The 121896-nt window shown below is 45.1% G+C and overlaps 2 protein-coding genes and 1 long non-coding RNA gene across 3 annotated transcripts; 2 read left to right on the top strand and 1 right to left on the bottom strand.

The window, feature by feature from the left end:
- Window positions 1–17760: 17760 nt before the first annotated feature.
- LOC138663519 (uncharacterized) lies at window positions 17761–22199 on the bottom strand. Its single transcript, XR_011318204.1, has 2 exons — window positions 22106–22199; window positions 17761–18944 (listed from the first exon to the last, which is right to left on the bottom strand). It is a non-coding gene; the product is annotated as an uncharacterized lncRNA (long non-coding RNA).
- LOC138663516 (oocyte zinc finger protein XlCOF22-like) lies at window positions 22171–106170 on the top strand. Its single transcript, XM_069749757.1, has 8 exons — window positions 22171–22445; window positions 23089–23238; window positions 23368–23547; window positions 23629–23752; window positions 23836–23933; window positions 24132–24222; window positions 46521–47486; window positions 100700–106170. The coding sequence occupies exons 2-8, from the start codon at window positions 23161–23163 to the stop codon at window positions 101092–101094; spliced, it is 1932 nt and encodes a 643-aa protein (XP_069605858.1). The 5' UTR covers window positions 22171–22445; window positions 23089–23160; the 3' UTR covers window positions 101095–106170.
- LOC138663515 (oocyte zinc finger protein XlCOF8.4-like) lies at window positions 88704–97452 on the top strand. Its single transcript, XM_069749756.1, has 7 exons — window positions 88704–88774; window positions 89814–89963; window positions 90093–90272; window positions 90356–90479; window positions 90562–90659; window positions 96633–96723; window positions 96845–97452. Exons 2-7 carry the CDS (start codon window positions 89886–89888, stop codon window positions 96877–96879), a joined length of 606 nt encoding a protein of 201 aa, XP_069605857.1. The 5' UTR covers window positions 88704–88774; window positions 89814–89885; the 3' UTR covers window positions 96880–97452.
- Window positions 106171–121896: the final 15726 nt, after the last annotated feature.

Raw genomic sequence — 121896 nt, forward strand, 5'->3', positions numbered from 1 at the left:
TATTATTGTAGATACAGACTGTACGGGCTCCTGTCAGGTGTATATTATTGTAGATACAGACTGTACGGGCTCCTGTCAGGTGTATATTATTGTAGATATAGACTGTATGGGCTCCTGTCAGGTATATAGTATTGTAGATACAGACTGTACGAGCTCCTGTCAGGTGTATATTATTGTAGATACAGACTGTACGGGCTCCTGTCAGGTATATATTATTGTAGATACAGACTGTACGGGCTCCTGTCAGGTATATATTATGGTAGATATAGACTGTATGGGCTCCTGTCAGGTATATAGTATGGTAGATATAGACTGTACGGGCTCCTGTCAGGTATATAGTATTGTAGATACAGACTGTACGGGCTCCTGTCAGGTATATATTATTGTAGATATAGACTGTACGGGCTCCTGTCAGGTATATATTATTGTAGATACAGACTGTACGGGCTCCTGTCAGGTATATATTATTGTAGATATAGACTGTACGGACTCCTGTCAGGTATATATTATTGTAGATACAGACTGTACGGGCTCCTGTCAGGTATATATTATTGTAGATATAGACTGTACGGGCTCCTGTCAGGTATATATTATTGTAGATACAGACTGTACGGGCTCCTGTCAGGTGTATATTATTGTAGATACAGACTGTACGGGCTCCTGTCAGGTATATATTATTGTAGATACAGACTGTACGGGCTCCTGTCAGGTATATATTATTGTAGATACAGACTGTACGGGCTCCTGTCAGGTCTATAGTATTGTAGATACAGACTGTACGGGCTCCTGTCAGGTATGTATTATTGTAGATATAGACTGTATGGGCTCCTGTCAGGTATATATTATTGTAGATACAGACTGTACGGACTCCTGTCAGGTATATATTATTGTAGATACAGACTGTACGGACTCCTGTCAGGTATATATTATTGTAGATACAGACTGTACGGGCTCCTGTCAGGTATATATTATTGTAGATACAGACTGTACGGACTCCTGTCAGGTATATATTATTGTAGATACAGACTGTACGGGCTCCTGTCAGGTATATATTATTGTAGATATAGACTATATGGGCTCCTGTCAGGTATATATTATTGTAGATACAGACTGTACGGACTCCTGTCAGGTATATATTATTGTAGATACAGACTGTACGGGCTCCTGTCAGGTATATATTATGGTAGATATAGACTGTACGGACTCCTGTCAGGTATATAGTATGGTAGATATAGACTGTATGGGCTCCTGTCAGGTATATATTATTGTAGATACAGACTGTACGGGCTCCTGTCAGGTATATATTATTGTAGATACAGACTGTACGGGCTCCTGTCAGGTATATATTATTGTAGATACAGACTGTACGGGCTCCTGTCAGGTATATATTATTGTAGATATAGACTGTACGGGCTCCTGTCAGGTATATAGTATTGTAGATACAGACTGTACGAGCTCCTGTCAGGTGTATATTATTGTAGATACAGACTGTACGGGCTCCTGTCAGGTATATATTATTGTAGATACAGACTGTACGGGCTCCTGTCAGGTATATATTATGGTAGATATAGACTGTACGGACTCCTGTCAGGTATATAGTATGGTAGATATAGACTGTATGGGCTCCTGTCAGGTATATATTATTGTAGATACAGACTGTACGGGCTCCTGTCAGGTATATATTATTGTAGATACAGACTGTACGGGCTCCTGTCAGGTATATATTATTGTAGATACAGACTGTACGGGCTCCTGTCAGGTATATATTATGGTAGATACAGACTGTACGGGCTCCTGTCAGGTATATATTATTGTAGATACAGACTGTACGGGCTCCTGTCAGGTGTATATTATTGTAGATACAGACTGTACGGGCTCCTGTCAGGTATATATTATTGTAGATACAGACTGTACGGGCTCCTGTCAGGTATATATTATTGTAGATACAGACTGTACGGGCTCCTGTCAGGTCTATAGTATTGTAGATACAGACTGTATGGGCTCCTGTCAGGTATATATTATTGTAGATACAGACTGTACGGACTCCTGTCAGGTATATATTATTGTAGATACAGACTGTACGGACTCCTGTCAGGTATATATTATTGTAGATACAGACTGTACGGGCTCCTGTCAGGTATATATTATTGTAGATACAGACTGTACGGACTCCTGTCAGGTATATATTATTGTAGATACAGACTGTACGGACTCCTGTCAGGTATATATTATTGTAGATATAGACTGTATGGGCTCCTGTCAGGTATATATTATTGTAGATACAGACTGTACGGACTCCTGTCAGGTATATATTATTGTAGATACAGACTGTACGGGCTCCTGTCAGGTATATATTATGGTAGATATAGACTGTACGGACTCCTGTCAGGTATATAGTATGGTAGATATAGACTGTATGGGCTCCTGTCAGGTATATATTATTGTAGATACAGACTGTACGGGCTCCTGTCAGGTATATATTATTGTAGATACAGACTGTACGGGCTCCTGTCAGGTATATATTATTGTAGATACAGACTGTACGGGCTCCTGTCAGGTATATATTATTGTAGATATAGACTGTACGGGCTCCTGTCAGGTATATAGTATTGTAGATACAGACTGTACGAGCTCCTGTCAGGTGTATATTATTGTAGATACAGACTGTACGGGCTCCTGTCAGGTATATATTATTGTAGATACAGACTGTACGGGCTCCTGTCAGGTATATATTATGGTAGATATAGACTGTACGGACTCCTGTCAGGTATATAGTATGGTAGATATAGACTGTATGGGCTCCTGTCAGGTATATATTATTGTAGATACAGACTGTACGGGCTCCTGTCAGGTATATATTATTGTAGATACAGACTGTACGGGCTCCTGTCAGGTATATATTATTGTAGATACAGACTGTACGGGCTCCTGTCAGGTATATATTATTGTAGATATAGACTGTACAGGCTCCTGTCAGGTATATATTATTGTAGATACAGACTGTACGGGCTCCTGTCAGGTATATATTAATAATAATAATAATAATAATAATAATTTTATTTATATAGCGCCAACATATTCCGCAGCGCTTTACAAATTATAGAGGGGACTTGTACAGACAATAGACATTACAGCATAACAGAAATACAGTTCAAAACAGATACCAGGAGGAGTGAGGGCCCTGCTCGCAAGCTTACAAACTATAGACTGTACAGGCTCCTGTCAGGTATATATTATTGTAGATACAGACTGTACTGGCTCCTGTCAGGTATATATTATTGTAGATACAGACTGTACGGGCTCCTGTCAGGTATATATTATTGTAGATACAGACTGTACGGGCTCCTGTCAGGTATATATTATTGTAGATACAGACTGTACGGGCTCCTGTCAGGTCTATAGTATTGTAGATACAGACTGTATGGGCTCCTGTCAGGTATATATTATTGTAGATACAGACTGTACGGACTCCTGTCAGGTATATATTATTGTAGATACAGACTGTACGGACTCCTGTCAGGTATATATTATTGTAGATACAGACTGTACGGGCTCCTGTCAGGTATATATTATTGTAGATATAGACTGTACAGACTCCTGTCAGGTGTATATTATTGTAGATATAGACTGTATGGGCTCCTGTCAGGTATATAGTATTGTAGATACAGACTGTACGAGCTCCTGTCAGGTGTATATTATTGTAGATACAGACTGTACGGGCTCCTGTCAGGTATATATTATTGTAGATACAGACTGTACGGGCTCCTGTCAGGTATATATTATGGTAGATATAGACTGTATGGGCTCCTGTCAGGTATATAGTATGGTAGATATAGACTGTACGGGCTCCTGTCAGGTATATAGTATTGTAGATACAGACTGTACGGGCTCCTGTCAGGTATATATTATTGTAGATATAGACTGTACGGGCTCCTGTCAGGTATATATTATTGTAGATACAGACTGTACGGGCTCCTGTCAGGTATATATTATTGTAGATATAGACTGTACGGACTCCTGTCAGGTATATATTATTGTAGATACAGACTGTACGGGCTCCTGTCAGGTATATATTATTGTAGATATAGACTGTACGGGCTCCTGTCAGGTATATATTATTGTAGATACAGACTGTACGGGCTCCTGTCAGGTGTATATTATTGTAGATACAGACTGTACGGGCTCCTGTCAGGTATATATTATTGTAGATACAGACTGTACGGGCTCCTGTCAGGTATATATTATTGTAGATACAGACTGTACGGGCTCCTGTCAGGTCTATAGTATTGTAGATACAGACTGTACGGGCTCCTGTCAGGTATGTATTATTGTAGATATAGACTGTATGGGCTCCTGTCAGGTATATATTATTGTAGATACAGACTGTACGGACTCCTGTCAGGTATATATTATTGTAGATACAGACTGTACGGACTCCTGTCAGGTATATATTATTGTAGATACAGACTGTACGGGCTCCTGTCAGGTATATATTATTGTAGATACAGACTGTACGGACTCCTGTCAGGTATATATTATTGTAGATACAGACTGTACGGGCTCCTGTCAGGTATATATTATTGTAGATATAGACTATATGGGCTCCTGTCAGGTATATATTATTGTAGATACAGACTGTACGGACTCCTGTCAGGTATATATTATTGTAGATATAGACTGTACGGGCTCCTGTCAGGTATATATTATGGTAGATATAGACTGTACGGACTCCTGTCAGGTATATAGTATGGTAGATATAGACTGTATGGGCTCCTGTCAGGTATATATTATTGTAGATACAGACTGTACGGGCTCCTGTCAGGTATATATTATTGTAGATACAGACTGTACGGGCTCCTGTCAGGTATATATTATTGTAGATACAGACTGTACGGGCTCCTGTCAGGTATATATTATTGTAGATATAGACTGTACGGGCTCCTGTCAGGTATATAGTATTGTAGATACAGACTGTACGAGCTCCTGTCAGGTGTATATTATTGTAGATACAGACTGTACGGGCTCCTGTCAGGTATATATTATTGTAGATACAGACTGTACGGGCTCCTGTCAGGTATATATTATGGTAGATATAGACTGTACGGACTCCTGTCAGGTATATAGTATGGTAGATATAGACTGTATGGGCTCCTGTCAGGTTTATATTATTGTAGATACAGACTGTACGGGCTCCTGTCAGGTATATATTATTGTAGATACAGACTGTACGGGCTCCTGTCAGGTATATATTATTGTAGATACAGACTGTACGGGCTCCTGTCAGGTATATATTATGGTAGATACAGACTGTACGGGCTCCTGTCAGGTATATATTATTGTAGATACAGACTGTACGGGCTCCTGTCAGGTGTATATTATTGTAGATACAGACTGTACGGGCTCCTGTCAGGTATATATTATTGTAGATACAGACTGTACGGGCTCCTGTCAGGTATATATTATTGTAGATACAGACTGTACGGGCTCCTGTCAGGTCTATAGTATTGTAGATACAGACTGTATGGGCTCCTGTCAGGTATATATTATTGTAGATACAGACTGTACGGACTCCTGTCAGGTATATATTATTGTAGATACAGACTGTACGGACTCCTGTCAGGTATATATTATTGTAGATACAGACTGTACGGGCTCCTGTCAGGTATATATTATTGTAGATACAGACTGTACGGACTCCTGTCAGGTATATATTATTGTAGATACAGACTGTACGGACTCCTGTCAGGTATATATTATTGTAGATATAGACTGTATGGGCTCCTGTCAGGTATATATTATTGTAGATACAGACTGTACGGACTCCTGTCAGGTATATATTATTGTAGATACAGACTGTACGGGCTCCTGTCAGGTATATATTATGGTAGATATAGACTGTACGGACTCCTGTCAGGTATATAGTATGGTAGATATAGACTGTATGGGCTCCTGTCAGGTATATATTATTGTAGATACAGACTGTACGGGCTCCTGTCAGGTATATATTATTGTAGATACAGACTGTACGGGCTCCTGTCAGGTATATATTATTGTAGATACAGACTGTACGGGCTCCTGTCAGGTATATATTATTGTAGATATAGACTGTACGGGCTCCTGTCAGGTATATAGTATTGTAGATACAGACTGTACGAGCTCCTGTCAGGTGTATATTATTGTAGATACAGACTGTACGGGCTCCTGTCAGGTATATATTATTGTAGATACAGACTGTACGGGCTCCTGTCAGGTATATATTATGGTAGATATAGACTGTACGGACTCCTGTCAGGTATATAGTATGGTAGATATAGACTGTATGGGCTCCTGTCAGGTATATATTATTGTAGATACAGACTGTACGGGCTCCTGTCAGGTATATATTATTGTAGATACAGACTGTACGGGCTCCTGTCAGGTATATATTATTGTAGATACAGACTGTACGGGCTCCTGTCAGGTATATATTATTGTAGATATAGACTGTACAGGCTCCTGTCAGGTATATATTATTGTAGATACAGACTGTACGGGCTCCTGTCAGGTATATATTAATAATAATAATAATAATAATAATTTTATTTATATAGCGCCAACATATTCCGCAGCGCTTTACAAATTATAGAGGGGACTTGTACAGACAATAGACATTACAGCATAACAGAAATACAGTTCAAAACAGATACCAGGAGGAGTGAGGGCCCTGCTCGCAAGCTTACAAACTATAGACTGTACAGGCTCCTGTCAGGTATATATTATTGTAGATACAGACTGTACTGGCTCCTGTCAGGTATATATTATTGTAGATACAGACTGTACGGGCTCCTGTCAGGTATATATTATTGTAGATACAGACTGTACGGGCTCCTGTCAGGTATATATTATTGTAGATACAGACTGTACGGGCTCCTGTCAGGTCTATAGTATTGTAGATACAGACTGTATGGGCTCCTGTCAGGTATATATTATTGTAGATACAGACTGTACGGACTCCTGTCAGGTATATATTATTGTAGATACAGACTGTACGGACTCCTGTCAGGTATATATTATTGTAGATACAGACTGTACGGGCTCCTGTCAGGTATATATTATTGTAGATACAGACTGTACGGACTCCTGTCAGGTATATATTATTGTAGATACAGACTGTACGGACTCCTGTCAGGTATATATTATTGTAGATATAGACTGTATGGGCTCCTGTCAGGTATATATTATTGTAGATACAGACTGTACGGACTCCTGTCAGGTATATATTATTGTAGATACAGACTGTACGGGCTCCTGTCAGGTATATATTATGGTAGATATAGACTGTACGGACTCCTGTCAGGTATATAGTATGGTAGATATAGACTGTATGGGCTCCTGTCAGGTATATATTATTGTAGATACAGACTGTACGGGCTCCTGTCAGGTATATATTATTGTAGATACAGACTGTACGGGCTCCTGTCAGGTATATATTATTGTAGATACAGACTGTACGGGCTCCTGTCAGGTATATATTATTGTAGATATAGACTGTACGGGCTCCTGTCAGGTATATAGTATTGTAGATACAGACTGTACGAGCTCCTGTCAGGTGTATATTATTGTAGATACAGACTGTACGGGCTCCTGTCAGGTATATATTATTGTAGATACAGACTGTACGGGCTCCTGTCAGGTATATATTATGGTAGATATAGACTGTACGGACTCCTGTCAGGTATATAGTATGGTAGATATAGACTGTATGGGCTCCTGTCAGGTATATATTATTGTAGATACAGACTGTACGGGCTCCTGTCAGGTATATATTATTGTAGATACAGACTGTACGGGCTCCTGTCAGGTATATATTATTGTAGATACAGACTGTACGGGCTCCTGTCAGGTATATATTATTGTAGATATAGACTGTACAGGCTCCTGTCAGGTATATATTATTGTAGATACAGACTGTACGGGCTCCTGTCAGGTATATATTAATAATAATAATAATAATAATAATTTTTTTTATATAGCGCCAACATATTCCGCAGCGCTTTACAAATTATAGAGGGGACTTGTACAGACAATAGACATTACAGCATAACAGAAATACAGTTCAAAACAGATACCAGGAGGAGTGAGGGCCCTGCTCGCAAGCTTACAAACTATAGACTGTACAGGCTCCTGTCAGGTATATATTATTGTAGATACAGACTGTACGGGCTCCTGTCAGGTATATATTATTGTAGATACAGACTGTACGGGCTCCTGTCAGGTGTATATTATTGTAGATACAGACTGTACGGGCTCCTGTCAGGTATGTATTATTGTAGATATAGACTGTACGGGCTCCTGTCAGGTATATAGTATGGTAGATACAGACTGTACGGGCTCCTGTCAGGTATATATTATTGTAGATATACACTGTACGGGCTCCTGTCAGGTATATATTATTGTAGATACAGACTGTACGGACTCCTGTCAGGTATATATTATTGTAGATACAGACTGTACGGGCTCCTGTCAGGTATATATTATTGTAGATACAGACTGTACGGGCTCCTGTCAGGTATGTATTATTGTAGATATAGACTGTACGGGCTCCTGTCAGGTATATAGTATGGTAGATACAGACTGTACGGGCTCCTGTCAGGTATATATTATTGTAGATATACACTGTACGGGCTCCTGTCAGGTATATATTATTGTAGATACAGACTGTACGGACTCCTGTCAGGTATATATTATTGTAGATACAGACTGTACGGGCTCCTGTCAGGTATATATTATTGTAGATACAGACTGTACGGACTCCTGTCAGGTATATATTATTGTAGATATAGACTGTACGGGCTCCTGTCAAGTATATATTATTGTAGATACAGACTGTACGGGCTCCTGTCAGGTATATATTATTGTAGATACAGACTGTACGGGCTCCTGTCAGGTATATATTATTGTAGATACAGACTGTACGGGCTCCTGTCAGGTATATATTATTGTAGATATGGACTGTACGGGCTCCTGTCAGGTATATATTATTGTAGATACAGACTGTACGGGCTCCTGTCAGGTATATAGTATGGTAGATATAGACTGTATGGGCTCCTGTCAGGTATATATTATTGTAGATACTGACTGTACGGGCTCCTGTCAGGTATATATTATTGTAGATACAGACTGTACGGGCTCCTGTCAGGTATATATTATGGTAGATATAGACTGTACGGGCTCCTGTCAGGTGTATATTATGGTAGATACAGACTGTACGGGCTCCTGTCAGGTATATATTATTGTAGATATAGACTGTACAGGCTCCTGTCAGGTATATATTATTGTAGATACAGACTGTACGGGCTCCTGTCAGGTATATATTAATAATAATAATAATAATAATAATTTTATTTATATAGCGCCAACATATTCCGCAGCGCTTTACAAATTATAGAGGGGACTTGTACAGACAATAGACATTACAGCATAACAGAAATACAGTTCAAAACAGATACCAGGAGGAGTGAGGGCCCTGCTCGCAAGCTTACAAACTATAGACTGTACAGGCTCCTGTCAGGTATATATTATTGTAGATACAGACTGTACGGGCTCCTGTCAGGTATATATTATTGTAGATACAGACTGTACGGGCTCCTGTCAGGTATATATTATTGTAGATACAGACTGTACGGGCTCCTGTCAGGTGTATATTATTGTAGATACAGACTGTACGGGCTCCTGTCAGGTATATATTATTGTAGATACAGACTGTACGGACTCCTGTCAGGTATATATTATTGTAGATACAGACTGTACGGGCTCCTGTCAGGTATATATTATTGTAGATACAGACTGTACGGACTCCTGTCAGGTATATATTATTGTAGATATGGACTGTACGGGCTCCTGTCAGGTATATATTATTGTAGATAGAGACTGTACGGACTCCTGTCAGGTATATATTATTGTAGATACAGACTGTACGGACTCCTGTCAGGTATATATTATTGTAGATATAGACTGTACGGGCTCCTGTCAGGTATATATTATTGTAGATATGGACTGTACGGGCTCCTGTCAGGTATATATTATGGTAGATATAGACTGTACGGGCTCCTGTCAGGTATATATTATTGTAGATATAGACTGTACGGGCTCCTGTCAGGTATATATTATTGTAGATATGGACTGTACGGGCTCCTGTCAGGTATATATTATGGTAGATATAGACTGTACGGGCTCCTGTCAGGTATGTATTATTGTAGATATAGACTGTACGGGCTCCTGTCAGGTATATATTATTGTAGATACAGACTGTACGGGCTCCTGTCAGGTATATATTATTGTAGATATGGACTGTACGAGCTCCTGTCAGGTATATATTATGGTAGATATAGACTGTACGGGCTCCTGTCAGGTATGTATTATTGTAGATATAGACTGTACGGGCTCCTGTCATGTGTATATTATTGTAGATACAGACTGTACGGACTCCTGTCAGGTATATATTATTGTAGATACAGACTGTACGGACTCCTGTCAGGTATATATTATTGTAGATACAGACTGTACGGACTCCTGTCAGGTATATATTATTGTAGATACAGACTGTACGGACTCCTGTCAGGTATATATTATTGTAGATATAGACTGTACGGGCTCCTGTCACGTGTATATTATTGATGTCAGAATGTATGGGCCCGTCAGGTATATATTAGTGATAGTATCAGAATGTATGGGCCTGTCAGGTATATATTAATGATGGTATCAGAATGTATGGGCTCCTGTCAGGTATATATTATTGATGTCAGAATGTATGGGCTCCTGTCAGGTATATATTAGTGATGGTATCAGAATGTATGGGCTCCTGTCAGGTATATATTATTGATATCAGAATGTATGGGCTCCTGTCAGGTATATATATTATTGATGGTATCAGAATGTATGGGCCCCTGTCAGGTATATATTATTATTGATATCAGAATGTACGGGCCCCTGTCAGGTATATGTTATTGATGATATCAGAATGTATGGGCCCCTATCAGGTATATATTATTGATATCAGAATGTATGGGCTCCTGTCAGGTATATATTAGTGATGATATCAGAATGTATGGGCCCCTGTCAGGTATATATTAGGGATGGTATCAGAATGTATGGGCTCCTGTCAGGTATATATTAATGATGGTATCAGAATGTATGGGCTCCTGTCAGGTATATATTATTGATATCAGAATGTATGGGCTCCTGTCAGGTATATATATTATTGATGGTATCAGAATGTATGGGCCCCTGTCAGGTATATATTACTGATGATATCAGAATGTACGGGCCCCTGTCAGGTATATATTAGTGATGATATCAGAATGTATGGGCCCCTGTCAGGTATATATTACTGATGATATCAGAATGTATGGGCCCCTGTCAGGTATATATGCTGCGATTGTTCTCGTATGCCGATTCGGCATGAAAAAATAATCACAGATGTGATCTGCCCCATAGATCAACACTGGTCCGAGTGCCATGCGATGTTTTCTCACATAGCGCTCGTCCGTATTCTACGCTAGTGTGACCCCGGCCTTAAACTTATGAAGAGACACAGACCACCTGCAGCTCAGCCTTCATCAATATTTAAATTACAAGTTTTTCACCATCCAAAAAATGCTATTTTTTACCTAGTTCCATAGGTTTCTTAAAGGGAACCTGTCACCAGGTTTTCCCCATATATTGTACCACCAGAACCTATATGCCCTTATACACACCCTTCTACAGTGCTGTACCGTACATACCGTATATACTCGAGCATAAGCCGAGATTTTCAGCCCACTTTTTTGGGCTGAAAGTGACCCTCTCGGCTTATACTCAAGTCATTGTCGGCGGGGGAGGGGGAGCGGCGGCTGTCACATACTCACCTGCTCCCGGCGCGGTCTGTTGTGAGTTCTGTTTTTGGGCTCCCTCTGGTGGTTACTGATGGTACTGGGTGACTTGTCTTTCCTGGGTTTCTGGGTTCCACCTGTTCCATCAGCATATGGGAGTTTCCTATTTAACCTGGCTTTGCTGGCATTTCCTCGCCGGTTATCAATGTATCCAGTGTGTCTTGTTACCTCTGCTCCCTGCTCCTAGAACCTTCTGGTCAAGCTAAGTTTGGATTTTCCTGTTTTGGTGTTTTGCTTTATTTGGTTTTTAGTCCAGCCTGCAGATATGTGATTCTTGCTGCTGGTTGCTCTAGTGGGCTGAAATTGCTCCTCATGTACCATGAGTTGGCACATGAGTTCAAGTAATTTCAGGATGGTTTTTTGAAGGGTTTTTCGCTGACCGCGCAGATCACTTTTGTATCCTCTGCTATCTAGCTTTAGCGGGCCTCATTTTGCTGAAACTGTTTTCATACTGCGTATGTGCTTTCCTCTCATTTCACCGTCATTATATGTGGGGGGCTGCTATTTCTGTGGGGGATTTCTCTGGAGGCAAGAGAGGTCTGTGTTTCTACTAATAGGGGAAGTTAGATCTTCGGCTGGAGCGAGACGTCTAGGATCATCGTAGGCACGTTCCCCGGCTACTTTTATTTGTGTGTTAGGTTCAGGGTCGCGGTCAGCTCAGGTTCCATCGCCCTAGAGCTTGTTTGTATCTGTGCTTGTCCTTTGGTGATCCCCTGCCATTGGGATCATGACAGCGGTCCCTGCATGTCCGATGGTCTCCGGGCAGCTCTTCCTTTGTTCAACGGTCACGTGGAACCGCTCATTAATGAATATGGATGCATATTCATTACTTTAATGAGCTGTCCGTGACAGCTGAACATAGGAAGACGCTGCCGACTCCCGGAGACCATCTGATAGTGAGAAGCTGCCAGGGACCGCGTCGGGGGCAGGTGAGTATGACGGGGGAGGTGAGCATTGCGCGATATTCACCTCTCCCCTTTCCACCGCTGCGGGCCGCTCTGTCCTCTGGCTGTGACTGTTTAGGTCAGAGGGCACGATGACGTAGTTAGTGTGCGCGCTGCCCTCTGCCTGAACAGTCAGTGCAGAGGATGGAAGACAGAGCAGCGCGCAGCAGTGGAAAGTGCCGGGGGCCTGAGCGAAGAGAGGCGAGTATGTGTTTTTTTTTTTTATTTTATTCACAGCAACAGCAAATGGGGCATAATGTGTGGAGCATCTCATGGGGCATAATGTGTGGAGCATCTCATGGGGCATAATCTATGGAGTAAAATCTATGGAGCATCTTATGGGGCCATCAACCTTTATGCAGCATTGTATGGGGCAAAAGTTTCTATGAAGCATCTTATGGGGCCATTATTAACATTTGTGCAGCATTATATGGGGCATATTTTAATATGGAGCATCTTATGGGGCCATCATAAACTTTATGGAGCATTATATGGGGCTCCTCATTCAATATGGATATTCAAAAACACTTAACCTACTGATGTCTCAATTAATTTTACTTTTATTGGTATCTATTTTTATTTTTGACATTTACCAGTAGCTGCTGCATTTTCCACCCTAAGGCTTATACTCGAGTCATTAAGTTTTCCCAGTTTTTTGTGGCAAAATTAGGGGGGGGGTGGTCAGTTTCTACTCGAGTATATACGGTATGTCCCTAAGCCAACGTGCATAATGTAAATAACTTCTTATACTCACCTACGGGGCGGTCCGGTGTTATGTTTGGCGCTGGTCTTCATCCGGCACAGTCCTTCCCGTGGATGATGTGTTCTACATCATCCACACAACCTCCCTCATCACGCTTCTGTGCAGGAACACTTCTCTGCCGAGCACAAAGCAAAGTACTGCAACGGGCAGAAAGAAGTGCGATGCACAGGAGCACGATGGAAGACACCGTGTGGATGACATAGGACGCGTCATCGACTCAAAGAAAGAAGGACGGTGATAGAAGAGGAGAAGGCCCCGGATTAAGACTAGCAAAGCCCATTGTATGGGGCTAGGCAAGTCTTAAGGGCATACAGATAGTGGTTGTGCTTTATAAAATGCTGTATATAAGGGTATACAGGCAGTGGGCCTGCTGTATATAAAGGCATATAGATAGTGGTCGTACTTTATGTGGGGGGGGGGGCGGCGGCGCAGAAACAATGTTTGAATACCCTGTAGTAAGTGAACGGCTACAGTGCAAGAAAATAAAGGGTACTTAGTTAACACTTTTTTGGGGGCCTGAGAAAGGAGTCAGAAAAGAGCATCGAGGCGGACGCACTGCTGTGAATGTCAGTGTCTATATCTAGCACGGCATAATTTTCATAACCAGCAGAGGGAAAGCTGACAGCTGATGTTAATATTCTGGAAAGGAGCCAATAACCATAAAGGTTCCCAGGCTATTAATATCAGCTCACAGCTGTTTGCTTAGCCTTTACTGGCTATTTTACAGTGGGACACAAAATATTGACATGGGGTCCCCCTATAAAAGCTGTAGGCTGATATTAATAGTCTGTGAAGAGGCCATGGATATTGGCAGCCCCAGAGGCTAAAAACCATCAGCTCTCAGCCATCCCAGAAATGGCGCATCTTATAGATCTGCCAATTCTGGTACTTAGCCTCGCTCTTCCCACTTGCCCTGTAGCAGTGGGGCTCAGATTTGTGGCGTGGATGTCACCATTTTATTGTCAAGTAACATCAAGCCCACAGGAAAGTAATGGAGAGGCATCTATCAGACACCTCTCCATAAGTAAGCTGGCCTACTGTCACCTTACAATTCAAAGGTGACATTAACCCCTTATTACCCCATATGCCACCGCTACAGGGCAGTGAGAACAGAGGCTGAGTGCCAGAATTGGCGCATCTTACAGATGCACCTTTTCTGGGGTGGCAATAACCATGGTCCCTCTCTAGGCTATAATATCTGTCCTCAGTCACTGACTTTCCCTCTGTGGCACAGAAAATTGTGTGGGAGCTCACGCCAGTTTTTTCAGTGAAAACATTTTTATTAAATACATACAGGTCCCAAATTTTACACACACACATACTCACCGTATTAGTCACTGACCTATATAAATCTAACCGTTCTGCAATGGTTTACTGTATGTAAACCATGTCTCCTATCCTGCAATGATTTGACAGAAGCCGACAAATTAACTATTTGTAAATATTGTAAGCTGTCAGTGTGATTTTACTGTACACTGCACCTGAATTGCAAGCCTTTAAAAGGACACCATTGCGTATTTCTCGCAAGTCAAACTGATGGCCCGTGTGGTATGAGTTTTTCTTGCATAAACAGACTTTCATTGGGGATTCTCGGCTGATATACGGTGCAAATCGCAGCATAGTGCAATTTCACTCGCACATATAATACGGCCGTGAAAAAAAAAAAAGTGATGGGAGCTGCCCAACAGATTAACATTGGTCCGAGTGCTATGCAATTTTTTTTTCTCGCATAGCACTCGTCCGTATTCCTCTCTAGTGTGACTCCGGCCTTAACCCCTTCATGACCGGGGGATTTTTCGTTTTTCTGTGTTCGGTTTTCGCTCCCCTCCTTCCCAGAGCCATAACTTTTTTATTTTTCCGTCAATTTGGCCATGTGAGGGCTTATTTTTTGCGGGACGAGTTGTACTTTTGAACGACATCATTGGTTTTAGCATGTCGTGTACTAGAAAACGGGAAAAAAATTCCAAGTGTGGTGAAATTGCAAAAAAAGTGCAATCCCACATTGGTTTTTTGTTTGGCTTTTTTGCTAGGTTCACTAAATGCTAAAAATGATTGCCATTATGATTCTCCAGGTCATTACGAGTTCATAGACACCAAACATGACTAGGTTATTTTTTATCTAAGTGGTGAAAAAAAATTCCAAACTTTGCTAAAAAATAAAAAAAAAAATTGCGCCATTTTCCGATACTCGTAGCGTCTCCATTTTTCGTGATCTGGGGTCGGTTGAGGGCTTATTTTTTGCGTGCCGAGATGACGTTTTTAATGATAGCATTTCGGTGCAGATACGTTCTTTTGATCGCCCGTTATTGCATTTTAATGCAATGTCGCGGCGACCAAAAAAAACGTAATTCTGGCGTTTCGAGTTTTTTTCCCGCTACGCTGTTTAGCGATCAGGTTAATACTTTTTTTTATTTGATAGATCGGGCAATTCTGAGCGCGGCGATACCAAATATGCGTAGATTTGATATTTTTTTTATTGATTTATTTTGATTGGGGCGAAAGGGGGGTGATTTAAACTTTTATGTTTTTTTTATTTTTTTCACATTTTTTTAAACTTTTTTTTTAAACTTTTGCCATGCTTCAATAGCCTCCATGGGAGGCTAGAAGCAGGCACAGCACGATCGGCTCTGCTACATAGCAGCGATCTGCTGATCGCTGCTATGTAGCAGAATTGCACGTGTGCTGTGAGCGCTGACCACAGGGTGGCGCTCACAGCGACGGGCAATCAGTAACCATAGAGGTCTCAAGGACCTCTATGGCTACAATGGAGACGCATCGCCGACCCCCGGACATGTGACGGGGGTCGGCGATGACGTCATTTCCGGCCGCCCGGCCGGAAGCGGTAGTTAAATGCCGCTGTCTGCGTTTGACAGCGGCATTTAACTAGTTAATAGGTGCGGGCAGATCATGATTCTGCCCGCGCCTATTACAGGCACATGTCAGCTGTTCAAAACAGCTGACATGTCCCGGCTTTGGTGCGGGCTCACCGCGGAGCCCTGCATCAAAGCTGGGGAGCCGGCATCGGACGGTATAGTACGTCCGATGCCGGTAAGGGGTTAAAGGAAAAATCATTCAAAATTTGAAAATTTCAATTTTTTAAAATTTCTGATATTTTTACAAAATAAAGCAAAACATTAACCCAAGTTTATCATTAGCCCAAGTTTACCATTATCATAAAGTCTAATATGTCAGGAAAAAAAACTACCTCAAAATCAATGGAATATGTTGAAGCATTCCAGAGTTATTACTACATAAAGTGACACTGGTCAGATTTTAAAAAATTGGCCCCGTCACTGAGGGGTTAAATGCTTGTACAAGTGAACATTGTTTCAAAAGTGGTTTACCTGTCTAAGACTGGTTTCACACCAGCGTTCGGCAGCCTTCTTCCTCCGTTAAGCCCCACCCACTGCTACACCTCTTTCAGCTCCGCCTACGTCTGCATGCATCCCCTATCTTTAACATTGGGTACACAGGCACGTGTCGTTTTGACAATGCACTGAACTGCGTCGAACGCAACATGTTGCATTTTGTTGCGGTCGGCGCAGCATTAAAACAACGCATGCGGAGGCATCCGCTTGGCCTGCGTACCCAATGTTAAAGATAGGGTATGCAGGACGCATGCAGACGTAGGCGGAACTGAAGGAAGAGGTGCGGCATTGGGCGGGGCTTAACGGAGGAAGAAGGCTGCCATCCGCAGCCCTGCCGAATGCTGGTGTTAAACCAGCCCAAGGCTGTTATTATAGCACCTTACGTCTTACGCTAGGTTCACATTGCGTTAGTGCAATCCGTTAAGCGCATAGCGCTAGCGGATTGCGCTAACGCAATGTTTCTAGAGGGTCGGCGTTCACCCTCCCCGCTAGCGCAGATCCCTGATCTGCGGTAGCGAGGAACGGGCCTCAAAAGAACGGCACATCGCTAGCGCGTGCCGAAAATGGCATGCGCTAGTGATGCGCTTCAGCTAAAAGTAACATTGCTGTCCATGGGTGCGCTAACGGACCCGTTGCACGGCGTTAATTTCAACATTTTCGCCGTGCAACGCAGTCCGTTAGCGTTAACCCATTAACGCAATGTGAACCTAGCTTTACACAGATACATCATGGGCTTGTCCTGCCCTACGCATGAAATGAAAGACAAATACAATGTGGAGACTTAATCAGAGCAATGTTTTATTTACATTCAGAACTGGTTTAAGAGGTAAACAATTACCATTTCTCACAGAAATCTCAGACTTTTACTTATAGAAATACTGGATAAATATCATTTTAACAATAGATATAGAAATATTTCTAATTTTATAAAACTGCCTTTTTTTGCATAGAAAAACTTTATGCCTTTCCTTGTTTCATTTTATGCCTTTGCTTGTTTCATTTTATGCATTTCTAAAGTATTGTAAAAATGTAATATGCTGTTGGTGCATGCGGGCAGGACTGTCGGTAGGGTATGCGGCTCTGAAGCCCCCCCCCCCCTCAGGCCTGCCTCCGGTGTCTGAGATTTCGGTGTCCCGGACCTGAGATCATAATACCGGCCTTGAATTGTGAAGGACACGGCAGCCGATCCTGAGAAACATCCAAGGTGGGAATGCCCCATCATGTCGAAGAGAGTCTGCTAGATCCAGGCCTGGCAGACCAGTGCTGGTGGGTTCATGGATGCCAGGAGGGAGCTGGCCTAAAGGAAGGTCTCGTCTTTTCCTGGCGGGTCAGGAAGTTGTCCCGTCGTTTTTTTTTTTTTGGACAGAACATTTCCAAAACAACCAAATTTGAACAGATCTCTTGGGAGGCAGACTTTAGTCCTCTGTTGCAGAAGCGAAGTACTCTTAAACTGATAGGCGCAGAGTAGGACGCACTAGAAAGTTGGCGTGCATGATTGTTCAGGGCGCTGGCGGTGTGGACCGGCCACCAGAGAAGGCCTAGACCAAAGCCTGGATATTTTAAGAGCAAGGTCACTGGAGCCTCTGGAAAACGTGGAGGCTGCATGAATAGGAAGGTTTCCTCAGGAGACGTCCACATTGCTCAGGGGAAAACTAGGACATATTTGTCCTGTGTTTTGTTTTTGTTTTTTTAAGTAGCCCCCTTACTGCCTCGTAGGATATACCAGTCCTTAAGATCACAAATCCTTTTTCGCAGAGCGATGATGAAGACGGGCATGGAATAACCTGGACGCAGAGAGGCTAGAGGGTAGGGCGATTCGTGGCATGAACGGTCCTCCGGGGAACCCCAAACACTCTTGATGTGTTAGGGCCTTGCCTCGTAGACCACAGATGATATGGTAGTGACAATTCTAGGTGGGAGATTAGAGTGACAATTCCACTGTCGCCCTCAAAAGCCATATCTGGGAAGAAAAAAAAAAAAATTAAAAAGAAAAATCGTTAACAAAAAAACCTCCCAAAACCTAAGGCCTAAACTGGGCTGGGCGGTCTAGACCCATGTCTTCCTCCTACTGACATTAAGTTAAAACGGATTAGCTTCGTGCTAGTTGGTGGTGTACCCTCCTCTACAGGAAATACGTAAATTTTTTTTTTGCATAGCATAAGCAGCATACACCCATTTTTTTTTTGTGTACCCCAATGAAGCATTAGCTCCCCCACATCAACCAGAAGGCCACACAGCATAACCTCACTCCTCCAGTCAGAAACCTCCACCTCACATTAACCAGCGGACCCCACAGGATAAACCCAAAGCCCACCAGACATTCCCTCCCACAAGCGTAAATCCCCATATGACGCCCCCTGCCCCCAACCATAAATCCCATCAGACACCCCCCCAATCGGATGCCACCCCAGCTTAACCCCCCAGCATAAACCCCCATCGGACGTCCACCCCTCCTCCAAGCATTACTCCCATCGCACACCACGCCCACCCAATAATAAACCCCCACCGGACGGCCAAACCCCCACAGGATGTGGACCCCCCCATCCAGCACACACCCCCATCAGACGCGGACACCCCACCCAGCACAAACCCCCCATCGGACGTCCACCCCCGACCCAGCCTAAACTCTTATCGGACGTCCACTCCACCCAGCCTAAGCCCTCATCAGCCCCCCAAACCCAACCCATAAGCAGGTCGCCCCCCAATAAAGGGGATCCCTCCGTAAGCGGCAGGTCGCCTCCCCACGTCCCACCACAGGCAGGTCGCCTCCCCACGTCCCACCACAGGCAGGTCGCCTCCCCACAGGCAGGTCGCCTCCCCACAGGCAGGTCGCCTCCCCACGTCCCACCACAGGCAGGTCGCCTCCCCACAGGCAGGTCGCCTCCCCACAGGCAGGTCGCCTCCCCACAGGCAGGTCGCCTCCCCACAGGCAGGTCGCCTCCCCACAGGCAGGTCGCCTCCCCACAGGCAGGTCGCCTCCCCACAGGCAGGTCGCCTCCCCACAGGCAGGTCGCCTCCCCACAGGCAGGTCGCCTCCCCACAGGCAGGTCGCCTCCCCACAGGCAGGTCGCCTCCCCACAGGCAGGTCGCCTCCCCACAGGCAGGTCGCCTCCCCACAGGCAGGTCGCCTCCCCACAGGCAGGTCGCCTCCCCACAGGCAGGTCGCCTCCCCACGTCCCACCACAGGCAGGTCACCTCCCCACGTCCCACCACAGGCAGGTCGCCTCCCCACAGGCAGGTCGCCTCCCCACGTCCCACCACAGGCAGGTCGCCCAATAGCCTGCAGCAGGTCTCCCCCCACATCCCACAAGCAGATAGCCCTCAAATCCCACAACAGGGGTCCCCCACTAAAAGGGGTCCACCCAGTAAGCAGGTCACCTCCAAACCCCACCACAGGGGTCCCCCCCAACAGCCAGCAGGTGCCCCCCAAAATCCAACCACAGGGGTCCCCCACAATAGTCAGCAGCAGCAGGTGCCCCCCAAAATCCCACCACAGGGGTCCCACCACAATAGCCAGCAGCAGCAGGTGCACCCCACAACAGCCAGCAGCAGTAGGTGCCCCCCCAAATCTCACCACAGGGGTCCCCCCACAACATCCCACCACAGGGGTCCCCCCACAACATCCAGCAGCAGCGGTGCCCCCCCACCACAGGGGTCCCCGACAGCAGCAGCGGTGCCCCCCCACAAAGCCCACCACGGGGGTCCCCCACAGCAGCAGCGGTGCCCCCCCCACAAAGCCCACCACGGGGGTCCCCCACAGCAGCAGCGGTGCCCCCCCACAAAGCCCACCACGGGGGTCCCCCACAGCAGCAGCGGTGCCCCCCCCCCACAAAGCCCACCACGGGGGTCCCCCACAGCAGCAGCGGTGCCCCCCCACAAAGCCCACCACGGGGGTCCCCCACAGCAGCAGCGGTGCCCCCCCCACAAAGCCCACCACGGGGGTCCCCCACAGCAGCAGCGGTGCCCCCCCACAAAGCCCACCACGGGGGTCCCCCACAGCAGCAGCGGTGCCCCCCCCACAAAGCCCACCACGGGGGTCCCCCACAGCAGCAGAAGGCCCCCCCACAAAGCCCACCACGGGGGTCCCCCACAGCAGCAGCGGTGCCCCCCCCACAAAGCCCACCACAGGGGTCCCCCACAGCAGCAGAGGTGGCCCCCCCCACAACAGCCGGCCGGCAGCAGCGGTGCCCCCCCCACAAAGGCCACCACAGGGGTCCCCCACAGCAGCAGCGGTGCCCCCTCCCCACAAAGTCCACCACGGGGGTCCCCCACAGCAGCAGCGGTGCCCCCCCACAAAGCCCACCACGGGGGTCCCCCACAGCAGCAGCGGTGCCCCCCCCACAAAGCCCACCACAGGGGTCCCCCACAGCAGCAGAGGTGGCCCCCCCACAACAGCCGGCAGGCAGCAGCGGTGCCCGACCCCCCCCCCCCCACAAAGCCCACCACAGGAGTCACCCAAAGCAGCAGCGGTGCCCCCCCCCCACAAAGCCCACCACGGGGGTCCCCCACAGCAGCAGCGGTGCCCCCCCACAAAGCCCATTACGGGGGTTCCCCACAGCAGCAGCGGTGCCCCCCCACCACAGGGGTCCCCGACAGCAGCAGCGGTGCCCCCCCACAAAGCCCACCACGGGGGTCCCCCACAGCAGCAGCGGTGCCCCCCACAAAGCCCACCACGGGGGTCCCCCACAGCAGCAGCGGTGCCCCCCCACAAAGCCCACCACGGGGGTCCCCCACAGCAGCAGCGGTGCCCCCCCCACAAAGCCCACCACGGGGGTCCCCCACAGCAGCAGCGGTGCCCCCCCACAAAGCCCACCACGGGGGTCCCCCACAGCAGCAGCGGTGCCCCCCACAAAGCCCACCACGGGGGTCCCCCACAGCAGCAGCGGTGCCCCCCACAAAGCCCACCACGGGGGTCCCCCACAGCAGCAGCGGTGCCCCCCCCCACAAAGCCCACCACGGGGGTCCCCCACAGCAGCAGCGGTGCCCCCCCCACAAAGCCCACCACGGGGGTCCCCCACAGCAGCAGCGGTGCCCCCCACACAGACAAGCAGGTCGCCCACCACAGAGCCTCCCCCCAATAGCGAGCAGCAAGTAGCATTTTTTCACCCTGAAACCACTAACCTCCATGTGCCATGGCGTCCACAAACTAGAATCCTGCTGCTTTGCTTTGCCGCCTTCATGATGTGACTGAAAACACGCCCCTTCCCAATAGGACACGCCCCCCGGAAATGACGTCACACCTGGAAGGAGCCCATACACTCTAGCATTTACCCATAGAAATCTCAGGCCTCGGTGGTCTCACCCAACTTCTGCTCTTTCTCATTCTTTTCTTGCAGGGGCCGCAGTGGATTTCATCCTAGATCTGAATAGAGGAGCGATGTTCCTTCAGTCTGATGGTAATTGATGGTGACGTTTGTCTAATGTCCACTTTACCGAGTAAATCCCACCAGGACTGTAGCAGGTAAAGACCCCAATATCCACCGGTGTCCCTTCTAATGGGGGGGAATGTACCAAAGAAAAACCATTATATCCCGAGAAAAATAAACCCTGTACATGGAGACATTGGCCTCATATATCTCCTGTCTTGGTTGTTACCAACAATCTCCTATAAAAGCCTCAAACTTCTGTGTGTGAATCAGACCTGAGATCTAACGTGATAGAAGATTACAGTGCGGGGAAGACGGGAAACCTTCATATAGACGGCCGGTGGTGATGGAGTCAGTGACGGACTCTGGAGAAATCTGTTTCTAGAGCCGTAGTAGAAGATGAAGATGTCGTCCTCATCATGAAGTAGTTATTTCTCCTGTCACGTGTAATGAATATCTCCTGCAGTATTGCTAATGCCGATTCCAGGGTCGGTAAATGAGTCGAGAATTAGCGTTATGGAAGATGAGCCTATGAGAAACATATTCAGCTGCCGACTCCGAGGAAGAAACTGCTTGTTGTCTGTGGCCTAAATATATAGGATTTATTAGTGGATGTAAAGAAGAAAACTAAATACTGTAAAATAATAAATCTCCTCATATGTTTCCCTTATTATCTCCAGTAATTGTATTATTACACAGGATTCTTATGATGTTACATCGGCTCATCTTCTCATTCAGATCTCTACAATATCGGATCCTCTCAGTGAAGATCTTCTATAGAAGATAATTTTCCTGATTTACCCATCACAGATGAATATGGACAGAGACAAGATGGTGGAGAGGATATTACACCTCACCCTAGAGATCCTCTTCCGGCTTACTGGAGAGGTGAGAGATTCTGATGACGTCACATTACATCATTCTTATCTATGGGAATAACAGATGGACAGAACTGGAGAGGTGAGGAGTCTGGAAATGTCTGTAGTGAAATTTATGAATTTGTCTCTCCATAACCAGAATTACACAGTAGTGAAGAAGACCTCTAGTGAGCGCTGTCAGGACCCTGTGTCTGAGGGATGGGGAAGACCCCTGAGCCCAATCACAGGGCCTTCACCTCACCCCCTGATACATGAGGACATCAATGACCAGAAGATCCTAGAACTCACCTACAAGATGATTGAGCTGCTGACTGGAGAGGTGACACTGCTGGGAATGCTGGGACATTATACAGTAACGCTATGAAGGGATCGGGGGGATGACGGTATCATTGTGTGTCAGGTTCCTATAAGATGTCAGGATGTCGCCGTCTATTTCTCCATGGAGGAGTGGGAGTATTTAGAAGGACACAAAGATCTGTACAAGGACGTCATGATGGAGGTTCCCCAGCCCCTCACATCACCAGGTAATAGACAGGACTAAATACACATGGCCTATAATTATCTGTATGTAAAGAATGAATTCAGTCCCTGTACGTATTTCCTCCAGATCTATCCAGTAAGAGGACAACACCAGAGAGATGTCCCCGTCCTCTTCTTCCACAGGACTGTAAACAAGAAGATCCCAGTGCTCCTCAGGATCATCAGGTAGATGGAGAGAAGGTGTCAGGAGATCTCCCCTATGATGTGTAGACGGCTGTGATGGTCTTGTGCTCAGTCTTGTTTTATCCACCAGTATTATATGTTTTATACTTGTGTAATGAGAACGGTGGAGATGGCAGGATTAGAGCTGATCATAGATGTGACTTCTCCATCTGTCTGTGACTTTTACAATATTTGTTTCAGGGTGAAGATCTGACCCATATTAATACTACAGAGACATATGTGAGGGGTGATGAGCGGTGTAAAGAGGAGATTCCTACATATGACTACCCAGGTGAGTAGTAACCACTAAATGCAGAGAAGTCACAGATTCTTCTCAGTCACCGGCTGTGGCTGCTTTATCGGTGGTGTAGTCCCGCCATATCTCAATCATGTGATCACCATTTCGCCTCTAGACCACAAAATTCTCCTCCACCCAAAACTGATCTAATCACTTTGGGCATTGAAAGCTTTTGTATATAGAGCTTACAACCTGGATAATTCACCTACCCCCTGTGATTAGGAGAAGCTGATCGTTACCTGCCCTGATCTGCAAAGCCAAATGACAGTGTATGTAGAATGTGCTGACAAGTTAGAAAATCACTTGAAGAAAAGTATTATGATGGGCCGGTAAGAGAAAGCGGAGGTTAATGATGCTGTTGGATTCCTAGAACCCTGAGATTTTATTGGATGAATCTACCTTCTCTCCCTTCTGTGCTGCTGAATGTGCTCATATGGTCCCTACAAGACCAGGTCCAGTCTTTCTGGCCAAACTACACTTTTATGATCGACAACAATAAATGTGCAGTGAGGCCAAGTGTGAATTTCTGTACAATAACAGCAGAGTTTCCCTTTATCCTGACTTTTCAATTTCTTTTGAAACCAACTAACTTCAAACAGGGTTGTGATAAACTACATCAAAAACACTACACCTGTGCCATGATAAAGTAGTGTTCAAAATAATAGCAGTGCGTTCACAAAAATGAATTAATCACAAAGTCTTTCTCCTAGTTGTTATTTCCAGCATTGGGGACATTGCACGCTGTTCTCTAGTTTAGAACATGAAGAGAAATGTAGATAATCTTTAACTACTTTAGAGAAAATAACAAATAATGAACATTGTGCCGTTCTAATAAACAGCAGTATCTGCATTTGTCTTTACAGACTCACAATATGTATTTTTTCTGGATTTATCATTCCTGTGAATCACTAACCTAGTATTTAGTTGCTACCTACAGTTTTTTTTTTTAGAACGGCTTCACATCCATGTTGCATAGAGTCACCAAACTTCTGGCCCCGGTCACCTGTTATTCCAGCCCAGGATGCTCGGACTAGGACTACATCCTACAATTTTTTGACATTTGTTGGCTTTGCCTCAGAAACGGCCTTTTTAATGTCACCACAAGTGTTATATTGGATTCATGCCCGGAGATTCGACTGGCCACTCCGTGATCTCAATTTTGTTGGACTGGAACCAAGATTTTGCTTGTTTACTGGTGTGTTTTAATATATGCAAACTGGTCCATGATCCCTGGAATGTGGTAAATATGTCCGGCACCATAGTAAGAGAAACATGTTGTGAGATAGCGCTTACCGCATGTGTTGGGGAACACTCGCTTGGCCACGACATTCAGGCACACGGGCACGGTTTTTCAGACAAAACAGTCTATTTGGTTTATTAAAGACTCATAAACCATATCATGAACAGTCCATTACACACTCTGTCAGGACATCACATTAAGTTTCACATCATTAAGTCTGCGGCAACTAAACACGCTCATCCTCTTCTGACCAGTTGCGTGGGTTACCACACAGTTCATGGAACATCATAAGCACCAACAGTCTATTGAGGTACCCTACAGGAGCCTCTGCTCCACCTGCTGACTCCTTGTCAGTCCACTCTCCTGGGGAAACTGCCTTACGGGAATCACTAACTTGCCTGGCAGGCACACATCAGTCAGTCCAGACCCATCGAAGGACGGTAGCTTCCCCACACAGGACAGAAGCCGTCACAGACCGTCCAGGACCACGGTCTCTCAAGGTGCTTCCAGGAAGTCTCCACTCTCAGGAGCTTCCAACACAGACCGTTCAGGTCCACAGTCACTCTGTGCTCTTCAAGGATCCAGTCCTACTCCCAGGACCTCCCAATACAAAGGCCTTCCACAGTGCGCAATTCAGGACGTCCGTCCCCACCTGGGACCGTCCAACACACAGGCGTGTAGCCTGTCCAGGTGCTATTCATAACGTTCATCCAACACCCCAGACCACCAGGTCCAAAGCCCCACCATGTGCTATTCAAGGAGACAGCACTCGCAACACACTCTTTCAGGACCATTAGCACAGAATATTCAGATCCATACTCAGAGACCATGTGACCCACGCCCTGGTCACATTCTATACTTGTAACCACTCCCATAGATGTGTGTGTGTGTGTGTTTGTGGCTAGTTTGACCCACCCAGCTCTCAGAACTAGCCCTGCCAGCCTCCCTTCACAATTAAACAAACACAATTACTTGTGGGACTTCAGGTCCCAGAACATCCTTACTTCAGGCTGACCGTGCAGAGTATCTTCCTCTGCGACACACATACCGGCCATTCACAATAATTCCGGACTTTGACTCATCACCACAGCTAAGCCTGCGATTGCCATGCATTCCTATGGCTGCAATACGCCTCCATGCGTATTCTTGGAAGGCCATGCAGCGCCCCCTACCTGTAACAGGGGTCACTGCATCAAAATGTTCATATCATGATGCTTGCACCACCATGCTTCACTGTCTTCAGAGTGTACTGTAACTGAATGCAGAGTTTGGGTTCGTCTGACAAACTGTCTGCAGCCCCTTGGACCCAAAAAGAACAATTTTACTTTCATCAGTCCACAAAATGTTTCTCCATTTCTCATTAGGCCAGTTGATGTGTTCTTTGGCAAATTGTATCCGCTGTATTACGTGTCTTCTTGCTAATAGATTGGCGTCACACAGGTGTCTTCTAGCTGTCACAGTCCTCAAAGGTAACTTGAGACTGTCTTTGATCATTGGCTGAGCCTTTGCCATTCTGGCTATTCTTCCATCCATTCTAATGGTAGTCTTCCACTTTCTTCCACATCTTTCTGGTTTGGCTTTCCATTTTAAAGCATTGGAGATCATTTTAGCTGAGCAGCCGATCATTGTCTGCACTTCTTTATAAGTTTTACCCTCTCCAATTAACTTTTTAGTCAAAATACTCATTTCTTCTGAATAATGTCTCAAAGGACCCATATTTGTCAGGTTTTCAAGGAGAAATGCATGTACAACATGTCCTGGCCTCGCCCTTAGATAAGGGCCACCTAAACATGCCTAAACATTGGAAAACCCCCACAAATTACCCCATTTTTTAAACTAGACCCTTCAAGGAACTTATCTGGATGTATGGTTAGCACTTTAAACCCCCAGGTGCTTCACATAAATTTATAATGTAGAGCCGTGAAAATAAAAAATCACATGTTTTCCCCAAAAATGATCTTTTAGCAACGATTTTTTTTTTATTTTTACAAGTGCAAAAAGAAAAAATAGACTGCTTTAGTTGTTGTGCAATCTCTCCTGAGGATGTTGATACCCCATATGTTGGGGGAAAACCACTGTCTGGGTGCACGGCAGGGCTCAGAAGGGAAAGAACACCTTTTGAATGCAAAATTCACTACTTCGTGGTTGAAGAGTCCCTGATGTGCCTAAACATTGGAAAACCCCCACAAGTGAACCCATTTTGGAAACTAGGCCCTTCAAAGAACTTATCTAGCTGTGTGGTGAGCACTTTTAACCCCCAGATGCTTCATAGGCGTTTAGACTGTAGAGCCGTGAAAATAACAAATCAAATTTTTTCCGCAAAATTGATCTTTTAGCAATAGGATAAAATAGACTGAGAGTTGTGCAATTTCTCCAGAGTATGCCGATACTCCATATGTGGAGGAAAACCACTGTTTGGGCACAAAGCAGGGCTCGGAATGGAAGGAGTGACATTTTGGATTGCAGACTTTGATGGAATGGTCTGTGGGCGTCATGTTGTGTTTGCAGAGCCCATTTTGTGACTAAACGGTGGAAATCTCACACAGGTGACCCCATTTTGGAAACTAGAGAGAGGGGATCTGCCCCCAGGGACAGGAAACCTACAGATAAAAAGGCGGTGCCTCTCTCCCGCATCAGTTGTTTTACAGAGCACTGAAGGAACTTTCAGATTAATCAACATGGCTAACTAAGACATCTATCTACTATATCATTGTCTAAGGGTCACTTCCGTCTGTCTGTCCTTCTGTCACGGTTATTCATTCGCTGATTGGTCTCGCCAGCTGCCTGTCCGGAAGAAAATGGCCGCTCCTTACTCCCCGCAGTCAGTGCCTGTCGCCCGCATACTCCCCTCCGGTCACCGCTAACACAGGGTTAATGCCGGCGGTAACGGACCGCGTTATGCCGCGGGTAACGCACTCCGTTACCGCCGCTATTAACTCTGTGTGTCCCAAACTTTTTACTATTGACGCTGCCTTTGCGGCATCAATAGTAAAAAATGTAATGTTAAAAATAATAATAAAAAAAAAAAACCTGCTATACTCACCCTCTGTTGCAGCTCGCGCCGGCCGCCATCTTCCGTTGCAGGTTCCGGTGGCAGAAGGACCTGCCATGACGTCTCGGTCATGTGACCGCGACGTCATCACAGGCCCTGCGCGACGACCTGCCATGACGTCACGGTCATGTGACCGCGACGTCATCACAGGTCCTGCGCTAATACCAACCCTGGGACTGGAACCTGCCGTGCACTACAAGGGCTCCCTCGGAAAGGTAAGTATATGTTTATTTTTTATTTTTTCACCTGTGACAAACCTGGCTGGGCAATATACTACGTGACTGGCCAATATACTACGTGGCTCTGTGCTGTATACTACTTCGCTGTGCAATATACTACGTGGCTCTGTGCTGTATACTACGTCACTGGGCAATATACTATGTGACTGGCCAATATACTACGTGGCTCTGTGCTGTGTACTACGTCACTGGGCAATATACTACGTCACTGGGCAATATACTATGTGGCTTTGTGCTGTATACTACGTCACTGGGCAATATGCTACGTCGCTGGGCAATATACTACGTGGCTCTGTGCTGTATACTACGTCACTGGGCAATATACTACGTGACTGGCCAATATACTACGTGGCTCTGTGCTGTATACTACGTCACTGGGTAATATACTACGTCACTGGGCAATATACTGCGTCACTGGGCAATATACTGCGTCACTGGGCAATATACTACGTCACTGGGCAAAATACTACGTGGCTGCGCAATATACTACGTAACTCGGCAAAATACTATGTGGCTGGGCAATATACTACGTGGCTGCGCAATATACGTCACTAGGCAATATACTACCTAACTGGGCAATATACTACGTGGCTGGGCAATATACTACGTCACTGGGCAATATACTATGTGACTGGCCAATATACTACGTGGCTCTGTGCTGTATACTACGTCACTGGGCAATATACTACGTCACTGGGCAATATACTACGTGGCTCTGTGCTGTATACTACGTCACTGGGCAATATACTACGTCACTGGGCAATATACTACGTGGCTCTGTGCTGTATACTACGTCACTGGGCAATATGCTACGTCGCTGTGCAATATACTACGTGGCTCTGTGTTGTATACTACGTCACTGGGCAATATACTACGTGACTGGCCAATATACTACGTGGCTCTGTGCTGTATACTACGTCACTGGGTAATATACTACGTCACTGGGCAATATACTACATCACTGGGCAATATACTACGTCACTGGGCAAAATACTACGTGGCTGCGCAATATACTACGTAACTAGGCAATATACTACGTAACTGGGCAATATACTACGTCGCTGGGCAATATACTACGTCACTGGGCAATATACTACGTGGCTGGGCAATATACTACGTGGCTGGGCAATATACTACGTGGCTGTGCAATATACTACGTAGCTGGGCAATATACTACGTCGCTGGGCAATATACTACGTGGCTGGACAATATACTACGTGGGCTGTGCAATATACTACGTGGACATGCATATTCTAGAATACCCGATGCGTTAGAATCGGGCCACCATCTAGTTACTACATAAGCAACTTAAAGAAAGCACCGCGTGACAATATTCACTCAATAACTAACTGTGCACACCCACTTTTGAAGGGAGGGAATATGGGGTCTGAGAAATACCGTTATTGGTAACTAACTATATTTTTCTCCCCCCCCCCCATGACGGCACCAAGGAGAGAATTGCAGAGATATGCAGATTAGGGTGGGTCCACTGCTTCCAGAACCCTTTTGCCAAAGGTAAGGTCTGAAGAGGAGGCTAGGTCCAGCCGATAGTGGTTAAAGAATGTAGATTGAGAAGACCAAGTGGCGGCTCTACATATCTGTTCTATTGAGGCTCCGGCTCTTACCACCCAGGACGTTGCCACTGATCTTGTCGAGTGAGTCTATATTTTCTCCAGAATGACTGTCCCATGAGGAGTATGAAAGTGTGATAGCGTCTCTTTGCGAGTGTACTTTTGGTTGCCTTCTGCCCCTTTCGTGGTCCCTGAAAGCACACACAGAGAGACCTATCCTTCCTACACTCCCGTGTTGCTGATAGGTATTGGATTATGCACCTCCTGATGTCTAGGGTGTGCAAAGCTTCTTCCTACTATTTTTGGGTTTTGGGACAGAAGGCAGGGAGGGATATCTCCTGAGCCCTGTGAAAATGTGACGCCACTTTTGGGAAGGTAGGCCGGGTCTATTTTAAGGACAACTCTATCCTCTAAAACCTGAGTAAAATGTGGGAATGCCGATAGTGCCTTGATGTCACTGACTCTGCGCGCCGAAGTTAGTCACGAGAAGGGAAGTTTTAAGGGAAAAAGTTTTCAGCGGGGCTTCTGATAAAGGTTCAAAAGGAACCTTAGTTAGAGCTGAGAGGACCAAATTCAGGTCCTAGGAAGGGGCACCCTGAGAGAGAATGGGTCTGGATCTACCTGCAGCCTTGATAAATCTAGCTATCCAGCGATTCCCAGCCAGGTCATAATGGTACAGTGCTCCTAGTGCCGCAACCTGAACTTTTAAGGCACTTTTGGCCAATCAGTGTTCCAGGCCTTTCTGTAGAAATTCTAATATGGCCGTGAGTGGAATTTCTCAGCCCCAAGAAGAGCCTGAGATAACCTTTTTTCCAATTTCTACCATATGTTCTGGTAGTTACAGGTTTCATACTCTATAGGAGGGTGGAAATTAAGTTTGGAGAGAACCCCTATTGCTCAAAAGTGACCTCTCAAGTTCCATTCTGTCAAGTGCAAGTTTCTTACTTTGCAGATGGATCACCGGCCCTTGGGGAAGAAGGTCCGGAAGATCCGGAAAGCCCCAAGGGATGTCCAACATGTGTAGTAGATGTTTAGTAGAGGGGTTACAAGGACACTAAATTTCAGGAGGGCAAATTTCCAACTGATGAGAGATGATCTTGGTGCAATTATCTGGGACAATATCCTGAGACATAAAAATACACAAAGAAAATGGGAGATGTTTATTAGCATCCTGGATAGGATCTGTGTACAGTATATACCGTATGGGAATAAACATACTAGAAATAGGAGGAAACCAATATGGCTAAATAGAGCTGTAAGGGGCGCAATAAGTGACAAAAAGAAAATATTTAGAGAATTAAAGGAAGTAGGTAATGATGAGGCATTAAATAAATATAGAAAATTAAATAAATTCTGTAAAAAGCAATTTAAGGCAGCAAAGATTGAGACAGAGAGACTCATTGCCAGAGAGAGTAAAAATAATCCCAAAATATTCTTTAACTACATAAATAGTAAGAAACTAAAAAAGGATAGTGTTGGCCCCCTTAAAAATAGTCTGGGTGAAATGGTGGATGAGGATGAGGAAAAAGCCAATATGCTAAATGACTTTTTTTCATCAGTATTTACACAAGAAAATCCCATGGCAGACAATATGATAATTGATAACAAAAATTCCCCATTAAATGTCACCTGCTTAACCCAGCAGGAAATATGGCGACGTCTAGAAATCACTAAAATTGACAAATCTCCGGGCCCGGATGGGATACACCTCTGAGTACTGCAGGAATTAAGTACAGTCATTGATGGACCATTATTTTTAAGGGGACAAAAACTGAACTCGGAAATTATAGGCCAGTAAGCTTAACCTCTACTGTGTAAAATCCCGGAGGGCATTCTAAGGGATGCTATACTGGAGTATCTGAAGAGGAATAACCTCATGACCCCAATATCAGCATGGGTTTACTAGGGACCGTTCCTGTCAGACTAATGTGATCAGTTTCTAGGAAGAGGTAAGTTCCGGACTGGACCAAGGGAACCCAGTGGACGTAGTGTATATGGACTTTTCAAAAGCTTTTGATAAGGTGCCACACAAAAGGTTGATACATAAAATGAGAATAATGGGGATAGGGGAAAATTATGTATAAGTGAGTTAAGAGCTGGCTCAGAGATCGGAAACAAAGGGTGGTTATTAATGGAGCACACTCGGACTGGGTTGCGGTTAGCAGTGGGGTACCACAGGGGTCAGTATTGGGCCCTCTTTTTTTTAACATATTTATTAACCCCTTCCCGACCTTTGACGCCACGTAGGCGTCATGAAAGTCGGTGCCATTCCGACCCATGACGCCTATGCGGCGTCATGGAAAGATCGCGTCCCTGCAGGCCGGGTGAAAGGGTTAACTCCCATTTCACCCGATCTGCAGGGACAGGGGGAGTGGTAGTTTAGCCCAGGGGGGGTGGCTTCACCCCCTCGTGGCTACGATCGCTCTGATTGGCTGTTGAAAGTGAAACTGCCAATCAGAGCGATTTGTAATATTTCACCCATTATAACGGGTGAAATATTACAATCCAGCCATGGCCGATGCTGAAATATCATCGGCCATGGCTGGAAATACTAGTGTGCCCCCACCCCACCCCTCCGATCGCCCCCCCACCCCCCCGATCTGGCCGGTACACTGCTCCGGCTCCCCTCCGTCCAGTGCTCCGCTCCCCCCCGTGCTCGTGTCCGCTCCCCCCGTGCTCCAATCACCCCCCCGTGCTCCAATCACCCCCCCTGCACTCCGATCCACCCCCCCCGTGCTCCGTTCCACCCCCCCGTGCTCCGTTCCAGCCCCCCCGTGCTCCGTTCCACGCCCCCCGCGCTCCGTTCCACCCCTCCCGCGCTCCGATTCCCCCCCCCGTGCTCCGATCCCCCCCCCCGTGGTCCCCCCCCACCCTATCATACTTACCGATCCAGCCGTGGTCCCGTCCGTCTTCTCCCGGGCGCCGCCATCTTCCAAAATGGCGGGCGCATGCGCAGTGCGCCCGCCGAATCTGCCGGCCGGCAGATTCGTTCCAAAGTGCATTTTGATCACTGAGATAGATTATATCTCAGTGATCAAAATAAAAAAAATAATAAATGACCCCCCCCCCCCTTTGTCACCCCCATAGGTAGGGACAATAAAAAAATAAAGAATTTTTTTTTTTCCACTAATGTTAGAATAGGGTTAGGGTTAGGGGTAGGGTTAGGGGTAGGGTTAGAGTTAGGGGTAGGGTTAGGGTTAGGGGTAGGGTTAGGGTTAGGGGTAGGGTTAGGGGTAGGGTTAGGGGTAGGGTTAGGGGTAGGGTTAGGGTTAGGGCTAGGGTTAGGGTCAGGAATGTGCACACGTATTCTGGTCCTCTGCGGATTTTTCCGCTGCGGATTTGATAAATCCGCAGTGCTAAACCGCTGCGGATTTATGGCGGATTAACCGCGTTTTTTTCTGCGCATTTCACTGCGGTTTTACAATTGCGATTTTCTATTGGAGCAGTTGTAAAACCGCTGCGGAATCCGCACAAAGAAGTGACATGCTGCGGAATGTAAACCGCTGCATTTCCGTGCAGTTTTTCCGCAGCATGTGTACAGCGATTTTTGTTTCCCATAGGTTTACATTGAACTGTACACTCATGGGAAACTGCTGCGGATCCGCAGCGTGTGCACATACCTTTAGAATTAGGCTATGTGCACACGGTGCGGATTTGGCTGCGGATTCGCAGCAGTGTTCCATCAGGTTTACAGTACCATGTAAACATATGGAAACCAAATCCGCTGTGCCCATGGTGCGGAAAATACCGCGCGGGAACGCTGCGTTGTATTTTCCGCAGCATGTCAATTCTTTGTGCGGATTCCGCAGCGTTTTACACCTGTTCCTCAATAGGAATCCGCAGGTGAAATCCGCACAAAAAACACTGGAAATCCGCGGAAAATCCGCAGGTAAAACGCAGTGCCTTTTACCCGCGGATTTTTCAAAAATGGTGCGAAAATATCTCACACGAATCCGCAACGTGGGCACATAGCCTTAGGGTTAGGGTTGGAATTAGGGTTGTGGTTATGGTTAGGGGTGTGTTGGGGTTAGGGTTGTGGTTAGGGGTGTGTTGCGGTTAGGGTTGTGATTAGGGTTATGGCTACAGTTGGGATTAGGGTTAGGGGTGTTGGGGTTAGTGTTGGAGGTAGAATTGAGGGGTTACCACTGTTTAGGCACATCAGGGGTCTCCAAACGCAACATGGCGCCACCATTGATTCCAGCCAATCTCGTATTCAAAAAGTCAAATGGTGCTCCCTCACTTCCGAGCCCTGACGTGTGCCCAAACAGTGGTTTACCCCCACATATGGGGTACCAGCATACTCAGGACAAACTGCGCAACAATTACTGGGGTCCAATTTCTCCTGTTACCCTTGTGAATCTAAAAAAATGCTTGCTAAAACATAATTTTTGAGGAAAGAAAAATGATTTTTTATTTTCACGGCTCTGCGTTGTAAACGTCTGTGAAGCACTTGGGGGTTCAAAGTGCTCACCACATATCTAGATAAGTTCCTTGGGGGGTCTAGTTTCTAAAATGGGGTCACTTGTGGGGGGTCTCTACTGTTTAGGCACACCAGGGGCTCTGCAAACGCAACGTGACACCCGCAGACCATTCCATCAAAGTCTGCATTTCAAAAGTCACTACTTCCCTTCTGAGCCCCGACGTGTGCCCAAACAGTGGTTTACCCCCACATATGGGGTATCAGCGTACTCAGGAGAAACTGGACAACAACTTTTGGGGTCCAATTTCTCCTGTAACCCTTGGGAAAATAAAAAATTCTGGGCTAAATAATTATTTTTGAGGAAAGAAAACGTATTTATTATTTTCACGGCTCTGCATTATAAACTTCTATGAAGCACTTGGGGGTTCAAAGTGCTCACCACACATCTAGATAAGTTCCTTTGGGGGTCTAGTTTCCAAAATGGGGTCACTTGTGGGGGGTTTCTACTGTTAAGCCACATCAGGGGCTCTGCAAACGCAACGTGACGCCCACAGAGCATTCCATCAAAGTCTGCATTTCAAAACGTCACTACTTCACTTCCGAGCCCCGGCATGTGCCCAAACAGTGATTTACCCCCACATATGGGGTATCAGCGTACTCAGGAGAAACTGGACAACAACTTTTGGGGTCAAATTTCTCCTATTACCCTTGGGAAAATAAAAAATTGCAGGCTAAAAGATCATTTTTGAGAAAATAATTTTTTTTTTTATTTTCATGGCTCTGCGTTATAAACTTCTGTGAAGCACTTGGGGGTTCAAAGTCCTCACCACACATCTAGATTAGTTCCTTTGGGGGTCTAGTTTCCAAAATGGTGTCATTTCTGGGGAATCTCCAATGTTTAAGCACACAGGGGCTCTCCAAACGTGACATGGTGTCCGCTAATGATTGGAGCTAATTTTCCATTTAAAAAGCCAAATGGCGTGCCATCCCTTCCGAGCCCTGCCGTGCGCCCAAACAGTGGTTTACCCCCACATATGGGGTATCAGCGTACTCAGGACAAACTGGACAACAATATTTGGGGTCCAATTTCTCCCATTATCCTTGGCAAAATAGGAAATTCCAGGCTAAAAAATCATTTTTGAGGAAAGAAAAATTATTTTTTATTTTCATGGCTCTGCGTTATAAACTTCTGTGAAGCACCTGGGGGTTTAAAGTGCTCAATATGCATCTAGATAAGTTCCTTGGGGGGTCTAGTTTCCAAAATGGGGTCACTTGTGGGGGAGCTCCAATGTTTAGGCACACAGGGGGCTCTCCAAACGCGACATGGTGTCCGCTAACAATTGGAGCTAATTTTCCATTCAAAAAGTCAAATGGCGCGCCTTCCCTTCCGAGCCCTGCCGTGTGCCCAAACAGTGGTTTACCCCCACATATGAGGTATCGGCGTACTCGGGAGAAATTGCCCAACAAATTTTATGATCCATTTTATCCTACTGCCCATGTGAAAATGAAAAAATTGAGGCGAAAATAATTTTTTTGTGAAAAAAAAGTACTTTTTCATTTTTACAGATCAATTTGTGAAGCACCTGAGGGTTTAAAGTGCTCACTAGGCATCTAAATAAGTTCCTTGGGGGGTCTAGTTTCCAAAATGGGGTCACTTGTGGGGGAGCGCCAATGTTTAGGCACACAGGAGCTATCCAAACGCGACATGGTGTCCGCTAACGATGGAAATAATTTTTCATTCAAAAAGTCAAATGGCGCTCCTTCCCTTCCGAGCCTTACCATGTGCCCAAACAGTGGTTTACCCCCACATGTGAGGTATTGGTGTACTCAGGAGAAATTGCCCAACACATTTTAGGATCCATTTTATCCTGTTGCCCATGTGAAAATGAAAAAATTGAGGCTAAAAGAATTTTTTTGTGAAAAAAAAGTACTTTTTCATTTTTACGGATCAATTTGTGAAGCACCTGGGGGTTCAAAGTGCTCACTATGCATCTAGATAAGTTCCTTGGGGCGTCTAGTTTCCAAAATGGGGTCACTTGTGGGGGAGCTCCAATTTTTAGGCACACGGGGGCTCTCCAAACGTGACATGGTGTCCGCTAAAGAGTGGAGCCAATTTTTGATTCAAAAAGTCAAATGGCGCTCCTTCCCTTCCAAGCCCTGCCGTGCGCCCAAACAGTGGTTTACCCCCACATATGAGGTATCAGCGTACTCAGGACAAATTGGACAACAACTTTCGTGGTTCAGTTTCTCCTTTTACCATTGGGAAAATAAAAAAATTGTTGCTAAAAGATAATTTTTGTGACTAAAAAGTTAAATGTTCATTTTTTCCTTCCATGTTGCTTCTGCTGCTGTGAAGCACCTGAAGGGTTAATAAACTTCTTGAATGTGGTTTTGAGTACCTTGAGGGGTGCAGTTTTTAGAATGGTGTCACTTTTGGGTATTTTCAGCCATATAGACCCCTCAAACTGACTTCAAATGTGAGGTGGTCCCTAAAAAAAATGGTTTTGTAAATTTCGTTGTAAAAATGACAAATCGCTGGTCAAATTTTAACCCTTATAACTTCCTAACAAAAAAAAATTTTGTTTCCAAAATTGTGCTGATGTAAAGTAAACATGTGGGAAATGTTATTTATTAACTATTTTGTGTCACATATCTCTCTGGTTTAACAGAATAAAAATTCAAAATGTGAAAATTGCGAAATTTTCAAAATTTTCGCCAAATTTCCGTGTTTATCACAAATAAATGCAGAATTTATTGACCTAAATTTACCACTAACATGAAGCCCAATATGTCACGAAAAAACAATCTCAGAACCGCTAGGATCCGTTGAAGCGTTCCTGAGTTATTACCTCATAAAGGGACACTGGTCAGAATTGCAAAAAACGGCAAGGTCTTTAAGGTCAAAATAGGCTGGGTCTTGAAGGGGTTAATGACCTTGTAGGAGGCATAAAGAGCAGAATTTCAATATTTGCAGATGACACTAAACTCTGCAGGGTAATCAATACAGAGGAGGATAATTTTATATTACAGGAGGATTTATGTAAACTAGAAGCTTGGGCTGATAAATGGCAAATGAGCTTTAATGGGGATAAATGTAAGGTCATGCACTTGGGCATAAGTAGTAAGATGTATAACTATGTGCTTAATTGTAAAACACTGGGCAAAACCGTCAATGAAAAAGACCTGGGTGTATGGGTGGATGACAAACTCACATTTAGTGGCCAGTGTCAGGCAGCTGCTACAAGGGCAAATAAAATAATGGGATGCATTAAAAGAGGCATAGATGCACAGGAGGAGAACATAATTTTACCTTTATACAAGTCACTAGTTCGACCACACTTAGAATACTGTGCACAGTTCTGGTCTCCGGTGTATAAGAAAGACATAGCTGAACTAGAGCGGGTGCAGAGAAGAGCGAGTGTTGTGTATAGCAGGGGTGTCAAATTGCATTCCTCCAGGGCCTCAGACCATGCTTGTTTTCAAGATTTCCTTAGCATTGCACAAGGTGCTGGAATCATTCTGTGCAGGTGATTAAATTATCACCTGTGCAACACAAGGAAATCCTGAAAACATGACCTGTTTGCAGCCCTCGAGGAATGCAGTTTGACACCTCTGGTGTATAGGGTACTATTTATTATTATTAAAAAAAAAAAAACAGAAAAAAAAAGTAGAGAGAAAAAAATGTAGAAGAAACAAGAAAAACATGAAAAGAAAAATCAGATGTCAAAAAATAAGTTTGTATAAAAAAAATTCTGACGTTCACAACACTAAGGCCGGTGTCACACTTGGCGTAAGACAATACGGTCCGTGTATTACGGCCGTAATACGCTGAAAAGTCCCCAAAAAAGTATCCGTAGCTCCTCCGTAGGCAGGGTGTGTCAGCATATTTTGCGCATGGCATCCTCCGTATGTAATCCGTATGGCATCCGTACTGCGTGTTTTTCTCGCAGGCTTGCCAAACCAACATACGGCTATACAAGGGATCCATGTGTAAATATATATATATATATATATATACTCTGTGTGTGTGTATATATATATATATATATATATATATATATATACCCCGTATATACTCGAGTATAAGCCGACCCGAGTATAAGCCGACCCCCCTAATTTTGCTGCAGAAAACTGGGAAAGCTTATTGACTCGAGTATAAGCCTAGGGTGGAAATGCAGCATTTACCGGTGAATTTCAAAAATAAAAATAGATCATTATTTCCCCATAGCTGTGCCATATAGTGCTCTGCACCGTTCATTATTTCCCCATAGCTGTGCCATATAGTGCTCTGCACCGTTCATATTTCCCCATAGCTGTGCCCCATATAGTGCTCTGCACCGTTCATTTTGTCCCATAGCTGTGCCCCATACTGTGCTCGGCACCGTTCATTATTGCCTCATATCTGTGCCCCATATACAATGCTCTGCACCGTTCATTTTGTCCTATAGCTGTGCCCCATACTGTGCTCTGCACCGTTCATTTTGTCCCATAGCTGTGCCCCATACTGTGCTCTGCACCGTTCATTTTGTCCCATAGCTGTGCCCCATACTGTGCTCTGCACCGTTCATTTTGTCCCATAGCTGTGCCCCATACTGTGCTCTGCACCGTTCATTTTGTCCCATAGCTGTGCTCAATACTGTGCTTGGCACCGTTCATTATTGCCCCATATCTGTGCCCCATATACAATGCTCTGCACCGTTCATTTTGTCCTATAGCTGTGCCCCATACTATGCTCTGCACCGTTCATTTTGTCCCATAGCTGTGCCCCATACTGTGCTCTGCACCGTTCATTTTGTCCCATAGCTGTGCCCCATACTGTGCTCGGCACCGTTCATTATTGCCCCATATCTGTGCCCCATATACAATGCTCTGCACCGTTCATTTTGTCCCATAGCTGTGCCCCATATATGCTCTGCACCGTTCATTTTGTCCTATAGCTGTGCCCCATACTATGCTCTGCACCGTTCATTTTGTCCCATAGCTGTGCCCCATACTATGCTCTGCACCGTTCATTTTGTCCTATAGCTGTGCCCCATACTATGCTCTGCACCGTTCATTTTGTCCCATAGCTGTGCCCCATATATGCTCTGCACCGTTCATTTTGTACCATAGCTGTGCCCCATATATGCTCTGCACCGTTCATTTTGTCCCATATCTGTGCCCCATATATGCTCTGCACCGTTCATTTTGTCCCATAGCTGTGCCCCATACTGTGCTCTGCACCGTTCATTTTGTCCCATATCTGTGCCCCATATATGATCTGCACCGTTCATTTTGTCCTATATCTGTGCCCCATATATGCTCTGCACTGTTCATTTTGTCCCATATCTGTGCCCCATATATGCTCTGCACCGTTCATTTTGTCCTATATCTGTGCCCCATATATGCTCTGCACCGTTCATTTTGTCCCATAGCTGTGCCCCATATATGCTCTGCACCGTTCATTTTGTCCCATAGCTGTGCCCCATATATGCTCTGCACCGTTCATTTTGTCCCATATCTGTGCCCCATATATGCTCTGCACCGTTCATTATTGCCCCATATCTGTGCCCCATATACAATGCTCTGCACCGTTCATTTTGTCCCATAGCTGTGCCCCATATATGCTCTGCACCGTTCATTTTGTCCTATATCTGTGCCCCATATATGCTCTGCACCGTTCATTTTGTCCCATATCTGTGCCCCATATATGCTCTGCACCGTTCATTTTGTCCCATAGCTGTGCCCCATACTGTGCTCTGCACCGTTCATTTTGTCCCATATCTGTGCCCCATATATGCTCTGCACCGTTCATTTTGTCCTATATCTGTGCCCCATATATGCTCTGCACTGTTCATTTTGTCCTATATCTGTGCCCCATATATGCTCTGCACTGTTCATTTTGTCCCATATCTGTGCCCCATATATGCTCTGCACCGTTCATTTTGTCCTATATCTGTGCCCCATATATGCTCTGCACCGTTCATTTTGTCCCATAGCTGTGCCCCATATATGCTCTGCACCGTTCATTATTGCCCCATATCTGTGCCCCATATACAATGCTCTGCACCGTTCATTTTGTCCCATAGCTGTGCCCCATATATGCTCTGCACCGTTCATTTTGTCCCATATCTGTGCCCTATATAGTGCTCTGCACTGTTCATTTTGTCCCATAGCTGTGCCCCATATTGTGCTCTGCACTGTTCATTTTGTCCCATAGCTGTGCCCCATATAGTGCTCGGCACCGTTCATTATTGCCCCATATCTGTGCCCCATATATGATCTGCACTGTTCATTTTGTCCCATATCTGTGCCCCATATATGCTCTGCACCGTTCATTTTGTCCCATATCTGTGCCCCATACTGTGCTCTGCACCGTTCATTTTGTCCCATAGCTGTGCCCCATATAGTGCTCTGCACCGTTCATTTTGTCCCATAGCTGTGCCCCATATATGCTCTGCACCGTTCATTTTGTCCCATAGCTGTGCCCCATATACAGTGCTCTGCACCGTTCATTTTGTCCCATAGCTGTGCCCCATATAGTGCTCTGCACCGTTCATTTTGTCCCATAGCTGTGCCCCATATATGCTCTGCACCGTTCATTTTGTCCCATAGCTGTGCCCCATACAGTGCTCTGCACCGTTCATTTTGTCCCATATCTGTGCCCCATATACAATGCTCTGCACCGTTCATTTTGTCCCATATCTGTGCCCCATACTGTGCTCTGCACCGTTCATTTTGTCCCATATCTGTGCCCCATATAGTGCTCTGCACTGTTCATTTTGTCCCATAGCTGTGCCCCATACTGTGCTCGGCACCGTTCATTATTGCCCCATATCTGTGCCCCATATATGCTCTGCACCGTTCATTTTGTCCCATATCTGTGCCCCATACTGTGCTCTGCACCGTTCATTTTGTCCCATATCTGTGCCCCATATAGTGCTCTGCACTGTTCATTTTGTCCCATAGCTGTGCCCCATACTGTGCTCTGCACCGTTCATTATTGCCCCATATCTGTGCCCCATATATGCTCTGCACCGTTCATGTTGTCCCATAGCTGTGCCCCATACTGTGCTCGGCACCGTTCATTATTGCCCCATATCTGTGCCCCATATATGCTCTGCACCGTTCATTTTGTCCCATATCTGTGCCCCATACTGTGCTCTGCACTGTTCATTTTGTCCCATAGCTGTGCCCCATATAGTGCTCTGCACCGTTCATTTTGTCCCATAGCTGTGCCCCATATATGCTCTGCACTGTTCATTTTGTCCCATAGCTGTGCCCCATATACAGTGCTCTGCACCGTTCATTTTGTCCCATATCTGTGCCCCATATACAATGCTCTGCACCGTTCATTTTGTCCCATATCTGTGCCCCATATACAATGCTCTGCACCGTTCATTTTGTCCCATAGATGCTCCACATAAATCTGTGCCGCCGCTGCTGCTGCAATAAAAAAAAAAAAAACACATACTCACCTCTCTTGCTTGCAGCTCCCGGCGTCCGGTCCCGGCGTCTCGTCCCAGCGTCTCTGCACTGACTGATCAGGCAGAGGGCGCCGCGCACACTATATGCGTCATCGCGCCCTCTGACCTGAACAGTCAGAGCGCAGAGATGTCGGGAAGATGGAGCGGCGGCTGGAACGCGGACAGGTGAATATAAAATACTTACCTAGTCCCAGCGATCCTGACGCTCCCTCTGCCTGTCACAGCTGTCTTCGGTGCCGCAGCTTCTTTCTCTATCAGCGGTCACCGTTACCGCTGATTAGAGAAATGAATATGTGGCTCTACCCCTATGGGAGGTGGAGCCGCCTATTCATTTCTCTAATGAGCGGTCCCACGTGACCGCTGAAGAGGGGAAGAAGCTGCAGCACAGAAGACCGTGGGACGGCAGGGACAGCACCAGGATCGCTGGGACTAGGTAAGTATGCCTCAGCGCCCTCTCCCCCTCACCCGCCGACCCTGCCACCCACCTTGACTCGAGTATAAGCCGAGAGTGGCACTTTCAGTCCAAAAATTTGGCCTGAAAATCTCGGCTTATACTCTAGTATATACGGTATATATGTCATTAGACACATATATGTATATATATTATTACTTCATACAGCGCTAGATAGCTTTAAAGCCGGTAATTCAATTACCGGCTTTTGCTATCTCCTTCCCAAACCCGACATGATTTGTGACATGGTTTACATACAGTAAACCATGTCATATCCCCATTTTTTTTGCATAATCCACACTACTAATGTTAGTAGTTAGAACGGCCAAATTTTGCACATACAATCTACTAAATTAAAGGGTTAAATGGCGGAAAAAATTGGCGTGGGCTCCCGCGCAATTTTCTCCGCCAGAGTAGTAAAGCCAGTGACTGAGGGCAGATATTAATAGCTTGGACAGGGTCCATGGTTATTGCCCCCCCCTGGCTAAAAATACCTGCCCCCAGCCACCCCAGGAAAGGCACATCTGGAAGATGCGCCTATTCCGACACTTGGCCACTCTCTTCCCATTCCCGTGTAGCGGTGGGATATGGGGTAATGAAGGGTTAATGCCACCTTGCTATTGTAAGGTGACATTAAGCCAAATTAATAATGGAGAGGCGTCAGTTATGACACCTATTCATTATTAATCCAATACTAGTAAAGGGTTATAAAATACACAAACATATTATTAAAAAGTATTTTAATGAAATAAACACAAAGGTTGTTGTAATAATTTATTCAACGCCCAATCCAGTTACTGAAGACCCTCGTTCTGTAACAAAAAAAAAAAAAAAACAACAATATCCTTACCTTCCGAAGATCTGTAATGTCCAACGATGTAAATCCATCTGAAGGGGTTAAAATATTTTGCAGCCACGAGCTTTGCTAATGCAACGTTTTTCATGGCTGCAAAACCCCGGAGAATGAAGGTAAAGTAGGTCAATGACCTATATTTACCTTCATTTGCGGTGAGGCGCCCTCTGCTGGTTGTCCTCATATGAACTCGAGCCTGGGAGCTTTCTAGGAAAGTTCCCACGATCTAGGAACAACCAGCAGAGGGCGCCTCACCGCAAATGAAGGTAAATATAGGTCATTGACCTACTTTACCTTCATTCTCTGGGGTTTTGCAGCAAGGAGCATCGCTGCATTAGCAAAACTCCTGGCTGCAAAATATTTTAACCCCTTCAGATGGATTTACATCGTTGGACGTTACAGATCTTCGGAAGGTATGTATATTGTTGGGTTTTTTTTTGTTTTTTTTTTTGTTACAGAGCGAGGGTCTTCAGTGAGTGGATTGAGCGAAGAATAAATTATTACAACAGCCTTTGTGATTTTTTTCATTAAAATAATTTTTAATAATGTGTTTGTGTTTATTTTTTAACCCTTTACTAGTATTGGATTAATAATGGATAGGTGTCATAATTGACGCCTCTCCATTATTAATTTGGCTTAATGTCACCTTACAATAGCAAGGTGGCATTAACCCTTCATTACCCCATATCCCACCGCTACACGGGAATGGGAAGAGAGTGGCCAAGTCCTTGAAGGTGAACCTACAGGATCATACCTAAGGATCGTCGTGGGATGCCATACCAAACCAGGCAGCTGGGGTTCCCTGCCTAGGCTGGTGCGGCATCCTGAGGCGCCACCGCTGGGGTTAGTGGGCCATTAGGATGTGTGGGGAGAGGCGGCAGAGAAGAGGATTGCCACATGTGCTTCTCTCGGAATTTTCTCCAGAGAACGCCGACGCTGAGCCAGGAGCTGAAACCCTCCTGGGTGGGGATCCCTCAGCCACAGAGACCAGCGAGCGGACGAATCTCCTGGGTAGAGCCGCTTCCTCCCGCAGCGGAGGCTCTCTGCTGCGACGCCGGCTGGCAAGCCACCGCTACTTCCATTGCCAGGCCCGGCCAGACCGATCCAGGCAACGGGGGTTCCCTGCCTCGGCTGGCGCAGTATCCTGAGGCGCCACCGCTGGGGTCAGTGGGCCTATAGGGTGTGCGGGGAGAGGCAGCAGAGAAGAGGATGCACGGTGGAGAAGGCTGTCGCACTTCCGCTGACATCAGAGCAGGATGCCGGGGCATAAGGTCGCCTTGCGTTCCACAGTAGAATGCGAAAGTGTGGAACGAGGAAGGCAACAGGCTGGTTTCCTGGATCTCATGGGGCACAGGAGAGAAAATCATTGGCAGCAATGCAGCATTCCTGATGGGACGCCACTTCCCTTCATGATGGGCTCTCGGCGTTACCAGCTCCCCCTGTTTTTCTAGCAGGTATGGAGCCAGCACAGGTGATGGAATGTTCTGTTTGATGGTCTAGGCCTCTGGGCTGATGCTAGTCTCATGCCTTTGTGCCAAAGTTGTGCCTAGAGCCTCATGTGCCAAGGTATGTTTTCATATATACACAGCTAGGCCTTGGACCTCTAGGCTATAATAAGGCCATATGTCTGGGTTACATCTCATGATTTGACTTCAGTTAGTTGCATGTCTTGTCTTCACAGAGCCTTATGATTGGGCTTCAGGAATTGACCAGCCAATCACAGTAATTGCCGATGCGGGGGGAGGGGGGCAGGGATGGTCTACTGTCAGGGACAGCAGCAAACTTAACCCGGTCACCGCGCGATGCAGCGTGGAGACCAGAAATAGTGGCACAGTACTAGTACTGCTCTCGGCACGAATGCACCTCCCGCAGATTAGTACTAGTATGGTGCATATCACAAATGGGTTAATCTGATTATTCATATTGGACTGCTATTATTTTGAACACTACTGTATATCTCTAAGCTGTGCATGGATGATTAATATAAATTTACAGGAGATGTGTTGGCATGGCTCGAGTCCTGGTTTCATGTATTCACTCCACGTCATAAATTCTATTATCTTTTTAATCCTAAGGAATTCAGATAACTGCACAATCGCCTTTGAAATGAGGAATTGGGGAAGATTTTCATTTTGGATGATTTGTGGTGGAATTTGGTTTGGATGTGCCAGTCAGTCTTTTGATAATAGTATACTTGGGCTCTCTGACTGAGCGCTCCACCCCTCAGCCTCAGGAATTTTTCATTACATCAGGATCCTACCTTCCCATATAAATGTAGACTTTAGCCGAAGAGAGGATTCGCACAGGCAGGTTCCCAGCAACGAGAATCGCCTTAACTTGGATGCTGGGTACACATAAATTGACAATTTATGCGCTCAGTATTCTCAATTTTTCTAATTTTCTACAGCAGTAATGCAATTCAAATTTCATATATTTCATGTTTCCATGCTATAGTGCTACAGAGTGCTACTTTGTTTGTTTGTTGTGTATGGAGATGGCTACTCTTAGGCTGAGGTCACATTGCGTTTTGGTCAGAGCGCTAACGGACAGCGTTGCACGGCGAAATTAACGCCATGCAACGCGTCCGTTAGCGCTCCCATTGCCCGCAATGTACCAGCGCATTGCTAGCGCGTGTCATTTTCGGCACAAGCTAGCGACGCGCCGGTCTTTTGTAGCGCGCCTCGGACGCTGCTTGCAGCGTCCGCGGCGCGCCCGAGGTCCGTTCCCCGCTCTCGGGGGGGATCGGGGATCTGCGAGAGCGAGGACGTTAACGCGACCCCGAAACGCGGCCCTTTAAAACATTGCGTTAGCGCAATCCGCTAGCGCTAAACGGATTGCACTAACGCAATGTGACCCTAGCCTTAGTAAGCACCTGTTTTCTGTTTGGATGTGCCAGTCAGTCTTTTGATATTGTCATTTTTACAGACAGTTTAAGTAAAAATGTTCAAAAATATAAATTTAAAGGATATTTTATTAAAAAATATTTGGTTTTACTTTTAGAAGATGACTGTACCAGGAGATCAGAGGGACAGCTGACATCTTCATTTTTTAATTCAGATGACCTTGAGATCCCACAGGATACTATTGAAGTGAATGCCATTACTCCATATATACCATCATCTCTTCATAGCAAAGATCTGTCATCTGATTCATTGAAACAGGTCCAGTCTTCTGATTCATTACCAACTACTGAGGAAAATCAAAGTCACAAAATAAGCATAAAAAAAATAACTGCTCGTAAAGCAAAGAAACCATTTTCACATTCAGAATATGGCAATAGTTTTCCCCTTGAAAAGTATTTTCTTGAACATCAAACAATTCAGATATCAGAAAATCGATTTTCTTGTTCCAAGTGTAGAAAATGTTTTAACCAGAAATCATATTTTGCTAAGCACCAGAAAACTCACACAGGGGAGAAGCCTTTTTCATGTTCAGAATGTGGGAAATGTTTTAATCGGAAACAGCATCTTGATTACCACCAGAGAACCCACACAGGGGAGAAGCCTTTTTCATGTTCAGAATGTGGGAAATGTTTTTACCAGAAACCAGATTATGTTAAGCACCAGAGAATTCATACAGGGGAGAAGCCTTTTTCCTGTTCAGAATGTGGAAAATGTTTTAACCAGAAAGCACATCTTGTTTGTCACCAGAAAACTCACACAGGGGAAAAGCCTTTTTCATGTTCAGAATGTGGGAAATGTTTTACAGAGAAATCAACTCTTACTACACATCAGAGAACTCACACTGGGGAGAAGCCCTTTTCATGTTTAGAATGTGGGAAATGTTTTATAAAGAAATCAATGCTTGTCAGCCATCAAAGAACTCACACAGGGGAGAAGCCTTTTTCATGCTCACAATGTGGAAAATGTTTTACAGAAAAATCGACTCTTGTTAAACATCAGAGAATTCACACAGGGGAGAAGCCTTTTTCATGTTCACAATGTGGGAAATGTTTTAACAGTAAACAGGATCTCGATAGACACCAGAGAACCCACACAGGGAATAAGCAATTTTCATGTTCAGAATGTGGGAAATATTTTATCCAGAAACGGGGTCTTAATATCCATCAGAGAACCCACACGGGGAGAAACCTTTTTCGTGTTCAGAATGTGGAAAATGTTTTATGAAGAAATCATCTCTACTTTGTTACCAAGACACACTTAGGTAGGAGAAAAAAGGATCATCCCTGCGCTGCCGCAAGAATTGCAAAAATTGTAGAGGTTTTAACGTGGTTTATTCACATCCTGATTGTTACCAGGGCAGTCACACACGGTAGAAGCCTTTTTAATATTTATAATGTGTGAAATGTTTTATTTGGAAATTAACTCCTAAAAAACATCAAAGAAGTCACACAGGGGAGAAGACTTTTTCATGTCCAGAATGTTGGAAATGTTTTAACTGAAAATTGAATCTTCTTAAACTGGTTGTCCTCTACTAGGAGAACCCTTTGTTATTCCCCATGTTTGGTCTTGTTAAAATAAAAACACTCCTACATCGCCCCCGTGCTGGTACCGTTGCAGCGGTGTCAGGACTCTCATTCCCAGGGTTCACATGAGGTTGTTACATCACCCTAGCCTTGTGCCCAATCAGTGCTGACTTCACTGTCCCTGCCTTCAGACATATTGAACATCAACAGGAAGCCAGGGCTGTGGCATCAGCGCTGATTGTGTGCAAGGCTCACATGACATAAGAACCTCACGTAAACCCCGGGAGCAGCTCTGGAACATCGCTGGTATATGAGGTTTGCATAATTCTTTCTATATCAATAGGACCAAATGTGAGCAATGAGAAGGGGTTGTACAAGTAGTGGAAAACCCCTTTAAACATCAAGAATAACACACAGAGAAGCCATTATCATACCTAGAGTGTGAAAAATTACTGGAAAATCCTATTTTGTTGACCATCAAAAATAACTCAGATGGGGAGAACCTACAGTTAGGGCCAGAAATATTTGGACAGTGACACAATTTTCGCGAGTTGGGCTCTGCATGCCACCACATTGGATTTGAAATGAAACCTCTACAACAGAATTCAAGTGCAGATTGTAACGTTTAATTTGAAGGGTTGAACAAAAATATCTGATAGAAAATGTAGGAATTGTACACATTTCTTTACAAACACTCCACATTTTAGGAGGTCAAAAGTAATTGGACAAATAAACATAACCCAAACAAAATATTTTTATTTTCAATATTTTGTTGCAAATCCTTTGGAGGCAATCACTGCCTTAAGTCTGGAACCCATGGACATCACCAAACGCTGGGTTTCCTCCTTCTTAATGCTTTGCCAGGCCTTTACAGCCGCAGCCTTCAGGTCTTGCTTGTTTGTGGGTCTTTCCGTCTTAAGTCTGGATTTGAGCAAGTGAAATGCATGCTCAATTGGGTTTAGATCTGGAGATTGACTTGGCCATTGCAGAATGTTCCACTTTTTGGCACTCATGAACTCCTGGGTAGCTTTGGATGTATGCTTGGGGTCATTGTCCATCTGTACTATGAAGCGCCGTCCAATCAACTTTGCAGCATTTGGCTGAATCTGGGCTGAAAGTATATCCCGGTACACTTCAGAATTCATCCGGCTACTCTTGTCTGCTCTTATGTCATCAATAAACACAAGTGACCCAGTGCCATTGAAAGCCATGCATGCCCATGCCATCACGTTGCCTCCACCATGTTTTACAGAGGATGTGGTGTGCCTTGGATCATGTGCCGTTCCCTTTCTTCTCCAAACTTTTTTCTTCCCATCATTCTGGTACAGGTTGATCTTTGTCTCATCTGTCCATAGAATACTTTTCCAGAACTGAGCTGGCTTCTTGAGGTGTTTTTCTGCAAATTTAACTCTGGCCTGTCTATTTTTGGTATTGATGAATGGTTTGCATCTAGATGTGAACCCTTTGTATTTACTGTCATGGAGTCTTCTCTTTACTGTTGACTTAGAGACAGATACACCTACTTCACTGAGAGTGTTCTGGACTTCAGTTGATGTTGTGAACGGGTTCTTCTTCACCAAATTAAGTATGCGGCGATCATCCACCACTGTTGTCATCCGTGGACGCCCAGGCCTTTTTGAGTTCCCAAGCTCACCAGTCAATTCCTTTTTTCTCAGAATGTACCCAACTGTTGATTTTGCTACTCCAAGCATGTCTGCTATCTCTCTGATGGATTTTTTCTTTTTTTTCAGCCTCAGGATGTTCTGCTTCACCTCAATTGAGAGTTCCTTTGACCGCATGTTGTCTGCTCACAGCAACAGCTTCCAAATGCAAAACCACACACCTGGAATCCACCCCTGACCTTTTAACTACTTCATTGATTACAGGTTAACGAGGGAGACGCCTTCAGAGTTAATTGCAGCCCTTAGAGTCCATTGTCCAATTACTTTTGGTCCCTTGAAAAAGAGGACGCTATGCATTACAGAGCTATGATTCCTAAACCCTTTCTCCGATTTGGATGTGGAAACTATCATATTGCAGCTGGGAGTGTGCACTTTCAGCCCATATTATATATATAATTGTATTTCTGAACATGTTTTTGTAAACAGCTAAAATAACAAAACTTGTGTCACTGTCCAAATATTTCTGGCCCTAACTGTATATACAATGGGGAAAATAAGTATTTGATACACTGACAATTTTGCAATTTTTCCCACCTACAAAGAATGGAGAGGTCTGTAATTCTTATCATAGGTACGCTTCAACTGTGAGAGACAGAATCTAAAACTAAAAAAAACAGAAAATCACATTGTATAATTTTTAAATACTTATTTTATGCAATAAAATGCAACTAACTACTTCATCACCTACCAACCAGCAAGAACTCTGGCTCTTACAGACCTCTTAGTTTTTCTTTAAGAAGCTCTCCTACTCTGCACTTATTACCTGTATTAATTGCACCTGTTAGAACTCGTTGCCTGGATAAAAGACACCTGTCCACACACTCAACCAATCCACACTCTTTCGTTTGTATGGGAAAAAAACCTTGTCCCATAAGCAGGCTATTGAGGTGTTCAAAACAGTTAGGGGGCATGAGTCTCGTGGATCTGCAGGACTATTACGTAGCCTCTCAGTTAGATCAAATTATCTTGGTATAGGGGAGATGGGTCCTGCCGCTGGACACAGATTGAATCACATTTCATACATTTCAAAAGTATGAAGGCCCTTTTTTGCTCCTCCCTAATTGCCACCAGAAGATCCTACACTGCCCTAACCCCTACAATTTATTTAATCTCTAATTGGGATTTATTTCACAAGAAATGTTCCTCTTCCTCCACTCACCCTCTTTTGCATAGCACAGATTGAGATTCTGGAAGAATTAATCCCCGATTTAGACGTCTATATGTGGAAATCTCTTGGAATGTCATTGCTAAACACCCTCTCATCAGGCTCATCTCTGATGTCTTTTCTATTTTTCAGACTCAGGTTGCAATCGGCGAATTCGATAGTTATTTGCGTATAAGGAACTTCTTACAAAAGGTGCCTTTTGTACTAATCAAAGTTAGCTTTGAGATGTTACACATATTATAGTACAACATCATCCCAAAAAGAGAGGGTGTTTACTGGCCATTCATTACTGGAAGCAAAAATGATTATTACCAGATTGTGGGAAAAACTAACTCCATGATTCGAAGATGTAATTTTCTCTATTAATAAACCTGTTCAAATGAAAATATGATTTCTTACAAGAACAATCGAGTTCAAGCCTTCTTATTAGACTGGAAGCTCTGGCTTCAACATTCAAAGAATACAACTCGGGTGTACTCCAGATTTCCCTGAATACAGGAATCTCTGAGGGTCTGTTCCTATGCTACCTACTCTGTCTAATTTTATAACACTGATATTTTATTGTTAACCCTCCATCACATACAATATTCGGACTAACGAGTTCACATACAATGTGCCTGTCAGGCGCCTGCTGGAAAAATACCTATAATATCTAATGTTTGCAATTTCAGTGCTCTAAAAGTGATCAGTGACCTTCATAGGGATGTAATAAAAGAGACTACACATAATCAGTTGCAAAAAAAAACATTTACTTAACATAAAACTAATAACTATGAAATACAAACTTTTCAAAACTCCCGCCAAATAGTCCCCAGTTCGACTCTCTCAAAAAAATGTACAAAGAAAATTTTTGAACACAAACTTAATTTTAAGGTACCTTAAGTACTATTAAAAACATATTCAATCAAAAGTAGATGCTGAGGTTTCCCCAGAAAAGTCACACTTGCAGAGCAAATAGCAAGAATTACACACCATTTTTGCATGTGTCAGGCAAATTGCTTTATGACATTTGAGACATTCATAATTTGAAAGCCTTCTGGTTCCGATTTCCGTTTGGCAGGTGGTGCATCTCCTTCTTTTGTGAGGTGGTGCAGATGGTGACTTTTCACCATCATCTTCTGGGCGGAACCTTTTGAGCTGAACTTGAAGGCGAGAGGGGATACCGATTGTTTTCACGCTTCTCCTGCGTAGCTCTCCAAGTACTAGTTCATGGGCCAATTTTTTCAGATACAATCGTCTACGGAGTGGTTCAAGCTTGTTTTCAAGATAAATTACTTGTGAATTTATACCACCCAAATTCAACATAGCAAAAAATATGACCATTGGCCAGCGTTTGATGTTTCTGCTGACGTTGAAAGTGGAGCACATCTGATCTGCTGTATCCACACCCCCTTTGGTGGCATTGTAAAATGTAATTATCTCCGGGTTTTTTTCTGCCCCAGTCCCAGGATCGATGGCAGCATCATCATGAAGTGTTGATAGAAGAAGTACGATTTTTTTGGCATGTGGTACATAGGAAACTAAAGCCTTTCCATTATGGAATGCAAACATACTGCTGTACTGTTGTCTCTCTTTCACACTTACAAACTGTGGCGGCAATTCCCTTTTGTTTTTTCTTACAGTTCCCACATATGACAGCTTCTGAATTTTCAGATAATCAATCAGATCACAACTTGTAAACCAATTGTCAGCTGTAATATTGCGACCCGATCCAAATAAGGGTTCAGCCAGTCTTTTTACAACATCAATGGGTTTGTTGCTCACACAGTAAGGACCTTCTGGTTGTTTTCCTGCATAAACTTCCAGGTTGTAAGTGTAGGTCTTACTGGCATCAACAAGGGCATACATTTTTATTCCATATTTGTTTGGCTTTGATGGAATATATTGACGAAAGGCACATCTACCACGAAAACCAGGGAGCATTTCGTCAATAGTGAGATTCTCTCCAGGGTAATAACTTTGTTTACAGTTTACAACAAATCTTTGAAATATATCACGAATTGGAGCAAGTCGGTCATGTGTTTTGCGTTCGGTTCGGGTAGTTCTGTCGTCAAACCGAAGGCAACGAATTAGAATCTTGAATCTGTTTATGGACATAACAAGGCTAAATTTTTCAACTCCATCCCCATCTTTACCCCAAAGTTCCTCCAAACTTTGTCTATTTGCCCTATAAGCTCCTGCAAGGTACAGTAATCCAAAAAAAGCACGCAGTTCTATTTCATCTGTGGGCTTGATGGTTCTGTTGCAGATGTACTTGTCCTTTATAATGTCTATATATTGGTTGGTATATGTGACAATAGAGTCCAGAATGTCATCTGTAAATATACTGTTCCAGCATTCAACTGCAGTTTTTGCATTACGTGCAGTTCCTATTACTGCAGGAAGGTGAGTAATAATGTTTAAAGGTTCCCTACGTTTTTTCTGGAATGGCTTCTTGTTCCATTTAGTATTTTTATCTTTTCCAATATAATATGATCCAACTTCTTCATCCTCACCACTGTCACCATCTTGCTCTGTTTCAGAATCCAGGACACATTCTTCTACCTCATCATGAGAATCAATCTCACTTTCCTCTCCTAAATCCTCATTCAGTGTGAGGTCTCTATCATCTAACAGCATGTTTGTTGCTTCCTCAACATCAAGTTGTTTGGATAAATTGTACATTTTCCTCTCCATTTCAGCAGATAATCTGAAGCAAGAGAAGGAATATGTTAGGGAACTACTGTATATGCCTGAGCAGCACACTTTCTTTTATAAAATCTCCCTTATTTCTATGAAATATCCTCACATTTTGTGCTATACATTCATAAAACAAGCTAAATAAACTATTGTGATGAATAAAAACATAAAATACCAACCTTACTGAATGTGACGTATTCACATACAATGAGCCTGAGAGATCTGTGCAGCTATATCCTCTCCCCTGAAGCTCTGAAATCCAACTGTGATATCAGGTTTCACAGACCTTCAAGAGACAGGAGACTACCTGGAGGGAGGGGGTTTCCTCACAATCTGGTGAGGAAGGAGAAATGAAAGTAAAAGAGAAGCGCCTGTCAGATCAGTTGTATGTGACGGAGGGTTAACATGTGACATCTCAAGTATATTTGTTTTCTTCCTGTTTAATGTGTGATAAGATGTTTTTGGTATTCAGTGTTTATTCACACACTGTAGTTTATTTGTAAAAATCTTAATAAAAAGTTATTGCTTAACCCCTTTACCCCGTGGTTTGCACATTAATGATGAGGCCAATTTTTACAATTCTGACCACTGTCTCTTTATGAGGTATTAACTCTGGAACGCTTCAATTTTCCAACTTTGAATTTTCATGCCCTTAAATCACAAAGATACAGTATGTCACACAAAATACTTAATAAGTAACATTTCCCACATGCCTACTTTACATCAGCACAATTTTGGAACCACCTTTTTTTTTTGTTAGGAAATTGTAAGGGTTTTTAAGTTGACCAGCGATTTCTACTTTTTACAACACCTTTTTTTTTAGGGAACACGTCACATTTGAAGTCACTTCAGAGGTCTATATGATAGAAGATACCCAAAAGTGATACCATTCTAAAAACTGCACCCCTCAAGGTGCTCAAAATCACATTCAATAAGTTTATTAACCCTTCAGGTACTTCACAGGAATTTTTGGAATGTGGAAAAAAAATGAACATTTACTGTATACACTCGAGTATAAGCCGACCCGAGTATAAGCCGAGACCCCTAATTTTGCCACAAAAAATGGGAAAACTTTGACTTGAGTATAAGCCTAGGGTGGGAACTTAATGACTCGAGTATAAGCCTAGGGTGGGAAATGCAGCAGATACTGGTAAATTTCAAAAATAAAATTAGATACCAATAAAAGTAAAATTAATTGAGACATCAGTAGGCTGTGTTTTTGAATATCCATATTGAATCAGGAGCCTCATAAAATGCTCCATACAGTTCATGATGGGCCCCATAAGATGCTCCATACAAAATACGACCCATAAAATGCTCCATACAATTTATGATGGGCCCCATAAGATGCTTCATACAAAAATATGCCCCATATAATGCTCCATAAAAGGTTAATAATGGCCCCATAAGATGCTCCATAGAAACATTTGCCCCATATAATGCTACACAAAGGTTAATAATGGCCCCATAAGACGCTCCATAGAAACATTTGCCCCTACAATGCTGCATAAAGGTTGATTTATGGCCCCATAAGACGCTCCATAAACACATTTGCCCCATACAATGCTGTATAAAGGTTGATGGCCCTCATAAGATGCTCCATAGATTATGCTCCATACAATGCTGTATAAAGGTTGATGGCCCCATAAGATGCCCCATAGACTATGCCCCATACAATGCTGTATATAGGTTGATGGTCCCATAAGATGCTCCATAGATTTTGCCCCATACAATGCTGTATAAAGTATGATTATGTCCCATATGCTGTTGCTGCGATTAAAAAAAAAAACACTTCTCGTCACTCAGGGCCCCCAACACTTGCGATATTCACCTGTCCCCATTCCACCGCTGCGTCTTCCAGCTCTGACTGTTCAGGCAGAGGGTGGCGCGCACTAACTACATCATCGTGCCCTCTGGCCTGATCGTCACAGGCAGAGGATGCGGAAGATGGAGGGGCACCCTGCGGTGGAACAGGGTTCAGGTGAATATCGCACAATTCTCACCCTCCCCGTTATACTCACCTGCTCCCAGCGTGGTCCCTGGCAGCTTCTCACTGTCGGATGGTCTCAGGGAGCCGGCGGCATCTTCATATGTTAAGCGGTCACGTATCGCTCATTAAAGTAATGAATATGCGTCCATATTCATTACTTTAATGAGTGGTACCACGTGACCGTTGAACACAGGAAGAGCTGCGGGCGCCGGAGACCATCAGACATGCAGGGACCGCGCCAGGAGCAGGTGCGTATGTGACAGCGCGCCCTCCCCCGCCGACCCCCCTGGGACAATGACTCGAGTATAAGCCGATAGGGGCACATTCAGCCTAAAAAATGGGCTGAAAATCTCGGCTCATACTCAAGTATATACAGTAACTTTTTTTCACAAAAAATTTACTTCAGATCCAAAATGTTTTATTTTAACAAGGATAACAGGAAAAATGGACCACAAAGTTTGTTCTGTAATTTCTTCTGAACATGTCAATACCCAATATGAGGATGAAAACCACTGTTTTGGTGCACGGCAGAGCTCGGAAGGGAAGGAGCGCCATTTGCCATTGAACCATCAGGTGCTTCACAGTTTATAACATTGAGCCATAAAAATAAAAAAAACATTTTCTCCACAAATATTTTTAGCACAAAATATTGCATTATCATAACGATAATAGGAGAAATTGCATGATAAAATTTGTTGTGCAATTTCTCCGGAGTACCCCATATGAGGGAGAAAACCACTTTTGCTGGAATGGTTTGAGGGTGCCATGTCACATTGGCAGAGCCACTGAGGTGCCAGAACAACAGAAAACCCCTATATGTGAACTCATTTTACACACTACACTCCCCAATGAATTCATCTAGTGGTGCAGCGATCATATTGACACCATATGTGCATCACAAATATTTTTCAGGCACAGTGCAAAGCTCAGAAGGAAGGAGCGCCAGATTTTACTGTTATGGTTTGCATGTGCCATGATCCACTGGGAGAGCCCATGAGGTGCCAGAACAGCAGAACCTCCATAGGCTATGTGCACACACGTAGGAAATGTGCTGCAGAATTTTCTGCACTAAATCTGCATCTCCTGGCAGAATCCGCAGGTGCGTTTTTGATGCGTTTTTATGCGGTTTTAGTGCGGATTTTGTGCAGTTTTTGTGCAGATTTTACCACTGCAGATTTCTATTAATGGAGGGGTGCAGAAACGCTGCAGAACTGCACAAAAGCAGTTACATGCACTTCTTTGAAATCTGCAGCGTTTCTGTGCAGATTTTTCTGCACCATGTGCACAGCTTTTTTTTTTCACATTGATTTACATTGTCCTGTAAATCACAGTGCAGTTCTGCAGCGTTTCTGCTGCAGAAAAAAAAACGCTGCAGAACTGCACTAAATCTGTACTAAATCTGCATTGTGTGCACATACCCTGAGTGACCCCATTTTACAAGCTACACCTCTCAATGAATTCATCTAGGGGTGCAGTGATCATATTGACACCATGGGTGTGTCACAGAATTTTATACCATTGGGCAGTGAAGACAAAATAATTACATTTTTACCACCAAAATTTTGTTTTAGCCCCTGATTTTACAAAAAATGTCCACCTGGTGAAGACGGTACTTCCGTTGAAAGGCGTTGTGGCTTAACCCTATTTTGGTGTCAGAGTTTCCTTTCAGCGCTCTTTTGACCAAGTTCTATCCTTTCTCCTGTTTGTCCTCCATTGGAGGTGTTCGGCTGGAGCCGCGGGGGTACTCTGCACCTTTCCTTTACTGGGGCTACCCTCCCAGCGATCCTAAATAATCCGCCTGCTACTGACTTTGTTACCCAAGTTATTGACACCAGTTTGCTGAAATAAAAGTTACCTACAGGCCAGCTATTTTAAACTGGTTTGTCCGTCACATGGATCACATATAAGAACGCTCTAAATTCAGCCATTTGTAGTGAACATGGAAAATATTGTCCTCCATTTAAAATGGGCAAGGCACGTGGCAAGGGATGGGGAACTGGATGTGATGTGTGTCCGAATTACTAGGGGACCGCAGCAGCACACCACTATTGAACCCAGAGCAGTGTCAAAAGGTTGTTGGTTGGTTAGAGGATAATGCTTTCAGTCACTTTGCCACCACCTCCTTGTCTTCCACACAGTCAAGTCTCAATAACCGTGAGTCTGGACCTCATATTCCTCACCCTGATTCCTCCTTCCACCGTGCCGAGTGCACGGAGACAACTGATCCCACACTTGGACACTCCTAAGAGCTGTTCACTTTTCCATTTATAGATTCGGGCCTCTCGCCCAGTCCACTTGATATTTAACTTTATCTTTTATTTTTCCTTAGAATTTTAATTTCAAAGCAGAATTTGATCAAAAATCTCTTCATGGATTTATGTCTTTATTTACATAGGAAGTTGTAATAACTGCATGATTTTATATATTTAACAGTTAAAAAAAATAATATATAACAATCTAAATTTAGTTTTTGTGTGCTGTTAATATTTTCTAACATTTCAGAGTTATTCTTTGCATGGTAATGTGTCTTTACTGCATGACATGTATGACAGTCACAGCAGGTGACATCTGAACTTTGGGCTAATAATAAGGATAAAAGGGGAGAAGCCAGCGCTGCTTGTGGTCAGAACGCAATTTGAAAAGTGCAAATGCACATATTAATTTCTGACTGTATATCAAAATGAGATATTTAGCAAACAATTGATCAATTCTTTGAGCCACCCCGCCACGTCACGGCAATCTCTTGGGGCAGTCCTGCTCTACGATTTTTATATTCGCTGTGCCATTACGGCCTCCTTAATATGTTAGAAGGACCACGTTAGTCCCACTGTACATTTTTTTATGTTTTACTCACTGTGCCATTACGGCCTCCTAAATGTGTTAAAAGCGGGACCATATTGAATGCAAACCGTACCTGTAGCTTTTCCGAATCACTCCCATGGTGCCAGAAAGGGTATGCGACAATAACGGTCGACCAGGTCCAAGCATGGACATTTCAGATCTGACCTCAACAATGCCTGACCAGCACCATGGCTTAAAGAGAGAGACAGGCCCAGGCACAGGTGCACTAATTAAAACAGAGCCCGGGCAGGGCATGGCTGCTGTATGTGTGTACAGCAGCCTAGATCAATCACAATGAAAACAGAAAGAATGGCGTAAAGATCTAGATCATAAGAGGGTGCCTTCTGCTGGTTGTCCTCATATGATCTCGAGCAAGGGAGCTTTCTATGAAAGTTCCCACGATCTAGGAACAGCCAGCAGAGGGCGCCTCACCGCAAATGAAGCTAAATATAGGTCATTGACCTACTTTACCTTCATTCGCAGGGGTTTTGCAGACATGAGCAGCCTGCATTAGCGGAGCTCGTGTCTGCAAAATATTTTAACCCCTTCAGATGGATTTACATCGTTGGACGTGACAGATCCTCGGAAGGTATGTATGTTGTTGGTTTATTAATTTTTTTTTACAGATCGAGGGTCTTCAGTGAGTGGATTGGGAGTAGAATAAATTAATACAACAACCATTGTGATTTTTTTCATTAAATTAATTTTTAATAATGTGTGTGTTTTTTTTTTTAACCCTTTACTAGTATTGGATTAATAATGGATAGGTGTCATAATTGACACCTCTCCATTATTAATTTGGCTTAATGTCACCTTACAATAGCAAGGTGGCATTAACCCTTCATTACCCCATATCCCACCGCTACACGGGAATGGGAAGAGAGTGGCCAAGTGCCAGAATAGGCGCATCTTCCAGATGTGCCTTTTCTGGGGTGGCTGGGGGCAGGTGTTTTTAGACACATTTGCCCCATATAGTGCTGCGATAAAAAAAAAAAAGAGGACATACTCACCTCTCGTCGCTCAGGCCCCCGCCGCTTGCAATACTCACCAGTCCTCGTTCCGGTGCCGCTGTGTCTTCCACGTCTTCTGCACTAACATTCAGGCAGAGGGCGTGGACTAACCACGTCATCACGCCCTCTGACCTGAGCATCACTGCAGATGACGTGGAAGACGGAGCGGCGCCCGGAACGAGGACTGGTGAATATCGCGCAGTGCTTCCCCTCCCCATTATACTCACCTGCTCCCAGCCCGGTCCCTGCACGTCCCTCTGGGCGCTGACAGCTTCTTCCTGATTTGAGTGGTCACCAGTACCGCTCATTACAGTAATGAATATGCGACTCCACCTCTATGGGACTGGAGTCAGGTCCATATTCATTACTGTAATGAGCGATACCATGTGACAGCTCAATACAGGAAGAAGCTGTCAGCGCCCGGAGACCAGAGATGCAGGGACCGTGCCAGGAGCAGGTGAGTATGTCACAGCCACCCTCCCCCTCCACTGCCGAACCCCCAGGGACAATGACTCGAGTATAAGCCAAGAGAGGCACTGTAAGGATTCGGACTAGAATCCGAGAGTGGACCATCTGGGTCGTGACTCTAGAGCCGAGGATGAGCGGACCAGATGGAACCACCCCCTATACAGAGAGGGTTAGGAGCAGTTCCAAGGGGGAATGGAGACACAACAGCTAGAGCCAAAGGGACGACCCAAAAGAGAGAAAGAGAGAGACAATGGAGCTTTTGGACTGGCTGGGAACAGCTTAAACACAGGACTGGCAGGACACGACAGTAACACAGGACTTAGCTGGATACGGCAGGAACACGGGACTTGGCAGGATACGGCAGGAACACAGGACACGGCAGGAACACAGGACTTAGCAGGATACGGCAGGAACACGGGACTTGACAGGACACGGCTGGAACACAGGACTTGGCAGGATACGGCAGGAACACAGGGAGGACAAAGCTGGTACGCAGAGCAGAGACTGCTGAAACAAAGGGCAGACTAAGCGGAGACACAGAGTGAAAAACGTAGGGAATAATACAGAGACTAAGGAGCCTAGGGCATAGGAACACAGACAAAAGACAGAGAACCTACAAAGCAAAGGCGTCTTACCTGGGAAGACACTGGAAGAAATACCCGATGGGCGCCGCCATGTTGGGGCGGGGCCATCGGGTCGTGACCTCCCAGAAGGCTCAGCCGCGCAGGAGACGCGACCGCGCATGCGCAAAGAAACCTGACGCCGTGACCCAGCAAAGGAAGAAGCAGAGCGGCGAGGGACAACGTCGTGAGTGCTCCGAGGGATAGGAGAAGGCAGGTAAGTATGTGCGGACGTAACAGGCACTTTCAGCCTAAAAAAATGGCCTGAAAATCTCGACTTATACTCGAGTATATACAGTGTCGGGATCACACTCAGTCGGAGCAGCCTTTGGAAGTGGGGAATCACCAGAAAATAATACACAAGACACGTCTTGTATAGTGTATCACTGGGAAGTCTCTGAAGCACGCCTGCCTTCAATGGTGCTATCCTTTCTTTATATAGTTGTTTCAGCAGGTTTAGTGGTTATACAAGTTTTGCATGTTTAAACAAAGAGACAAAACAGGAAAGAAAGAAAAGAAAACAGTTTCGTGGGCGGCAGTTTCACAACAAACAGTACAAAGGCAATTCCACAGACAGGAAAAACAGGATTTCATACTATAGCTAAAATGTCCTTGAATGGACAGGTCAATATTTATCACAAATTCTTTTTTTTAATTTTTGTTCATTGAGGTAATCTTTTTTGTTCTGCTCTTCACAATCCCCCCTTTGACATATTCCATTCAAAACCTTGTCGATCATTTTAGTCATTCTTTTTGATATTACAAAAAAAAACTTTATATTCTCGCATCCATTACACAAAATTTATTTGTGCATACCGAGATACCCTTGAGTACAACCTTGAACAATACATATATAATTACAATAACCATAACTGTATGTATTAGGCTTTGCATAATCCCGGTAACCCACCCACCGATCCCTCTGAACCAATTGGCCGGGTTAAGAAAAGAAAAGGTATCTGACCACCAGCTATCCTTATTTTGGTCATTGTCTTTGTCATACTGATCCCTGAGTCGTTGTACGTCTTTTAATTTAAATCTCATACTCATAGTACTATTCGGGTCTATATAATGACAGCAGGTGGGTCCGATGATTTGACACATACCCCCTTGTGAGGCAGTTAGGTAATCCAATACCAGGGTATGTTGGTTAGTGACTATTATAAGCTGATTCTGTACAGCTATACTAGTATTTAATATGTCCAATATATCCCAAATCTGATCATCTAGATAATCCGTGGCTCTAACTAATTTATCCCACATCTGTGTTAACATTATTAACATCAATATCATGAGTCTTATACTGCTTTTATGCAATGGCTTGCATGTATCCATGATGCCTTTCCTTCAAGCTTGACTGCTGTTGAAGTTGTTAACAGGACTTGGAAAGGTCCGTCAAATCTCGGTTCCAGAGTCTTTCTGGTGTGTCTTTTCACGTAGACTTGATCACCAGGTTCCAACTTGTGGCCTCCTTCGAGATTTTCTGGATCTGGAAGGGAAGCAAAAACTTGCGAATGCACTTTAGTTAAACGTTTTTGTAATTCTTGTATATAAGCAGTTAAAGTCTCAGTATTCAACATCAGTTGTTGTGGAAAATAACAACCCAAATTTGCTGCTCTACCAAAAAGAATCTCATGTGGTGACAGCTTAGCCTTCCCCCTTGGGGTGTTTCGGATGGAATACAGGGCAAGTGGTAGACACTCGGTCCAAGGCTTTCCTGTTTCTGCCATGGCCTTCTGGATTTTTAATTTTATTGTCCCATTTAATCTTTCCACTTTACCTGAACTCTGTGGATGATATGGAGTGTGAAACTGGTTTTCTACTCCCAACATTTTCATAACATTCTGGAATATTTCCCCAGTAAAATGGGTACCTCTATCTGACTCGATCACCTCAGGCATGCCGTAACGGGGTATCAGTTCATGTGCTATTTTAATGGCAGTAGTTTTTGCTGAGGCTCTACGAACTGGATAAGCCTCTGGCCACCCTGAGAACATGTCCACACACACAAGCACATATTCGTATCCATTGTACCTAGGAAGTTGGATGTAGTCTTTGAAAGGGATACAGTGGTCTTACATGATGCTTGGTTGGGGTTTTAATGGCCTGACCTGGATTGTGTGCCAGGCATATAGTGCATGCAGCACACATGTTCCGAGCAAAATTACCAAAACCTGGAGCCAACCACCTTTCTTTTACCTTGAGCGTCATACCATTTGCCGACACATGCGTGGGTAGGTGGAGGTCACTTGCCACTGCGGGGTACCAGGCTCTGGGTAAACACAACAAAGTTCCTTTTTTTCCATAATCCTTGCTGATCTTCTGCCCCTTTTTTCTGCCACTGCCCTCGTTCTTCGTCGTCTACCTGTTTCTGAGCTTCCTTCAATCTTTCCTCATCATCTTCAGAGCTATCTAGTGTGTGGGCATGATGTAAGGGTTTACGTGCTGCCTGTTTTGCTGCCTTGTCGGCTTTATCGTTACCCCTGGCTTCCTCGGTGTCGAGTCTCACATGTGCAGCTACCTTTATCACCGCTATTTCTTTAGTTTCTTGTGCTGCCTCCAGAATCTGTCTAATGAGGGAGGCATGTTTAACAGGTTGGCCTGAAGCAGTCATATAACCTCTGGCTCGCCAAAATCGAAAATAATGCCATATGCATATCTAGAATCAGTGTATATGTTTGCTGTCTGATCTTTGGCTATTTTTAGAGCTTCAACTAATGCCGTAAGTTCTGCTTCTTGTGCAGACTGATTAGCAGGGAGAGGTTCTGCTTTCAGCACTTCATGCTGAGTTACTACCGCATAACCTGTATGAAATTGTCCATTCATATCTGCATATCTACTGCCATCTATGAAAAGTTCAAATGTAGCATTACAGAGTGGCTTGTCACGTACATTACATAAGCCCTGAGTCTCTTGTTCCATTAATTGTACACAATCATGCATTGACTTTGATGGGTCAAAGGAGTTGGAGAGTGCAGTTGCAGTTTCCTCAGGTATGGTACCCCCCTCAGACTCTAAAGGGAGCAAAGACGCGAGATTAAGAGTCTGAATCCTGGCAAAGGAAATGTTGGGCGGCAGTAGTAGGGAACATTGGAGACGGAGGTGTCTGGCCATTGAAATATGTTTAGGTTGGACCTGGTTAAGAATGCCATGTACATCATGAGTGGTCTGAACTAGAAGTGGGTGATCAAGAACAATCTCAGAAGCTTTATCTAATAACAGTGAAATTGCGGCTACTACTCTTACACAAGAAGGTGCGGCTCTAGCTACAGGGTCCAGATGAGCTGATATGTATGCCACAGGTCTCTGTTTGTTTCCATGTTTTTGTGTGAGCACCCCTGTAGCATGTGAGGATATCTCAGCTGCCATCAATTGAAAAGGTTTAGTGTAGTCTGGGAGTCCCAAAGCCGGAGCTGATACCAGTGCTGTTTTCAAAGAGGAAAATGACTGTTTAGCCTCTTCACTGAGTGAATATGGTGTGTTGGCAATACAGTCATATAAAGGCTGCATGAGTTGACTTGCATGTATGATCCACTGTCTACAGTGTGAAACAATACCTAGGAAAGCACGCAGCTGTTTGTGATTCCTGGGTTCAAGCATGTTACGTATGGCTTCCGTACGTTGAGGTGTGAGGTGTCTGATGCCCTGTGATATGCAGTGACCTAAAAACACGACTGTTTGTTGACAAGCCTGGAGTTTCTGTCTATTTACTTTACAGCCTTCTTGCGCTAGGAAAATTAAGAAATTAACAGTTGAGGTAACTGCCGTCTGCTCATCAGGGCAACAAATAAGTAAGTCATCTACATACTGTAGAATGACTACTCCTGGTTCTGGGATGAAATTTTTTAGCACGGTCTGCATTGCTTCAGAGTACAAAGTTGGTGAGTGTACCATACCTTGTGGCAATCTTGTCCATGCTAATTGTTTACCCTTGAATGTAAAGGCAAACAAATGCAACAGTTCTTATGTAGTGGCACAGAAAAAAATGCGTTTGATAAGTCAATTACCGTAAAATATGCAGCAGTGCTGGGAATTTGAGACAGTAAGGTATGAGGATTCGGTACCACAGGGGTGACCGGTGCCAAAACCTTATTGATTTCCCGTAAGTCGTGCACCATGCGATATTTCACCATAGTTTCTTTGGAGGACACTTGCTTTTTAACAGGATATAAGGGTGTATTGGCGGGTGACCTGATTTCTACCAAAACACCTTGTAACACATAATCCTGAATTTGTTGAGAAATCGCCTGTTCTTGCTGGGCGCTGATGGGGTATTGCCTAAGCTGAGGTAATATGGTTCCCGGGGCAGTTTCTAACAGTATAGGAGCTACTGATAAAAATCCTACATCAGTGTCTCCTTTTGCCCATAGGCTGTCAGGAACCCGAGACAAGTCAATTTTTGCTTGTTGAGTGTAAATTTCGGGAAAATCCTCCATTGCCTGTATTCTAACATATGGTTCCAGAGTTTCTGCATCTTCAGGGATGGTCAGCATAACTGTGCCATCTTCTCTAAAATGGATGTTTGCATGCATTTTACTTAAGACATCAGTACCCAACAAGCAGGTAGGTGCACCTTTAGCAAATAAAAATTTGGATACAAAAGTTTTAGGGCCAAAGCTCACATTTAAAGGTTTTGTAAAGGGCAACGCCTGAATTTTACCATCATACCCTTCTGCATATGTAACCTTTGAGGATATATTGTCAGGATATGGTAAAAAGTCCTGATTTAAAATGGAGGATGTTGCTCCCGTATCTTTCAGAAAAGGTACATTTTTACCCTCAACTTCAACTTGTATTATTGGTCTTCTAGAAGGAAGAGAGACCTGCATAACTTTCAGTCATTCTGAGCTGTCTGTTTGATCAGGCACTGGGTTATTTATCCTATTTTTGGGTACAAAGGTTCCTGAATCTATATCTGCTTTTCTCTTCCTACATTCCCTTTGGAAATGTCCTGACTTCTTACAGTAATGACAAGTAAACTTTTGATTAGCAGAGCCAGTATTAGCCTGTGCAATTCTTACTGGCTTAGAATTTTCTCTTAAGTCCATTTCTATCCCTACAGCTTTCTGTCTAGCCAGGTGTGGGTCTTCCAAGGTTCTCCAATCAGGGGTTGCGGCCTTAAGCTTTTCCTTCACTTTTGGAGACAATCCATCTATAAAGGTTTTTGTAACTAACCTCATCATTCCTGGAGCGGTTAGATCCATGCCTTCATCTCTGAAATTATTTTCTACACTTAGATAATATTCGTCTACTGATTGTCCAGATTTCTGAGCCACCACTCCCGTTGTTCCTCTCTGCCTCTGTCTCTCCCTCATGAAAACCATTAAGTGATCTACAAATTGTGTACCTGATTCTATCGTTTGTAAGGCACCATCTCCTGCTTGGGGCCTATGTACCTGTAGATTCGCTAATAGCTCCTGGAAGAGTCCAGGAGTCATTTTCATTCTACATAATTCTTCTCCATCTGCCCAAACTCCAGCGTGAGTCTGCACAATCTGCTGTATATATTGTGCAAATCTAACTGGACACTGGGTGGGATCTGGTGCGTTATGCAAGAGAGACATGCCTTCAGCGGGGGACCAAGGGAAATATTGTCGAGTTTGGTGATATCTAGTTCCCATTACTCCGTCAGCACCAGGTTCCCTAAAGGGTCTTGGTACTACCCTAACAGGGGCAAGTACAGCGCCATGTCTAGGTGTACCACAGGCTAGGCAATCATTTCTCCAGTCTGGATTTTGTTGTCCACAGTGCGGACATACCCATCCTCCTGGTCCGGCTAAACTTTGAGGTGGTGTTTGGAGAAAAGATGGGGCATGTGGGTTAAGGTATGGGGGTGGGGTATTTTTAGATTCCACATTTTGTTTTTCTCCACAGCCTGTGGGTCTAATACACCACTTTTTACTCTGTTGATTATATGTCCATCCCTCATTTTCTGCTACCCTAGAGACATCAATCAATGCTTGGATCTGATCTATCCATTTCTTGTCTCTGATTATGCCTTTTTTCCTTTCCTGAATTCCTTCCCATAGTTTTCTACTAAAAGCTTCTGCCCTAGTAACTCCAAACTTACTAAAAATCTTTTTCAGCCCCTTAGTGGCATCTTCACCACTTCTCTCCTTTATGATAGTATAGATATCTAATTCTTCTGGTTCCGACTTTGTTTGCTTATTCCCCATTTTCTTATCCTGAGCTTTCTTGCCCTAGGTGGCGTTTGGGTATGAGAATACCTCGTTACCTTCTTCCTAAGGAGCTAGGATGTCTTTTTCTTGCCCTAGGTGGCGTTTGGGTATGAGAATACCTCGTTACCTTCTTCCTAAGGAGCTAGGATGTTTAAACTGTGTTGATGTAAGAAAATCCTGATTCCTACACCTATAGCAAACAACACAAATGCAACCAGACAGAAAAAGAAAAAGAACATACAACGTATCTTGTCCCAGGCTAATTTATCTGTCCTGGGCTTATACTATCACATACAACGTATTCTTGTCCCAGGCTAATTTATCTGTCCTGGGCTCATACTATCATACACTTATCCGTCACCAGGTTTTTGTCAAAGACAGGATCAGAGATTGAACATAGGCGCGGAGGTCTCCCCGAAAGGACGCAACCACGTTGCCCAGTGGGACAGTCACTTCTTCTGTTTCAACCCCCTGGGCGGCTTATAGGGCTATTCCCAACTTCCACACACCTTCTATTCACATTCACTCTCATTCAATGCCGTACTCCGTGAGGTAATCAATTCCTAAATAGTTCAAGAACCCGAGCTATAGGTATCCTCCTCTACTAGAACTACCCGCTAAAGAACACGACACAGAAAATCTTACGGACAGTGCAGGGCAGATATAAGAGATCTAACAGTGTCTCTTACCTGGCCAGGTTTTTGTTCATCTGCCGTCCATTATCCCAGATTCTCTTTTCGTTCGTATTCTGCCGGTGTTCTTGAAGGAATACACAGACCTCGGGTCCCTGTTCGGGCGCCAGGAAATGTCGGGATCACACTCAGTCGGAGCAGCCTTTGGAAGTGGGGAATCACCAGAAAATAATACACAAGACACGTCTTGTATAGTGTATCACTGGGAAGTCTCTGAAGCACGCCTGCCTTCAATGGTGCTATCCCTTCTTTATATAGTTGTTTCAGCAGGTTTAGTGGTTATACAAGTTTTGCATGTTTAAACAAAGAGACAAAACAGGAAAGAAAGAAAAGAAAAGAAAACAGTTTCGTGGGCGGCAGTTTCACAACAAACAGTACAAAGGCAATTCCACAGACAGGAAAAACAGGATTTCATACTATAGCTAAAATGTCCTTGAATGGACAGGTCAATATTTATCACAAATTCTTTTTTTTTATTTTTGTTCATTGAGGTAATCTTTTTTGTTCTGCTCTTCACAACAGTAATTGTCAGGATGCTACAACCCTGACATGGGTCCTGTGCATTCGTACTAAGGACTGGTTATGGTGCTATGTTTAGCAAGGAAGAGTCATTTTAACCCTTGCTGTGATGACAAAAGACGTCACCCCTGTTCCAAGACCAGTGCGGATGACATGGAGGATTCCAGAAATATCCAAGGAGATCCCAGTAAATCCAGGTCTTTAACCCCATCATGACCTTGGGATTTTTTGTTTTTCCGTGTTCGTTTTTCGCTCCCCTCCTTCCCAGAGCCATAACTTTTTTATTTTTCCGTCAATTTGGCCATGTGAGGGCTTATTTTTTGCGGGACGAGTTGTACTTTTGAATGACATTATTGCTTTTAGCATGTCGTGTACTAGAAAACAGGAAAAAAATTCCAAGTGCGGTGAAATTGCAAAAAAAGTGCAGTCCCACACTTGTTTTTTGTTTGGCTTTTTTGCTAGGTTCACTAAATGCTAAAAATGACCTGACATTATGATTCTCCAGGTCAGTACGAGTTCATAGACACCAAACATGACTAGGTTATTTTTTACCTAAGTGGTGAAAAAAATTCCAAACTTTGCTAAAAAAATTGCGCCATTTTCCGATACTCGTAGCGTCTCCATTTTTCGTGATCTGGGTTTTTGCGTGCCGAGATGAAGTTTTTAATGATAGTATTTCGGTGCAGATACGTTCTTTTGATCGCCCGTTATTGCATTTTAATGCAATGTCGCGGTGACCAAAAAAACGTAATTCTGGCGTTTCGAATTTTTTTCCCGCTACGCTGTTTAGCAATCAGGTTAATGCTTTTTTTTAATTGATAGATCGGGCGATTCTGAGCGCGGCGATACCAAATATGTGTAGATTTGATTTTTTTTTATTGATTTATTTTGATTGGGGCGAAAGGGGGGTGATTTAAACTTTTATATTTTTTTTATTTTTTTAACATTTTTTTCAACTTTTTTTTTTTTTACTTTTGCCATGCTTCAATAGCCTCCATGGGAGGCTAGAAGCAGGCACAACTCGATCGCCTCTGCTACATAGCAGCGATCTGCTGTTCGCTGCTATGTAGCAGAAATGGAGGTGTGCTGTGAGCGCCACCCACAGGGTGGCGCTCTCAGCTACCGGCGATCTGTAACCATAGAGGTCTTTAGGAACTGTATGGTTACAATGGAGACGCATCGCCGACCCCCGATCATGTGACGGGGTCGGCGATGACGTCATTTCCGGCCGCCCGGCCGGAAGCGGTAGTTAAATGCCGCTGTCTGCGTTTGACAACGGCATTTAACTAGTTAAAAGGTGCGGGCAGATCGCGATTCTGCCCGCGCCTATTACGGGCACATGTCAGCTGTTCAAAACAGCTGACATGTCCCGGCTTTGATGCGGGCTCACCGCGGAGCCCTGCATCAAAGCAGGGGATCTGACCTCGGACGTACTATCACATCCGAGGTCAGAAAGGGGTTAAAGGTGACACTGCACAGATATTACAGCTACATTTCATCTACAGACTTTCTTATCAACATTTGAATTTATGGACTTTGATTGACACATGACATGCGGTCTCTACCATATCCACATGCTATCATTTATTTCAAAGGAAGAAGACATCAAGATGAAGACCAGATGACATCAGATGATGAAGATCGGACCCGAGATGCTTCAATTTAGATATAGGAAAGTATAATTATATATTTTATATGAATATTGGTCACGGCTTTCCATAACATGAATTTACATCATTGTGTTATTGAGTACGTATAACAACAATCTGATATAGCAAATAGATCAATGGCTGCACTCAAAATTTACTGTGCTAAAGCAAGGAAATGTGTGATACATGAAATGGGAATAGCATAATGGCTTGTGAAATTTATGAAAAACACATGAGATTCTTAGCACAAGATTTGGCCAAAAGTTGTGAGCCCATCCACCCAGGGGTGGATTAAGGGTAGCCAGGGCCCCGGGCTGTTCAGAGATTGTGGGCCCTCCCCGGTCATGTGGCGGGGGTCATGTGACGGGGGGTGGTCATGTGACGGGGAGTGGTCATGTGACGGGGGGTGGGTGGTCATCATGTTATACCTGAACCTGATTATTCAAGAAAAATAGTTGCTGTGTGAAACTATAACCTGTCAAACATCCATTGATGTAGTCAATTTTCCCTTCAGTTAGGAAGAAAAACAGAACAAAAATAAAAACACTTTAAACCATAGCTTTGAACAGTCCAATTTTAACCACAGTGATCAAATTATATCACATACAATGAACAAATGCCAGACCACATATTACCACCAGTGACCAAATAGCACATACAAGGGACAAATACCGCAACACCATTTCCAGACCACATATTACCACCACATAGTGACTGAATACTACAATACTGATCGGTAAAAAACAAAAAACAAAATACTGTCACCATAACTGTCAGTATTCACAGGAGATCTGCAATTGGTATGCAGTGTGTGTGTAGAGGTTATACAGCGATCACTGGCGACATTATACACAGGAGCTCTGTATATGGTTTACAGCAGGGGTGTCAAACTGCATTCCTCGAGGGCCGCAAACAGGTCATGTTTTCAGGATTTCCTTGTATTGCACAGGTGACAATTTAATCACCTGCACAGAATGATTCCAGCACCTTGTGTAATGCAAAGGAAATCTTGAAAACACGCACGGTCTGAGCTGAGGCCCTCGAGGAATGCAGTTTGACACCCTTGGTTTACAGTGTATAGTGTCAGTGTATAGATAACACTGACTCACCAGTGACGTCTCTAGGTGAAGTCCTTCATCTGTCATGAAGCACAGACCGCCATCATTTATTCCAGCCAGGGCTTGTTTCTTGTTTCTGCAGGAAATAACACAGTTATCTCGAGCTCCGCTTGCAGAACACATTACTTAATTTTTCCCAACTTCTACATTACACCACATGAAGAAAAAAGGTGATATAGTGTCACTCTGCACAGTAACAGGACTGCCCCCCCCATTTAAAACAGTATACTCAAAAAATAAAATAAATACATCACTGCAGTAATAATATCCCTTAATTAGCCCCCATGGAAATAATATTCCCCATCCTGGCCCCGTGTATCTCATTCCTGGCTCCTGTAATATGTTCGCACATCCTGCCCTCTTGAGTATCCATTCTACCCCATATGATTTCCCCATCCTGCCCCATCTGTCTCCATCCTGTCCCATGACAGTGTGTTCAACAATCTTCCCCAGTGTGGCCAGCATATTATCCCCAGTGTGTCCAGCATATTACCTCCACACGGTGTATCCAGCAATCTGCCCCAGTATGTCCAGCATTGCCCAGTTTGTCCTGCAATCTGCCCCAGTGTGTCCAGCAATCATCTGACCCAGACTGTGTCCTCCTGCATTGCCCCCCCAGTGTCTCCTGCATTGCCCCCCCAGTGTCTCCTGCATTGCCCCCCCAGTGTCTCCTGCATTGCCCCAGTGTGTCCAGCAAATGCAATCATCTGCCCCAGTCCCCTGACTGTGTCCTCCAGCATTGTCCCCCCAGTGTCTCCTGCATTGCCCCCCCCCCGTGTCTCCTGCATTGCCCCAGTGTGTCCAGCAAATGCAATCATCTGCCCCAGTCCCCAGACTGTGTCCTCCAGCATTGCCCCCCCAGTGTCTCCTGCATTGCCCCCCCAGTGTCTCCTGCATTGCCCCCCCAGTGTCTCCTGCATTGCCCCCCATCCCGTGTCTTCTGCATTGCCCCCCACCCCAGTGTCTCCTGCATTGCCCCCCCAGTGTCTCCTGCATTGCCCCCTCCAGTGTCTCCTGCATTGCCCCCCCAGTGTCTCCTGCATTGCCCCCCCAGTGTCTCCTGCATTGCCACCCCAGTGTCTCCTGCATTGCCCCCCACCCCCAGTGTCTCCTGCATTGCCCCCCCAGTGTCTCCTGCATTGCCCCCCAGTGTCTCCTGCATTGCCCCCCAGTGTCTCCTGCATTGCCCCCCCAGTGTCTCCTGCATTGCCCCCCCAGTGTCTCCTGCATTGACCCCCCAGTGTCTCCTGCATTGACCCCCCAGTGTCTCCTGCATTGCCCCCCAGTGTCTCCTGCATTGCCCCCCAGTGTCTCCTGCATTGCCCCCCCAGTGTCTCCTGCATTGCCCCCCCCCCCAGTGTCTCCTGCATTGCCCCCCCCAGTGTCTCCTGCATTGCCCCCCCCCCCAGTGTGTCCAGCAAATGCAATCATTTGAGGCCCCCAGTCCCCAAACTGTGTCCTCCTCCAGCATCATTGCCCCAGGCCAGTGTGTCCAGATTCAATCAGACTGCCCCAGACTGTGTCCTGCTCCCAGCATTGCCCCCAGTGTGTACAGCAACCTGCCCCCCCAGCCCCAGTGTCCGACCAGGAAACCGCCGCAGGCAGCGCCGCTAGGGGCCCGGTGAGCAGATGAGACGGGGCCCGATGCGGGCCCCCTCTCTCTACCCACCGGGTCCGGGGGGGCTCCCGGAACGGCATGGCAGTCAGGCAGTGAGTCAGTGACGGCACGGCAGGGGCATGGCCGCAGGCCCGCACGGCACATAAATCAGGACTCAGTCAGGAGGTTATAACCAGTCTGACAGGAGCGGGCGGCTGGTGGGTCACGGCACGGGTGCCACTGTCTGTCACTGTGTCACTCACTGACTCTCTGGACTAGTCTCTGCACAGTGCGAGTAATGCCCTGATGATGGCGGCGGCCGGCGGGCAATCTGTGCGGTAGCCCAGGGCCCCCCACACCACTGGGCCCTGGGCTACCGCCCAGATTGACCCTCTTATAATCTGCCCCTGCATCCACCAATCGTCAAGGTAATCTCAGATCGGATGGGTACCTGAGCTGACTGCCTAGTGTGAACACTTACCTATGGCTAATAATATGGTAAAGCCTGCTTTTATAGGAAGCTCAGAACCAACTGTGTTTGGATGTAATCTAATGTGATCTATTTGCTATATGACTTTTTTGGTTATGCACCAGTTCAGACTAGATTGCTGTTCAGTCAGTTTTCCTATATTTACTATGTACTATTTTTTCTGACTTGAACGCCCCGCCCTTCACCATGCTGTGATTTTAATTACATCCAAACACAGTTGGTTCTGAGCTTCCTATAAAAGCAGGCTGTACCATGTTATTAGCCATAGGTAAGTGTTCACACTAGGCGTCACCGCTGTGCTCTGCTTTACGGCCGGCCGGCGCTGACACAGTGCAGGGAAAGTGACGGCGGGGGACAGACACCGCAATGTAAGTATGTACTGTTTGTTTTTTATAACTTTTACAATGGTAACCAGGGTAAACATCGGGTTACTAAGCGCGGCCCTGCACTTAGTAACCCGATATTTACCCTGGTTACAAGTGAAGACATCGCTGGATCGGCGTCACACACGCCGATCCAGCGATGTCTGCGGGAGATCCAGCGACGAAACAAAGTTCTGGCCTTCTAGCTCCGACCAACGATGTCACAGCAGGATCCTGATCGCTGGTACGTGTCAAACACAACGATATCGCTATCCAGGACGCTGCAACGTCACGAATCGCTATCGTTATCGTTCTAAAGTCGCTCAGTGTGAAGGTACCTTTAGTTCTCCTCAGACACTTCGCTCACACTTCACAGAGACGTCAGATGGACAGCTGATACGTGAGTTAAACATGTGTTTCTTCAAGCATGCTCTTGACAGAGACAGATTCCATTTACCATTCAGGATCCCAGGAAAGATGGGGAACAAACTTTGGTATGGACAAATGGACAATTTCTTTGTAATTATTTCACCTATTTTATGTTTTGCTACAATAATGCTTTTTGGTGGACAATCCAATAAATCACTAAATTTTTTTAAATAAGAAAAATCATGACATTTTCTTTATCGCATCTGGTAAAGAGTCCTGAATAAATAAATATACGAAATAAGTATTTTTAACATGACCGGAGGTAAACTTTATACCTCCAATCACAGCTGAGCGCTCACGCTGTCTTTTGACAGTGTGGGAACCTCGGCTCTCTGACCAGCGGGGATAATTTCACCACTGAACAGAAACAGCGTTTGCCGCGCTGTCATGTGCTTGACACCTGATGTTTGTGAAGTCCTTGTTCGGTGTCCGTGCCCGAACAGTAGGATTTTGGTGTCCGAGCCCGAACAGTAGGTGTTCTGTACCGACACCGAATTTTACTGTTGGGGTTCCCCCATCTCTACTGATGATGGTTCTGGTGATGAATACAGCACCAGAACCATAATCATTACATGAATACCTCACAAAAACCCATCAATAGTACATGAATACAGCACCAGAACAACTATCACTACATGAAGAGGTCACACAATCGCCATCAGTACAGGAATATGAGACCAGAATCACTATCCATAGAGGAATATGGCGCCAAAACCACCATCAGTTTAGTTGCAAACTGTATTTGTTGCATGATGGGGTCTGTTTAGTTCAATTGGATTACCCACCAAATGCTCTGCTTCACACCTATTTGAAACCAAATGGCCCCATTACAGTTAAGTAATATTAGATCCCATGAATGTCCTTGGGTTTGACACTTAAGATATAGGATGTAAGGGATAAATATTGCTACTTTTCCCTGTAAATGGTCAGCAAGAAATGAATGATTTCATATCTATATAAACTTACTCCCTATTGAGCCTCCCCCTCTAAAGTACGCCACTTTTTTACTTTTGGGGTTATTTTTTGGTGAAAAAGGTAACAAGTCTAGCAGAAGTGGTCGTCACCGCTTGTTACCTGACCCATTGGAGGGGGAAGGGAAGTGTTAGGGGTCCTGTTAAATTAGTCTCAGTTCTATTTCTTTACATGGGTATGAGGGTTCATGTACGTTGGTCATCGGCTTCAACTGCCTAGAGCACCAAATGCCTTGTTCCAGCCCCGTGTACAGTAGGATCATCATACTGTGCATGCGGAGAGTATTCTGTAGGGATTTACTGTTGGGGTATCTTACTGTGTTTGGGGGCAATTTAGTTGGCAACACACTTTATAGGAGCAATTAAAGGGGAATCTAGGGCTCCAGTAGGAGGAAAATTACTCTGTAAGTGCTGTAAAGTGAGATCTGCTCTGCTGGGCCCCGTGATTTCTGTGTGCGCCCCTGATTATCATGTTTTCATATCTCTTTATTACTCACATGCTTTGTTACCTGCTGTGACCTTCTTTCCTTGTGATTGGTCATGTTTGATCATGTTTGTGACCAATTCACAATTGTATTTGCAATGAATAAAGACAGCAGTCGGAAACGTGTTTGCGTGTAACAGATAGTTACCGGACTTGTGACCTTTTAAATATTTTTTTCAATAGTGTTTTATGAAGATTTGGATACTGGAATTTCTGTACCTACCTTTTTCCTCAGGCACCACACGTTTTCGCTTCATGGATCTTCCATATGTGGCTGAGCTGACCATTTTCTCCTTCTTTGTCGCTAGATTGGAGTTACTTCTTCGAGGATCTTCCGGAATCAACTCCAAACTAGACAGATGAGTACTGAGGTGACTAGAATGTTGTTGGAAGCAGTGCCGCACCACCAGTGGCACAAACCTCGCAGCTGCTATGGGGTCTGTGAGACGGAGGGTCCCACCCAACATCATAGGTTCAATTGTATCTGCATCATGGATGCCAATACAGTTGAAAGCAATGATGAAATAAGGAAACCGTCAGCTCCCTCCTCCATCATTCTCCCTTTGTCGGTGCGTCATTTAATTGTGCCGCTGTGCCGAGAAGTGAAGAGTTTCAGAGCACAGACTATGGAGACTGGAGCCACGGGGAAACCAGGAGAGTTGAGTATTTCATTTTATTAAATCAGTGAGTGCATTGTGTGGCCCATTATATTGTATTAAGGACTATGTGTGGACTATTATACTATATGGAAGGCAATGTGGTGGCCATTATACTATATGGTGGAGTACGTGGGGCCATTATACTGTTTGAAGGGTTATGTGGGGGCCATTCTACTGTTTGCAAGGCCATTATACTTTTTTCAGTTAAATAAATAGGGCAGGACACTGCAGCGCCAAAACATGCAAACTTGAAAACACGAAATTTGAACTGCATTACTGCACTAGAAATATGAAAAATGAGAGCTTTTAGCGCACAAAAATGGCCAATTTTATGTGTACCTCGTAGCCACTTTACGGCATCTCTCTTATACGAGGTCCTACGCTTGACCTACCTCACTGAGAATAAACGTCTCCATCTGAATGGGTACATGTGAAACCTCTTCTTGGACTCAAATTCTTTCTCTCTGAGAGAGAGAATTTGAGTCCAAGAAGAGGTTTCACATGTACCCATTCAGATGGAGACGTTTATTCTCAGTGAGGTAGGTCAAGCGTAGGACCTCGTATAAGAGAGATGCCGTAAAGTGGCTACGAGGTACACATAAAATTGGCCATTTTTGTGCGCTAAAAGCTCTCATTTTTCATATTTCTAGTGCAGTAATGCAGTTCAAATTTCGTGTTTTCAAGTTTGCATGTTTTGGCGCTGCAGTGTGCTGCCCTATTTATTTAACTATATACGAGTTGGCGACTCTGGGTTCAGCACCTGTTCACAGTCAGTCTATGTTTGGATGTGCAGGTCAGGTTTTTGAAATGTATTCTCTAGCCTTCTGATCGTGCACTCCCCGCCTCCTAGCTTCAGGTGTTTTAATTATAGTAGGTCCAATACCCCTCCACAGAGAGAGAGAATTTGAGTCCAAGAAGAGGTTTCACATGTACCCATTCAGATGGAGACGTTTATTCTCAGTGAGGTAGGTCAAGCGTAGGACCTCGTATAAGAGAGATGCCGTAAAGTGGCTACGAGGTACACATAATATTGGCCATTTTTGTGCGCTAAAAGCTCTCATTTTTCATATTTCTAGTACAGTAATGCAGTTCAAATTTCGTGTTTTCAAGTTTGCATGTTTTGGCGCTGCAGTGTGCTGCCCTATTTATTTAACTATATACGAGTTGGCGACTCTGGGTTCAGCACCTGTTCACACTCAGTCTATGTTTGGATGTGCAGGTCAGGTTTTTGAAATTATACTTTTTTCAGCACTTTGTGGGGGCCATTATTCTGTGTTCAGGTCTTTGTAGAGCCCATTTACTGTTTGAAAGGCTATTATAATGAATGTGAGTAATTAAATTGTGAAGGTTTGTGTGTGGTCCATCATACTGTGTGGAGGGCTTTATGCTGTTTGGAAGGCTGTGTAGAGTGGATTATATTGTTTCAAGGGCTAACGGGGGCCATTATACAGTGTGGATGGTTGTGTTAGGGCCATTATACTGTCTGGGTGCCATTATAATGTATGTAGGGCTATGTGGGGGTATTTGGACAGTTGGGGTTTCATACAGTGTTGGGGTCGCCACACTTTTCCAGGGGAGTTGAAGGTGGGGGGTACAGGAGCGTCAGCATACTGCATATGTGGTGGAATTCAATGTAAGGGTATCATACCATGTTTGGGTGGGCAGTTTTTGTTGGCATCATTCTTTATAGGTGCAATCATAAGACAATCAATGTGCGTCAATAGCAGGAAAATTAATTTGTAAGGGCTGCAAAGTTGTGAGATGTGCTCTTCTGTGACCGCACCATATATTTTTTGGGGGGATTCCAATTAGACCCAAAATGAGAGACACTTGTGCTAAAAGCATTCAGAGAAGGACAGCCTATGGGAGAAAACAAAAACTGCAAACATGTATGTTGCACACCCAGTCAAACGTCTACAAATTTACATAAGATACACTCAAGAAACCATAAATAGGTATATACCTTTTGTGCTATTATGTCTGTCCCTGGAACACATAGGATTCACAGCAAGTGTGCTAAATTGTAAAAAAATTATGTGTACATCAACAGCACAATAGGTATATATGTAAATGAAAACCAATAAAAGCACAGTAAGGGGTAGTATATGTGTCCTGTACACTGAATATCAAACTTTGTGGTAGTGAAAAACCAGGCTGCAAATAGGTGATTTATAAAAATTAAAGTATGGAGATCAGACTAATCTGCCCACCTTGCCATTGTAGCGTATGTGCCAATATGCATTCAGCTACACATTAAAAACCTCAACAAGCAGAGAAAATACTATACAGTAATAAAGTATGTAATTACCCCATTCCCGCTATGCAGTCCAGCAAAGTTCTTAGTTACATCCACTTGAAAGAAGAGCCACACTCGGCGGTGTACGGAGGTCCGAAATAAAGAAGCAAGTAGAGCTGCAATGTAGCAAACAGGCGGGCCTGGACGGTGGTGTGTCTGAACACAAAAACCAATGCAATGCGGGCACAGGTACAGCAGCGTGTGTTGTCACAGTCCACGGAGCACAAAAGCCAGTGCGATACACCAGTCCTAGTCCTTACACGTTTCTGAATACTCTATTTCCTTCTTTAGAGGGTTTAACGCCGGTGGGTTTGTACCTTGTTTCTCCGGCGTTACTCTGCATGTCTCTGCTTTAACCCTTTGCTCCTCTCCCCCTAACTAGCAGGGATACTGTTGTCTGTTACCTGTATGGATGCTGCTCAGTTCCCTGCTCCTCTGCATAGCTGTACATGTGTTGTGATGTCTTTTCTCCGGTGCATGACCACCCGCATATGCGGTCCCTAGCTGCTGCTGTGGAAGCTACACGTGGGTTGCAAGGTCCTCTGCAGCTGGTGCATGACTTTCCACATGTGTCTAGGCTTGCAGTCGCTGCCAGGTGCCCTAAGCCTCAGTTCCTGTGCTGACTATGCTGCAATGGTTTCTGTTTGTGCTTAGGGTGCGCACGGCCACACCTTCCCTGCTTTTATTAGGGTAAGTGTGTGCACCTGAGTTGCCTTCCCCAGCCTATTGCTGAGGGGCAGCTCCTATATAAACTCCCTCTTTCCTGTTGGGCGTTGCCAGAACATCACATTAAGTTTCTGAGTCTTGCCATGTGTGTTGGGTGTTTGACTCCTGTTCTGCCTGTGTTAAGTTCTGGGAAAGATGATAGCTGTTCTTCCACCTTCTCTTGGGGCTGAGTACCCAGATCCATTTCTGTTTGTGTCTTGTTTTTCTGTCTGCTCTGGGGGCTGAGTATCCAGATACGCCTTTCCTGGAGGCTGGAAATCCAGGCCCATTTCTGTTGTGTTTCGTTTCCCGCCTCCCTGAGGGCTGCATTCTCAAGTCCGAACCCTTGATCCTGTTTCCGTTCCTGTACCTGACTATGTCTAAACTGTATTCTCTGTGTATGTTCCTGAAGTCCCTCTGTGTCTGGAACCCTGTGCCCAGTGACTGTGGACTAACCTGGGTTTGTCTTTTAAAGATGGAGTTTGGTGATTTTGCTGAGCGTTTACTATGCTGTGCTCAGCCTGCTATGCGGTGCTAACTCTGTCTGGCCCCGGACAACTCGGGGGTGCTGGCACCATCCAACTTGAGTTCCTTCCTACGTCCGATGCCCGGAGCCTGATGGCCGTAGTTAGGAACCTAAAGACTGGTGCCTGGAGATGGTGTCCAATGTCTGGAAATTGGCGACCGCTGTCTAGTTCGGTGCCATCTGTGTCTCAGCAGATGACCTAGGCCGCCACACCGGTGTCCCGATGTCATGCCTGTGTTCCGATGTCCTGCCTGTGTCTAATGTCCGGATGTCAAGCCTGTGTCCTGATGTCCAGCCTGTGTCCTGATGTTCAGATGTCCTGATGTCCAGCCTGTGTCCAGATGTCCTGATATCCAGCCTGTGTCATGATGTTCAAATATCCTGATGTCCAGCTTGTGTCCAGATGTCCTGATGTCAAGCCTGTGTCCAGATGTCCTGTCGGTGTCCCGATGTCCCGCCGGTACCTTGGGGTCCACCCTGTGATGACGTCTGTCCTGGGTCAGTTTCTGATGTTCTCCTGCTGAGCCTGTGCTATGCCTGAGGCCTGAGAGAGAGGCCACTCTAGTGTGCCCGTGCCAGATGACCCTGGACTGCATCAACCCGTGATGACCCCTGCCATCATCTGAAGCCTGACGTCGGTGTCTGATGTTCTCCCACTGATCCTGTGCTATGCCTGAAGCCTGAGAGAGAGGCCGTCCTAGCATGCCCGTGCCAGATAACCCTGGACTGCATCAACCCGTGATGTCCTCCTACCTTCATGTTTCCCTGAGATGTGTACCCTTTCTTGATGTGCGGAATCGGGAGCCTGGCATAGTTATGTTCTGTTTATGTATGTGATTTAGTTTGAGTAAACTCTATCTTTCTTCTTACCTGAAGCTGTGCGGTGTTATCTAGTTCTGCATGTCACCATCTTGTCCACAAGCTCAGCTGCCACAGACCCTGCTCGCTGCCTTTCCCGATTCTGGGTAAGTCCAGGTTCAATTCTGTGGTCCAGTGGGTCCACATTCCGTTTCACCTGGGATGCCCGCCCCACCTGGTGATGGTCTGGTGACGTGGCATTGTAGGCTGGGCCACGTTTGTGGTTGCATCTGTAATAGGAAGCTCTGGCCATGGACTGCGCTGAGCATGCGTGGACTGCAGAACTTTCCCCGAGACCCGCTTGGTCAGTGGATTATACTGCTTGGACCCCACCTGGTAATGGGCTAGATTGCTCAACCCAGCACTTGTCAGTGGTTTGGATTTTCTGAACTATGAACTCTGCTGCCATATTGTGAAATGTGGGACTTATCCGCGGGTTGAAAGGTCTTCTGCAGCTGGTGTATGACTTTCCACGTGTGTCCTGGCTTGCAGCCTCTGCCAGGTGCCCTAAGCCTCAGTTCCTGAGCTGACTGTTCTGTAATGGTCTCTGTTTGTGCTTAGGGTGCACGCAGCCACTCCTTCCCTGCTTTTATTAGGGTTAGTGTGTGCACCTGAGTTGCCTTCCCAGCCTATTGCTGAGGGGCAGCTCCTATATAAACTCCCTCGCTGCCAGAGTTTCAAGTTAATTTTCTAAGTCTTGCCACATGAGTGGGGTGTTCAGCTCCTGTTCTGCTTGCGTTCAGTTCTGGGAAAACTGATACCTGTTCTTCTGCCTGCTCTGGGGGCTCAGTACCCAGATCTGTTCCTGTTTGTGTCTTGTTTTTCCACCTGCTCTGGGGGCTTAGTACCCAGATCCACCTTTCCTGGTGGCTGCAAATCCAGGCCATTTCTGTTGCGTTTTGTTTCCCACCTCCCTGAGGGCTGCATTCTCAGGTCTGAACTCTTGATCCGGTTTTCGTTCCTGTACCTGACCCTGTCTGAACTGTGTCCTCTGTGTTATATTCCTGAAGTCCCTCTGTGTCTGGAACCCTGTACCCAGTGACTGTGCACTAACCTGGATTGTCTTTAAAAGATGGAGTCCGTAGTTTTTGCTGAGCGTTTACTATATAATAATAATAATCTTTTATTTTTATATAGCGCTAACATATTCCGCAACGCTTTACAGTTTTGCACACATTATCATCACTGTCCCCGATTGGGCTCACAATCTAGAATCCCTATCAATATGTCTTTGGAATGTGGGAGGAAACCGGAGTACCCGGAGGAAACCCACGCAAACACGGAGAGAACATACAAACTCTTTGCAGATGTTGTCCTGGGTGGGATTAGAACCCAGGACCCCAGCGCTGCAAGGCTGCAGTGCTAACCACTGCGCCACCGTGCTGCCCACTATGCTGTGCTCAGCCTGCTATGCGCAGCTAACTCCGTCCGGCCAAGGTCCAACTCGGCGGTGCTGGCACCATCCCGCTTGAGTACCTTCCTAGGTCCGATGTCCGGAGCCTGACGGCAGTAGTTAGGAATATGACAACCACTGCCTGGTGCCTGGAGATGGTGTCCGATGTCCGGAAACTGGTGACCGCTGTCTGGCTCCCAGAGCCCGACCACCGCTGCCTGGTTCTGTGCCATCCGTGTCCCAGCAGATGACCTAGGCCGCCACACCGGTGTCCCGAACGAAGTCATGCCTGTGTTCCGATGTCCTGCCTGTGTCCAATGTCCTGATGTCCAGCCTGTGTCCTGAAGTTCAGATGTCCTGATGTCCAGCCGGTGTTCAGATGTCCTGATGTCCAGCCCGTGTCCAGATGTCCTGATGTTGATGTCCAACCTGTGTCCAGATGTTCAGTCTGTGTCCTGATGTTCAGATGTCCAGCCTGTGTCCAGATGTCCTGATGTTCTGCCTGTGTCCCGATGGCATACCGGTACCCCAGGGTCCACCCTGTGATGATGTCCTGGGTTGGTGTCTGATGTTCTCCTGCTGAGCCTGTGCTATGCCTGCAGCCTGAGAGAGAAGCCCTCCTAGTATGCCCATGGCAGATGACCCTGGACTGCATCAACCCGTGATGACCTATGCCATCATCTGAAGTCTGTCCGACGTCAGTGTCTGATGTTCTCCCGCTGAGCCTGTGCTACACCCAAGACCTGAGAGAGAGGCTGTTCTAGTATGCCCGTGCCAGATAACCATGGACTGCATCAACCCGTGATGTCCTCCTGCCTTCGTCTGTTTCCTTGAGATGTGTAACGTTCTTAATGTGCGGAATCGGGAGCCTGGCATTGTTATGTTCTGTTTATGTACTGTGATTTAGTTTGAGTAAACCTTATCTTTCTTCTTACCTGAAGTTGTGCAGTGTTATCTAGTTCGCATGTCACCATCTTGTCCACAAGCTCAGCTGCCACAGACCGTGCTCCCTGCCCTTCACTAGTCTGGGTAGGTCCAGGTTCCCTTCTGTGGTCTAGTGGGTCCACATTCCATTCCAACCTGGGACGCTGGCCCACGTCGTCATGGTCTGGCAATGTGGAGGCGTCGGCTGGGTAGCGTCTGCAGTCGCAGCTGTAACAGAGGGGACTGGTAACAAGCTATACTGAGCAGCTTTTGAGACCCTTAAATGCAGAAGATTAGTGAGATTATGGTTAAATAACAAGTATATAATGACAAAATAAAATGTACATAAAAATATACAAACAATTTATTTACAAATGGAGCTCAAGATTAAAAGCAAAAAAGATATATATTTAAAAATGTAAGTAAAATATGCAAATTATGGATATGCAAATACTGCCTGCACTTCAGTAGATGAATATATAGATGTATACACACATCATAAGATTTATTAAACACAAAATATTTGGGTGTCTACAAAGGACACACACAGCCATCTGCACATTCTGCCCACAAGAGGGAAAAAGATGTGTTTAAAAATGTATATACAGTATCCACATCTCAAGTCAAAACTATCGATTCCAAAGCCCAGTTCTATGGGGCTAAAGTCAGGCGAGTTTGCTGGCCAATCAAGCACAGTGATACTGTTGTTTGTAAACTAGATATTGGTACTTTTGGCAGTGTGGAAAGGTGCCAAGTCCAGCTGGAGAATGAAATTTTAATCTCCAATAAGCTTGTCAGTAGAGGGAAGCATGAAATGCTCTAAAATTTCCTGGTAAACGGCTGTGCTGACTTTGGTCTTGGTAAAACACAGTGGACCTACACCAGCAGATGACATGACTCCCGAAACCATCACTGATTGTGGAAACTTCACACCAGACCTCAAGCAGCTTGGATTGTGTGACTCTCCACTCTTCCCCCAGACTCTGGGACCTCGATTTCCAAATGAAATGCAAAATTTACTTTCATCTGAAAGCAACACCTTGGATCACTGCGCAACAGTCCAGGTCTTTTTCTCCTTGGCCCAGGTAAGACGCTTCTGGCGTAATATGCTTGGATACAGCTCTCTGTGAACAGCCAGCTTCTTTAGCAATGACCTTTTGTGGCTTACCTTCCTCGTGGCGTGTGTCAGTGACTGCCTACTGGACATCTGTCAAGTCAGCAGTCTTCCCCATGATTGTGGAGCCTACTGAAACAGACTAAGGGGACTGTTTTAAATGCTTAGGAAGCCTTTGCAGGTGTTTTTTTTGTTAGTTATTAGTGATGAGCAAATATACTCGTTACTCGAGATTTCCCGAGCACGCTCTGGTGTTCTCCGAGTATTTTTTAGTGCTTGAAGATTTATTTTAATCACCGCAGCTGAATGATTTACATCTGTTAGCCAGCTTGATTACATGTGGGGATTCCCTAGCAACCAGGCAACCCCCACATGTACTTATGCTGGCTAACAGATGTAAATCATTCAGCTGCAGTGATGAAAACTAAATCTTCGAGCACTAAAAAATGCTCGGAGGTCACCCAAGCATGCTCGGGAAATCTCGAGTTACGAGTATATTCGCTCATCACTATTAGTTATTCTAATTTACTGAGATAATGACTAGTGATGAGCGAATATACTCATTACTCGAGATTTCCCGAGCACGCTCGGGTGTCCTCCGAGTATTTTTAGTGCTCGGAAATTTACTTTTCATTGCCACAGCTGAATGATTTACATCTATTAGCCAGCATAACTACATGTGGGGGTTGCCCACATGTAATCAAGCTGGCTAAGAGATGTAAATCATTCAGCTGCGGTGATGAAAACTAAATCTCCGAGCACTAAAAAATACTCGGAGGACATCCGAGCGTGCTTGGGAAATCTCGAGTAATGAGTATATTCGCTCATCACTAATGACTTTTGTGTTTTCATTGGCTGTAAGCCATAATCATGAACATTAACATAGATAAATACTTGAAATAGATCACTTTGGTTGTAATGACTCTATAGATATGAGTTTCACTTTTTGTATTGAAGAACAGAAATAAATTAACTTTTTGATGATATTCTCATTTTGTGAGAAGCACCTGTATTTGAATTAGTCCTGAAAAGAGCTGTTGGTTTAATGTAACATCAGCAGCAACTCTCCCTACACTATGTCCGTGTACAATGCTCCAAACATGGCGTCACCAGGTCTTAACACAGACTTGATGGTACTATGTGGCGGGCAGTCACAGTAATGCCAGTAGCCAACATGTTTATGGCATTACTGTGTATGGCGGGCAATCCCTGTTTATTGGCTGTCTAATAGGCGGTAAACACGTGAGTATAACACCCAAATACCCGGATACTCGATCAAGTACTGAGCACGCTCTCCCATCACCCATACCTCCCAACTTTTGAAGATGGGAAAGAGGGACAAAGTTTGCGGCGCGCAACCCGCGCCGCGGCAAATTTTAGGCCACGCCTCTGACCACACCCATTCACTAGTCACACCCATATCCACGTCTCAACCACACCCATTTAGCACTGCTGATCAAACTGTTCATAAAGAATAATTATAAAAAAAAAAATATGGCCACACAGTGCTCCATACTGTATAATTGCCGCACACAATGCTCCATACTGTATAATGACCGCACATGATGCTCCATACTGTATAATGACCGCACATGATGCTCCATACTGTATAATGACCGCACATGATGCTCCATACTGTATAATGACCGCACATGATGCTCCATACTGTATATCGGCTGCACATGATGCTCCATACTGTATAATGACCGCACATGATGCTCCATACTGTATATTGGCTGCACATGATGCTCCATACTGTACAATGACCGCACATGATGCTCCATACTGTATAATAACCGCACACGATGCTCCATACTGTATATTGGCTGCACATGATGCTCCATACTGTATAATAGCCACACATGATGCTCCATACTGTATAATGGCCGCACGTGATGCTCCATACTGTATAATGGCCGCACATAATGCTCCATACTGTATAATGACCGCACATGATGCTCCATACTGTATAATGACCGCACATGATGCTCCATACTGTATAATGACCGCACATGATGCTCCATACTGTATAATTGCCACACATGATGCTCCATACTGTATAATTGCCGCACATAATGCTCCATACTGTATAATGACCGCACATGATGCTCCATACTGTATAATAACCGCACACGATGCTCCATACTGTATATTGGCTGCACATGATGCTCCATACTGTATAATAGCCACACATGATGCTCCATACTGTATAATGGCCGCACGTGATGCTCCATACTGTATAATTGCCACACATAATGCTCCATACTGTATAATGACCGCACATGATGCTCCATACTGTATAATGACCGCACATGATGCTCCATACTGTATAATGACCGCACATGATGCTCCATACTGTATAATGACCGCACATGATGCTCCATACTGTATAATTGCCGCACATAATGCTCCATACTGTATAATTGCCGCACATAATGCTCCATACTGTATAATTGCCGCACATAATGCTCCATACTGTATAATGACCGCACATAATGCTCCATACTGTATAATGACCGCACATGATGCTCCATACTGTATAATGACCGCACATGATGCTCCATACTGTATAATAACCGCACACGATGCTCCATACTGTATATTGGCTGCACATGATGCTCCATACTGTATAATAGCCACACATGATGCTCCATACTGTATAATAACCGCACACGATGCTCCATACTGTATATTGGCTGCACATGATGCTCCATACTGTATAATAACCGCACACGATGCTCCATACTGTATATTGGCTGCACATGATGCTCCATACTGTACAATGACCGCACATGATGGTCCATACTGTATAATGGCCACACATGATGCTCCATACTGTATAATGGCTGCACATGATGCTCCATACTGTATAATAGCCACACATGATGCTCCATACTGTATATTGGCTGCACATGATGCTCCATACTGTATAATAGCCACACATGATGCTCCATACTGTATAATAACCGCACACGATGCTCCATACTGTATATCGGCTGCACACGATGCTCCATACTGTATAATAACCGCACACGATGCTCCATACTGTATATTGGCTGCACATGATGCTCCATACTGTACAATGACCGCACATGATGGTCCATACTGTATAATGGCCACACATGATGCTCCATACTGTATAATGGCCGCACATGATGCTCCATACTATATAATGACCGCACATGATGCTCCATACTGTATAATGACCGCACATGATGCTCCATACTGTATAATGACCGCACATGATGCTCCATACTGTATATTGGCCGCACATGATGCTCCATACTGTATAATGGCCACACATGATGCTCCATACTGTATAATGGCCGCACATGATGCTCCATACTGTATAATGACCGCACATGATGCTCCATACTGTATAATGACCGCACATGATGCTCCATACTGTATATTGGCCGCACATGATGCTCCATACTGTATAATGGCCGCACATGATGCTCCATACTGTATATTGGCCGCACATGATACTTTGTACCGTATAATGGCCACACATAGCTACTCCTACACACACGGCTCCGCTCCATACATCTCGTACACACACGGCACTACTCTGTACACCTCGTACACACACGGCTCCGCTCTATACACATTGCACACGCTCCGTATACTTTGAGCACGCATGGCTCTGCTCTGTACACCTCATACACACGTGGCTCAGCACTGTACACCTCATACACACGTGGCTCCGCTCCATACACCTTTCACACTCTGCTCTGATCCGCACACCTCTTACACACACGACTCCGCTCCGTACACCTTTCAGATGCTGCTCCGCTCCGTACATCTCGTACACACCCGGCTCAGCTCTGTACACCTCGTAAACACGCGGCTGTGCTCCGTACACCTCGTACACACGGCTCCGTACACCTCTTGCACACGATTCCGCTCCGTACACCTTTCACATGCTGCTCCGCTCCGTACACATGCGGCTGTGCTCCATACACCTCGTACACACGCGGCTGTGCTCTGTACACCTCGTACACATGGCTCCGTATACCTCTTACACACGACTCCGCTCCGTACACCTTTCACATGCTGCTCCGCACACCTCGTACACACGCGGCTGTGCTCCGTACACCTCGTACACACGACTCCGCTCCGTACACCTTTCACATGTTGCTCCGCTCCGTAGACACGCGGCTGTGCTCTGTACACCTCGTACACATGGCTCCGTATACCTCTTACACACGGCTCCGCTCCGTACACCTTTCACATGCTGCTCCGCACACCTCGTACACACGCGGCTGTGCTCCGTACACCTCGTACATATGGCTCCGTACACCTTTCACAGTACGAGGTGCACCGAGCGGAGCCGCGTGTGTGTACGAGGTGCACCGAGCGGAGCCGCGTGTGTGTACGAGGTGCACCGAGCGGAGCCGCGTGTGTACGAGGTGCACTGAGCGGAGCCGCATGTGTGTCTGTGTAGGAAGTGTACTGAGCGGAGCCTCAGCCGCGTGTGTGCACCGAGCAGAGCTGCAGCTTGTAATTAGCACATGATGATACAGTGACTGACTGTCATAGGGGCTTAGGCTTAGCCCCTATGCCTGGGGAAATAAAGCAGCCACATTGATGTGTTGTCACTGTCTCCCAGGAGGCTGCAGCTGCTCCTCCTCCACAATGCACTGGACGGAGTCATCTCTGTGACATCCACTACTCACTGACCTGCATCTGTCCCATTAGCAGCCTCCAGTCCTCTCATGGTCTGCTGCTTACATTGCCGCCGGCACCCAGGCTGTGTCCGGCTGTGTTATGTTCACACCTCAGGTGTCCCCTCTCTCTGGACTGTGAGGCACACCGGGAGACTCAGGAACACACCGACGGGGAAGGGGCGTGGCCTAACAAAAGGGGGCGTGTGACAGCAGCATCAACTGTTCTGTCTGCGGGAAGCTCTGCGTCCTGGGCAGGACAACCGGGACAAGCATCAAATCCGGGAAAGTCCCGCACATTGAGGGACGGTTGGGAGGTATGCATCACCACACACCAACCTTCTTGATGCGTATCAAATTATAAGCCCCTCTAAGGTCAAGGATAGAAAACCATTTCCACATAGCCTCCAAAGGCTGATTATGATCACGGCTCCGCTCCGTACACCTCATACTCATGTGGTTCTGCTCCATACACACGCGGCTCCGCTCCGTACACCTCATACACACGGCTCTGCTAGATCCACACTGTAAACCCCTCCTGACCCCAAATATAAACTTCCCCTCATCCAGCACCATGACAACCAGCACAGGAGCAGAGTCCTGCATACACTGAGGCCCCTGATCATGTGACCCCTGACTCCTCCCCTCCTGTGACCTCATCACAGGTCCTGTGCGCACAGAGCAGCCGTATATGTGGAGTGCGGCTCTGCAGGTGAAGGTTCCACACCAGAACTGTAGCAGGTAAAGACCCCAATATCCACAGGTGTCCCTTCTAATTGGGGGAACTATCACCTCTAATAATCCTGGGACAGTTCTGACAAACACGGTAAAGTGCCCCTTTATGGAGGTGACAGAAAGTCTGTTTAGTCCCTTTAGCTTCATAGTATCAGCTCTAATCCAATGGGGAGAGAGCGATTTACCCTGAAGAGTCACAGATTGTGGGGTTGTTATAAAATGTTATATTTAGGGGGTTTGTGTTGTCTCCTTATAAGAATCACAATGGTTTTATTCCTTTTCCGCTGATAGTTACAAACGACCCAACTATGAAAGACGGGAACCAAGGAAACCTGTATAACTCTCATAGTACACTGGGCCTCTACACAGTATAATGTTCCCCCAGTAGCCTCTATATTAATACAAAATGCCTCACATAATCTGCTACCACCTAAACCACTAGATAATAAATCCTCATTTATCCCCAATCTTGATACTGTACATTGCCACTTTCTTGGATCCCACACACAGTATAATGTTCTCACAGTATTTCCAACCCAATTTTTGGGGTCTATGAAAGACGGGAACCAAAGAAACATGTATAACTCTCATAGTACCGGGCCCCACAAAGTATTGTCGGGAAACCTTCATATAGACGGCCGGTGGTGATGGAGTCAGTGACGGACTCTGGACAAATATGTTTCTAGAGCCATAGTAGAAGATGAAGATGTCGTCCTCATCATGAAGTAGTTATTTCTCCTGTCACGTGTAATTAATATCTCCTGCAGTATTGCTAATGCCGATTCCAGGGTCGGTAAATGAGATGAGAATTAGCGTTATGGAAGATGAGTCTATGAGGAACGTATTCAGCTGCCGACTCCGAGGAAGAAACTGCTTGTTGTCTGTGGCCTAAAATATATAGGATTTATTAGTAGATGGAAAGACGAAACTAAATACTGTAAAATAATAATAAATCTCCTCTTATGTTTCCCTTATTATCTCCAGTAATTGTATTATTACACAGGATTTTTATGATGTTACATCGGCTCATCTTCTTCTCATTCAGGTCTCTACAATATCGGATCCTCTCAGTGAAGATTTTTTGTATAAGAGAATTTTTCTTAATTACCCATCACAGATGGATATGGACAGAGACAAGATAGCGGAGAGGATATTACACCTCACCCTAGAGATCCTCTTCCGGCTTACTGGAGAGGTGAGAGATTCTGATGATGTCACATTATATCATTCTTATCTATGGGAATAACAGATGGACAGAACTGGAGAGGTGAGGACTCTGGAAATGTCTGTAGTGAGATTTATTAATGTGTCTCTCCATAACCAGGATTACACAGTAGTGAAGAAGACCTCTAGTGATCGCTGTCAGGACCCTGTGTCTGAGGGATGGGGAAGACCCCTGATCCCAATCACGGGGCCTCCACCTCACCCCCTGATCCATGAGGACATCGATGACCAGAAGATCCTAGAACTCATCTACAAGATGATTGAGCTGCTGACTGGAGAGGTGACACTGCTGGGAATGCTGGGACATTATACAGTAACACTATGAAGGAATCGGGGGGATGACGGTATCATTGTGTGTGTCAGATTCCTATAAGGTGTGAGGATGTTGCCGTCTATTTCTCCGTGGAGGAGTGGGAGTATTTAGAAGGACACAAAGATGTGTACAAGGACATCATGATGGAGGTTCCCCAGCCCCTCACATCACCAGGTACAGACAGGACTAAATACACACGGCCTATAATTATCTGTATGTAAAGAATGAATTCAGTCCCTGTGTGTGTTTCCTCCAGATCTATCCTGTACGAGGACAGCACCAGAGAGATGTCCCTGTCCTCTTCTTCCACAGGACTGTAAGCAAGAAGATCCCAATGTTCCTCAGGATCATCAGGTAGATGGAGAGAAGGTGTAATTAAATCTCCCCTATGATGTGTAGACATCTGTGAAGGTCTAGAGGGGGGGCTGTATGGGACGCAGCTAAAAGGAGGCCCCCACATGACTGCGTTGCCATGGGAGCAGTGCAGTAGGTTTTTAAAAAAAAAAAAAAGTTATGAGAAAAGGGGCCCGGGGATTGGAAGAGTAGGATTGGGGGTGGGGATTTATGCAAAAAGGGAGGTGGGGGCTTGGGAAAGTGCGGGAAAAGGGAGATCAGTCACCTTAGACGGGCGAAGTGAGTGGACCTGCTGCCACAGCCTCTTACCATGTCTACCGTGGACAGCCTGGTCGCTCAGCTTCGCCGGGAGGCTAGATCCAGGAGGGCCGGATGGCTGGAGGAGCAGCTCACAGGGCTGCTCGGAGTCAGTGGGAGCCAGGACAGCGGGAGCCGGGGCAGCAGAACCAGGCGGTCTAGGCCGCCAGACAGGCTGTCCCCCGACACTACACCGCGCGGCCGGCGCAGGCCACGGAGCCCCTCCCGGGACCCTGCGGGGGCTGGGGGACGCGGCGGATCCACCTTGCCCGCCCCCTCCCCCGGCAGGAATCCACCTGGCGGCCCTGCCGGCGCGAGGCGGCGCGGTGCTGGGCGAGCGGTGCAGACGCGGCAGGATGCCGGCGCTGCACAGGATGCCAGGGCCGCACTTCCGGTGCGGCCTGGCAGAGGGCGCGGCGGCGCCGCAGCACCTAGAACGGCAGCTTCTACCCGCCGGGGAGCATCTCCCGCGGTGGCGGCAACGCGAGCGGCGGGATGGGGGAGGAGCCCAGCGGCGGCGGCAGCATCCACCAGGCAGGAGCCGGGGAGTATCGCGGCGGGTGCAATTGCGGCGGGTGCACCCGGATCCCATCCCCCCAGTGCACCTGGCTCTGCGACAGGACGGCAGAGCAGATTATCGGGCAGGACAGCGGCGGCATCACGGCAAGGAGCGGGTCGCGGTCGCGCCGCAGGAGCGGCGTCCAGGGGAGACAGTCCAGCGGCTGGAAACAGAGGACTCACGGAGCCGGACAGATCCAGATCCAGCAGGAGGTCGAGGGACCGGTCGCCTTTGCCAGTCTCGGTCCCCCCTGGTGACGTGGAGGCCAGGGGCGCGGGCCTGGGGCAGATGAGCGGCAGCGATGATTCCGGGAACGAACATCGCGACGAAATGGACCAGCAGGATTCAGGAAGCACGGCTGGTGGGGACACAGCACCTGCGCAGCCACGTGAGTACGTGTCCAGTCTTTTCCCAGTGCCGGGTGTTTCGGGTGTAGTGGAGTGGGGTGGGGGCAGTAATAAGGTTCCGGGGGTTAGAGAGCTTTTAGCGGGTATGTCGCAGATTGGATGGGGGCGGGGGTAGCTCAGTTGCTAATAGTGTGGGATCGTCGCCCGCTGGTGCCTGGGTGTCGGTTGCCGGGGGCGTAGCAGGGGGTTCGAACGAGATTGCGAGCTCGGGTAGTGGGACGCCTGTTCCTGCGGCGGGGGTGTCGGTGTCGGTGGAAACGGGAAAAGGTGATACCGTTAAGTTAGACGACAGGGCAAAAGGCGAGGTATATGTGTGTTTTGAGGGTCCGCTGGGGGCCCATTTGAAGAAAGAAGTCAAGGAAAGGATTTGGAAAGATGAATACGTAGAGATTTTCTCTCTCCTTCCTTTAGAAAAATTTAACTTGGATAAAGGAAAGAAAGACGACAGTAAAATGGAGGAGGAAGAAAAGAGGCGTTGGCGCCTTATTCCTCAGACGTTCGTTAACTGGCAGCAGGCCTTTGCCATTCTAGCGAGTGTTATAGGGGAGAAATTCCCCGAGAATTGCTCGGGCCTGTTTTGTTATTTGGATGCTATTGGTGAAGCGCATCGTACCTACGGGGGCCAGGCTTGGCTGAGATACGATGAACAGTTCAGGCAGCGAAAAGCAGTGAGGCCGGAGATAAGGTGGGACCAAAAAGACATCGGGTTGTGGTTGAAGGTGATGGCTCCGGTGCGTTATGGGCAGTCCTTTCAGGGGGGAAGGGGGGGTAGCAGTCAGCAGTCAGGACAAAGTGGAGGACACGGGTCTCAGGGTTCAAAGGAAAAATCTGGGACATGCTGGCAGTTTAATGAGGGCCAGTGCAAGTATGGCACCACTTGTAAATTTAAACACGTGTGCTCCCACTGCAACGGGGCCTCTCACGGAGCCGCTAAGTGTTTCAAGAAATCACGTGGTAAGCCATCAGTGGGTGGCGGTCAAGGGGGTGACTCCGGTGAGGGTTCAAAAGATGGCCCCCTATCTAAGTAGATACCCGGATGTTAAAAGGCGGAGGTTATTAGGGACGGTTTTCTTGAGGGGTTTAAGATCCCTCACCCGATGCATGTTGTTCCTTTTTCTACAAAAAATTTGAGATCAGCTAGCTTGCATGCGGAGGTTGTTTCGGCTAAATTGGCAAAAGAGGTTGAGCTGGGAAGAATGGCGGGGCCTTTTAGTTCGTTGCCCATGGCTGGTGTAATTGTTTCCCGCTTGGGGTGGTGCCCAAGAAGGAGCCGAACAAGTTCCGGCTAATTCAGCATCTTTCGTATCCCAAAGGATCCTCAGTTAATGATGGGATTGCGGAGGAGTTGTGCTCCGTTGTTTACACATCGTTTGATGCGGCTGTTCGGTGGGTGTGAATGTACGGGCCTGGAGCATTGCTGGCAAAAACGGACATCGAGTCGGCCTTTAGGCTCTTGCCTGTGCACCCGCAGAGCATTCCTTTGTTAGGTTGTTGGTGGGAGGGTGGTTTTTACTTGGATAGGTGTTTGCCTATGGGATGTTCGATTTCCTGTGCATTGTTTGAGACTTTCAGTACCTTTTTGGAGTGGGTAGTGAGAGACGTATCGGCCGTTCCTTCTGTCATTCACTACTTGGATGACTTTTTGTTTGTTGGTCCACCGGATTCAGCAGTGTGCGGTCATTTACTTGGGACCATGGAATGGGTGGCCGGACAGTTTGGTGTTCCTTTGGAACAGGAAAAAACGGAGGGCCCCTGCACGGTCCTGAGTTTCTTAGGGATTCTCATTGATTCTGAAAAAATGGAGTGTAGGTTGCCGGATGATAAGTTGGAGTTGCTTAAGCAAGAGGGGAGTCGGATTGGAAAATTGCGGAAGACTTCATTGAAGGAGTTGCAGTCGCTGCTGGGCCGCCTGAATTTTGCTTGTCGTATTATGCCAATGGGCAGGATATTTTGCCGCAGATTGTCCAGGGCGACGGCTGGAGTCCGGTCGGCTCATCATTTTATTCGTTTGGGTACAGAGCATAAGGATGACCTTCTTGTTTGGCAACGTTTTTTGGAAGTCTATAATGGCAGGTCGCTTATTCAGCAGGAGGATCTGAATGCTTTTGATTGCGAGATCTACACAGACGCGGCAGGTGGAGTTGGTTATGGGGCCTACTGTGGAGGAAAATGGAGCGTCGGGGTGTGGCCAGAGGATTGGCGAAAGAAGGGGCTTACCTAGAATTTGGCATTGTTGGAGTTATTCCCGATTGTGGTGTCAGTGTTTGTTTGGGGTGACAGCTTTCGTGACCGGCGAGTACGTTTTCATTGCGATAACTCGAGCGTGGTGTCCGTGATTAACAGCCTATCTTCTTCTTCCCCTCCAGTAATTAGGTTGGTCAGGGAGTTGGTCTTGAGATGCTTGGAGTTGAATGCATGGATTTCGGCGGTGCACGTGCCAGGAGTTCAGAACAATATAGCTGATGCTTTGTCTCGTTTGCAGTGGGACCGATTCCGGGATTTGGCTCCAGATTCGGAGGCGGCAGGAGCAGCATGTCCTTTGCATCTGTGGCAGGTGGTTACGGAAGGGGAGGCCGATTGATCCAAGCCTCGGTGTCAAACAGGACATGGTCAGATTATGCGGCGTCATGGGCCATGTGGGAAAGTTGGTTGTTTCAATGCGGCTCGGCTGAGTCAGATAGCGACAGGGCAATGGCGTTATTGGCACTGGTAGGTAAGGTCGTGGAGTGGGGTTGGTCCGTGTCTAGGTTAAACAAGTTTATAGCAGGTTTGGCTTTTGGTTTTCAGTTGCAAGGATTGAGGGACGTCACAAAGGACTTTGTTATACGGCAGGCGTTGAAAGGTTTTCGTAAGGGTAATTCGACTTTTGATAAACGTAGGCCCATTTCTTTTGGGTTGTTGCAGCGGTTAGGGGAGGCCTTGGGCGTCATTTGTTCATCTCAGTTCGAGGTGGTACTGTTTCGATTGGCCTTTTCTTTAGCGTTTTTTGGTGCTTTGCGTCTGGGTGAATTGGTTTCCCCGAGCAAGGACAGGTCGGGTGGTCTTTTGGCGGAAGATGTGGTTTTTTGGGAAGGGGGAGTTGCTTTTTGGATAAGGCGTTCAAAGACGGATCAGCTAGGTAGGGGAAAGAAAGTAGTACTAGGAAGGGTGGCGGGTAGCGGGATGTGTCCGCAACGCTGCTTAAAGGCATATTGGAATTTGTCATCGGTCAGGTCAGGCCCTCTGTTGCAACACCAAAAAGGGGATTTCTTGTCACGTTTCCAGTTTGTAGCCATTTTGAAGAAGGGCTTGGGTTTACTGGGTGTTAACCCGGAAAATTTTGGCTCGCATTCTTTTAGGATTGGGGCCGCATCTGAGGCCGATGGTTTGGGCCTCGGGCCGGAGGTGATCAAGAAAATAGGCAGGTGGAGTTCTAATCGTTACCTGTCTTATGTGCGGCATTAAATCAACAATGCGGGGTGAAGAAGTCTTTGTGGATTGTTAATTGTGGTTGTGTTTTTCAGGTCGTGCCCCTCTTTTGGCGTGGATTGTCGGACACTCTTTCGTATATTGGGGCGCCCTCCGGGCCGATGCGCGCGCGAATGGTAGGCAACTGGGTTTCGGCCGAGAGGCAGTGATCATCCGTTGGATGGGGACTCGTGGTATGTCGTGGCGTAGTTTCTTGCTGGAATTCTCCCGCGCCGCCCGTCTGGATCGCCCCCCGGATATTCTAGTGGTTCACTTGGGGGGTAATGATTTGGGGGCAAAACCCGTGAGGGAACTCATTCGGGATATCCGTTATGACTTGTTGAGGCTGTGGGTATCTTTTCCCGGTATGATGACAGTGTGGTCGGACATTGTGCCACGGAAGACGTGGCGGGAGGCCTGTTCCCATAAAGGGATTAACAGAGCCAGGGTAAAATTGAACAGGATGGTGGCGAGTTTTGTGTCCCGGAATGGGGGTATTGCCGTGAGGCATTTCGAGCTGGAGGCCGGGGTCGGTAATTTCTGGAGGGATGATGGAGTGCATCTTAACGAGATCGGGATGGATTTATGGGCGCTCGGTCTACAGGAAGGAGTAGAAAGAGCTTTGGCGGTGGTGGGGCACTCACGAGCCTGAGGTGGTCAGGGCTGTTCGTGTGTGGCGGGGGGTGGGGTTCTTGGAGTTGGTGATGATGCTGATAGGGTTGATCTGGCTTTTGGTACGGGCTCTGGACGGGGTGTTTACCTCGGGAGCTTTGTGGTTGGTTTGCCCGAAATGGGTTACATGGTGCCCTCGAGCTGGTGGTTACGGCTGAGGGCAAATACGTGTTTTTTGGTCAAAATTTTGGGTAGGCTCTCTGCCTATTATGAGCCAGATTTTTTAGCTCCAAGAGCCCCCCCCTCGAGGTTTTATATTTACTGTTTACATGTTGTTATTTATGTATTTGTTTGTTAATAAAATGGCCGCTGTGGCCAAATTATCCAAAAAAGAAATTAAAGTGGTGGTGTGTTTTCTTGGGTAATAGATGGAGGGGTTAAGAGGGGCAAGGTAGTTGGGGGTGGGGGATGCTTTACGGAAAGGATCCTTTATTGGCCATACGCGGTCATGTGCTTAATCTTGTTTTATCCACCAGTATTATATGCTTTATACTTGTGTAATGAGAACAGTGGAGATGGCAGGATTAGAGCTGATCATAGATGTGACTTCTCCATCTGTCTGTGACTTTTACAATACAGTATTTGTTTCAGGGTGAAGATCTGACCCATATTAATACTGCAGAGACATATTTGAGGGGTGATGAGCGATGTAAAGAGGAGATTCCTACATATGACTACCCAGGTGAGTAGTAACCACTAAATGCAGAGAAGTCACAGATTCTTCTCAATCACCTCCTGTGGCTACTTTATCAGTGTTGTAGTCCGACCATATTACAATCGTGTGATTACCTTTTTGCCTTTAGACCACAACATCATCCTCCACCGAAAGCTGATCTAATTACTTTGGGCATTGAAAACCCTTTTCTATAGAACTTTCAACCTGGAGGATCCACCTACCTCCTGGGATTAGGAGACGCTGACCCTTACCTCCCCAGATCTGTAAACTACAAAGTAAAATGACAGCATATGTAGAATGTGCTGACAAGTTGGAAATATATTATGATGGGCCTCTTGGAGAAATCGGAGGGTAATGTTTCTGTTGTTTTCCAAGATCCCTGATATGGGAAGAAGGGAAAAAACAGGGCTTCGAAAAGCGCTGCCAAGTGCTGAGCCATAAAGTTGGGTATCAAAACAAATTAACATAAAAAATTGTTCATTTTAAAATGCTTCACATTTGCAATGTGAGCCATCTCCTTCCTCAGACATATAGAAATACATTGTGGATGTTAAATATCCTCCAAAACGCCGTCACTAATCCAATTGCTTAATTCATTAATTAAATCGCGCTTATGATGCACAGTTTTTTGTATTGAAACCTTTCATCTTATAAAAAACAATACAAATAGATGTAAAAATGCATATTGGATGTACAATAAAATGCATATAAAGAAAAATAAACATGGCAACAACCAAAATACCTAAGGATTATTCAAAAAGATACCCCTATTTCGTTTTTTCCAATGCTCTTATTCAGGCGCTCCGGTTTAAGTGTGGATAGTTTAAAAATCCAATAGGATTCCCTATTCACAAGTCTTTGGAACCTATTAGACACATTTTCTGATATTTGTTCTAATATAATAATTCTTAAACTGGTGGGATCTAGTTTACATTCTAAAACGAAATGCCTAAACAGACTGTGACAAATTATACCTTTCCTAATATTATGTCTGTAGCTTTTCATTCTATTAAGGATCGCTTGAGTCGCTTTTGCCCTCTACGGGTCTGTAGCTTTGTTGTCCCCAATGTCTGCTGCTTGACCTTGTTGTAATGGACTGCCGTCTCAGAAATTTTAAGGATGGAGGCAACATGCTAGTAAAGCCAGAATTGAGCCCTTCTTTTCCTCACTCAAGACTTTTCTTTTGAAATCCTTTGACATGGTTAAAAGTTATTTTCTCATTCCTGATACTTTTGGGATATTAGCACTTGTTTTGCCATCCAGCTTGTCCTATTGCAAGAGGATTGTGAACACAATAGTGATGGGTAGTTCGTGAGTGAGTAGATCAAAATGAACTAATCTTCAGAGTGAACTAGTTCATCTAGTTCACCATCCTGACAGAGATTAGTTCATTATGAACTAAACAGCAAGTGGGAGGAGACAGAGAGTGATCCCTCATACAGCTCCTCACACTGAAGATCCCTGGTCTCACACTTGCTCTTTATAGCTCCTGATGCTTGAAAAGAAGGTAGTAAAACACTACACCACACATCAAATAGGAAATACAAATATAATCGTAATAATAAAAACTTTAATTGTACAGTAGACAGACACAGCTCATGTGTGTATGAGAGAGAGTGTTTCTGTGGTGGTTCATGCCCCTCACCAGTCTTTGTGATAAGATCAGCCTCCTGTAGAGGATCAGCCTCCTGTAGCCTAGAAGATCAGTCTTGCTAAAATCTTTACCACTGGCTCCTGTTCTGTTCTCAGGATGCTGAACGGCTTCTCAGCTCCCTCATAGGCTGTGTGCACACGTTGCGGTTTTTTCGCGTTTTTTCCCGATAAAAACGCTTTAAAACCGCAAACAAAACCCGCATACAATAAGCATCCCATCATTTAGAATGAATTCCGCATGTTTTGTGCACATGATGCGTTTTTTCTGCGAAAAAAACGCATCGCGGTAAAAACAGCAGCATGTTCATTAATTTTGCGTTTTTTTGCGGATTTCCCACTACAAAATGCATTGGGAAGTGTCCGGAAAAAAACGCGGCAAAAACGCATGCAGCTTCCTTGCGGATTTCTTGCAGAAAATGTCCGGTTTTTATCAGGAATTTTCTGCGAGAAATCCTGAACGTGTGCACATAGCCATACACAATCATTATGAGTCAGTACTCTACACACTAATACAGGGGGAACTGCTGCTGGGCTCAGTGCGATGCATCACGTTGAACCAGGCTGTCCTGAGTCATTCTCAGCAGAACATCTAGTTCAGTAGTTCATATAGTTCATTTAGTTCACAGGTCACAGGACATGATGCATTTCCTATCAGCTCCTCACAGGATAGGGTGGAGAATTATCAGGCTGTCTAATAGGAAGATTTTCTTTGCCCCATAGCAACCAATCACAGGTCAGCTTTCTGATACTGCAGTAGTGCAGTGCAGTGCTCTGGCAAGAGAAATCTGAGCTGTGATTGGTTGCTATGGGCAGCAAAAGATCCATTTACTGTAAGACAGCTTGGTAAATCTGTAGTTCTGTGTAGTTTCACCAAATCTCTTCCTTTTGCCACCTATTGCCGTGGTGTGAAATGAATACTGTCTGACTGCTCAGTGCTCAATACCAGAGACTGCAAATGACCATAATGTGTGCAGATAATACACTGAAGAGACAGGAGCCAGGTATGGAATCATTTCACACTTAGTGGAGATCAGAAGAAAGCAAAATGTTCCTACTGCTCAAATGTGATAAGTGTAGCTTGCGGTTCTGTGGGTAATCTGTCACGCCATGTAAATAATATTAATAATAATAATAATAAATATTTCACAAAGAAAAAAAAAGAAATTACTAACTTGAATAATTAACTTTTGAATTTATTTTCTCCAGACTGAGTACCCCTTTAACAAGAGTTTGTTATGTAGTGATCAGATGTATTAACTATTTCTGATCATTTTAACAAAACTATAACTCATCCTAGGAGCCCCAGCGTCTGTGTAACGAACTAGAACTGATCCATCTCTTCTCAGCAGAATCCAGAGAAATACTGAACTAAATGAACTAATCTTTTGAACTAATCTTTTCAGTGAACTAGTTCATGGTGAACTAATCACCAAAATGAACTAGATTTCCCATCACTAGAACACAACAGCAGTGTTTTTTATGCTTTCCTTCATGAAATAAGATTTGGTTCAGGTGATCACCTAATCAGAAGCACATTAAGTAGAATGAGGTGTACTCTGGTTGGAACTCAACTGACACTGGGATGGAATGGAACACTGCAAGGCTCAGAAGTGAGGGAGAGATTTGACTTTGGGAGAGCGGATATTGCTGGATTGGTTTATGGAAGTTATGTTGCTTTTTAACAGCCTTTGAGCCACTATGGAAACTTCTATTTTTCCATTGACAGATGATGGACCTGAGTGGGGACTTGTTTTTTTGCGGGATGAGTAGAAGCTTGAATTAGTATTATTTTCACCTACATAACATTGTTTGTTGGCTTTTTATTCCATATTTGGGAGGCAGAATGAACAAAAAAACACCACACTCTACTGCTTCATGCTATGAGGTTTTTTTTTATTAGACTGTGAACTGCCATTGTTTTATTTTCAGTAGAAATGGTAAAAAAATTATTTTATACAAAATTAATAATTGGTCTTATGCTTGACAGATGACTGTACCTGGAGATCAAAAAGACAGCTGACATCTTCAATTTTTAAACCAGATGATTTTGAAGTGACTGCCATTACTCCAGATATACCAAAATCCCTTCACAGCAAAAATCAATCATCTGATCTTTTGAAACAGGTCTTGTCTTCTGATTCATTACCGACTGCTAAGGAAAATCAAACTCGCAAAAAAAGAACTGCTCCTAAAGCAAACAAGACATTTTCACATTCAGAACATCAAAGTAGCTTTCCCCTCGAAAAGTGTTTTCTTAAACATCAAAAAAATCACACAGCAGTGAATAGATTTTCCTGTTCCATTTGTAGGAAATCTTTTAGCAGGAAATCAAATCTTGTTAGTCACAAGAGAACTCACACCGGGGAGAAGCCTTTTTCATGTTCAGAATGTGGTAAATGTTTTAGCCTCAAAGCGCATCTTGAAGGCCACCAGAGAATCCACACAGGGGAGAAGCCATTCTCATGTTCAGAATGTGGGAAATGTTTTTACTATAAATCAAATTTTGTTATGCACCAGAGAATTCATATAGGGGAGAAGCCTTTTTCCTGTTCAGAATGTGGAAAATGTTTTAACCAGAAAGCGCATCTTGATTGCCACCAGAGATCCCACACAGGGGAGAAGCCATTCTCATGTTCAGAATGTGGGAAATGTTTTACCCGTAAACAGTATCTTAATCACCACCAGAGAATTCACACAGGGGAAAAGCCTTTTTCATGTTCTTAATGTGTGAAATGTTTTGCTTGGAAAGCAACTCTTAAAGGGAAGCTGTCACTAGCAAAAAGGCTATTAACCTGCAGATGGGGTGTAATCTTCAGGTAAATTGAAATATGTGATTGGCACCTGTAGTTAGCCAAAAGCTGCTGTGAGAAAATGAACTTTATTCTACTTGGCAGCATTCAGTTTTAGTCAAATGGGCGTCGCTGGTTCATTCATCGCTCTGAGAATACTTAACGGTAGCTGTATCAGTGCCCCTTGCATGACTCACTGTCTCTGCATTGGGGCTGGTGGCCAGTCAGTCTCTGGGTACAGTTATAGGCTGCCGTCACACTAGCAGTATTTGGTCAGTATTTTACATCAGTATTTGTAAGCCAAAACCAGGAGTGGGTGATAAATACAGAATTGGTGCATATGTTTCTATTATACTTTTCCTCTGATTGTTCCACTCCTGGTTTTGGCTTACAAATACTGATGTAAAATACTGACCAAATACTGCTAGTGTGACGGCAGCCACAGCCACTGCTCTGTGTACTTTCTTGCTCAAACTATGAGTACCCTACTTTTAGTACCCTGAATGGTTGGCCATTCTTTTTGCTGTGTAGCGGTTACTTTTTTCCTTTCTTCTATATTTTTTTGAGTATATATACATATATATTCTTTATATATATTTTTCCTTTCCCCATGACAGCACCGTTACGTGACAGGAGAGATGGCTCCCGCCCCCAAGAACAGGAAACCTGTAGAGGAGATAAAAGATGGGGGCGGCACCTCTCTCCTCAGTTTGGTTTCCTGTTCTGGTGGGGAGCCTGCAGTGCTGCATACGGAGGGATCTCCCTCTGGCAGATTCTGGTCTGGAGACCAAGGCCCGCGACGGTGGTCGGCATGCGCGCCACTTATGGGCCCTGGAGCTGCGGAGAAGCGTCTTGTCTGCTGCGGGCTCCCCGGCGTTCACTCCTGGCTGGAGGCTGAGCCAGGGTAAGGGGGCATGCCCATCACAACGCCGGTTGCTGAGTGAATGGGGGAACTTCCGGTATCAAACCAGAAGTGACGTCACACGCCAAGTGAGAGCGGTGTGAAAAAAATAAAAAAAATGTAAAAGTTTAAATCACCCCCCTTTCGCCCCAATCAAAATAAATCAATAAAAAAAAAAAATCTACACATATTTGGTAAGGCCGCATTCAGAATCGAAAAGCATTAACCTGATCGCTAAACGGCGTAGTGAGAAAAAAAATTTGAAACGCCAGAATTATGTTAAAATGCAATAACGGGCGATCAAAAGAACATATCTGCACCAAAATGCTATCTTTAAAAACGTCATCTCGGCACGCAAAAAATAAGCCCTCAATCGACCCCAGATCATGAAAAATGGAGACGCTACGAGTATCAGAAAATGGCGCAATTTTTTTTGTTTTTTTTAGCAAAGTTTGGAATTTTTTTTCACCACTTAGATAAAAAATAACCTAGTCATGTTAGGTGTCTATGAACTCGTACTGACCTGTAGAATCATAATGGCAGGTCATTTTTAACATTTAGTGAACCTAGCAAAAAAGCCAAACAAAAAACAAGTGTGGGATTGCACTTTTTTTGCAATTTCACCGCACTTGGAATTTTTTTCCCGTTTTCTAGTACACGACATGCTAAAACCAATGATGTCGTTCAAAAGTACAATTCGTCCCGCAAAAAATAAGCCCTCACATGGCCAAATTGACGGAAAAATGAAAAAGTTATGGCTCTGGGAAGGAGGGGAGCGAAAAACGAACACGGAAAAACGAAAAATCCCATGTTCATGAAGGGGTTAAGGCAAAAACGGATCTGTAACACTATTTCTGTGTCACGTATACAGGGAAAGAAAGTGACGTCCAAACAAAAGAATAAAGTATGTGCACTCTGTGAGAAAGCCCTCCTTAGAGCATATGAAAAACAGATCTCTGTTGTCCGTGTATAGAGAAAACAGTGACTGAGGAGTCTTCATAATTTCAGCAGAACCAGGGGAATTACAGCCTGGGGGGGACTCAGAATTGGACTCTTCAGAAGAAGAGTGTGGTCGCCCGTATGTGTTATCTGAAGATATTGGGAAATTGTTGAAACTTGTTCGTTCTACCCTAGAAGTTGAAACCCCAAAAGAACAGCAATCAATCCATGATTCAATGCTTAGCAATCTGGAGGGAAGGAAATGGAGGGTATTTCCGTTTCAAGATAATGTCCTAAATCTGATTAAAAAGGAATGGAAAAATAAGAAAATGGCAGTCCCCCAGGCATTAAAACGTAAATATCCCTTTGATGAGGAGATATGTGACAAATGGGAGAAAGCACCTAAGCTTGATGCAGCCATTGCGAGTGCCTCCAGAGGTATTGCTCTTCCCTTTGAGGACATGAGCGCCTTGAAGGACCCCCTTGACAAAAAGGCAGATGCCTTTTTAAAATCAGCTTGGGAGGCGTCAACCTGGGCGTTCAAACCAGCAGTAGCCGCCACCTGCACAGCTCGGGCCATGGCAAAATGGTTAGAAGAACTAGGGGAACAAATAAGAGACAAATGCCCAAGGTATAGGCTCCTGGAAGTAATACCGTCATTACAAAATGCGGCAGGGTTCCTAGCAGACGCTGCCCTTTCCAATTCAGGTAGAAGAGCACTATGGCTAAAGAATTGGAATGCTGACTTCCAATCAAAGGTAAAACTTTGTGCAGTACCTTGTGAAGGACAGTACCTATTTGGGAAAGTGCTAGATGAAATTTTGGAGAAGGCGGCAGATAAGAAGAAGCAGTTCCCTCCACCCCCCTTCTTCAGATGCTGTTGGGGTGACAAGGGGTCGATCCTTTCGGGGGTCAGGTAAAGCAGGCCGAGTCCGGCCAGCAGATAGATCCACTAGGGGGAGGGCTTGGAATGATAGAAGAGACAGAGACTTCCTCTTCAATAAGCCCCCTCATAAACCAGACCCTAAACAACAATGATGCCAGAGTCCGGGTGGGAGGAAGGCTTCGGTTTTTTGTCCATCAATGGGAGACCTTACAGCCCTCACAATGGGTAATCGACCTGTTATCCAAAGGCCTACGTTTGAACATTGTTACCCAGCCTCCTCATCGGATAAAAGTCACCACGTGGCACAAAGAAACCCAAAGTTGCTAGAAAGGGAAATCCTCCTGCTTCTAGAAAAAGAAGTCCTTATAAGGGTACCACCACAGGAGATAGGGAAGGGGTTTTACAGCACCCTATTCCTCACGCCAAAACCAGACGGGTCACTGAGAACAATTTTCAATTTAAAGGCCCTAAACCAATACATCCGGGTAGAAAAATTCAAAATGGGAACACTAAAATCAGCAGATCTTATGGATGCATACTACCATGTACCAATCTTCATAGAGCATCAACAGAATCTGAGGATGGTGTTACGGCTGGATCAGGTGTATACCCATCTACAATATCAATGCCTCCCCTTTGGGGTGTCAATAGCCCCTCGTATCTTCACAAAAATAATTTCAGAGATAACATCCTACGTAAGGAAAGAAAATATTCTCCTAGTACCCTACTTTAGACGATTTTCTCCTTATAGCAGACAGCCAGGAGGACTGCATGGAGATAGTAGTGAAACTACGGGAGACACTGTCCAGGCTTGGATGGGTAATAAATTGATTCCAACCCAGATACAAGAGTTCCTGGGGATTCAGATAAACTCAATCAAACAAGTCTGTGTCCTTCCGGACAGGAAGGTCGAGGCTATAAATCAAAGGATAAGGCAAGCACAGAGGACCCGGTCCATCTCAGTGAGGGAGGCCATGTCTTTACTGGGTATGCTGACGGCAACGATTCTGGCGGTCCAATGGGCACAACTACATTCCAGAGAGCTACAGTGGCAGATACTATCAGAACAAGTAAAAAACCTTACAACTTGAACCGAAAAATCACATTAGCACCACAAGTACGGCACTCTCTAAATTGGTGGTTAGAAACCAAAAACCTAAAAAAAGGGGTTTCATGGTCAATACACAATCCGCTGGTTCTAACCACGGATGCGAGTCCATTAGGCTGGGGGGCGCACCTGGAAGATCATATCCTGCAAAACCTTTGGGATCCCCAGATGGAATCAGCCTACTCAAACCTAAAGGAACTAACGGCAGTAAGGCTAGCAATTCTTCAAGCAGAAGAACACATAAAAGGAAGACATCTAGTGGTGTTGTCGGACAACAGCACAACAGTTTCATACATAAACCGTCAAGGGGGAACAAGATCGAAACTGTTGTTGAAAGAGGCAAAAAGACTGTTTTACTGGGGGAAAATCTCTTGTCACTAACAAGCACACACCTAAGAGGAGCGGACAACCTTGTCGCAGACTTCTTAAGTCGACATGTGCTACATCAAGGCGAATGGTCCTTAGATCAAAGTGTCTTTGGAGAAATCTGTGCCGCCTGGGGGGTTCCCCAAGTAGACCTGTTTTCCACAAAACAAAACCGGAAAGTGGAAAGGTTCTACTCCCTGAACCCAAGGGAATATCCAGAGGGCGTGGATGCGTTGCTTCACCCGTGGAAATTTTGACTTGCGTACGCTTTTCCACCAATCCCACTAATTCCTACAGTCCTAATGAAAATCTGGGAGGACAAAACACACATAATCCTAATCGCACCTTCTGGCCAAAGATAGCATGGTTCACTTGGCTCAGACGTATGTCCATCTCGGACCCTTGGATCCTTCCAGATGTCCCAAATCTCTTTCACCAGGGTCCGGTAACGCATCCTCAAGTACACAACCTGAACCTCACTGCGTGGAACTTGAGAGGGGACTTCTGCTAGCAAAGGGATTCTCGGACCCGTTAGTCACTACCCTGCTATCCAGTAGGAAAAAGGTCACATCTGATAAATATCAAAAGGTGTGGGAAAAGTTTTTAGAATTTTCAAGATGACACCTGTCAAATACCATCCAAAAAGTTCCAATGGCCGAGGTTCTAGAATTCCTCCAGAAAGGGTTGGAAAGGGGGTTGTCTACCAGCACTTTAAAACTGCAGGTCTCGGCGCTTATCACCCTGTTTGACCAAAAATTGGCTAATCACCCCTGGGTGTATAGATTCATCTGAGCCTCCTTTGCGGCCAGACCATTTAAACACCATTTAAAAACAGCTTATTTTCCTTCCCTCTTTATGCACATTTAGTTTCTCTTCTTCCTGTCTGCAGCATTCTTGTCGGCGCAGCGCCGGTGTATACTAGTTTTATTCATTATATATTATTTCTGTGCATTCACACTTGGGCTGCTGCACCATGGCATTAGATGCATTAAAAACAGATAGAGATTTTAGACGCAAATTCATCCAAACTCAATTTTCTCATCATAAATTATCACTTAATGAATCAGATCAAGTCAAACCTTTGTTAAGATCACTAGAAAAGCAACTAGTTAATGAAATGCGTAATCTTTGGGAGATAGCTTCACTAGAAAAATATGTAGAGGCGGACATCGTCCCCAAGGGGCTTGTTATTTATAAAACCCTTGCAGGGGATTTTGGCGACTCGGAAATCCAGGAAGAGTGGGATTCTATGTTTAAAACTTTCTCAAACAAAGCTCTCCATTTTATTATAGAAAAACGCCGTATTAACCTCGCTAAAATCAATCAATCGATCACCGAATTATTTGATCAATTAAGGAAATATAACCATATTCAAGATCTACATGAGCTTATCCCTAAAATCATGTATAGAATAAAAGAAAAGGAAAAGGACATAATTAATAAAAAAATGAAAAAATTCGCAAGGGACAATTTACCTTTTAACAATATTGTGCCTAACAATTTTTCAAATGAATCCACATTTAGCCCAAACAACGAATTCGTAACAGTAGATGAATACAATTTATCCCCAACCAATCATTTGGAGGATATATCTATAGTATTCTCCACCTACACCAACACGAATTCTACACAATATACTCCAATGTCAACCCGTACCAGGATTGGCAGTGAAGTAATCAATCCCAGAAATGTTGATCTTCCTAATATCTACCCCAATGAGGCCAGTCCTCCGCCAGGAGAATTGGACTTGGGAGACAATATTCAAATCTCCACCTTTAATCAGTTTTCCCAACTTTCCACAATGGGGGAGGGTGGAGAAACCACCACTGAATGGGAAGATCCCACTCCCACAACAAGCACGAATTATCGTGCGTCATATAAAACTGCACCCAGTAAATCTAGTAATAAACTTGCAAACCAAGCAGATTTGTGTACCAAACGAATAACCAGTTTGAATCCTAGTACTAACCAGAAAAAGGTTCCAAATAGGGTTACCAATAATAAATATAAAAACCATGGAGCCAAAACAAAAGGTATTAAACCTATGGTGCACTCTATAATCAAACGGGATTTTTTCCACCCCCAAAACTCAAAACCAAAAGAGGCAAGAGGGGTGGGAAACTCGCCCAAAAGAAAAATTTGAGGAAGTTGAAAAAATCTCAGGCACACACTCAAAAAATTTTTAATCTTAGTGCATACCAACTGACCCAGAGTGAGGAAAACCTTTTACAAAAAGGCCTAAAATTTGCCCCCACAGCCAAAGCAAATCCGTTTAATTTATTTATTAGTATTAAAAAATTTATGCGCAATTTGGCTTTAAAGAAATACTTCCTAAAAAAGAGAATTAATGGGCTTGACACCCACCCTGCTACAACTACGGAATATATCCATACCAATTTGGCTTTAAAATCTACATTCAACCCAATTAATGAATACTCAAACTCTTTCCGGTCCTTTGAGACCCTAGTGATCTCGGACATTAGGAAGCTAAACACCAAGCATTCCAAATATGCATCTCACAATCTTAGCACAAGTGAAAAGAGGGCATTTATTGACCTTCAAGCCAACCACAACATTATCATCCGCCCCGCGGATAAAGGGGGCGGTATTGTTGTGCTGGATCGTGCTGCATACCATAATGAGGCATTGAGACTCCTCAATGACACCATTACATATAAAAAATTAATTTTCAATCCTACTATTAATTACACTCAGAAGCTTAATTGTTTGGCCCTAAGAGGCAAATCGCTGGGGATCCTGAGCAAAAAGGAATTTCATTTTATCAATAATCGAACTCCATCAATAGCCATTTTTTACCATATTCCAAAAATTCATAAGAGTACTGAGAACCCACCAGGCCGCCCCATCATTTCTGGCATAAATTGCCTGACGGCTAATCTTTCAAAATACGTAGATATGCATCTACAGAAATGCATGCCACTGATTCCGGCATACCTTAAAGATACTACCCATACTATACAAACTTTGGAACATATCATTTGGCAAAACCATTTCATCTTAGGTACTCTGGATATTAAGTCCTTGTACACTGTAATTAATCATGATAAAGGGTGCGAGTCAGCACAAGTATTCCTACATTCTTTAGGAATATACAAGGAACCCCAGATCCAATTTCTCCTAGAAAGTATACAGTTCATCCTTAAGCATAACTACTTCCAGTATGAGAACCAATTCTATCTGCAAACGTGGGGCACCGCTATGGGCACGCGCTTTGCGCCCAGTTATGCTAACCTGTATGTAGGCAACTGGGAGCAACAACATATCTTCAAGGGGGGTGAACTTCAACCGGGTCTGAAACTCTGGCGTCGATTTATTGACGACATTCTGTTTATTTGGGAGGGCACCACTACTGAACTCAACTCCTTCATTTCCAACCTCAACAATAACCAATTCGGTCTTGAATTCACACCTACTATCAGTAATGTGCAAATTAATTTTCTTGACCTAACCATTTATGTGGAAAACAATACACTCAAAACGAAGTGTTTCCACAAAGAAGTTGATTCAAACAGCTTTATACACATCACAAGCTGTCACCTCCCAATCTGGCTTACTAATATTCCCAAGGGCCAATATACCCGTATTAGGAGGAATTGTACAGATTTGGACGATTACATGGATGAAACAACACATATCACTAAGCAATTTGTAGCCAAAGGATACAACCCACAATCTCTAAAAACAGCTAGACAGCTAGTAAGTCAAGTACCCAGGGAGAGGCTGGTCCACAAAGAGGCCAATAATGACCCTCCTCAAGATATATATCAACAAATTACTAATTTACCCATAGTAACGCAATTCCATTCAGGGTATGGTAAATTTACAAGAATAGTAAGAAAATATTGGGGTATTTTACAAGGCGACAAAGTTATTGGGGGTCTTTTATCTGAGAATCCCAGATTTATCTATACAAAAGCGCAAAATTTGGGCCTACTCTTAGCACCAACAACGAAACCGGTTATGGTGAGGAAAGGTGCCCCCATGACTACAGTGGACCATCGTTCTATGGGATTCACACCATGTGGACATTGTCCATGTTGTATACGGACATCTCGTAAAAGACATACTCAAACCACATTTTTAGATTCAAGTGGCACCAGGAGTTTTCAAATTAAGAACAGGATCTCCTGTGAAACAGCTGGAGTGATCTATACATTGACATGCCCGTGCAACAAAATATATGTGGGCCGAACTAAAAGGCCCTTAAAAGTTCGAATTAAAGAACATCTGGACAATATCCAAAAAGGTTTTAAAGGCCACCCATTATCGCGCCACTTTTTGGAGCAGCACAATCGCTCCTGTGGAAATATTCTTTTTTGTGGGATCCAAATAGTTCGACAAAACCCCAGGGGAGGTGACTTTATAAAGATAATGTCTAGGGTTGAATCTAGGTGGATCTTCACATTGGACAGTTTGGCCCCTAAAGGCCTTAATCAAGAATTAGAGTTGTATGCATTTTAATTATTTTTTAATTATTTTTTAATTATTCTTACATGTTTTTAGTCATTCTTACATCTTCATTGGAGTGTAAAATGGCCTATTTTATGGACGCTAAGGTCACGTACGTATCCATTGAGATATTGAGAAATATTGAAAATATCAAAAATCATTTAAAATATCAAAAGTATCCTTTTTTTTATATATATTCATACTTTTTAATTTACTTCCTGATTAATAAAGAAGTTTTTATTATTTACTTTTGAGTGCATAACCAGGCGTATATTCACCTGGTTTTTATGCGGGTTTTAGCTATAAATAAAAATAAATAGAATCAAGTAATAATGGTATTTACTATGTATTAATTTTTACCCATCTATCCCCGGCAATTCTTTCCTATTCACTCTTTCCCTTGTTTCCCCTGTCTGCTCTAGATCGGTTTCGATGGTAATATATAGCCACGCACAAACTTTGTGAAGGGAACTATGTTCCAGACATCTATACTGCATAGCATTTTTGGGGTATATATAATTCTGCTTGCTATTTCAACGGATGTAGCTGTGCTCTTTTGTGCATGCTGTTTTCATGCTGCTGCACAGATCGTGGCTGGAATATATAAACACATTTATCTTTCTTTCGGTCAGCTGCAGGGGCAGGTCTTAACAAGGGGGCGCAGGATATATAAGGACGGGTCTCACAGGGAACTCCAGCCCTGACGAAGAAGGAGTGTTTCCTTCGAAACGCGTCGGATTGGTTGCCCTGTCTCGCGCCCGCCTATTTTTGTGACGTCACAGCTTAGACCACGCCCCCTCCACACACCGCTCCTGCTCCGGCGTTGCTTCCGGCCGGGGCACGCTAGGAGTTGGCGGTTTCTTGTCCCTGCCAGCCGCCCAGCAAGTAGAGACTGTTTTGGAGGATAGCCAGTCCCGTCACTCCTCCGCAGATTTGCGGTACAGCCCGACACACCGATTCCTGGAGCAGCACGATCACCTACTTCACTATCCAGGTACCTTTATCACTCCAGCCAGTTATTGTATGTGGGTCTGCTGTATAGTGCTCACATTATCTGCATTAAGTGGATTGATTATTATCCTGCTGGGGTGGAGGCCCAGCCAGACCTTTTTATTGTGCTACTATACAGCATCCTGTGTTGGGGCTCTTGCATTTTATCCACCTATTTCTCTATCCATTTTACCTCATAAGCGCAGGTGATTTATGTAATCTATTTTATATTGTTTTATCCTAGACAGAGTATAGCGCAGACTCTGTCACCTCACCAGCAGCTTATTTTCCTTCCCTCTTTATGCACATTTAGTTTCTCTTCTTCCTGTCTGCAGCATTCTTGTCGGCGCAGCGCCGGTGTATACTAGTTTTATTCATTTTAACCATTTAAACACCGTCCAAAGGTCGCTCCCTGGGATCTAAATTTGGTATTGAATGCCTTAACCTCCTCTCCTTTTGAGCCTTTCTGCCATCTCGGTAAAAGCCTTAACCTTGAAAACGGTTCTCCTGATTGCCCTTACGTCTGCTAGATGTATTAGGGAGCTCCAAGCAATATCTGTATATATATATTACTTTTGCTTTTTTTTTTTTTTTCATAAATACATACATAGAATAGCAGAATAATATCCACGGATGTAAAGCCAGTGATTAAATAGCCTTGGAGGTGAATGTAATGTACATATTCCCTGACTAACATAGCGGTTACCTTCCATACTCTGTAAACAAACTGCGGAGAGAGGTGCCGCCCCCATCTTCTATCTCCTCTGCAGGTTTCCTGTTCTTGGGGGCGGGAGCCATTTCTCCTGTCACGTAACGGTGCTGTCATGGATCTGGAAAATCAAATTACCGTAAGTAATTATCATTTTTTTAGCATATACTATGATCAGGAAATAGGCTTGCTGCATATACTTGTTCTATTGCTCAAACTATGGAAGTGGAAGTCTGAAGAGATCACCCACACCCAGGATCTGTCTGCAAGTCGGACGCTTACTGAACTCCATACCACAATCTGGATGATTTGTTAATAGTGGTAAATACAGCTCTGGCAAAAATTAAGAAATCACTGCAAAATGTTCAGTTTGTCTGATTTTTCTCTTTACAGGTATATTTTTGAGTAAAATGTAAATTGTTCTTTTATTCTATAAACTTCTGACAACATGTCTCCGAATTTCCAAGCAATAAATTTTGTATTTTTTTTTCTGACAAAGAAAAATGGTTAAAATAAAGAAAAAAAAAAAGTGCTTTCAGACCTCAAATAATGCAAATAAAACAAGTTCATAATCATTTAGAAACAACAATAATAATGCTTTAACTCAGTAAGAGTTCAGAATTCAATATTTTGTGGAATAACCATGATTTTTAATTGCAGCTTTCATGCGTCTTGCCACCAGTCTTTCACAATGCTTTTGGGTGACCTTATGCCACTCCTGGTACAGAAATGTAAGCAGTTCTTCTTTGTTTGATGGCTTGTGGCTATCTATCTTCCTCTTGATTACATTCCAGAGGTTTTCAATGGGGTTCAGGTCTGGAGATGGGGTTGGCCATTACAGGGATTTAATGTGGTGGTTCTTCATCCACACTTGAGTGACCTAGCTGTGTGGCATGGCGCATTGACCTGCTGGAAAACAGTCCTCAAAGTTGGGGAACATTGCCTGAGCAGAAAGAATCATCTGTTTTTCCAGGATACTTGTATGCAGCTTGATTCATACGTCCTTCGCAACGAACAACGTGCCCAATTCCAGCCTTGCTGAAGCATCCTCAGATCATCACCGATTCTCCACCAGAATTCACAGAGGATGCAAGACACTGTGACTTGTATGCCTCTCCAGGTCTCCATCTAACCATTAGATGACCAGGTGTTGATCTGGGGAGCACCAATGCTACTTTAAGAATTACGTTGCTGGAAAAAAGACTAAACATTACTGAAAAGCAAAACTATGAAACTCCTGCGGGATTACAGTGGGGTCAACGTATTAAGGTGAATATTTTATTGATAGGTACTAGCAAGGTTAAGGCTTTAAGACCTATGCATTTTGCCAAAAATTTGTATGTGCTCCCCTGTGGAGCTACTCGTATTTCCCACCCGAAATCTTTAGGCCGAAAACTTTAGGCTATCTTTAGACTAACAGGCAGTTCAGATGGGAGTAAGTTGCTAAACATGGGAATCCAGGATCAAGGGTATAAGCGGTGGTTTCCGGGAGTGCTTCGGAGCTCTTGGGAGAGATTAGTAACAGATGAAGCCTTCCTGTCCTGCCCATGATGAGGTCCGCTGTCCACCAGAACTGAGGACAGCGTGAAAAACTGTGACCACTGTGGGTTGGATATTTGTGGGAGATTGAGCTGTTTTAAAAACTCCAGTAGGTCTCCAGGGGTGAGTGGTCAGCCTGAGCATCAATTGTGTCTATCTTGAAGGGAGAATGGGAAACCCCACCGGTAGGGGATATCACGCTCCCTAAGGATGTCTGTGAGTGGTTTCAAAGCTGCTCTCATTGTTAATGTCCACCTAGACAAGTCAGGGAGGACCATCAACCGCTTGGCTTTGTATATTGTTGCAGAGCTGTCCCTGGATTTGAGCAGGATCTCCTCCTTAGCTTTTAGTAGTATAGTGGACTCGACAGATGACATCTTTTGCATTATTGGGGTCTAAGTCCATGGGCGTAACTGCCTGTGAGCTTTGTCTTGCTCTTATCATAGAGGAAGAGGGAGCCCCCCTAGTATTTTATTGAGACAGCTCATAGAATCTCACGGTTTTCAGTATCATCTCTATGCTGATGACACACAGATCTACATCTCTGGACCAGATATCACCACCCTACTAACCAGAATCCCTCAATGTCTATCCGCTATTTCATCCTTCTTCTATGCTAGATTTTTAAAACTTGGAACATGGACAAAACAGAATTCATTGTCTTTCCCCCATCTCACGCGACCCCCCCAACGAACCTATCCATTACAGTAAATGGCTGCCCACTCTCCCCAGTCCCACAAGCTCACTGTCTTGGGGTAATCCTTGACACTGATCTCTCCTTCAAACCGCATATCCAAGCCCTTTCCACTTCCTGCCGCCTTCAACTCAAAAATATTTCACAGATCCATACATTCCTAAACCAAGAATCTGCAAAAACCCTAGTCCATGCCCTCATCATCTCCCGCCTTGACTACTGCAACCTCCTGCTCTGTGGCCTCCCCTCTAAGGCTGGCATCACACTTGCGAGTTTTACGGACGTAAGAGCGCAGAAACTACGTCTGTAAAACTCGCAAAACATACGGCACAATTATTCTCTATGTCCCTGCTCCTATCTGCCGTGTTAAACTGATCAGTATTATACGGCTTTCTACGGCCGTAGAAAATCGCAGCATGCTGCGTTTGTCACCGTATTGCGCAAATAAAACGTCAATGAAAGTCTATGGAAGCCCCAAAAATACGGATTACACACGGACCAGCAGTGTGACTTGCGAGGAATACGCAGCGCTGTTAGAGAGAAAAGCCGGCAATTCCGTGCGGTGTACAGTAAAATCACACTGACAGCTGACATTAGAATAGGTAGAATAAATGTGTACACATAGAATAGGTATACAGAGCATTATACTGCCTCTGTACAAATCCCTAGTTAGACCGCACATGGAGTACTGTGTCCAGTTTTGGGCACCGGTGCTCAGGAAGGATATAATGGAACTAGAGAGAGTACAAAGGAGGGCAACAAAATTAATAAAGGGGATGGGAGAACTACAATACCCAGATAGATTAGCGAAATTAGGATTATTTAGTCTAGAAAAAAGACGACTGAGGGGCGATCTAATAACCATGTATAAGTATATAAGTGGACAATACAAATATCTCGCTGAGGATCTGTTTATACCAAGGAAGGTGACGGGCACAAGGGGGCATTCTTTGCGTCTGGAGGAGAGAAGGTTTTTCCACCAACATAGAAGAGGATTCTTTACTGTTAGGGCAGTGAGAATCTGGAATTGCTTGCCTGAGGAGGTGGTGATGGCGAACTCAGTCGAGGGGTTCAAGAGAGGCCTGGATGTCTTCCTGGAGCAGAACAATATTGTATCATACAATTAGGTTCTGCAGAAGGACGTAGATCTGGGGATTTATTATGATGGAATATAGGCTGAACTGGATGGACAAATGTCTTTTTTCGGCCTTACTAACTATGTTACTATGTTACTATGTATATATCAGTAGACACATATATGTATATATATTATCATTTCATCCAGCGCGATATAGCAGAAAGCCGGTAATTCAATTACCGGCTTTTGCTTTCTCCTTCCTAAACCCGACATGATATGAGACCTGGTTTACATACAGTAAACCATCTCATATCCCCTTTTTTTTTGCATATTCCACACTACTAATGTTAGTGTGTATGTGCAAAATTTGGCCATTCTAGCTAGTAAAATAAATAGTGTTGAGCGATACCGTCCGATACTTGAAAGTATCGGTATCGGATAGTATCGGCCGATACCCGAAAAATATCGGATATCGCCGATACCGATATCCGATACCAATACAAGTCAATGGGACATCAAGTATCGGAATGTATCCTCATGGATCCCAGGGTCTGAAGGAGAGGAAACTCTCCTTCAGGCCCTGGGATCCATATTAAAGTGTAAAATAAAGAATTAAAATAAAAAATATTGTTATATTCACCTCTCCGGCGGCCCCTGGACATCAGCGGGAGGATCCGGCGTCCGGCACGGCTTCTTTCTTCAAAATGCGCGCCTTCAGGACCTGTGGAATGACGTCCCGGCTTCTGATTGGTCGCGTGCCGCCCATGTGACCGCCACGCGACCAATCAGAAGCCGCGACGTCATTCCTCAGGTCCTAGAAGGCGCTCATTCTAGGACTTTAGCTGAGGAATGACGTCGCGGCTTCTGATTGGTCGCGTGGCGGTCACATGGGCGGCACGCGACCAATCAGAAGCCGGGACGTCATTCCACAGGTCCTGAAGGCGCGCATTTTGAAGAAAGAAGCCGTGCCGGACGCCGGATCCTCCCGCTGATGTCCAGGGGCCGCCGGAGAGGTGAATATAACAATATTTTTTATTTTAATTCTTTATTTTACACTTCCGATACCGATACCCGATATCACAAAAATATCGGATCTCGGTATCGGAATTCCGATACCGCAAGTATCGGCCGATACCCGATACTTGCGGTATCGGAATGCTCAACACTAAAAATAAAGGGTTAAATGGTGGAAAAAATTGGCGTGGGCTCCCGCACAATTTTCTCCGCCAGAGTAGTAAAGCCAGTGACTGAGGGCAGATATTAATAGCCTGGAGAAGGTCCATGGTTATTGCCCCCCCCCGGCTAAAAACACCTGCCCCCAGCCACCCCAGAAAAGGCACATCTGGAAGATGCGCCTATTCTGGCACTTGGCCACTCTCTTCCCATTCCCGTGTAGCGGTGGGATATGGGGTAATGAAGGGTTAATGCCACCTTGCTATTGTAAGGTGACATTAAGCCTAATTAATAATGGAGAGGCGTCAATTATGACACCTATCCATTATTAATCTAATACTAGTAAAGGGTTAAAAAAAAAACCACACACATTAAAAATTAATTTAATGAAAAAATCACAAAGGTTGTTGTATTAATTTATTCTACTCTCAATCCACTCACTGATGACCCTCGATCTGTAAATAAAAAAAAAAAAATAAACCAACAATATACATACCTTCCGAGGATCTGTAACGTCCAACGATGTAAATCCATCTGAAGGGGTTAAAATATTTTGCAGCCACGAGCTCCGCTAATGCAGCAGCTCATGTCTGCAAAACCCCGGAGAATGAAGGTAAAGTAGGCCAATGACCTATATTTACCTGCATTTGCGGTGAGGCGCCCTCTGCTGGCTGTTCCTAGATCGTGGGAACTTTCCTAGAAAGCTCCCAGACTCGAGTTCATATGAGGACAACCAGCAGAGGGCGCCCTCTTATGATCTCAAGCCAGGGAGCTTTCTAGGAAAGTTCCCACGATCTAGGAACAGCCAGCAGAGGGCGCCTCACCGCAAATGAAGGTAAATATAGGTCATTGACCTACTTTACCTTCATTCTCCGGGGTTTTGCAGACATGAGCTGCTGCATTAGTGGAGCTCGTGGCTGCAAAATATTTTAACCCCTTCAGATGGGTTTACATTGTTGGATGTTACAGATCCTCGGAAGGTATGTATATTGTTGGTTTATTATTTTTTTTTTATTTACAGATCGAGGGTCTTCAGTGAGTGGATTGAGAGTAGAATAAATGAATACAACAACCTTTGTGATTTTTTCATTAAATTAATTTTTAATAATGTGTGGGTTTTTTTTTTTTAACCCTTTACTAGTATTGGATTAATAATGGATAGGTGTCATAATTGACGCCTCTCCATTATTAATTAGGCTTAATGTCACCTTACAATAGCAAGGTGGCATTAACCCTTCATTACCCCATATCCCACCGCTACACGGGAATGGGAAGAGAGTGGCCAAGTGCCAGAATAGGCGCATCTTCCAGATGTGCCTTTTCTTTCTGGGGTGGCTGGGGGCAGGTGTTTTTTTGCCGGGGGGGGGGGGGGGGTGCAATAACCATGGACCCTCTCCAGGCAATTAATATCTGCCCTCAGTCACTGGCTTTACTACTCTGGCGGAATTTTGCATATACACACTACTAACATTAGTAGTGTGGAATATGCAAAAAAAAATGGGGATATGAAATGGTTTACTGTATGTAAATCATGTCGGGTTTAGGAAGGAGAAAGCAAAAGCCGGTAATTGAATTACCGGCTTTCTGCTATATCGCGCTGGATGAAATATTAATATATATACATATATGTGTCTACTGACATAAAATATATATATATATATATATATATATATATATATATATAATCAAAAAAAGAAAAGCAGCACAAAAAATGATACAAAAAGTGGACTTTATTGCCTGAGCAGGCGTGGCAACGTTTCGGATATAAGAATCCTTTTTCAAGCCTTGGCTTGAAAAAGGATTCTTATATCCGAAACGTTGCCACGCCTGCTCAGGCAATAAAGTCCACTTTTTGTATCATTTTTTGTGCTGCTTTTCTTTTTTTGTTATTATTACTGGAGGCCGTTTGGACTGCTGGTTGGGAGAGCTTTGCACACCATTTGAGGTAGTACTAGATGCTGTTCCTGTTTTTTATATATATATATATATATATATATATATATATATATATATATATATATATATATATATATATATATATATACAGTATACCGTATATACTCGAGTATAAGCCGACCCGAGTATAAGCCGACCCCCCTAATTTTGCCACAAAAAACTGGGAAAACTTATTGACTCGAGTATAAGCCTAGGGTGGAAATGCAGCATTTACCGGTGAATTTCAAAAATAAAAATAGATCATTATTTCCCCATAGCTGTGCCATATAGTGCTCTGCACCGTTCATATTTCCCCATAGGTGTGAACCATATAGTGCTCTGCACCGTTCATTGTGCCCCCTAGCTGTGCCATATACGGTGCTCTGCACCGTTCACTGTGCCCCATAGCTGTGCCATATACGGTGCTCTGCACCGTTCACTGTGCCCCATAGCTGTGCTGTGCCATATACGGTGCTCTGCACCGTTCACTGTGCCCCATAGCTGTGCCATATACGGTGCTCTGCACCGTTCACTGTGCCCCATAGCTGTGCTGTGCCATATACGGTGCTCTGCACCGTTCACTGTGCCCCATAGCTGTGCCATATACGGTGCTCTGCACCGTTCACTGTGCCCCATAGCTGTGCTGTGCCATATACGGTGCTCTGCACCGTTCACTGTGCCCCATACATAGCTGTGCTGTGCCATATACGGTGCTCTGCACCGTTCACTGTGCCCCATAGCTGTGCTGTGCCATATACGGTGCTCTGCACCGTTCACTGTGCCCCATAGCTGTGCCATATACGGTGCTCTGCACCTTTCACTGTGCCCCATAGCTGTGCTGTGCCATATACGGTGCTCTGCACCGTTCACTGTGCCCCATACATAGCTGTGCTGTGCCATATACGGTGCTCTGCACCGTTCACTGTGCCCCATAGCTGTGCTGTGCCATATACGGTGCTCTGCACCGTTCACTGTGCCCCATAGCTGTGCCATATACGGTGCTCTGCACCTTTCACTGTGCCCCATAGCTGTGCTGTGCCATATACGGTGCTCTGCACCGTTCACTGTGCCCCATACATAGCTGTGCTGTGCCATATACGGTGCTCTGCACCGTTCACTGTGCCCCATTGCTGTGCCATATACGGTGCTCTGCACCGTTCACTGTGCCCCATAGCTGTGCTGTGCCATATACGGTGCTCTGCACCGTTCACTGTGCCCCATACATAGCTGTGCTGTGCCATATACGGTGCTCTGCACCGTTCACTGTGCCCCATAGCTGTGCTGTGCCATATACGGTGCTCTGCACCGTTCACTGTGCCCCATACATAGCTGTGCTGTGCCATATACGGTGCTCTGCACCGTTCACTGTGCCCCATAGCTGTGCTGTGCCATATACGGTGCTCTGCACCGTTCACTGTGCCCCATAGCTGTGCTGTGCCATATACGGTGCTCTGCACCGTTCACTGTGCCCCATAGCTGTGCTGTGCCATATACGGTGCTCTGCACCGTTCACTGTGCCCCATAGATGTTCCACATAAATTTGTGCCGCCGCTGCCGCAATAAAGAAAAAAAAACACATACTCACCTCCCTTGATTGCAGCTCCCGGCGTCTCGTTCCGGCGCCTCCATCTTCCCGGCGTCTCTGCTCTGACTGATCAGGCAGAGGGCGCCGCGCACACTATATGCGTCATCGCGCCCTCTGCCTGAACAGTCAGAGAGCAGAGACGCCGGGAAGATGGAGGCGCCGGCGGGGAAGATGGATCGGCGCCCGGCGGCTGGAACGAGGACAGGTGAATATGCTATACTCACCTAGTCCTGGCGATCCTCGCGCTGTCCCCTCCTGTCTTCGGTGCCGCAGCTTCTTTCTCTATCAGCGGTCACCGGCACCGCTGATTAGAGAAATGAATAAGCGGCTCCGCCCCTATGGGAGGTGGAGCCGCTTATTCATTTCTGTAATGAGCGGTCCCACATGACCGCTGAAGAGAGGAAGAAACTGCAGCGCCGAAGCCCGTGGGACGGCAGGGACAGCGCGAGGATCGCTGGGACTAGGTAAGTATACCTCAGCGCCCTCACCCCCTCACCCGCCGACCCCACCGCTACCGTGACTCGAGTATAAGCCGAGGGGGGCACTTTCAGCCCAAAAATTTGGGCTGAAAATCTCGGCTTATACTCGAGTATATACGGTATATGTTGTTTTGTTTTTTTTTTTTTACACATGGATCCCTTGTATAGCCATATGTCGGTTTTGCAAGCCTGCGATAAAAGCACACAGTACGGCTGCCATACGGATTACATACGGAGGATGCCATGCGCAAAAAACGGTGACACACCCTGCCTACGGAGGAGCTACGGACCACTAATTTGGGGACTTTTCAGCGTATTACGGCCGTAATATACAGACCGTATTTTCATACGCTGTGTGTGACGCCGGCCTTACACTCTCGCACCCCTCCAATCTATTCTAAACTCTGTCTGCTGCCCGACTAATCCACCCGTCCCCCCCGCTATTCCCCAGCTTCTCCCCTCTGTCAATCCCTTCACTGGCTCCCCATTACCCAGAGACTCCAGTACAAAAGCCTAACCATGACATACAATGCCATCCACAACCTGTCTTCTCCATACATTTGTGACCTCATCTCCCGGTACTTTCCTGCACGCAAACTATGATCCTCACAAGATCTTCTCTACTCCCCTCTTATCTCCTCTTCCCACAATCGCATTCAAGATTTCTCTCGCGCATCACCCCTACTCTGGAACTCTCTACCACAACATATCAGACTCTCACCTACCATTGAAACCTTCAAAAAGAACCTGAAGACCTACCTCTTCCGGCAAGCCTACAACCTGCAGTAACCACTGATCGACCAAACCACTGCACGACCAGCTCTATCCTCACCTACTGTATCCTCACCCATCCCTTGTAGATTGTGAGCCCTCGTGGGCAGGGTCCTCTATCCTCCTGTACCAGTTGTGACTTGTATTGTTCAAGATTATTGTACCTGTTTTTATTATGTATACCCCCTCCTCACATGTAAAGCGCCATGGAATAAATGGTGTTATAATAATAAATAATAATAATATGTGATTAAGAGTGGAGGGTAAATCTGCAGTAACCACTGATTCTGGCAGGTCCCTAATGCGTAGAGTGTTTCATCTTCCGCAGTTCACAGTCATCCTGGTGAGATTGGATATTCATGATTATGGGTAGAGTGGACTTGTATTGTGTCTTGGAGAGCTGTAATGGTGGAAGAGGTATTATATTCTGCTCTATAGTGTCCATTCTCTTTGTCAGGGTAACCACATCAGATTGCAGTTTTGCGAATTCCTATTTGCAAAATTCCTAATGCTATATCACTTTTGTAGGGGATACTTAGGACTAAATCATAGAAAATACCCTAAAAAACTTTATTAAGTATCTAAGTATTAAAAAGGCCACCAACCTGTGGCTACACCAAAACAAACAAAAAAACACACACCGTGGAAAAGCTGGTGTATGGGGAGAGGAAATCCCTATAGCGTATCTACTCTGATCACTGCCTAGCAGCGGGGGTTGGCGCCCTAGGGGGAACGTTATGGCGCCCCCGCTCAGCGACGGCTAACCCTAGAATCCCTGGATAGCCCTAATAGTACCAATGGGTCCCTCTACCCGCACAATGATAATATGCTAAAGGTACCCCTAATAGGCTAGACAGATGACACACCTATCAATAGGGAAACCTACGCCCCAACACCGTGAATATAAAAACAATAATGAGCACATGCAGTGGGCAAATGACGAGCATGTAGAGCACAAAGTACTAAGTTGATTCAGCTCAGATAAACGGCTTACTTAGTAATAATTGCTACAGTTAGCCTGAGTGGTGGGTCAATCAGTAGCAAGTCCTTCAAATTCGTTACTGGGTCACATGAATGGGCCCCCTGCCCGATATAGAGTGACCTAACATGCAAA

Source organism: Ranitomeya imitator, chromosome 2, assembly GCF_032444005.1.
Source record: "Ranitomeya imitator isolate aRanImi1 chromosome 2, aRanImi1.pri, whole genome shotgun sequence".
In the NCBI taxonomy this organism is placed as follows: Eukaryota; Metazoa; Chordata; class Amphibia; order Anura; family Dendrobatidae; genus Ranitomeya; species Ranitomeya imitator.

What these genes read in the sequence shown, in the direction of transcription:
- LOC138663515 (XM_069749756.1), top strand. Translation starts at nt 89,886, where the DNA reads ATGGATATGGACAGAGACAAGATAGCGGAGAGGATATTACACCTCACC. An exon ending in CCAGCCCCTCACATCACCAG is followed by an intron (nt 90,480 to 90,561) that starts GTACAGACAGGA and finishes TGTTTCCTCCAG; the next exon opens with ATCTATCCTGTACGAGGACA. An exon ending in ATGTTCCTCAGGATCATCAG is followed by an intron (nt 90,660 to 96,632) that starts GTAGATGGAGAG and finishes TATTTGTTTCAG; the next exon opens with GGTGAAGATCTGACCCATAT.
- LOC138663516 (XM_069749757.1), top strand. Translation starts at nt 23,161, where the DNA reads ATGAATATGGACAGAGACAAGATGGTGGAGAGGATATTACACCTCACC. An exon ending in TTGAGCTGCTGACTGGAGAG is followed by an intron (nt 23,548 to 23,628) that starts GTGACACTGCTG and finishes ATTGTGTGTCAG; the next exon opens with GTTCCTATAAGATGTCAGGA. An exon ending in GTGCTCCTCAGGATCATCAG is followed by an intron (nt 23,934 to 24,131) that starts GTAGATGGAGAG and finishes TATTTGTTTCAG; the next exon opens with GGTGAAGATCTGACCCATAT.